The sequence below is a fragment of the Salvia hispanica genome, chromosome 5 (assembly GCF_029641045.1).
Source record: "Salvia hispanica isolate PSC_SH4W2 chromosome 5, Shi_PSC_v1, whole genome shotgun sequence".
Lineage (NCBI taxonomy): Eukaryota > Viridiplantae > Streptophyta > Magnoliopsida > Lamiales > Lamiaceae > Salvia > Salvia hispanica.
In genome coordinates, this window is record NC_142696.1 from 8,179,138 (window position 1) to 8,323,316 (window position 144,179).

General features: G+C 39.1%; 7 protein-coding genes, 1 non-coding gene and 5 pseudogenes across 10 annotated transcripts; 8 read left to right on the top strand and 5 right to left on the bottom strand.

Annotated features, from left to right (window-relative positions):
• Positions 1 to 17,930: 17,930 nt before the first annotated feature.
• LOC148924308 (zinc finger BED domain-containing protein RICESLEEPER 2-like) lies at positions 17,931 to 20,582 on the bottom strand (annotated as a pseudogene).
• Positions 20,583 to 36,922: 16,340 nt separating this feature from the next.
• LOC125190600 (splicing factor Prp18 family protein) lies at positions 36,923 to 39,781 on the top strand. Its single transcript, XM_048087931.2, has 2 exons — positions 36,923 to 37,938; positions 39,144 to 39,781. The coding sequence occupies exons 1-2, from the start codon at positions 37,105 to 37,107 to the stop codon at positions 39,552 to 39,554; spliced, it is 1,245 nt and encodes a 414-aa protein (XP_047943888.1). The 5' UTR covers positions 36,923 to 37,104; the 3' UTR covers positions 39,555 to 39,781.
• Positions 39,782 to 40,043: 262 nt separating this feature from the next.
• Positions 40,044 to 42,269, bottom strand: LOC125187577 (spindle pole body-associated protein). Its single transcript, XM_048084196.2, has 3 exons — positions 41,950 to 42,269; positions 40,461 to 40,602; positions 40,044 to 40,281 (listed from the first exon to the last, which is right to left on the bottom strand). The coding sequence occupies exons 1-3, from the start codon at positions 42,237 to 42,239 to the stop codon at positions 40,192 to 40,194; spliced, it is 522 nt and encodes a 173-aa protein (XP_047940153.2). The 5' UTR covers positions 42,240 to 42,269; the 3' UTR covers positions 40,044 to 40,191.
• Positions 42,270 to 43,965: 1,696 nt separating this feature from the next.
• LOC125186683 (small ribosomal subunit protein uS13z/uS13y/uS13x-like) lies at positions 43,966 to 46,016 on the top strand. The gene is made up of 4 exons (XM_048083097.1): positions 43,966 to 44,099; positions 44,182 to 44,342; positions 45,426 to 45,614; positions 45,700 to 46,016. The coding sequence occupies exons 1-4, from the start codon at positions 44,097 to 44,099 to the stop codon at positions 45,803 to 45,805; spliced, it is 459 nt and encodes a 152-aa protein (XP_047939054.1). The 5' UTR covers positions 43,966 to 44,096; the 3' UTR covers positions 45,806 to 46,016.
• A 1,912-nt stretch (positions 46,017 to 47,928) lies between these two features.
• On the bottom strand, positions 47,929 to 48,854 carry RAB28 (responsive to abscisic acid 28). Its single transcript, XM_048083193.2, has 2 exons — positions 48,533 to 48,854; positions 47,929 to 48,462 (listed from the first exon to the last, which is right to left on the bottom strand). The coding sequence occupies exons 1-2, from the start codon at positions 48,806 to 48,808 to the stop codon at positions 48,307 to 48,309; spliced, it is 432 nt and encodes a 143-aa protein (XP_047939150.1). The 5' UTR covers positions 48,809 to 48,854; the 3' UTR covers positions 47,929 to 48,306.
• A 2,216-nt stretch (positions 48,855 to 51,070) lies between these two features.
• Positions 51,071 to 53,710, top strand: LOC125190207 (uncharacterized). 3 transcript variants are annotated; one of them, XR_007170867.2, is made up of 4 exons: positions 51,071 to 51,285; positions 51,437 to 52,402; positions 52,511 to 53,407; positions 53,500 to 53,710. XR_007170867.2 is itself a non-coding variant. In XM_048087430.2 (2 exons), exon 2 carries the CDS (start codon positions 51,702 to 51,704, stop codon positions 52,371 to 52,373), a length of 672 nt encoding a protein of 223 aa, XP_047943387.1. In that variant the 5' UTR covers positions 51,072 to 51,285; positions 51,437 to 51,701; the 3' UTR covers positions 52,374 to 53,710. The 3 variants fall into 3 exon arrangements, 1 of the variants encoding a protein (XP_047943387.1); XR_007170866.2 differs by having other exon boundaries at positions 51,072 to 51,285; positions 51,437 to 53,407; XM_048087430.2 differs by having other exon boundaries at positions 51,072 to 51,285; positions 51,437 to 53,710.
• Positions 52,654 to 57,336, top strand: LOC148924309 (uncharacterized; annotated as a pseudogene).
• Positions 57,337 to 58,854: 1,518 nt separating this feature from the next.
• LOC125187915 (uncharacterized) lies at positions 58,855 to 67,456 on the bottom strand. Its single transcript, XM_048084575.2, has 8 exons — positions 66,850 to 67,456; positions 66,192 to 66,341; positions 64,322 to 64,465; positions 64,068 to 64,178; positions 62,428 to 62,496; positions 61,707 to 61,820; positions 60,034 to 60,788; positions 58,855 to 59,775 (listed from the first exon to the last, which is right to left on the bottom strand). Exons 1-8 carry the CDS (start codon positions 67,418 to 67,420, stop codon positions 59,173 to 59,175), a joined length of 2,517 nt encoding a protein of 838 aa, XP_047940532.2. The 5' UTR covers positions 67,421 to 67,456; the 3' UTR covers positions 58,855 to 59,172.
• A 4,351-nt stretch (positions 67,457 to 71,807) lies between these two features.
• Positions 71,808 to 74,098, top strand: LOC148924310 (uncharacterized; annotated as a pseudogene).
• Positions 74,099 to 81,083: 6,985 nt separating this feature from the next.
• LOC125189911 (E3 ubiquitin-protein ligase UPL5-like) lies at positions 81,084 to 89,983 on the top strand (annotated as a pseudogene).
• Positions 89,984 to 92,207: 2,224 nt separating this feature from the next.
• LOC125189910 (sulfate transporter 3.1) lies at positions 92,208 to 94,341 on the top strand (the record flags this gene model as incomplete). The annotated part of the gene is given in 7 exon segments (XM_089059711.1): positions 92,208 to 92,366; positions 92,369 to 92,405; positions 92,686 to 92,796; positions 92,799 to 92,965; positions 93,043 to 93,233; positions 93,297 to 93,382; positions 94,160 to 94,341. Coding segments are annotated over 7 exon segments (771 nt in total), but the record flags the coding sequence as incomplete, so codon positions are not given.
• Positions 94,342 to 96,056: 1,715 nt separating this feature from the next.
• On the top strand, positions 96,057 to 97,391 carry LOC148924311 (uncharacterized; annotated as a pseudogene).
• Positions 97,392 to 106,662: 9,271 nt separating this feature from the next.
• Positions 106,663 to 106,734, bottom strand: TRNAE-UUC (transfer RNA glutamic acid (anticodon UUC)). Its single transcript has one exon. It is a non-coding gene; the product is annotated as a tRNA-Glu (tRNA).
• Between the last annotated feature and the right edge of the window lie 37,445 nt (positions 106,735 to 144,179).

The window sequence follows — 144,179 nt, forward strand, 5'->3', positions numbered from 1 at the left end:
AGGAGGTGAAAAATTCTCTTGTCAGGTCTACGGGAACCTCCACCAATGAGTGCTTTAGGAGCCACTCAAAACCTCCAGCCTCAATATATGAGAAAAATTGCTCTTCAACCTCCAGCCTGCACAGTTCTTCCATTTTATTGGATCCTTATAAAATAAATCATCGCTTTAAACAGCTTGTGGTCTATTGTCACCTTCAACTTTTCATATACTGTCTCACTCTCACTTGTATCCATCGCATCCACTTCCACTTGTCTCAAACTCTCGAGAGTAGCGATGGTCGCGACCTCTGATTCTGGTACGAGTTTTGCAATTGCAAGAAACTTGTTTCACTCCATATAGTGAGAAGTAATGTCAAACTGAGTAAAGGGAAGCGCTACTTTGTTTGAGAGAGAAAAGATTGCCAATTTTTTAGGTGGTGCGAGCCAATCGACTCACTCGAGGACGACGATGATGTAGTGACCTCTTCCTCGTCGTCGTTTGAGATCGAAACTGACCGTTTAGACTTGATTTTGACAGCAATCAAAGAGAACAATCAGGCCATGAAGAAATTACGCAGTGTTTTTATGTACGAATTAGGATTTTTTGTTGTAATGCTTGTTTGTATTTTCCACTTGAAGTGATTTGGTGATGAACAACTTTGATTTTTGTTGTAATGCTTTTTTGTATTTTCCAGTTGAAGTGATTTGTTTTCAATTGGATGTGGTTTCTTGCAATTGGATTGACATCTGGCTCCTAAACCCAAAAGCAATAACAAGTACTCCCTCTGTCCGCCATTAGGAGTCTCGGTTTACCATTTTAGTCCGTCCAACATTAGGAGTCCTAGTTCACTTTTACTATAAATAGTAGGTACACATCACTTTCCACTAACTCATTCCACTCAAATTCTATTATAAAACTAATATATAAAAATGGACCCCACATTCATCTATCTTTTCACACCCACTTTTCCTTATATTTCTTAAAACCCATGCCGAACTCAATGGAACTCCTAATGGCGGACGGAGGGAGTACCAAACTTTTCATACCAAGTGTTTGATAAAAGACCCATTCCAAAAATTCAACATAACATTACAAATTTAGTGCGTAGATGTCTTACAAATCTCCTCCAATTTTTCGATCTCGACTTGGAGTTGATGATCGTCCTTCTCTTTTTTCCTCACCACTCACACTTCAGTGTTAACTCTTATTGTAGTTGAGTGCACTTGCATTCCCAATTGTTGACTCGAAGATCAGACATCGTTGTCCCCCGGTTTCCTAAATTTCTCAATTATCTTCTCAATATTCGACTTGGATAGCTTCGTACAGTTATACATTTTCGAAGTGAGAAATTCACAATGGTTGTGTTTGTTATGTTTTTTTGTGAAATGGGTTGTGTTATAAATAGTGCGAATCCATTGGTATTAAATGGGGACAACTAACCTTCAACAAACTCTCATAAATGGATCATAAAAGAGAGTACATATACAAGCACTGACTCATGAATCATAACAGCAGACAACTAGATTAAATACAGAAGATATATGCAAGGTTTTATAGCAACACTTCACACTAAATGAGTAAATGCTTATGAACGAAATATAACATGAAATGTACGAGATTCATTCAACATCACCAAGGGCAGTTTAGCTTGAGCAATTGCCATGAATTACTACAAGATTCATGAGCAGAAAAAAGTAATACACACATGCCCAAATCATGTCCAAAATATATCTGATACATGTCCAAAACCTGCATAATACATGTCCAAACGCTGCATACTAAATGTCCAACACCTTGCCAAAATATCTTAGTCAACATACACAATCAACACAACCATGATGGGCACTACCCAAATATAAAGTATCCGAAAAAAGTTATGTGGCATAATATCTAAATGCATATTAAGTTACAAAAGTTCAGGTCAGTTTCAACGTGGATGCGATGAACTGGCTTGGTTGTCACCCACCGCCGAAGACGTCGTATTCGCATACATGTCAGCTATGACACTTAGACAACGTGCCCTGTTGTAGCCGGGTTGGCAACACAATGCACATTTTGGCTGCTCTTCGGATCGCTTGCGTTTCTTATCTGTTGATGTATCCACCAAACAAAGTTTAATAATCAATAGAATACACTAATTTGTGAAATAGAATAAATAGTGAAATAGAATAAGTAATACCTGGCACGGGATTCGGGTTGCTCGTTGATGCTGCTGACTGGCGATCTGGACAATTAATCATTTCCTCGACATCATCATAGATCCGTCTCTTTGTTCTCTAACCTGCACTATTCGGGCTGCCCGAGCCTTCGCTCTTGTCATTTGTCTTGCCTCTTCAACGGTCTTCTGTCTAGCACCCTTGGGACGTCCAGGCAGTTTGGTTATCTCGGGTGACACAATATCAGGATACTCGGTCCTCTTCCATAGATGTGGATAGGGATGGCAAATCGTGTGGATTGGGTCGTTATCGGGTCAACCCGATAATGACCCAACCCAATAAGGCCAAACCCGAATACAAATCCGACCTGCCACATTCAAACCCAAACACGACCCGAACACAAACCAAACACAATAACGACACGAACCACTTTGGGTTGACCGGACACGATAACAACCCGATATCGACCTGAACACGATAACGACATGAACCACTTTGGGTTGACCCGACACGATAACAGCATGACAACAACCTGAACATGATAACGACAAAAACCACTTTGGGTTGACCCGGTAGTAATGACACAAACCTTCCATATTATACACGATTACAGATTGCTTCAAAATTTATCAAGACTTTAAAAAGTCATAAACATGAAGATGTTCTATTTTAAACCGTCACTTAGAAACATAAGAATCAAATTAGATTCAACATAATAACAACAAAATTGATCCAACACAATTCAAAAAAATCCAACAAAATGAATAACTTTGTTCCAAATCCTCAATAAAGCTAACATAATCATATAGTAACAGAAGAACTCTTTGGCTAGTTGCAACATGTTTTGAAAACCTCAAGTCCCCTAAGTTGTTATCTGGCTTCTACATAATGAGTATTTACTTAAGAATCAAATGGAGGAAAGGAATTTGTACAAATCAAGTGAAGTAGTAAACTAACCTTTGATGCTTTCAAGAAGTAGCTAAAGCCGAGGTTGTTTAGGTTGTGGAACTTCCAGTTTGAGGTTCATCATCAACATTTAAAAAGTCCTCGGCTAAGTCATTTGTTGGTATTTGATAAGTCGTATTCTAAGCCTTGGTTACTGGTCAATATGTCGTGAAATGCATGTATTATCTGCAAAACAGTTGCTCAAGTGTGCAGGATTGAAGGATCCAAGCCAGTAGGAGACGATTCGGGCGACGCAAGTGAAAAGAGCGCTAGAAGGGTGCAATGCTGACCAGAATGCATGCCAGAGAAAAGGCTCGAGATGGAGAAGAAGGATAGTTGGGATGATCATTAACAAGGACAGAAAAGTCAAATCGAGAAGGAAGCCTACCCTAAAAGCAAGGGCAAACCTCCATATAAAAGAAGCCACTTGGAGAGAGACAAGCAGTTCTTAGTTCGAAAAGCTCTCGGTTCTCATACTCACTTAGTAGAATTCTCTCTAGAAGATCAGTCTTTCAGCATTATCCAGTCTCTCGTTCCTCGCCACAGCTATGGTCACTTGACGTCCAAGAGTCTGCCGGAGAAATCATCATCCTACCGTTCCAGCCAGTTTGTCGTAGTAGTATAGCAGTATCACCGCCTGGAGTGGCAAAACAATCGTTATTTGCTTTCTAGTTAAATCTTTACATGTTTTCTTCGTTGGATCCGTTGCAAACATTTATCTTTGTTGCCTTTTGAAGTATTTGGTGAAGATCCAAACGTTTAAGTTATGAAATTTCTATTCCAAATGTCTCTTTGGTTTGAGTTTGCTTCATTCTGCCTAGGAAAGTTAGATTTAGTTATCGCTTTTAATCTTTAAGTGCGTGCATGTATTTTCTTTCGAGTAAGCTAGATTTGTAGTTGTTGATCGAAATTTGTAGTTATGTTTCAGTTTGAGTTTTCGTGCATGGGTTTCCTGTTCTGCGCTGTGATCACCATCTTGCATGTTAGTCAGTAGAGGCAGTCTGCAATTTCAGCTGTTCATCTTAAGTTAAACATTTTTAATTAATGGATCTTGAGTTTGAAATTATGAATCTGAGTTTAGTCATGGAGTTTGTGTTCATATGATTTCTGTTAATACTTGGTGAAGAAGAAAACGTCAAAATCAACTTTTGTCTTGGACCACTTTTGCTTTTTAGTTACTTTTGCTTTTGTCTCCTACTTTTCAGTTGTATCTTCCAGACCTGTCAGAAAGCCAACCAGCCACCAGATATACCTTGTTGTCTAAATTTCCTTTTTTAGTAACTGTCTACTTTTCACATGTCTCTGAGATACCTTGTCCCCTATTTTCGCGAACAGAACCACATGTCTGTTATTTTCCCGCTTGCTAGCCAATAGAGTACCATCTTTATTTCTCGCCTAGGTAGAATCTCAACCCCAAAAGCGTGGTAGCTAACCAAAAATACCCAGGAATATCACCACAGTTATCCGAACGTGTCCATCCTTGTGGGATTCGACCCTTACCTCCATTATACTAACCAGTAGAAGTAGGTTGAGGAAATTTGTTTGATACCAGGTTCCGGTTGTCGTGCCAATGACTTAGCTAGGTCGGAAATCTCATCCTGATCAGTTGGATACACCCCTGCATTTTACACACCCAACCGAAAAACCTGCACTTTCAAAATGGCACCGTTGCCGGGGATGGATGGCGTTCATACCTGTTATTGTGTGTGATTTTTTTGGTGTATATATTGTTTATAATTTTCCTTTTCTTTTTATTTTCAGTTTATGAGAAGTAGCTCGGCTCTTGACCAGTGGAGACCAAGGATACTTCCCTAAGGAACGATACTCGTGACCACTCGTTTTGGCCTGTCGATAGCACTGTCCGACTTAGGCACGAGTAGCGATGAGGAGAAAGAAGATCTAGAGTACCAACTCCCGGAGCTTCCACTCCAACCAGTAAGTGCACTAGTGAAAATGGCTGACCAAGGTGAGGACGACACCAAGCTCGCAACGCTTAATACGCATGCTGACGGAGATCCCCCACAAGCCATAGTGGTCACCCCAGGCCAAACGGCCTGCGATGTGAAATCCCACGTTATTGCAATTCTGCCAACGTATTGTGGGAAGAGTTACGAAGGACCCTACGAATTCCTAAATGAATTCTGCAAAATCTGTAAGGCGCAGAGGCGGCCGGCAGGAGCAAGCGAGGATGACTATAGACTGAAGGCCCTACCGTTTGTCCTAAAGGGAGAGGCCTACACCTGGTTCATGCGCCTGCCAGCCGACTCCATCAACACATGGGCCGATTTCAAGTCAGCTTTCCTAGCTGAGTTCTTCCCATCTTCAAAGACGAGCGCATTGAAGAGGAAGATATCATGTATAAGGCAAGAATACGATGAGACCCTGAGTGAGTACTGGGAGAAATACATGAGTCTTCTAGAGTCATGCCCCAACCATCGCATGAAGGAGATAGAGGTGCACCACACCATTTATGAGGGGATGAACAAAGAAACAAAAGATCTGGCGAATTCATCGTCCGGAGGCGATTTCACACAGTTGAGAGTCAGTGAAGACAAGAAGGTCTTATGCAAGCTGTTGAATGCGAAAAAGACGTACGACAACGCAAGAGATGGGTACAACAGAGAAAGGATAGCAAACGCTTCGGCTACTGACCAGGAGGAAAGGATGGATTTGAAGATGGAGGAGTTAAAGAAGGAGTTGCTGACTGCAATCAAGCAGAACACTCCACCACCTTCTCCGACTGGAGGCAAGGCGACACCAGAACTACCGTATGATCAGCCAGACAACCAGCCTGATGTGGATGTGGAGCAAGCAAATGCCGCAGGGTACTACAATTCTAATGGCAATTGGATTCCGGGAAAGCAGTGGGATGCACCATGGAGAGACCACCAAAACTTCCGATGGGGAGATGGAAATCAGAATCAGAACCAAAATCAAAGTCAGAATCAACCCAACCCCCACACGAACCAAAACTTCAACCGTGGCCCAACGAACCCTGACCACCAGTCTAACTGGGCAGGAAGGAACCAGCAACCTCAGAACCAAAATCCTCAAAACCAGAACACGAACCCTGTCTATGTGTCACCCCATCAACGGAACTACAAAAACCAGAACCAGAACCAGTATAACCAAGGGCCTCAAAACAACAGACACAACCAAAACCAGAATCAATTCCAATCTCAAAACCAAAATCAATACCAGCACAACCATGACCAGTACAATCCTTGTGCCCAGTATAACCAGTACCCACCGAACCAAAACCAGCAAAATTTCTCAGGCTACCAGCCAAACCCACCACCCCAGTATAACCAGCACCAAGGCTCGAACCAGTTCCATCACCCAAACAGGTCGAGGAGGTCTATGGAGGACATGATGGGAGAGATGTTTGCTTTGCAGCAGGGCATTAAAAGCGACTTGCAGTCCAGTAATGAAACAATGCAAGGAATGCAAAGTGCCAAGAAGGAGCATAGGGCAAATATGGATATGATGAACAGGCAACTAGCCCAGCTCGCAAAGTCGGTGGGCGAAATGAAAGGGAACTCAGGGAAACTCCCGTCTACAGTCCATGTACCTGAAAAGGCCAATGTGAGTAAGATCACACTGCGGTCCGGAACTGCCTATAATGGACCTCAACTCAAGAACCCTATTGGGGAGTCTAGTGGAGTGAGGGTGCTGAGCGATACCGTCTCAGTAGAAGAGCTCAAGAGGCCTCTGCCTCAGATGGAGGATCCATTTTTTTAGACGAAGAGCCTACTAGGAAGGGAAAGAAGGAAGAAGCACAGCCTAGAAACGAGCAACCTGAAGAAGCAGTCCCCACGTTGGGCCCACGAACCCAGGAACACCGAAAGAAAGTTCACAAAGGCTTACTGAAGAGGAAAAAGGGGAAAAACCATTTCCATATCGGTTTGTTACGAAGAGGAATAAAGAAAACCCTATGGATTTCATGTCGATCTTCGGGAAGCTGGATGTCACCATACCATTCCTCCAGGCCGTGAGACTGCCCCCTTTGGGGAAGTTTATAAAGGAGTTCATAGCCGGAAAAGCCCAGGAGGATGGAAAGATCATGGTGGAAGGGATAGCATCAGCTATTGTGCAGGAGAAACTACCACCCAAGAGAGCCGACCCAGGTATGTTTACTTTACCTATAACAATTGGAGATGTAAAAATCGAGCATGCAATGTGTGATCTAGGAGCATCTATCAATGTTATGCCGTTATCCATTTATAATCGGTTGAAAGGGGTAAAGTTGTGGAACACTAGGGTGTTGATCCAACTGGCTAATAGGTCATGTATAAATCCTGAGGGTGTGTGATGTAAATCAAATTAGTAATTATTTTACTTTAAGATCTCTCATTTTTATTTAATTAAATCTTGTATGCTTTTCAATTAATCATTGAAACATTTCAATATTATTTTAGTTGATACATGCACGTGTGGAACATAGGGGTATGAACAAATTTATTAAATAATGATTTCTAATTTGTGTTTTACTCGTTGGCAGCAAGTTAATTATTGTGGGCCCAAATAACATAGCAATATACAATATGAATGGCCCAAGACTTAAGAAAAGAAAACCTACCGCAATGCTATAAAAGAGAGACGACAGAAAGAGAAGAGAGGGAGACTTTCATTGAGCAAGTGAAGAGAGGGAGACGGTTCTGGAGGAATTCAGCGTGAGAAAATTAAGAGCGAAGAGAAAGGAGAAAATTCCAGCCATCATCCTCTCCAAATTTACTCCATGGTTTCTAGGGTTTCATCTCCATTTATCATTGTTCTTGGTTTAATTATGTTAGGCTAAGAATCTTGTGTTACTCCAAACACGCAGTATGACATTTTGACTTCGTGATTTATTCTATGCTCGTTTTTATCTCATGTTCGTTTTTACTACTTATTTGATTGAATGAATTTATTACTCTAGGTGCATCTTTAGTGATAATTCTATAGTCTTGATTTAGTGCCTCTTTAGCTTGAATTGAGATGGATTGTGGTAGTAATGAATTATCAATTGGAATTGTTTAGATGACAACTTGATAATGGATTTTGATCTTAATTGCAATTGTACTTTGAATCTCGCGCTTCCGTAGGGTTCTTAGGATTATTGAAATTGGTTTAAAGAGTAAGTGTTTAACTATTCTTTGACTAGTTGATGTTTAGCATGTTTAGTGCTTGCATGTTGATGTATTTTAAATTGTCCCGAACGTATGAGATAGATTTGAATGCATAGGATAAATCTGTGTCTTGTCGGCAAGTGTTTGGAGTAACAATCGTCTCACTTGTGTTAATTTTAATTCAACTTCTTTGTCATTATTTTGAGAAAACAATCTTCAAACAAAAACCTTCATCTTTACTGTTTTTTTATTCGGAGTTAAACAAACTTACCTTCCCTGTGGATCGACACCTTAAATTACTACACACGAAGCTGTATTCTTGCAGTTAAGTGGTAATATTAGGGATAATTTTGTGAACTTGAGTGCGAATCTATTTTGACTTAAAAGACCTAAAATTACACATCAGTGTGTTAGAAAATGTGTTGGTCAAGATACAAGACTTTACTTATCCCGCTGATTTTTATGTAATTAAAATGAGTGAACCAGAAGCTAGGGAGTCTAGCGGGATATTGTTAGGAAGACCATTTTTAAGAACAACTAAGACAATTGTAGATATGGCTGAGGGGACAATCTTCATTGACTTTAATGGTGAGAAATTTGTTTTTGACATCAATGAAGCCATGAAAAAGCCGATAGACTCTGAAAATCTATGCTATGTTGATGTTATTGACCCCCTAGTCCAAGAATTTCTTGAGACCGAATTATTGCAGGAAAAACTCCAAGCCTTAGATGTATATGCACAGGCTGATGTGGAGGCAGCTGCATGGTGTGATCTGATCATTAGCCGAGGGTTAACTGACGAGGAGATCGAAGGAGCAATTACGGAATTCTGTTAGAAGTCGGAACTAGTGGGATCCGCAGGAGCTTTACTACCGGCCAGTATGGAGGAGAAATCAGATGGTGAACATGAGCAAGAGGAGGATTCTAAAAAGAACCATCTGCCTACAGACACACTACCCCCACAAGTGGAGTTGGAGAAGTTTCCAGCGAATCTTAAGTATGCCTACCTCGGGGAAGAAGACTCGTTCCCTGTAATCACCAATAGCGGGCTGACTGAAGAACAAGAGGCAAGGCTACTAACCGTGCTGAGTAAGAACAAGAAGGCTATTGGATGGAGCCTTACGGACCTGGTGGGGATAAGTCCGGACGTCTGCATGCACCACATTAGGCTGGAGGAGGGAGCCCAGGCACATAGAGATTCGCAAAGGAAGGTGAACCCAAACATGCGAGAAGAGATACTGAAGGAGATCTTGAAGTTGCTCTCGCTGGGCATTATATACTCGGTACCCGATAATGAATGGGTCAGTCCGATCCATATGATCCCCAAGAAATCGGGGATCCAGGTGGTTAAGAATGAGAGGAATGAGCTAGTGCCCACCAGACTGGTCACTGGATGGCGAATGTGTATAGATTACCGGAAGCTGAACACTGCAACCAGAAAGGACCATTTCCCCTTGCCATTCATTGATCAAATGCTGGAGCGACTGGCTGGGAGGAAGTACTTCTGTTTTTTGGATGGGTACAGTGGCTATTTTCAAATTTACGTGAATCCCGAGGACCAGGATAAGACCACGTTCACCTATCCGTTTGGAACCTATACGTATAGGCGTATGTCATTCGGCCTATGCAACGCCCCAGGTACTTTCCAACGATGTATGATGAGCATATTCTAAGATTTGATTGAAGATTGCATAGGGATCTTCATGGATGATTTCACGGTCTACGGAGACTCTTTCGACTCATGCTTGCAACATTTGGATGTCGTGCTGGAAAGATGCCAAGCAAAGAGTCTGATTTTGAATTTTGGGAAATGCCATTTTATGGTTACAGAAGGAATCATCTTAGGACACGTGGTGTCAGAAAGAGGGATCCAGGTGGATCAAGCCAAGGTGGATGTCATTTCCAAACTACCTTTCCCTACTGATCAGAAGGGGATAAGAGGTTTTCTGGGGCATGCTGGATTTTATCGAAGATTTATCAAGGATTTCGCCAAGATTGCCCAACCTCTTACCAGACTCCTCCAGAATGAGGTGGAGTTCGTTTTCGATGAGCATTGCAAGACTGCTTTTAACCTTCTCAAGGAAAAATTGATCTCTGCACCGATCATTCAAGCTCCTAACTGGGATCACCCCTTCGAGGTGATGTGCGATGCTAGTGACTGCCGTGGGGGCCGTAATGGGTTAGAAGATCGATGGGAAGAGTTATGTGATATTCTATGCATCTAAGACCTTGAATCAAGCCCAACGGAACTATGACACCACCGAAGGAGATGTTGGTTGTTGTCTATTTGTTCGAAAAGTTCAGGCAGTACCTGTTAGGATCCAGAGTCATCGTCTATACTGATCATGGGGGCATTAAGTACCTCATTGCGAAGAAGGAGTCAAAACCCCGATTGATCAGATGGGTGCTACTTTTACAAGAATTTGATTGGGAAGTGGAAGACAAGAACGGGGTTGAGAACAAAGTAGCGGACCACTTGAGCAGCATAGTGCAAGAAGGGAATAGTGAGGATGTGCTAGATCGATTCCCGGAAGAGCATTTGTGTGAAGTGATTTTCTCCGCAAGGAAGATCGACTGGGAAGAAGTAATGAGGCTTACTGGGCAGGACGCAACAACCAAGGGCAAGGAGAAAGTAGGACAGTAACCCTAGTATGCGGAGTTGGCCAACTACCTAGTGACGGGAGAGCTACCAATGGTGCCAAACGTGACAAAGGCTCAGAGGATGAAGATCAAGAGTGAAGCAAAGTATTATTTCTGGGATGACCCATACTTGTGGAAATCATGAGCCGACCAAGTAATAAGGAGATGTGTTCCTAACTGGGAGCAACGGGATGTACTAACACACTGCAAGAAAGGTGCTGGATAGCGGATTCTACTGGCCGACTCTGAACAAAGATGCATACGAGTTTTGCAAAGCCTATGACCGTTGCCAACTGACCGGTGGGATCTCGGCAAGGGATGAAATGCCGCAAGTTCCAGTAATTTTTTGTGAAGTGTTCGACATCTGGGGCATGGACTTCATGGGTCCTTTTCCCTCATCTTATGGGAATTCCTACATTTTGGTGGCAGTCGACTATGTATCAAAGTAGATAGAAGCCAAAGCCACGAGCACTTGTGAATCCTAAGAAGTCACTAAGTTCCTCCAGAGTCATATATTCAGCCGATTTGGGATACCAAGGGCAATCATCTCCGATCAAGGGACTCACTTCTGCAACCGAACGGTCGAAGCCTTGATGAAGAAGTATGGGGTTCATCACCGCCTATCTAGTCTTTACCGCCCTCAAGCTAACGGGCAAGCGGAGATCTCAAACAGAGAGATAAAAAGCATCTTGGAGAAGACAGTCAACCCCTCCAGAAAAGATTGGAGCACAAGGTTGGAAGATGCTCTGTGGGCGTATCAGACAGCCTAGAAAACACCTATAGGGATGTCCCCATACCGCATCATTTTTGGGAAGATGTGCCACTTGCCAGTGGTAATTGAGCACCGAGCGTACTGGGCAGTTCAACAAGTTAACATGGATGTTAAAGTATGTAAGGAGGAAAGGAAGCTGCAGCTACAGGAGCTGAAAGAACTCAGATTGGAGTCATTTGACTCAGCCATGTGGTACAAGGAGAACAAAGATGTGGCACGACAAAAATCTGAGGACCAAGGATCTCCAAGTTGGTTTGACTCAGCCATGTGATACAAGGAGAACAAAGATGTGGCACGACAAAAATCTGAGGACCAAGGATCTCCAAGTTGGTCAAAAAGTACTACTCTTCCAGTCGAGACTGAAGCTAATGCCTGGGAAACTCAAGTCAAAATGGGCAGGACCTTACATTATCACTGCACTACGTGCTAATGGAGCCGTCGAGATTTCAGGGAGTATCCCTAACTCTGAACCTTTTGTCGTAAATGGGCATAGGTTGAAAATATATAGGGAAAATGAAGAGATGTGTGTAGTGGAAGAAATTCCACTACACTTTAATAGCATCTAATGGCCAGTAGAAAAGGGGTTTGGAGTTCCAACTGGCCAGCTTTATATAATTTATGCTTATTGACCAGGTAGAATTGAGCACCGAGCGTACTGGGCAGTTCAACAAGTTAACATGGATGCTAAAGTATGTGAGGAGGAAAGGAAGCTGCAGCTACAGGAGCTGAAAGAACTCAGATTGGAGTCATTTGACTCAGCCATGTGGTACAAGGAGAACAAAGATGTGGCACGAGAAAAATCTGAGGACCAAGGATCTCCAAGTTGGTCAAAAAGTACTACTCTTCCAGTCGAGACTGAAGCTAATGCCTGGGAAACTCAAGTCAAAATGGGCAGGACCTTACATTATCACTGCACTACGTGCTAATGGAGTCGTCGAGATTTCAGGGAGTATCCCTAACTCTGAACCTTTTGTCGTAAATGGGCATAGGTTGAAAAATATATAGGGAAAATGAAGAGATGTGTGTAGTGGAAGAAATTCCACTACACTTTAATAGCATCTAATGGCCAGTAGAAAAGGGGTTTGGAGTTCCAACTGGCCAGCTTTATATAATTTATGCTTATTGACCAGTGGTAATTGAGCACCGAGCGTACTGGGCAGTTCAACAAGTTAACATGGATGCTAAAGTATGTGAGGAGGAAAGGAAGCTGCAGCTACAGGAGCTGAAAGAACTCAGATTGGAGTCATTTGACTCAGCCATGTGGTACAAGGAGAACAAAGATGTGGCACGACAAAAATCTGAGGACCAAGGATCTCCAAGTTGATCAAAAAGTACTACTCTTCCAGTCGAGACTGAAGCTAATGCCTGGGAAACTTATGTCAAAATGGGCAGGACCTTACATTATCACTGCACTACGTGCTAATGGAGTCGTCGAGATTTCAGGGAGTATCCCTAACTCTGAACCTTTTGTCGTAAATGGGCATAGGTTGAAAATATATAGGGAAAATGAAGAGATGTGTGTAGTGGAAGAAATTCCACTACACTTTAATAGCATCTAATGGCTAGTAGAAAAGGGGTTTGGAGTTCCAACTGGCCAGCTTTATATAATTTATGCTTATTGACCAGGTAGAATTTCAAACACCCTTAATGATGATGTAAATATTGTGAATATTTAGTAATTTAACTTAAGTTAAGTAGGAAAAATACCAAAAAGATTTTCGGATCTTAAATATTAATATGGAGTCCGTACTGACCACGAGTATACCACTTGGGTAAAACTCTAAATTGTATTTAAGAGTCCTTTTATTGCTTTATTTCTATTCTTAGCTAATTGAGAGGGAGATATAGAGTGAAATTTGAATTTTGGTGCGTAGTTCAGCTTTGCAGGCGAGTGCAAAGACTGGGAGGGCGCGTGGAGCAGAGACGTGACAAGAGACGTCCAATCAGCTGCGGGAACGCTCAACCGCCTCCCACCCGAACCGTCGCGACTGGTTACCGCCTGCAACCGGTCAAAACCCTCAACTGCCCACCCCACTATATAATACCCCACCGCCTACTCCCCTTCACTTTACAAACTCTTACCTGCATTCTCTCACCCAAAACAACCACCCTCGAAAAACCACCATGAATCAACACCGGAAACAGAGAATCGCCACCGATACAAACCATGGCAAAGAAAAAAGCAACCAGCAACCCGACATCTACCACCGGCGACAACCCCCTAGAAGTCCGAGCGACAGCCGAATCGCGGTCGCCGAGTCCACAACGATCACAGCCAACGCCGACGCCACAAATTCCGGCGATGGTTCCTTTAGACGCACTGGCGGCGTATCTAAGGCAACAAGACCCGAACAAAGATTTGACAGCGACCTTGGCCGAATTTAGCCTGACCGGAGGAATGCCGGCGATACCAAGCCCTACCCCAACTGCGACCACCGTGAACCCAACCATCACCACCCCAAATACCTCAAACCCCACATCCGAAAAGACCTCCACAGCAGCAAATACACAGTCAGAACCCTCTAACCCTTCCGCCTATCAAGACCCCAACTGGGGGGAAACAGAGGAAAGGGAGAGCGAGGGGAAGGAAAGCGAGGGCGAGAAGGATGAAGCAGAGGAGATAACGGCCACTGAAACCAGAGCAAAAGAAGCAGAGAGGGAGGAGATAGATCTGAATGAAATGGCCAGGAAGCAAGGGCTAATGACGGATGATGAGTTCCAATCGGTTTTGGGAGGTGGAGATAGGATAGTCGTAAACCCTGAAGGGGTGGCTGAGGTACTGGACCTCACATCCCAGGCAGTAGGAAGAGGGGAAACAGCCATGGGAGCAGATGAGTCGGAGGGGGTAATCCACCAGTCAGTGGAGGAGATGAGAGAAGGACAAACCGAGGAAGCTAAAAAAATTGAAGAGGAGAGGCAGGAACCAGAGATACACCAGTCAATGGAAGTGAAGGAAACAGAAGAAGAGACTGAAACACAACCAGAGGAAATCTCAATAGTGTCTAAACCAAAGCCAGTAAAGAGGAGGCTAGTGTTGAAGAATGACCCCAAGGCAGAAAGGCAGAATCCCCAAAGAGTGTCACAGAGATGCTTAGGAAAGTGGAAGTCCAACAAGGCAGGAGCAAACACAGCAGCAAATGCAGTGGAGGCCTCTAGCGAAGACGAAAAGACTACTCCTACAAAACCTGGGGAGGAGCCCTCGAAAACTAGCCAGAAGGACACCCAAATGGCAAGAAGGACAGTTTCATCAACGCCGAAGGAAGATGCTGACAAGGTGGTTGAGGGTCTGGACCTTGCATCAGAATCAGTAGTTCGAGAGGAGGCGATAGGAAGTGATACTAGTACCCGCAGGGTGACTGAGCCTACTACCCATGAGGACGCTTCAACACAAGCCGGCGAAGAAGCAAAGGCAATGGAAATCGAAGACAAGTACATCCAGGAAAGAAAGAGAAAGGGGAAGGCCCCTGCCAAGAAGAAGTAAGCCGTAAAGAAACAGCGCACAGCCAATACCAGCATAGTGATCAGAGTCAAGACGGAAGAAAGAAGGAGGTTGAGTGACAGCGACTACACTTCCAGCGAGGAGTCAGAGTCAGAGAGCGATATCTCTCTAGAAGGGGATGAGTACCATGAGCAGCAGCTCCCTGACAACCACCACGAACTAGTCCACCCTCTGGTAGAGAGGATTGTGTACCGACGGTGGAGGGTAGAGCTCACTGATGAGCTTATGGAGGACATGAAGCACTACAACATCAAAAAGCTTCAAGACGCATTTGACGACAAAGAAGATAGCAGCAAGCAAGTCAAATGCGGAAAGGTACTCCACATACCCTCTCTGGATGAATTATCTGTACGTGATTCTTTCCTGGCCAGTATGGAGGCATTGGGTTTTGAGTGGCTGTTGGAGAATAGAGACCTGGAAATATCAGTAAGATTAGCAAAGGAATTCTTCACTACGTTTAGGTTCCAAGTCACAACGGACCTAGACGAGGTGTCAATTTTCTTCAGGATATTCGGTGGAGAGTTGTCCATGAGTCTGATCGAGTGGACCGTGCGACTGGGAATGTGTAGCCTGGAGGAGGCTATAAGACCAGAATGGAGAAGCTGAGAGAGGGGGGTACCGAAGAGGCACGTAGACTTTGAGCCACAGGAAGCCTGGGAGGAGCTAACCCACCCCTATGCTGGTCAGTTCACCTCCACCACATCCAGATCCACCCACTTCAACAATCCCATGCTCAGACTGGTGCAACTCTACTTAGGCTACAACTTACTGAGACAGAGTAATTCAGCTGCCAGAACATCTATGACTGAATTGTACATGGTGTGGTGCACTAATCGCGGGAGGAGACTGCATTTGGGATTCTGAACAGCCTAGCAATGCCACCTGATCATAACAGAGCCTTCGTGCGCAACAACATAATCATAACAGAGGCAGACGACCTATCTCCGATGTACATGGTCGACGCTCCTGGACTGTTCGATATACCCTTCTTCGTCCGCACAAACGTGGTATACTACCGAGAAGGAGTCCCTCAGTTCTACCCGATGGGAGAAGCCCCTGGTGGAAGGGCACAACAGGGCCAGGAGGGGCAAGCTGGGCAAAATGAACAAGTGCAAAGGCTGAGGCAAGAAAGTCTGGAGAGGACAGTAACTGAGCTAGCGGAGGAGAATAGACAATCACGGGCAGAGATGGCAAGACTGACAACCCTGATGGAGAGCATACTGAAGGAATTAGCGAGAGGAAAGGAAAGCGCAGGAGCTGGAACAAGTGGCCATGGAGGCCAGAACGATGAACCCACGGAACCTGAGGACGAAGAAGGTGATGAGCCAGAGGAGGCGGAAGACAACCAACCGGAATCCACTAAAGAGGAACCAAGGGAACCACCTGCACAGACCCCTGCGCAAAGAAGGAGCAGGAGGAATGTCTGATCGACCCCCCCCCCCCAAATTGACCAGTTAGTTTTCTTTTTTAATTTTTAGTTTTCTTTTATTTCTGTTTTTTTTTTAATTTTGTTGTATAGGTAGAATTATATGTGTATTTAATGTGAGCAAACCTCATTCATAACACTTAGCCTATCCAATAGTCTAAGTGTGAGAAGTAAAGGGTTTCTACTTCGGTGCATGTGTTTTATTTATGTTTTTTGTGTTCTGTCATAAGCATGTTAACTCACACTTAGCCTACTGCATAGTCTAAGTGTGAGGAGTTTATATGTTTATATATCATATTTTGTAATATTCTGTTCTGTTTTGGCAAATCTATGTATATATCTAAAACTCTCCCACTTAGCCTATTGCATAGTCTAAGTGTGAGAAGTTTTTAGATATAGTATGTGTTCGTTATAAATGTGTGTCTGTCATACTAGCCATTCCCATTTTTCACTTCACAGCCCGTATCTGGGGCAGACACTTGTGAAGGGAGAGGGGGGAGCAAATGGCCAGTATGACATGTATATATGTGTTATTTGAGTCAGTGCATGTTAGTGTTTTTAGGGTTTGTTTAGGTCTAGGATTTATGTGTTTTTATGAATGGGGTTAAAACTCAACTGCCTCGAACTGACGGTGAGGGGAGTTGAGGGAGATAAGGCATGCTGGAAAACAGAAACCACCCCCTCCAGTAACCCCTAGTCAGTATAGATGATGCAAGTATAAAGGAAAAACCCATCCCTTAGGTCAGACGCGAAAGCCCTCTTAAAAATGGTGAATTAGAAGCCTAAAGTGGGACTACTTCCCACTAAACACAGAAAAAAAAAGAAGAGTAGCTACCACATGATGTCTAGGGCAAGGTGACCGCGTGTAGCAAACCCTGAAGGCAGTAGGAAACCCCCCACGAAAAAAAGAAGAAGAAAAACCTACCCTTAGAACCCCATTTTCTAACCTGATCTATACCCCGAAATAACCCATCAGCCATTGGAACTGTGTGTGTGCAAGGCATAAAACAAGGAGGCAACTGCCCAGGAGGACATATAAAAGGAACCAGCTGAAGAAAAGAAAAGCAAAGAAAGAAGGAGAAAAGCGATCTGGAAAAAATTCTAGGTCCCAAATATAAGAAGGAATAAGGGTGGCAAAGCCACAAAAAAAAATCGAAGGAAATGGTCACAGATACTTGACCACAAAAAGAGAAAGGAGGAAGAAGGAATAAGGGCGGCGAAGCCACAAGGAAGCTACTACCAATTGGAAGCCAATGTCAGAATTGTCCCGCCAAAGAAGAAGCCCTGGCCAGAAGCCTAAATGCACACAGTTCTCCCACATCAAAATAAGTAGTTAGTTTTTGAACCTTAGAGCCTTAGGAACCACCACCCCAAGCATTACAAACCAATAGCCCCGTTACAAGCCTTAAAGACCTTCAGGAACTGCACGTGATATCTGAGTCCGAAGCATCTGTGGTTCAGCATTGAGAGAAAATAGTCCTAACATCCCCTGTGAGGAATGAGTGACTGAGTGAACCCAGTGTTTGGCCTAGGATTGGATGATCCTGACAAACGGATATGCTGACTGGGGAGGAAAAGGGGAATGGCGGAAGTTCAAGGCTGCCTAAGGCCGGATTGCACCTAATCCCAAGGGGAGGGAGAGTTGAAAATATAGCCTGTTCTATGTCCTTAATTTGTTTTTATATGTTTATGTGTTCGTGTCGTTGTTGTTTTTTTTTCTTTGCGTCAGAGTCGGTCAAGGGGAGTAACCAGGCTCGAATTCGACTTATTTCTTTTTTGTTTGTCTTCATGCTTAAGGACAAGCACGTGGTAAGTGTGAGCAGTTTGATAAGTCGTATTCTAAGCCTTGGTTACTGGTCAGTATGTCGTGAAATGCATGTATTATCTGCAAAACAGTTGCTCAAGTGTGCAGGATTGAAGGATCCAAGCCAGTAGGAGACGATTCAGGCGACGCAAGTGAAAAGAGCGCTAGAAGGGTGCAATGCTGACCAGAATGCATGCCAGAGAAAAGGCTCGAGATGGAGAAGAAGGATAGTTGGGATGATCATTAACAAGGGCAGAAAAGTCAAATCGAGAAGGAAGCCTACCCTAAAAGCAAGGGCAAACCTCCATATAAAAGACGCCACTTGGAGAGAGACAAGCAGTTCTTAGTTCGAAAAGCTCTCGGTTCTCATACTCACTTAGTAGAATTCTCTCTAGAAGATCAGTCTTTCAGCATTATCCAGTCTTTCGTTCCTCGCCACAGCTATGGTCACTTGACGTCCAAGAGTCTGCCGGAGAAATCATCGTCCTACCGTTCCAGCCAGTTTGTCATAGTAGTATAGCAGTATCACCGTCCGGAGTGGCAAAACAATCGTTATTTTCTTTTTAGTTAAATATTTACCTATTTCTTCGTTGGATCCGTTGCAAATATTTATCTTCGTTGCCTTTTGAAGTATTTGGTGAAGATCCAAACGTTTAAGTTATGAAATTTCTATTCCAAATGTCTCTTTGGTTTGAGTTTGCTTCATTCTGCCTAGGAAAGTTAGATTTAGTTATCGCTTTTAATCTTTAAGTGCGTGCATGTATTTTCTTTCGAGTAAGCTAGATCTGTAGTTGTTGATCGAAATTTGTAGTTATGTTTCAGTTTGAGTTTTCGTGCATGAGTTTCCTGTTCTACGCTGTGATCACCACCTTGCATGTTAGTCAGTAGAGGCAGTCTGCAATTTCAGTTGTTCATCTTAAGTTATGCATTTTTAATCAATGGATCTTGAGTTTGAAATTATGAATCTGAGTTTAGTCATGGAGTTTGTGTTCATATGATTTATGATTTTGCTTTTTAGTTACTTTTGCTTTTGTCTCCTACTTTTCAGTTGTACATTCCAGACCTGTCAGAAAGCCAACCAGCCACCAGATATACCTTGTTGTCTAAATTTCCTTTTTTAGTAACTGTCTACTTTTCACATGTCTCTGAGATACCTTGTCTCCTATTTTCGTGAACACAACCACATGTCTGTTATTTTCCCGCCTGCTAGCCAGTAGAGTACCATCTTTATTTTTCGCCTAGGTAGAATCTCAACCCCAAAAGCGTGGTAGCTAACGTGTCCGAACGTGTCCATCCTTGTGGGATTCGACCCTTACCTCCATTATACTAACTAGTAGAAGTGGGCTGAGGAAATTTGTTTGATACCAGGTTTCGGTTGTCGTGCCAACGACTCAGCTAGGTCGAGAATCTCATCCTGATCAGTTGGATACACCCTTGCATTTTACACACCCAACCGAAAAACCTGCACTTTCAGTATTTCTCTTTTGATACCTTTGAAAAATAAAAGAATTAATAAAATAACTATAATAATAATCATTAAAGTTAACATTAACTAGATATAAAGTTAATACCTTTTTTTTTCCTAACAACTAATCTCTAGTGCAAATCATTGCCTCCGCATTGCTTGGCTTGAGTGAACTACGATATTGATCAAGAACTCTTCCACCAACACTAAACACAGATTCAGAAGCAACAGTAGTTATGAGAATGCTCAAAATGTCACGAGCAATGCAACCAACATGTGGGTACTTGAATTGTGATCCTTTCTAATAGTTAAGTATATAAAGATTGGATTTGATATCCAATCTTTTTTCTTACATATACAACTCCAATTGGGATTTTTATTGGTTCAATCCAAACTCAACATCCAATGAATTGAACTCCTGCAGTTAAGATGCAAATAAAAATGAAAAATCATTAAAATCAAATAATATTGACAACATATAACACTAGAGAGTAACTTACCTCCACCACTGCCATTGAATCTGCATTTGTGAAGTCACAATTCTGTCCGCTTGAAGTAGAATTCCCATTTTTATCAATATCGTGTTTGTCATTGTAAAACTTGCAATAATCTTCAAACAATTTCTCTTTCACCAACGAAAACTGAGGAGAGTTGAGGCCATATAACTTCTTATAAAAGAAGTCCACAAATTGAAGCTTATAGCGTGGATCAAAGACTACAGCTATAGTCAAGATCATACTGAAATCTGACTAATAATTCTCAAACTTCGGTAGCATCAATTCAGTCATTTTTTTTAGGTATTGATCTAAATTATTTTGATGTTGTCTCAATAAACTAGAGCACATGACAATCGGACGAAAATACAGAAAATACAGATTAGATGTAGGGTAGTTGCTTCCAGAAAACAAACTAGAAACATCATAAAACAAGCTCAAGAAACCACGAATCTTATCAATTTTGATTCATTCTTCTAATGAAGGACAAAACTTATAGTTGGAATCACTAAGTTGAACATTCATGAAAGCTTTCTGTAATATAATGTGTTATTAAGCATAAAAAAGGTTTAATTCCACCTAGTAGCCACGTCTTGCTTCAAACCTCTCTTACGAAACCATGACAATATTAATCAATCAAAATCTGAATTAATCAAAGAATATCGAAACCATGATAATATTATATTAAGTATTTATTGTACCTTATGTTTATCTGATATAAATGTCCATTAGTTGGAGTCAGTTATTTCCAGATCCATGACTAGAAGTCCCAGAAACCAAGTTCATGTCTCTGTGTTTTCAATGTGAACAACGACATGTGCGATTGGAAAAATCTTACCATTCGGGTCGAGCCCGACGGCTGTCAGAAGTATTCCCTTGCCTTGGCCTTTGAGATGACACCAATTTAGTCCTACTAAGCGGCGACAGTGGCGTTTGAGCGAGATCTTACATGATTTGTAAGCTATGTATATCCTTTTAAACATGTTAGTTCCATCCATAAAACGGTGGGTCAATAAGAGAACGGTGCTACCAGGATTACTCCTTAGAATTTATGCCCTATAACTTGCAATCGCTTGTATTGTCTCACCAAGTCCACTTCAATCATCTTACGGGTTTGATGCATGGATCTCTTAGCCTTTCCGGAAGATATGGTGATCTTCATGTCGGAGTGCTCCTTCTCGATGAACTGCCCCACAGTCATGCCACAGAAGACTCAGATGTATTCCTTATACTTTTTGCTAAGATACTTAGAATTGGCACATCCATGGTTGAACGAAGCCCCACCGCATTTGTGTTTGTTTCGTAGTCGGGAAATCTGCCAGAAGTCGTGGGTAGCCCTAAAGCGAATCTGCACAAACCACAGACAAGGGGGGCTCTTCTTGCTCCTTAGAACTCCTTTGCAATGCAACACACAACGAATCCTGTCGTTCTTTTTCAGCCTTAACTTCTTGCCCTACACCACTCCTTGATGTCGGAAGAGCTTAGTAAAGTCATCCTTGCAGTTGAACCGCATTCCAACTTCCTAACGCGGGTCATTAAAATCAGTGGCTTTCTTGTACCTCCGAGTCAAGCGTTTTTCGTTGTCGTAATCCAACTCATCTTCAGTACCAGAACTTGGTGAGTCACTTGGGAGTTGATCACCGTCACCTGTATCACCTGTGTTCCATTGGATGTGTCGACATCTCATCCACCACCTTTTTCCAGCCTTCGACTTGGGCAGCCATGATGCCATCTTCTTTATGCTCGCTAAGGTCATAGTCGCTATCAACAAAGGAATGATCATCCTCAGCAGGATCTTCATCAGCAACGAGAGCTATTCCCAGCTACCTTATTTATCCCTTTCTAAACAGTTTTTGTCTTGTCATTATTCTTCACCTTTTCACTAGTCTCACTCAATTTAGTTTTCCCCTTATCATTTTTCTTCACTTTCTCAAATATCTCGCTCAATTTAGCTTTCCCCTTATCAGTTGCCTGCAATCTCGCAATTCTCATTCTAATCCCTTGAGCAGCTATCTTCTTAATCTTACTAGACAACACCTTGCTAGTAGACTTCCCCGTCGCCTTAGCTTTTCCCTTAGCCTTCCTCATTGCTCTAGCCTTTTTCCTGTTATGCTTGCACATCATCCTCTACATTAGATATAATGAGTGTATCACCAGCTACATCTCCACCCCTTCTATGAAGGAACTGGCAGCGGAAGCGGTGCGACGGATTAACATAATTTAACAATTATTAATCGCACAAATAAATCACATAATAATCAGATCTATTTAGCGGATTATTTATTATTCATAGAGTAATCAATCTCCAACTAGCAAGGTTCCGAATAATAAAACCTTGTTTCACGCTCCTCTTGAGGACATTATCAAACGAGACTCTCCTCGCGCACGATTCAATATAATAGCAATCCTAGCACCGCTAGATATTAATCACCACTACCCAATATATCAGGTTTATTGGGTTACGAAAAACCCGCACCATTTGATAAGTCAAAGTAATGCATAATCGATACCGTATGCTCAATGCTAACCTACATTGATTAAGAAACAAATATTTATCAAGACCTCGCCTTTCAGTAGTTAGGCTAAGGGCAAGTCTTGCTGTTAGATTCGTTCAGTGTTATACCACACCAATGTCATCTTATTCCAGTAAGGCTTAGAAATATGCGGACTGACATTGCAACCTTTCTCGATGGATAGTCTAATTCCATCTAGGTTGTGAAATTCTTCTTTTTCTTTGTTTAGGACTGACCGTGTCACCTTAAAGTGGACGCCGCCCATAACCGGTCTACTAAAACAAAGACTTAGACCTTGGTAAGTTAACTTATACATTTAAACATGCAATTAACATCCATTAAATGTAAAACATAACAACATTATGACAAAAATAATCTGTTTTATTCCTTGGAAAATAAAATAAGAGTTTTACAGTATTCAATCACTCGAAACGTGATTTCTAGTATACAAACTCTAACAATCTCCCAGTTATACTCAAAACACTTTCGAGTATACAAAATGTGCTAACGTCTAATTCTCCTACTTATACTGAAAGTGGATTGAGGTCTTGAATTAGTCAAACTCCCATTCCTAGAACATAGTCCTTAGTCCGATTAAGGTACTTGAGTATGTTATTTACGGCAGTCCAATGTCCTTGGCCGGGATTTGATTGATATCTTGCTATCATGCCAACAGCGAAGCAAATATCGGGTCTAGTACAAAGCATAGCATACATGAGACTACCAACAGCCGAGGCATATGGTATTCTTCTCATCTCTGCTATCTCAGACGCTGTCTTAGGACACATCTCTTGAGATAAATGGATGCCATGTCTAAAAGGTAAGAAACCTTTCTTGGCATCTTGCATGCTAAAGCGTCTAAGTACTGTATTGATGTAAGATTCTTAGGATAAGCACAACGTTCTCTTTGCACGGTTCCTAAGAACCTTGATACCGAGAATGTGTCCCGCTTCACCCATATCTTTCATCTCGAACTGGCTGGAAAATCAAGTTCGCACTGATAACAACATCTTTTTATTGTTTCCAATTAGAAGAATGTCATCTACATATAAAACTAAGAATACAACATTTCCATTTTCAACCTTCTTATACACGCAGCTTTCATTAGGGCATTTTCCGAATCCAAACTTTTTGTACGGTTTGATCGAAACACTGGTTCCATGATCTAGATGCTTGCTTGAGGCCATAAATGGCCTTCTTAAGCTTTCAAACCATGTGTTCCTTTCCCTTTACCACATAGCCTTCGGGTTGTTCCATGTAGATGGTCTCCTCAAGACTCCCGTTTAAAAACGCAGTCTTAACGTCCATCTGCCATACTTCCCAATCCATGTAAGCTGCTATAGACAAAAGTATACGGATCGATTTGAGCATGGCCACTGGGGAGAAGGTCTCATCGTAATCGATGCCTTCCTTTTGGGTATACCCCTTAGCCACTAGTCTTGCCTTGAAGACTTTAACTCGTCCATCGGGTCCACGTTTACGTTTGTATATCCACTTGCTCCCAATGGCAGTACAGCTTTCGGGTAGGACAGACAAATCATAGACGTCTTTGTCTACCATTGATTGTAGTTCTGAATCCATTGCTTTCACCCATTCGCAATGATCGACATCTGCCTGCGCCTCTGCAAGATTCCAGGGATCAAGTACATTGTTGTCCGAGGAGTGATCCATACACTCTCCCAAACCAATGTATCTTTCGGGCTCATGAGAGACCCTCCCACTACGACGCGACACTAAAACATCTGGAGTATTAGTTAAAGTTTCTGGAATTGTTGTTACACTAGGTAATTGTTCTTGGTTAATGGAAGTTGTGACTGGAGTTAGCTCTTATTTGATTACGAAGCATGTTCTTGTATTTTTATTATTTATTATATGCATGATGAACTCAAGAACATTCGAATCATAGAACTTGAATTATTCGAACGCACGAGATGTGCGATTCGTCGGCGCTTGCGCCGGGACGAATCGCGCTACATGCGATCGGAAAGGGATGTCGAACCAATGGGAGCCAAGGGTCGACGGTGATGGGGCGACGCGCAGACGAGCGTGGGCTCATGCGCGCCGCCGGCCAAAACCGCAAACCCTAGGCGGCGACCCGTTGCTAGATCGACGATGGCGCCAAATAGTGGGAGCGAACGACGCGATCCAACGGCGACATGAACACGAGCATGGGCTCGTCCATGCCGCCGTAGAGACCGCGACGGATTCTTGCTCAGCTACGCCGGCCGCCGTCGCTGGTGGAGGGAGGCGGAGCTCGCTGCTCGTCCGAGAGCAGCGGTTGTCTTCTTCGCCAGAGCTGACCCTAACCCTAACCCTAAAACCTAACCCTATCGCCCAGCCCTAGCGACGCACGACCGAGAGCAGCCACGCCGGGATCGGCGGCTGCTGGAACGCGCAAGCTCGTCGGGGCAGTGGGAGATCGCCGGAGAAATGCGGCATTAGCCGCGTTCTGGTTTGACGTCGACGGAGGGAGTGTCTCGGCGGTTATCCGTCGGGAGAAAGGGAAGAGGAAGCAGCGCGCCTCCAGGCGCGGGCTGGACGGCGAACTCGCCAATCCGGCAAGCTTATCTCGGGTGAATCTTCGTCGTCTTTGATTCGTGCAAACCTCGAACAACGAGATAACGATGAAAGATTATTTTAATGATTATTTAATTCATAAATTAAAAGATATCATTAAAATAATATTATTTAATGAAATAAAATATTTTGGGAAGATTTCCCTAGATTTTAGGAATATTTTGATTATTTTCTATATCTATGAATATTTTATATCCTAGATGATATAGATGAGAATAATTTAATAGTTTCCTAATTATTATATATATCTAGAATCCTTAATAAGATTGATATATATAAGATTACATTAAATAATATAAAATTATATTCTTCCTAATCTTGAATATGGAAATTATATGAATTTAATTTTTCATGTCTAATTCAGATTATAAATAATGTACTTTATTTTAGATATATCTTATGGTATGACATGAATAAGAATTAAATTCTAGATTAATAGATTCCTAAACTAAGATACTAAAGATAATAAAAGATTTAATTATCCAGTCAATTAAATACCAACAGAATTTAATTAGTCTTAATCTGCCTTAAGGCTAAAAGATAATTAATGAAAAACCATAACCCAAATATCTAAGCGATAATTATGAACTAAAAGTTTATATATGGTCTCCATCGATTGGACTGCCAAATTTTGTGAAGCTGATTTTCTAATATTATTGCCACCTGCAAAGTAGGGACAATAATCCTACGAAAACAGTAAGTTCATAAGGGCGGACTTCTCACATAATAAATAGAATGGACTAGAAAGTGGTTCCCAATATTATTGCCACCTGCAAAGTAGGGACAATAATCCTAAGGAACTGCGAGTTTCAGGGTTCAATCAGAATTTATGAGATAGCTTGGTTTTGTTATCAGCACATGAACATTGTTATGGGTGTGTATTGTAGAAATAAAATTATGTAATGCTAAATCTGATGGTCGTGCTTAGGCAACATTAGGCGGCCATGCCATGTCTTGTGGTCTCTGGACTATTCTTCGGTGTTGTGACCAGTAAAATTGTCAAAATTTTAATGCGTATTAACTTCCAAAAGAGGATACAATTTATTTATTTTCCTATTGTAAGATTTTGAAAAGTTTTATGGTTAATCTACTCAATTTCCTTACATAAGTTTATGACAAATAGTAAATTCTTCTGTTTGCAGTGCAATAAAATCCGTCAAGATGTCTTTTAATCCTCTTTCTGCAATTCTCAAAGAAAGCAAACTCGAGGGCCAAAATTACATAGAATGGAAACAAAATTTGGATATCGTTCTCACTGCGGAAGAATACAAGTTTGTGCTCACTACTCCACAGCTAGAGATATCAAGTGGCAGGCCCGGCCCGCTAGCGAAATAAAGCGGGCCTGGGCTGGGCTGAGGAGTTTAATCGGGCTCCAATTGGGCTGTTTTTTAAACCCAGGACCGGCCCGGGCCCAGGACCATCTGAAGCCCAGCCCAGGACCGGCCCAGGCCCAGGCCTAACCCAGGCCCGGCCTAGGACCGGCCCAACTTATGTATTTGCTTTATAAGTTATACCTATGTTTTCATAAATCATACTAGTATCTTTTAAACTATATATAAGCCTATACAAACTAAATCACCAAAACTACCAAAACTATATTAGTATCATGAAGATTTAAATATAACATTCTGAAATTACAAGTTATGATTACCATTAATTATAGAAGATTCATTTTTACCTAATTTCTTTCTTCACAGAATAGTAGATTCAAGTACTTAAATTAGTTTGCATAATTATAGAGATTAATTCTTCCATGATTATAGTGATGAAATAGTTAAATTTTTTAGGTGTATGTATATATATATATATATTTATATTAGATCGTGTATTATAATATGTGTATGTTACAATATGTATAGAGCAAATTGTTATTTTAGTAGATTTCTCTTAAATCCTGATTTTTTGGGATTATATGTAATTATATGGTATTTGACTATTTTCATATATCCTGTACCTATATTATGACACGATCTCATGCTAATATAGTGGGTCAATTATGCATGTGTTAATTATGGAACATCTCTTTTTAGTTCCAATTAATTTTTCAATTAATCTCTCCATGATTTAGCATTTTCCATATTCAATATATATTTTCATTCTCTACTCCCAATATTCCATAATTCCAATTAATATTTCCATGATTTTAGTTCCAATTAATCTTTGATTTTAGCCGTTTCCTTCTAAATAGTATATTTTAGTTTCTTGATTCCTAAATTTATGGGATGACAGTAGTAATTTTGTAACTAAAGCATGCATTAAATTTAGCCCAGCCCGGCCCGGCCCGGCCCGACCCATTTACTAAGTGGGCTCGGGCTGGGCTGGGCCCATCCATATCAACCAACACCCAGGCCCGGCCCGGACCGTTTCAGACGTGGGCCTGGGCCGGGCTGGGCTCAAATGTCGTCGGGCCTCACCGGGCCCGGGCCGGGCTGGGCCGGCCCGGCCCACTTGACACCTCTATCCACAGCCTCCAGTTCCCGCGGCTAATGCCTCGGTGGGAGTTCAGAATGCGCATATACGGTGGCATAAGGCGAATGAGATGGCTAAGTGCTACATGTTGACATCTATGTCTTCAGTACTCAAGCATCAGCATTCTGCCATGGCAACTGCCTCCGAGATTATGCAAAATCTTGCAAATCTTTTTGGCACTCAGAATCGAATGGCTAAGTCTCAAGCCTTTCGGAGTATCATGACGAAGTCTATGAAGGAAGGCACATCTGTGAGGCAACATGTCCTCGAGATGATGAGCCACCTCAATCAGATTGAGGTTTTGAGAGGGATGATCGATCCCGAGTCCCAGATTACTATAATCCTTCAGAGTCTTCCCCATAGCTTCCAGCAGTTCAAGCTCAATTTCGAGATGAACAAGCGGGATTACACTTTGGCTGAGCTGCTGACTGAACTTCAGTCGGCGGAGGACCTTATGGTTCAAGCTAAAGTAGTTATGCTGAGTCTGGCGCCTAATTCCTCTGGCTCTTAGCCTCGCGCAGGAAAGAAAAGAGCACCGAACCCAGTGGCAGCTAAGAATGCTAAGGGAAAGAAGAAGAAGAAGAAGAAGGCCGATAAGAAGCCTACTAGAAAATGCTTCAAGTGTGGAGAGAAAGGTCATTGGAAGCCAGACTGCCCTAAAAAGGGCAAGGCTACAGGTATGCACCATGCTCTAGTAGTCGAGTCATGTTTGGCTTCGACATCTACTCATACGTGGGTTATTGATACTAGAGCAACTGATCATATATGTTTTGATCCTGACTTAATGCAGGTGACAAGACGGTTACAGGATCGTGAGATCGAAGTCCAGCTGGGCGACGCTACTAAAGTGGCGGTCGTTGCAGTGGGAGACGTTTATTTGCGTTTTTCTAGTGATAGATTTTTTATTTTGAAGAATGTTTTATTGATACCTTCTTTTAGAAGAAATTTAGTTTCAGTTTCTAAATTGTCTTTTGATGGATATTCGATTTCTTTTAATGACAATTGCATTATTAAGAAATATGGTTCTTATATCTGTCGTGGTATCATGGAAAACAATCTGTACACAATCACTTCTACACAGTTTAATCAACGTAAATCAGAACTCAATGCTACATCGATAATTTCTAGGAAAAGAAAAGAACCTTCAAGTTCAATGAATGAAATGTACTTATGGCACCTTAGACTTGGCCATGCCAACGAAAGAAGAATTAATGCGATGGTTGATCAAGATCTTATTAAAGGTCTTGAAAAGGAACCATTTTCGAAGTGTGAATCCTGTCTCGAAGGCAAGATGACTAAGAGACCTTTTAGGTCAAAGGGGAATAGGGCCAAGGAAGTACTTGAGCTCATTCATACTGATGTGTGTGGACCAATGTCAACCGAGGCAAGGGGCGGTTTTCGATATTTCGTCACCTTTATAGATGACTTCTCGAAAGTTAGATACATCTATTTGATGCGCTACAAGTCTGAAACTTTTGACAAGTTCAAGGAGTTTAAGGCTAAAGTAGAGACGCGTCATGGTAAGAGTATCAAATGCCTGCGATCTGATTGCGGAGGCGAATACCTAAGTGCCGAGTTTTTGGACTACTTATCAGTGGCGGGAATTCAATCCCAACTGACTACGCCGGGCACACCCCAGCAGAATGGCGTAGCTGAAAGAAGGAATAGGACCTTATTAAACATGGTCCGCTCGATGATGAGTTATGCGCGATTACCTACTTTGTTTTGGGGGCATGCTTTGCTATCAGCAATCTATCTCTTAGACAACTTACCTTCTAAATCGGTTCCAACTACCCCATATGAGTTGTGGAATGGGCGAAAGCCCAATCTGGAACATCTCAGAGTGTGGGGGTGTCCGGCCCATGTATTGGAAAACGATCCAACAAAGCTGGAATCTAGGACGGAGGTATGTGTGTTTATAGGTTACCCTAGAGGAACGAAAGCTTATGAATTCTATAGTCTCCGAGATCAGAAAGTAATTGTGAGCACTCATGCCACATTTTTAGAGGAAGACTTTGTAATGAATCATAAGTCCAGCAGTGAGATAGCTCTTGAAGAGCTAACTCCAGTCACAACTTCCATTAACCAAGAACAATTACCTAGTGTAACAACAATTCCAGAAACTTTAACTAATACTCCAGATGTTTTAGTGTCGCGTCGTAGTGGGAGGGTCTCTCATGAGCCCGAAAGATACATTGGTTTGGCAGAGTGTATGGATCACTCCTCGGACAGCAATGTACTTGATCCCTGAAATCGTGCAGAGGCGCAGGCAGATGTCGATCATTGCGAATGGGTGAAAGCAATGGATTCAGAACTACAATCAATGGTAGACAAAGACGTCTATGATTTGTCTGTCCTACCCGAAAGCTGTACTGCCATTGGGAGCAAGTGGATATACAAACGTAAACGTGGACCCGATGGACGAGTTAAAGTCTTCAAGGCAAGACTAGTGGCTAAGGGGTATACCCAAAAGGAAGGCATCGATTACGATGAGACCTTCTCCCCAGTGGCCATGCTCAAATCGATCCGTATACTTTTGTCTATAGCAGCTTACATGGATTGGGAAGTATGGCAGATGGACGTTAAGACTGCGTTTTTAAACGGGAGTCTTGAGGAGACCATCTGCATGGAACAACCCGAAGGCTATGTGGTAAAGGGAAAGGAACACATGGTTTGGAAGCTTAAGAAGGCCATTTATGGCCTCAAGCAAGCATCTAGATCATGGAACCAGTGTTTCGATCAAACCGTACAAAAAGTTTGGATTCGGAAAATGCCCTAATGAAAGCTGCGTGTATAAGAAGGTTGAAAAGGGAAATGTTGTGTTCTTAGTTTTGTATGTAGATGACATTCTTCTAATTGGAAACAATAAAAAGATGTTGTTATCAGTGCGAACTTGGTTGTCCAGCCAGTTCGAGATGAAAGATATGGGTAATGCGGGACACATTCTCGGTATCAAGGTTCTTAGGAACCGTGCAAAGAGAACGTTGTGCTTATCCCAAGAATCTTACATCGATACAGTACTTAGACGCTTTAGCATGCAAGATGCCAAGAAAGGTTTCTTACCTTTTAGACATGGCATCCATTTATCTCAAGAGATGTGTCCTAAGACATCATCTGAGATAGCAGAGATGAGAAGGATACCATATGCCTCGGCTGTTGGTAGTCTCATGTATGCTATGCTTTGTACTAGACCCGATATTTGCTTTGCTGTTCGCATGGTAGCAAGATATCAATCAAATCCCGGCCAAGGACATTGGACTGCCGTAAAGAACATACTCAAGTACCTTAATCGGACTAAGGACTATGTTCTAGTTTACAATGCAGCCGAGCTCTGCCCTTTAGGATATACAGATTCAGATTTTCAAGCTGATGTAGATTCGAGAAAATCAACTTCCGGATATGTGTTTACCTTAGGAGGTGGAGCTGTAATTTGGAAGAGTGTAAAGCAGAAATGCATTGCAGACTCTACCATGGAAGCCGAATATGTGGTCGCTTCGGAGGCTGCAAAAGAGGCTATATGGCTTAAGAACTTCCTTCTGGACTTAGGTGTGGTTACGAATATGCCCAATAGCATCACCATTTATTGTGACAATTCTGGTGCTGTGGCAAATTCGAGGGAACCACGGGCTCATAAAGCGAGCAAGCACATAGAGAGTAAGTATCATATCATTCGAGATATAGTGCAGAGAGGAGACATAAAAGTGGTCAAGATTGAGTCAGAAAACAACCTGGCAAATCCTTTCTCAAAGGCATTAGCGGTCAAGCCGTATGAGAGCCATGTTGAAGGAATGGGAGTTCGACTAATTCAAGACCTCAATCCGCTTTCAGTATAAGTGGGAGAATTAGACGTTAGCACATTTTGTATACTCGAAAGTGTTTTGAGTATAAGTGGGAGATTGTTAGAGTTTGTATACTAGAAATCACGTTTCGAATGATTGAATACTGTAAAACTCTTATTTTATTTTCCAATGAATAAAACAGATTATTTTTTGTCATAATGTTGTTATGTTTTACATTTAATGGATGTTAATTGCATGTTTAAATGTATAAGTTAACTTAACAAGGTCTAAGTCTTTGTTTTAGTAGACCGGTTGTGGGCGGCGTCCACTTTAAGGTAACACGGTCAGTCCTAAACAAAGAAAAAGAAGAATTTCACAACCTAGATGGAATTAGACTATCCATCGAGAAAGGTTGCAATGTCAGTCTGCATATTTCTAAGCCTTACTGAAATAAGATGACATTGGTGTGGTATAGCACTGAACGGATCTAACAGCAAGACTTGCCCTTAGGCTATCTACTGAAAGGCGAGGTCTTGATAAATATTTGTTTCTTAATCATTGTAGGTTAGCATTGAGCATACGGTATTGATTATGCATTACTTTCACTTATCAAATGGTGCGGGTTTTTCGTAACCCAATAAACCTGATATATTGGGTAGTGGTGATTAATATCTAGCGGTGCTAGGATTGCTATTATATTGAATCGTGCGCGAGGAGAGTCTCGTTTGATAATGTCCTCAAGAGGAGCGCGAAACAAGGTTTTGTTATTCGGAACCTAGCTAGTTGGAGTTTGATTACTCTATGAATAATAAATAAGCGTTTCATGCTAAGTCCACTCTTGGAATTAATAAGAAGTTAATTAATTAAGTCCATAGCACACATCAATTAATTAATGGACATTTTTATCTTAAGCGCGAGAAATGAAAGTTAAACCGAAACCCGGATTACTTATAATTTCGGATTTGGATGGGGAAAGTTCAATATTACTTCTGTAGTGGCTGCTCATAATATTCCAATTAAGCTTATATTAAATTGTGTGTTCAATTTAATTAGTAAAAAGTAAATTGGATGAGCCCATATCCAAAACCTTCCATAGATCCCTGTCTGGGCCCAAAAGGAACTTAATATAAATAGGAGAATAAAGGAGACAGAAACAATAAGTTTCAATACTCAAATTTTCGTCCCCCTCCCCCCCCCCCCCCATATAAAGTGGAGATCGAAATTTTGTCCTATTCCAAAAAGGATTTCTTCTGTCTTCTTTATTTAAATCCTAGTATTCTGGTGAGATCAGCCCACACTAATATCGGAGTACAGTTCGGGAACCAGAGAGATGATTTGTGGTATAGTATTCAAAGCGTCACATGGAGAAGCTACTAGCCATCTTCAATTCTTTGGAGAATTAATTAGGTATTATTTCTGCTCCGCTCCGTAGAAAAACATGTTTTAGGTTTCAATATTCTTAAAGCATGATTAATTCAAGTTATGAGCATGATACATGTGAGAATTACGCGAATAGATTTTGTCCAAATAATCCGCTAAATAGATCTGATTATTATGTGATTTATTTGTGCGATTAATTATTGTTAAATTATGTTAATCCGTCGCACCGCTTCCGCTGCCAGTTCCTTCACCAACCCCATCCCCAATCCATATATCAAAGTCATCACCCCATGCATCGACATATCCCACATTACTAGCCCATACATCCACAGACCTCACACTAACAACCTCAGCAGCCCCAGTCCCTACATCACTTAAACCAAGCTCTTGTGTTAGTTGACTAACTAACACATCATTTTCATGGACTGCATAAACGCCCACTATCCCTCTCTAGACTCCTAATTCAGTCATCTCCATTGATGTCTCCATTGATGAGATGTTGTCAAACAATCTCACCAGTCCTTCGTCTAAGCTCATCCCAGGCTTCAAGTAATAATAATACATCAACACCAAGCTTCTCGAGCACATCGTCAACTTCAAGTTTGGACCACATATTTGGGTCACAGTTGTCAATGTACTACTCCTACCCACCAATATAACATTTTCCACCAAAATCTAACAGCATACCAGAGTGCATCAGCCTTGTTGTGAAAGAACCATCTACATTGCAAAAAGATATAATCAGCACTTAGCACAAGTTTTTACCAACACACTCAAACACAAAACTACACCAACATATTTAAATACAAAACTTCATCAACACACTTAAATACAAAACTGCACCAAAAACTTAAACAATTATACAAAACACAGCACCAACCACACAAATGCACCAACACACTTAAAGAAAATAATTAATCACACCAGTTAAGAAAATAATTGAAAATGTGTTAACTTCCCAAGGCAGGGGGGGTTGACTATGTAAAACCTCGTTTGCTTCAACCGCGTACAAGTCCACAACACATCTATCTACTCCTAAAACCGCCATCTCCGTGGATGAGTTATTGTCAAAAACCTAACCAACCCTTCATCCATGTTCATCCCCGGCTTCAAGAAATAATAGTCCAGGCCACGTACATCAACACAACCTTCTCCAGAGAATCATTAACTTCCAACTTTGACCACTTGTCTGGATCACATTTATGGATGTGTTCAACTTCCCCACCCACGTATTGTTTTCCAATTGTGTTAACCAGTGGTGGAATCTTGTTGTGAATGTCTCATCTATATTCCAAAAATATCAGGTTAGTCCTAATTAATTGCAGTGAGCAATATGAAACAACTTTGGTCCCCACCAACTTGCTTGTTCCCCCAGCACAAAAATATTCACAATAAAATATAAGGCAGAGCACACAAATCCAAAATAAAAAATGGAACATACCCTACATGCTCATAAAGAACACAATCCGGCCAAACACAAAAAAGCACAGCAAAAACAAAACAACATTGCACTTTTCTGGACACACACGATCCACACAACACCAATAACTCATACTTTGATCTACCCTCACTCAATCACAATATCTGTAGCCATATTTGGGCACCACGACCAAACAACAAACAATATTCGATATGTTCCCCCAAAAAATTACTATAAAGTCAGTCACATACGTTAATCGACCCAAGATACCTAACACTAATCAATAAAAAATCATATATATCTCACAACCCCAAACCTAATCAATAAAAATTTTACCTTCACAGGTTGAAAGCGGATGATTTTGAGGCGGAGCTCGTACAGGAGGGTTTTGAGGCGGCATGGGTTGTGGAGAGTTTTGAGGCGGCGGGGATTGGGGTGTATTTACAGTCGCTGTCGAAGGACCAGGACCTGAAGAAACAGCCTTCCTCCTCCGCATGTACAGCCGAGTGACCTTGGGTTTATTCACTCTTTTTCAGGCGTGCTGTTGCGAGTTCGTCGTTTCGAAGAATTGGGTAGAGTTTCGACGAAGTTTGCTTGAGAAGAAGAATGATGAACGATGCTTCGAATTCCTTTTGTTTCTAAATGTGATTTTAAGTGTTGTTTGTTTGATTTTGCCTAAGTGTTGTATTTTTTATTTTGAAAAAGTTTTTTTTTGTTTGCATTTGTTTTAATATATTTTCCAGGTATGTTGCTTCCACTTTTTGCTAATAGAAATTAAGGACTTTAATTAGGTGTAACTAATTATAATTAGTAATTTAATTTGGTCAAATTTGGATTACAAAGCAATCACCAATATTTATTAACGACGTCGTCAATTTTGGACTAATTACGGTCCGAGTTCATTTGTGAGGGACTCAACAATCAAAAAGATAATGTTCAAGACTAAATTCGTAAACCAACCATATGTTTGGGACCACATTTGGCCTTTAGGCCATCCGCATCCGTGTCTCAATACCGTCTTATCCCTTAACTATTCATGAGCCCCACTGCACTTTTTACCTCATCTCTTAACTAAGAGCTATCACTTGCATCTATCCATCTCTTAACCATCCCATCCCTTAACTATTCATTCAATTTCATTTTTTATTTTTATTTCCAACAAATTCAATTAATAAAAACACACTTTATTAAATAAAAGAAAATTACAATTTAAAATCTTAAAAAAAATAAAAAAACACATAATTAAAATCCTAAAAAATAAAAAGACATAATTTAAAGTACTATAAATTAAAAATTGTACCCTTAAATTGTAAAAACTATTCCTCCGGCGAATCATCCCCCGAAGGCGGTGGCGGTGCCCTCAAGCTAGGTGGAGGCTGAATACCAAATTGATTTGTCAGATACACAATGCCGACAAGATGGGCTTGATATTGGGGAGGCGTCATGCGGGAAGTGTCAACCATCGTGGCGGTGAAGTACATGGACATTAGGGAGGACGGCGGCCCATGGGAACCCGCCTGGCTTGATTCACCTCGGCCCCTCCCCCTCCCCCTCTAGCCGCCTTCGCTGCCTTATTCCCTTGCGGCCGACGTCGTATACCGGAGGAAACACTTGCGGGTTTGTTGATTCCCGAGGTTGGGATCGTTCGACGTATTGATCCAAGCATCGAACAGAACCATAGTCTCTGCTTGTGTGTATGGATGACGGTCGCCGTCCTCCACCGCCTCCGGAGTGTGTTCCTCTGGAATATCCTCTCTAATTTGAGATAATCCTTGCCTTTGTGAGCTCCTCGGACCCCAGGGAGGACGATAGTATGCATCAACTGGAAAAGATGGTGTTTGGTACGCCGGCGTCGCCGAGCCTTGGGTGCTCGGCGACGAACCGGAACCGGAAGCACCTAAAACATTGTACATGCCCCCCAGTCAACAAACGCGTTCAAGTCGTAGTTGCCGCCCTCACCGCCGGAGTTTCCGTCACCGGACATTTTTGCAGAAATTAGAGAGGAAAAAGAGATGATATGATAGTGTTGTGAAAGTGTAGTGTTTGTGAGAGTGTAGTGTTTGTGTGTGGAAATTGAATTATATTTATAGATGAAAGTGGGAAAAAAGAAAAAAAATTTAAAAAAAAGTGTAAAAAAAATGGTCGAAAAAAATGATCAACTTTTTTTTTATTATTCAGATTTTTTTAAAAAAATAATAATTAAAAATAGCCTAAAATTGACACCTACTCGCCGACTGTGCGAGTGGGCGTCGATTTTATGCTATTTTTAATCGACGCACAGTCGGCGAGTGGGTGTCACGCCCCAACCACTGCTCGCTACGTGACCGACGCGCGTGACGAGACAGCCCGCATCCCACCCCTTCCCCCGAGCTAAGCGACGAGACGGAGCACCCGCAGCAGCATCTCGCTGCGGTCTCGTCCCGCAGCCCGCAGCGAGACTGGATGCTCTAAAGTCTCCTACAAATTATCCATATCGAAGTCCGAATTTAAACTGTTTCTTATTAACGAAAATACCCTTCTTCAACAAAGCTACTACCCAAACCTGAAGAAAACCCTAGCTAGCCCCAGATCCCCAATCCACATTTCACTTACGCACTCTTTAATCGAACCAATCTTCGCCATAACTGAATCGATACTTATTGAATCGAACCAATCTTCGCCATAATTGAACCGACACTATGGACATTCTCAAGCAGGAAATGCTGAAGAAACGGCAGAGTCTGGAGCAGGACGTCGGCGGAAAGAAGTTTTTCAAGCGTTCCGAAATCGAGCAGAAACGACTCCAGCGGCTGCGCGAGGAGGAGAAGCGGGAATCCGAAGCCAAAGCCCTCCTCAAGAAGCAGCTGCAGCAAGATCACCAGAGTAAGGATACGAAATCTTCCTCATCAGACCCAAATTCCAACACCGACACCTCCAAATCCAAGCCCGAATCTTCTTCGTCCAAATCCCTGGTCGAGGAGCAGAACATCGACAATCTCAATCTACCCAAGCAGGAGGTGATCCGCCGCCTCCGGTTTCTCAAACAGCCGGTGACGCTCTTCGGCGAAGACGACGAGGCGAGGCTCGACCGCCTCAAGTACGTGCTGAAGGCCGGGCTATTCGAGGTAGACGACGATATGACGGAAGGGCAGACGAATGACTTCCTGCGGGATATTGTGGAGCTGAAGAAGCGGCAGAAGTCGGGGATTGTGAGCGACAGGAAGAGGAAGTCGAGGGAGGATCGAGGCGAGGATGAGGATGGTGGGGATGGGGATAAGGATCTCAGCGGCGACGGGGCATCTTCGGGGGTTGATCACGACAAGGATATTAAGAGAATGAAGGCGAATTTTGAGGAGTTGTGCGATGAAGATAAGATTTTGGTGTTTTTCAAGAAGTTGTTGAATGAGTGGAATCAGGAGCTTGATGAGATGAATGAGACGGAAAAGAGGACCGCTAAAGGGAAGTCGATGGTGGCAACGTTTAAGCAATGTGCTCGGTATTTGAGTCCATTGTTCAAATTCTGCAGAAAGAAGGTGAGTTTTGAGTAATTTCTTTCACTCTTCTGATTTTACATTCCTCTTTATATACAATTGAATTGATGGTTTGATTAATCTAGAGCAATTGGTGTTGGATTTAGCCTCAATTGATGCATTAAAAGTTTCTAACAAAGGTATATGGTCAATATTTACTAGCTATTTTCAACCTTGTTAGATAAATTTATTGCTACAACCACCATCCCAGTTTCACAATTCGTAGAAAAAAGTGTGAGGCGGGAAAGTGGCAGTGGTAGCGCATAACAGGTGTAGGAATGTAGGTACAAGCAAATAGACTTTGTATACCTTTTAAAATATTTATATTGTTCTACCTCGAAATGTAGTGCGAACAACGTAGGCATGATAACATTTTACTATCTCTAAACTTGTTATGCATAAATGGATCTGCTTCTTGTAATTAACAACTTTGTAAGTTACGGGCATTATCATGTGCCATGGTGATGAATTTAGGCAAAGTTGATTAGGATGGGATAGATAGCACTTGCCATCTTTTCATGCATTTGAGTTTGTATTGATGCTTGGGCTAGATTGTTTCAGTTTATCTATGGGGAGGACATCAATGTCGGTTGGAGTTTTGTTTATGAGGAATTCAGTTTAGGATGGGATAACACTTGATCTATGTTTTCAGTCATGTAGGTGACTAAAGCAAAACCCAGTGTCAAATTTCCATTCATGTGCAACTAACTTGTAACGGCTTTCACTAGCAGCTATGCTATACATGGATAAAGCGTTTTTTTTCTCTTGCTTAGAGATGTTAGGTAGTCGAGGTTTGTTTGAGGGATTCTGGCAAACAATATTTTACGAAGTTCTGACCAATGTGCCGAAAGAAAAGGCTTAGTTTTTTCTGAGTCTGCTTCTGTAATGCGTACAGTAGTGCTTGTATAACAAATGACAAATTTGATTCTAAAAAAAAGTAATCACAATATTTTGATGCATTACAATTTTAGTGTAAAGAAAATATTGTTTCTTTATTTTGATGCTTTATAATTTTAGTGATATGTGATTTATCATTGATCTGTAAAGGTAAGGATAAAAATTATTGGTGAGAGAGGTTGAAAAATAGTGAGCATATACTATTTGTTTTCTGTCTATATTGCTGGCTGCCCATACAAGTGATGATTTATTTTGAAGGTGCAGACAAACTTAGGACTCAATGACTTATGTTTGCCTTTGTTCGTTTCTAGGTTCTTCCTGATGATATCCGGCAGGCATTGATGATTGTTGTCAAATGCTGTATGAAACGGGACTACCTAGCTGCGATGGATCACTACATTAAAATGGCCATCGGGAATGCTCCCTGGCCCATTGGAGTTACTATGGTTGGTATCCACGAACGTTCTGCACGTGAGAAGATCTACACAAACAGTGTGGCACACATCATGAATGATGAGACTACCCGTAAGTATTTACAATCTATCAAAAGGCTGATGACTTTTGCCCAACGACGATATCCAACAATGCCTTCCAAAGCTGTTGAGTTCAACAGCCTGGCCAACGGTAGTGATCTGCAGTCGCTGCTAGCTGAGGAGATGATGTCCGAAGGGAAACAAGCTGAAGAGAGGCTTCTACTGACAGGTGCCCCCAAGGATGACTAAGTTTAGCATGTTTGGAAATGTAAAGACAGGATCTTTGTCAAAGGAAGAGGTCTCGGATTCAATTCCCCGTGTAACCGTCTCCTTCGATTATAAGCTATGTGTACGCACGTATCTGGAAAAGTGTAATGATACAGATGTATTTTAACTCTGTGGCTGTTGTCGTCAGCGTTCATTTCCTCTGTGACATTTACGTTGCGTGTTGAGTAAGTTGATGATTTTGGCCTCAATTTTATTTACAGGCAATTTTCATGATGTAGGTATGGTAGTATTTATCGTGTATTTATTACTATAATCTTTCATAAATTCTTTTATTTTAGTCGAACGCGAAATAATATGATGTTTCATTAAATAGATCATGAAATGTGTATGCATAAAAAAGTATATTGGCAAAAATAAATCTAAAAATATGATGGTTTGCAATGATAGTGTGTGACATTCGTTGACACACAATGTAGGCAAGCTTTTCAGTGAAATTCGAAATCCCATCAGTTGTTAAGAAATACTACTAACTTTATTAGTATAATACACAGTATATTTCGAGAAAATATCATCAGTAGTTACTAGAGAGAACATATTAACAATACTTGTGAAAAGTACTACAGATTTTCCTCCTGACCAAAAAAGGTTTGTTCCGCCTTCAGCTTCGTCTTCCTGTTTTCATCCCGTACGTATCTTCCTGGCCACTTGTTACCTTGTTCCGTCGCTCTGTGATCATATCCGAATATGCCTGAGAGTAAAGAACAAAGCGAACTTCCTTTAGTATCAAGCAGAGGATGTGGTTATCAGTTAGAGCCTAGAGGAGCAGCAGAAGATTGAAGTATACTTGCAGTCATGAAAACTAGCAGCATTAACTTTGATGTGAAGAGAAATACATGAGTATGAATGAGAATATTGAGGTAGCCATACCTTTGGATAAGAGTAGAGAAATATGTACCACCACAAACAAATTAGGGTTGCTGCAATTGAAGTAACCACGACTGAGTTCAAAATTAGCCAGCTGGCTGTAATTATTCCAGTTCCGGACAGCAGAATTGTCCATGGCTGGCACCTGAAACATTAGGAATGTAAATAACAATACAACTTAGGTTGGAAAGTAAACTAAGAAGTGGCTGAAAATTGGGGCATAGACTGATATTTTCCCAAATAAGAACATTAACATATTTCACAACCAATGGTTCTTCAAGACCACACAACAAGTATTGATGTTATGGCTGTGCAAATAGCAATAGAAAGACTAAAGTGTTACATATGGAAGCTGTTAAACCGTTAATCTGCTGAAGCTTGTAGTTGCAACGGATGGAGCTGGAAACAAAAGAGAGAAATCCTTGTTGGGGTTTTGGATTATCTTGATGCCAGTTCTAGTTACATTTTTTGTAACCAAGACATGTGGTTTGTTGACTGTTGTTGAATAAAAATCATCATCCTTTGTCTGTGAACATAGATCTTACAATCGAACGACGTAAAACTCCTTTGTGTTTTTGAATCGATTTGCATTGCAGTTTGTCGATCATTCAATCAAAACATTTATATGGCAACTGCAAGGTTTGAGGCTGAAAAATTCTCTGGCAAGAACGACTTCGGTTTGTGGAGGATAAAAATGAAGGCCACGCTAATTCAACAAGGGTTGGCTGAGGCTTTGATAGTGGATCCAAAGAAGAAGGAAGAAGAAGGAGATGAGAAATCCCCATCCAAGAAAGGGGAGTTGATGGAGAAGGCACACAGACACAGTGCCTTTGTCCTTCGTCTCAGCGATAAAGTCCAGCACAAAGTGTGGCAGGAGACCTCCGCATGGGGGAAGCAAGAGAAACTCTACATTACAAAATCTCTAGGAGACAGGTTGTACAAAACGCAGAAGTTGTACTCCTATCGTTTTGAGATGACAACGGGATAAATAAGTGAACAGCAGGATGAATTGAGCTAATCTATAGACGATCTTGAAAATATAGACGCCGGCTTAGAGGATGAGAACAAGGCAAAATCATTCTTCTGAAGTGCTATAACCAACTCAAAGAAAAGACTATCACATTACATTGAGAACTGAGGAAGTTCAAAAAAGCAGTCTTGGGTATAAGGATCCATCTAGAGAAAGCTTGTCAAAATATTCATATTACATTTAAGATTATTCCATAGAGCTCCAATGGATCTACTACTTCATATAGCTTAATTAGTGGTAAATACAAATTAAGTGGTAAAGCCATTTTTTCAGTAATCATGGACAAGTAAAATTGCAATAACTTCCAACTTCAAACCAGTTGCACAATAAGCTAACAAAATGTATTAAAATCATTATTTGAAGGAAAATAAAATAAAATTTCAAGGAATGAAAAGGCAGGGTTTTTTTTAATATATTAAATAATATTACAGTATGAGAGAAAAGGGGAAATAGGTTATATACCAAGAAGGTTTGGTGTCCCAAACGGATTCATACTCGAGGGAGAGATAATTGAGATAGCTATCCATGTCCTGTACGACGCCGTTTTCGTCGAAGAAGGAGGGTTCTTGAACTGGGTCGACTCCATCGCCAAACTCGCTCCTCCTAATAATGGTTGTTTTGCTTCTGCTAATGTGGGAATTCTTGAAAAGCGAAGAGAGCTTTGAGCTGGAAATTGCAGGAATTTGTGGGGAATAAAATGAAGAAGATAAGTTGTGAATAATGGGAGAGTGGCTCTGGAGCAGAGATATCATTTTTATTAGTGAAATGCAAGTTTGATGGAGATTGTGCTTATTTAATTTTGTATTCCAACTAAATATATATATATATATATAAATGGGGAAAACGCCAATAAAATTATGAATTAGTCTACAGAGTTTCATTTTGTTATCTTGGTTGACTATAAATTCAAGTCACATTTCGATGATACTAGTACTAGTAGATGCATATTACAATACCTCATTTAACAAAATTTTGTTTGATTATCTTATTTAATTCACGTTTCTATAATTTTTTTCAAATTTGTATCATAACATCGCATTCAAATGTTGGAAGTTCTCAAGTAGATTAGCTTGAAACACAAAATATATTATTATTACTAATTCAAGACACAAGAAATATAGTGATATTCGGCCCACTAATGAAAGACACAGACAGAGCACACTATCTCAAGCTTATCACATCATAACCCTAGATCCACATCCACACTTTGGCCACGCAATAGCTTCTCACCACAAAACCCTCACACTCGCGAAGAAGAACGAACAATGTAAAAAACCCTCAAGCTCACACACAAATCAAGAAAATTAGGCTGGAAACCTTGTATAGAGAAAGAGAAATGTTGCATGAGAGAGAAAAGAGAGAGAAAGAAGGGTCACCGAGGCTAAAAGGAGTCGGCGAGCCCAAACCTCCTAGAAGGTGACACGTGTCTAGGGTTCCAAGAATTGGGCAACCAAAGTCGAAGTGGATATTGGGCCGGAACTTAAAATGTGGTTGGGCTTCCTGAAAAGGGCCGCAAACTTCATAGTAAAATTTTATAGATTGTGTTCAATAGATGATGAATATAAAACAAATACGATCCTTAATATAATTAAATTAATTTAAGTTTGAGCATGACTACATGTATTGAAGCTATCATAAGATTCATAACCATGCAAAACTAGTTCTTATCAACTAGGTTTTCCCTTGGTTTTCATAAGCTTTAAGACTCCTTTGTTTCAGTTTAATTAATTCCATTCATCTCTTTGCTTAGTCTAGAAGCTTTACGGTCTATCTGTATTCTTTGGTTTAACATCTATTTACTAGTTTTGACATTGTTATTTTGCAATTAAAATTATACTCTCTCCGTCTCAATAAATATAAAATATTTGGTTTTCGGCATAAGATTTCATGTAGTATTATTTTGTGAGTTAATGAAAAGAAATAAAAAAATAGAAATGATATTGTTTCCATTTTAGAAAATATTTCATTTTTAATAAAAAAAAAACGTTTTTTTAACAGAATATACAGAATATATGAAATTATCTATTATTGTTTTGTCGCCAATGCTTTGAAAATAATACCCTAAAACAAATAACAATTTCCTTCTTTATTTTAATACAAGAACTTCAGAATAATGAAAACTACATACTGTATAATCAAAATATTAAACATAACCTTGACGTCGGACCAGAGTGTGGACTGAATCGCCTTTTTTTGCTGCAATATTAAACATAATCTTGCTTTTAACCTGATATTTATGTGCAATTTGACTACGATTCTTTTTTTAGTTATAATTGATCAGAACATGTAATGCGCAATCTTTTATTAATAATCAATTGCACATTTATGAGCGTGTTTTATTTGAAAGAAAAATGATATTGCTATAAATTTTTCTAACAGACGGCTTTTATTCAAGTAAAGTCGGGTTAATTTTACTAATCAGTAGTATAACTCAATTATTATGACCAAAATTTAGTAAGCGATTAATGTTAATTTTCTCATATTTCGGCCCAATTTATTAGGAGCCCAAACTTATGGGCTTAGGGTTCGTATAAATTATGGTTCGTTTCAGGGTTTTGTAAATTTCTTCATCAGAGTTTCGACGGCTCAGGGAACCCTAGTCCACACCAATGGTTCGTCTCTGTGAAATTATCACCGTGTGATTTCTGCGATATGTTCTTCTCTGGATATTGATTCGTTTGTTCAATTTTGCAGTCGCTTGTTGCAAACGAGGATTTCCAGCACATTCTGCGTGTGCAGAACACAAACGTCGATGGCAAGCAGAAGATCATGTTCGCCATGACCTCGATTAAGGGTATCGGTCGCCGTTTCTCCAACATTGTATGTAAGAAAGCTGATATCGACATGAACAAGAGGTTTCACTCTTTCTCACACTCCAATTTAATATTTCGATTTTGGTTTCTCATTCACTAGATTCGCTGTATTTGCACTCCTAATTTCATAGGTTGCTTGCTAGATTTGATTTAATATGATTAAGAAATCTGTTACTCCTTCCTTTTCCTGGAAAAGAGTTAGGAACTCTGTAAATGAAACAGATTTTAATGCAAAATTGGTAAAGAGAGTGGAAGAAATAAAATAGATAAATTAAGAGAGAGTTTCAGAAAAAGTAGTGAAATTAGTGTTACGGATTTTGGGGTCATTTGCATTTTTAGAAAACGGACTAAAAAGGAAAGAATTTCTATTTTTAGGACACTGAAATAGTATATCTTTTATTGTGTGTTCTTACATAATACTCCTTCCGTCCCACAAAAGATCCCACACTTGTCGGCCGGGATTTTAGGAGGTTTTGTTTTGTGTGTTAAATAGAGAGAGAAAATATAGTTTTTATATTCATGTGAGAGAGAACTTTTTGTGACATTTTTTGTGGGACAAACTAAAAAGGAAAGTGTGACATCATTTGTGGTACGGGAGGGAGTAAAAGATTATGTAACAAACATAATGAGTCATAGCCACCTGTCATATTAAAATAGATAATTATATGATAATGAGTCATAACAAAAGGTACCTTAGATGTTAGGTTTACTAGGTAAATTATGCACTTTGAACTGAATTTTGTGCGTTTTTGAGGTTCCTAGTCATGCCTTCGGTCACAGTTTTATTTCCTGTGTTTACTGTGTTTATTTCCTGTGTTTATTCATCCAAAATTTGTATTTCAAAACAGTCTCTTCTGTTTACAATCAACTGTCTTATACAGTAAGAATTTTTGAAATAATTGTGTTTTAATCTAAAGGATAATGATTTATGATTTATATCTACGTCATCCAGAGTTAGATTTATGTTTAATCTTGTTGAATTTTTTTTAACTATTTGGACTTGGTTGCTGGTATATATTTATTTATGTTTCTGAAATTAAATGATGTTTTACTTTTATGTATTCTTGCCATGTTTGAGTGTTTTGTAGTAAAATGCGTAAAAGTTGTTTGTAATGGCTTATACAGGGCTGGCGAGTTGACTGCTGCTGAGTTAGATAGCTTAATGGTGATCGTGGCGAATCCCCGCCAGTTCAAGATCCCAGACTGGTTTCTGAATAGGAAGAAGGATTACAAGGACGGTAAGTTCTCCCAAGTGACGTCCAACGCCTTGGACATGAAGCTCAGGGACGACCTTGAACGCTTGAAGAAGATCAGGTCAGATTCTTCAAACATCCATGTGTTTTTGTATTAACAAGTCGATCTTCACCTTATTTTTGTATCTTGTATTTGATAACTGCAGGAACCACCGTGGTCTTCGTCACTATTGGGGCCTTCGTGTGCGTGGTCAGCACACCAAGACTACTGGTCGCAGGGGAAAGACTGTTGGTGTCTCAAAGAAGCGATAAGAATCTAGTTTCTCTGTCTTATGGATATCTAGGCTTTCTATCAATTATATATGTCTTGAGTTTTTTTATTGTTGAAGATTTGAATTTCGGATTCTGCTTCAGTTTTGTTCTTGCAATTTGGTCTGGGACGCAAGTCGATAAAATTTTTGATAAACTTATAATGTTTGTGATCCTTGATCAGTAATAATTGCATTTGTGATGATTTTGTTAATTTGGATTGCGCCGTTTGATATCCTACATATTTGAAAATATCTTTTTACAAGTCCAGATTCTATCTTAATCAATTGTGCTAGCTTTTGATGTTTCAATGACTGGCCTTGCATAACTACTCCCTTTATTTAGGTTAGATATACATTGTTGGGATGACATAGGACTTGATGTACTTATATTTTAAAAAGTTTAAAAGAGAAAAGTTTGTAGAATGTGTTAAATAGAGTGATGATTTGAATAGCGTGTAAATCTATAGGATTAGATTCTAAATTTACAACTAAAAAATAAAAACCCCGAACAACACTAACTCAGATGGGTATAACTCTAGATATTCACCATTGCGTATTCTCTCGTATAGTAGACAATTGATTTAACAAATCGATAACAATTTTGATAAAATAAATGTATTATATTGAATTTTAAAATTATATTAAAAAAAACTCAGAACTGAAATTTCAAAATTTTGGTTTGGTTCGTTTCAAATATTCGATTTTTGGTTTTTTGTTTCACCCTAACAAATCGTTAACAATTTTGAAAAAGTAAATGTATTAAATTGAATCTTTAAATTATGAGTATTAAAAAACTCAAATCTTTAAAGTAAATTTCGGTTAGGTTCGGTTGAATATTCAATTTTCGATTTTTTGTTTTAGGTCCGTCCTCCAAAGTTTGTCCGAATTGGAATTTTTCCAAAAATAGACATTAAATACACTCATCATCTCCTTAATGTGGAACCCTTATTCCACTACACATCTTCATTTAATACAAAGTCAAACAATTTCTTAAAATCGCACCGGGTCAAACTGGGACAAACTTTGTGGGATGGAGGGAGTAATTAATAGTGGGTGGCTAGTGAAATACAAAGATTGAGAAATACGGAGTAATAATTATTAAGTCTAATGTATGCTTACTCCCTCCATTCCATTTAAGGCGAATCATTTCCATTTCAGCACAATATTTAATATACTGTTGTTTAGTATGTTAAGTAAAGAGTACATAAATTAGAATAAATATTACTCTATCCGTCCCAAAAAAATAAGGACATCTGGAACGACACGGGAATTAATACATAAATGATAAAGTAAGAGAGATGAGGAGAAGAGTAGTTAAAATAGTGTTAGTGGATAGTGGGACCCACATTATTATTAGTGTTTAATGATGTATCATACTGGTATAAGATTTAAATGAATTTAATGTATATGAAAGGAAACGAGATATTTTTATGGGACAGACAAAAAAGAAAAGTGTTCATATTTTTATGGGATGGAAGGAGCAATGTTTCCACTTTTAGAAATGTATCACTTTGAGTGGACATCCAAAAAAAATAAAATGTGTCATTTTGAACATTCTCGTTCGTTACTAGGATGAGAGATGATTCCCAATGTGAATCCTTCCAATGCTATACTACACAGTGCCATTCATCGAGTTAATCTAGTTTTTTTACATTAGAACTAATAATGCACACGTAGTTAGAGTAGTTTTCTAGTTCATGTTTCAACCACAAATTGATCATCTTGAAGTTGCGCGATAGTTATGGGATACTAAAGGGATGTTTAGTCATGGGATCATGTTCAGGAAGAATAATCATTTGGAGATTCAGGACTACACATATGCAGATTATGCTAGAAATCTGAACAAGAAATTCATATCGGGATATATCACCTTCATTTGTGGAAATTTGGTACCTCAAGAAGAAAAAACAAAAAGGTTGCCCTATCTAATGCAGAAGTAGCATTCAAAGGTATCAAGAGTGGGTTGACCGAAGTGTTATGAGTTATGACTGAGGAAGTTGATGGGAGAAGTGTGTTTAAATTGACATGAACTTGCCAAGTTTTTTATTTTATTTTTTTGATTAAAATCATCACAAAAGAGACAAAATCAACCACATCAAAGGTTGACAAATACTTCATCAAATTGAACAAAATAAAACGTACTCCAACATTAGCAAGTATCCACCATATTTACATACTCCATCCGTCCCACTTTAATTGATGCATTTTTCTTTTTGGGATGTCTCAATCTAAATGACACATTTCTAAATATAGAAACATCACTTTCTCTACTTTTTCTCTATCTCTTACTTTATTCTCTACACTTTACTCACAAAAAAACATTACATAAAATCTCGTGCGGACTTAAAAATGCTCCACTTAGAGTGGGACGGAAGGATGGGAATACAAAAGAACATGTTTGTCATGTGTGTGAGTTGACCTAGTAGTGAAGTCGTTGATATCCGAGGCCAAAGGGTCTTGACAGTATCATTAAATTTATATTCATTTTCCTATAAAAAAGAATCACTTCTGATTAAGCCTGGCAGCGGCCGCGACGTTTGCGGCGACGCCGCCTGGGTTCGTGGGTTGATCATCATTGTTCCTCAGCTCCGCATATATCACCCTTTGCGCATCTTCCCTTGTCACCGCCTTATCGCCCACCAATTTCTCACTAGCATCCTACAAAATCAATCACACATAAATATAAAGAACAAATCCATCACATTTTCAAATTCAAAATATTATTTACGGTCAAAACGTCAGCGAGCGTGGTCTTCTCTTCACCCCTCGTAGTCTTCATGTTGTATGCGGCCGCAGATTCAGCTTCTGCGCCGATGCCACCGGGCACAAGGTGGCCAAGCCCGGTTGCGCGATCCTCTGCCGCTTGTATCGCGGCAACGTCACTCTTGTCAATCGCCTTGTTTCCCGCGGAGAGGGCTGTCGCTTCCAGCGCCTCTCCTATCGTGACTGCGTCGTCGTCGTCGCCACCTGCTTCTCCCGTAGAGTTAGTCCGATCGATTTCCATCTCCGACGCTCGTATATATAAACTAGATCAAATATGTAGTTTTCTTTTCTATGTAAATAATCTTAATTAAATTATTGTGGATGCTTTAGTTTTATATTGTTTTCCTATAAAACCTCTCAATACACATATTCAAGCACACGTGGTCAAACGATGCATGATTTTCGATGCGTATAGTTTTTAATACAATTCGTCGTCCATTTACTACTTACTAGTACTAAAGTTTATCATAATAAGTGCACTTTTATTATTAAGGATTAGTCTAAGACTAAATTAGCACATACCCCCTCTAACCCACGATAAAAGTCACATTTTGCCATTTTAGTCCGTCTCACAATAAGAGTTACATTTCACTTTTTTACCATAAATAGTAAGTCGGTCCCACGTACTACTACCTCACTTCACTTCACATTCTACTAACTCACTTCACTCACATTTTATTATAAAAGCAATATTAAAAAAATGCTCCATATTCCACTAACTTTTTCAACCCACTATTCCTTACTTTTCTTAAAACCCGTGCCCACAACAAGAGTGACTCCTATTATGGTACGGAGGGAGTAAAATATTTCAAATCTGCATAAATAATTGTGGAGTAGATAATTACACAGACTTACTTTTTTTTAACAATTATATAGATTTACTTGTCCACTAACAACTTTCAGTTAAAATGCGCAGTTGGTTTCAGAGGGGCAGAGTTGCAACAGTGATAGCCACCAACTAGGCGATGGTGTCCGACAGTTGTTAAAGTTGCAAGACCTGGCGGGACCACCCTTGATGGCCAGGCAGATTCGTTGAAGACATCGCTTCACTTGATATGCTCTGACGACCTTTGGGGTTGTTTTGGCTACCTGGAACATCGAGCGGATAATGTGCCTCCTTATCTATTATGGATTTATCGTCAATGGTGAATACCAACTACTATAGAATCAACGAAATTGAACTTTCACAACAACAACACGTAAAGGGCGAGAAACCTGCCTATTGGGGTTGGATGATTTGAAGCAGTACACCGTAAAGGAGTTGAAGTAACTTACATACATTAAGACTTTTAACTTTTAGAAATTTTATTTTTTAATATTATTGTTTATACTTTCCTCTCCATCTATACCTAACATACAAAACAAAACTTAGTGGTGCAAATTTGGTTCTCGAATTTCGGGTATACCCGATCCCGACCCAGTATCCGACAGGTTTTGGGTACGCGAAACCCGAAATTATGGGTTCGGGTACATATTTGGGTAGTTAATGTTAGGATTTTTCGGGTTTAGGGTACCCGAAATCTGTATTAGGGTACCCAACTACACGATAAAACCCGATTAATTATGTATTTGTGATAAATATTTTTATTTAGTATAGGGCCTACGGTGCGTAGGGTAAATTTAATCACATTTAGATTTATGAATTATTTTAGTATAATGCTAACCGATTTAGGGTTGCTTTGACATTTTATTATTCTATTATCTACACTTTAATAGTCCTTTATATTTGTGTATTGTTTTATTTAAACATTATGCTGCATTATTTATGTTCTTACTTTTTATCTTTTCAATATATAATTATGCTTTCTCCATTTCATTTACATGTTCATTTAAAAATTAAAAAAAATATTTTAATCTCTTCTGAGTTTCAATTTATGCCAAATTTTTTCTTATTTTAAAGTTAAATAATGTCTATTTTTCTGACGTCTATTATATATTTATATGGTCATAGAATCATAATCTAGAGAAAGCTAAAACATTAGAATTGAAGTTCAAACTTTTAATAATAGTCAATAAATAGTGGTATTGCGTTATTTTTAATAATTTCTATTCTCATCCCAATATAATTTGTAAAAATAGATTAAATTTGAAATATAATAATTTCGAGTTTATGGGTACCTGATTAATTGGGTTTGGGTACTCACATCAGATATTAGGGTATCCAAATTCACATATAGGTCGGATATTGGATATGATATTTTTGAAATTTCGAATTTGGGTACCCGTGGGCTACCTGAATTTGCAAGCCTTACCCTCCCAAAATCCTATCTCATCCCAATTCTGGTATTTAACTTTTATAAAGTAGATGATGATCAAAAGAATAAAAAATTAAACTTAAATTTGTAGAAATAGTATGAATTTAGGTTCAATGAATATATTGAGAGGAAGGAGTGAAAAAAATGGTATGTCATCAATTTTGCAGCATCGAATTTAAATCAAGGGCAGAATCGTCCATCCACGATTGTATAGGGACTTTGATGTCAGTAATAATTGGCAGTCAAATTAAAAGTACATTTGAGATCCGGCGATTTCTCCTTTCGCAGATGATTTCAAAGCAAAAGCTCGCCTGTGTCTGTGTGTATTGATTCCCATTTCTCCCCTCACTATTCACTTTCCTATATTCCACTCTCTTCGCAAACGTAATCAGTGCTGTATTCTGTAGAGCGAGAAAGAAGAAATCTAACTCTTAGATTGACCTCGCTACACTCCAACCATCAGGTATTCCTCGATTTGGATCCTTTTGCTGCTTATTTTTTTGCTTTCGTGTTTCTATGTGTTGAGCTTCTATCCTTAATTCTCGTTTTGGATTTTATTTTCGAATCTATGTCGTCATTTTCGCTTTGCGTTTGCTCTTGTTTGTTGCGTGTAGATCTGAAGCAGAAACTCAAGTGTGAGAAGGCGATTGATGTGGATTTGATGCGTGGGTATGGTTTACTGAAAATTGGTTTTGATTTGCTCAGATTTGGGTGGTTTTGGAGGCGATCTGAAGTTTACGGTCGTTTAGTATTGTTTTAATTTTTTTCCCGGAGATGTGATTGTTGTTATGTGACAATTTGGAGTTTGTTTTACATGTGATTATGAGCAGTTAGGAGAGAAGGGGAAAAAATTGAATTGACTCATTGAGTGGATTTGAGATGGAGACTCTAGTTGTTGCTACTCATCATAGAAATCACCATCAATATTATGGTAGGAATCGTCGCCATAATTCGTCAAAGTTCGATTCATTTGGTTCGGCGGCTTCTGATAATTTTAGGGGAATTAGTTGCTCGACATTTCGGGCTGGGGAAGGGTTACTTCCGACCCCTTTCAGATCTTACTCCCACTCCGATTCCTTATCTACTCCCTTGTCACCCAGAACCCCCTCTCCAACTTCTAGTGAAAACAAAAAGGACCGGAAACCAAATGCCAAAACCCGTATGGTTGCTATCCCAATTAAGATCAAATTCGAAGATGTGGGGAAAGTACATTTCTCTGAACGTTGGGCTGGGCCTGCTTATTGTATAAGCCCTCCACCGAGTTCATTGCCTTTACCGAAGTTCTCAGTGCACCCCAAAAGAACTGTTTCCCTCGACTTGCCTACCTTTGCATCAGAAGTCAATATGCGTCCAATTGCCAAATCTGCACCTGCTTCTCCCACCAGGGGCCGTAGTCCATCACCCATTGATCTTTATGAATATGATCCAAGTTCACCTAGTTATCCTAGAGATGCATTTGACCCCCCTTCTTTTGGCCATCTGTTGGACAGGACTGACTCTGCGACAAAGAACCTTTGTCGCATCCTCAACCTTGATATTACTGATGAATGACGAAACTGCTGAGTTTGCTCAGTGCTCCTGTAAGTAGGGAAGAAGTTTATCTGCTGTTTTAGGTGGTTAGTTGTAGACTCAGTATAAAGAATAAGGTCTATCTGTAGGCTAACTTGCCTTGTTTGCTTTGTGTTTAGAAGTGGTGCTGTTTGTGAAGTTCTGGAAATTTGATGGCTGGATTGGTTGACTTTTGGGGAAGGTATCTGGATATTGGTAATTCTGTTTGGATGGGCTTGGTTGGTTGGTGTTTCTGTTTCTGTTTCTATTTGGTGGGTCAGAAATGGATATTTTGCCTGTACAGTTGTTAGTAGAAGGAAAAGGTAAGGGTAAGGGCGAGCGTATGCTGCCATGGTATTGGATAGCTCTAACATGGTCGTTGATATTGCCCTTGGTCAGTTGAAAATATCTTGACTTAGGGTGTTTGTTGCGGTTGGATTAGCTATAAAGCTCTCTCAAACTTTATGTGGGCTGGCTCATTCTTGCTCTACCTATTACCTCAATACATTCGAGTCCTTTCTTTCTGCAGCTTGTATATATTTCAGGATCCTACTTGGTTAAGCTCTCTAGGATATACCTCTATCTCCTCTCACCCGATACTGCCTGTTATTAGCCTTGCCATTAGTCCTAATCTCGTTAGCTCTCTCTTTTTGCCTGCCAAACTCTTAAATTATGTCTCTTGTAGTTCTATAATTAATCATCACTTGTCCTTCCATCTATTGTTATTTCTTAGCAATAGTTGCTAACTTCTTTGTTGCATTGCAAAGATGTGGATTTCCCTTTGCTATATTTTCTGGTTTTTGAATAGAAAAATGGGAAGGGAAATCAAACTAGATTATCATTCCGCTCTTAGTTCTTAGACTTGGTCCATGTGGAGCTGGGTCTAGTGAGTTTGCTCGTGTCTCTTTGATCTGTGAACATTAATGCTTGGGGTTTGATGGACACTGTTATCTTTTGTGAGCTTTTCCTGCGGCTCTCAATATCTAGAAACTATATTTCTTTGTTTGGCAGGTTTCATAAAAAAAGGCCGTTTACAGGTAATCATGGACAGAGTTTTGTGCTATTTTTATCGTACTTTTTAATGGGCATATAGATTATACATGCATTCTTTTCATTGCAATGGTTTCAGGTGTTTCTGATGTGAGAAAATGATTTCAGTTGATATGTCAATACCTGGCCTCAGTAGACGTGCCCCTCGTTCAGGTGTACTGAATTTTAGTTAGTTTACCATAGCTTGTTTATAATACTTGAGGTTATCTACATTGTCATTCTCTCTTGTTAATGTAGTGAACAATTTGTCTGGTCGATATATCCTAGAATCTCTTATATTTTCTGTTCTATGATTAGTTTTTTGTTATAGGAGTACATCTACTTCTTTTGTGGTGTTCTTACTTTCACATGAAATTTCTATGCATTTGTTATGTGAAATAGTGGATACATTCTGCTGCTTTTGCATGGTATAAGCACCTAGATAGGTAAAATTTGTATCACATGGAGAGTTGATATGGTGTGCTCAGTGTTGGATACTAAAAAATTGAAACATATTTTTTATTTTATTTTATTTTCCTTTCTGTTTTTTGCGGCAAATAATTGCAGCTGCATGATATTCTTGATTGCTGCTGTGATGTATGTTATCCATTATCTAACTACATGCGCATCGTGTGATGGCTGTTTAGTACTCACTCCGTTTTATAAGATGACATATTTGGATAATGACACAAGATTTTAGGAGATGTTTTATGTGTTAAGTGGTGAAAGAAAATAATAGTATATTTTTAATAATGTGACAATTTTTTCCAAATATGGAAATTTTACATTCTTTGTGGGACAAACTAAAGAAAAGTATGACAGATTATAGGATTGAGGGAGTATTTACATAGTTCGGCCTCTCGTTATCTCTGTGTGTGTGTAATAGACTGCCATTCTCTCCCTCGTCGGAAAAGGGTAAAAATAATCTTGCACATTACTCCCTCCGTCTGTCATTAGGAGTCTCATTTCTTGGTGGCATGAGTTTTAAGAAATGTTAAGAAAAATGAGTGGAAAAAAAGTTAGTGGAACATGGGTCATACTTGTATATATTAGTTTTAAATAAATGTGAGTGGAATGCGTTAGTGGAAGGTGGGACCCTATTACCATTTATGGTAAAAGTGAATTGGGACTTCTATTCGCGGACGGACTAAAATGGAAAAATGAGACTCTTATTCACGGACAGAGAGAGTACATCTTAAGGTGTGATAAATAACTTTATGTCAATATCCCTTTTGGAAATTCTGATTTCATTTGAAATAAGAAAGTGAAGCATTAAACATTACTAGTGTTAACACATGTGCTATGCACATGATAAAAGATTTTCATATAATGAAGATATATTAACTTAATATAAAGAATATAGAGTAAATAAGTATAAAAATATATTTACAGATAAGAACTAATTAAAATAAGTATTTGTAATATTATAAACAACAAAAAGATATTTGTACTTCTCTCAACTCACTCTCAATGAAACATTTCATATTTTAGCAGATGATTGTATACTATTTAAATATTTGATATGAGTGTAGTAGTATAAAATTAAAGAAATAATAAAAGAGATGTGTGGATGAAATAGAATGAGGCATACAAATAAAGAAAAATGTAACACTACTATTTATAAAAGAAAAAAAAAGTAAACTATTTGAACAAATAAATAGTTCACCAGTTTTGATTAATAAAATATAAGTATTTATGAATGCAAACAAAAACATAAGAAAAACAATAACTAACCAGTAGTTTATAAAATTTGAAATTGCAATTACTCCATCCGTCCCAGATTAAGAGTCACTTTTTGTCATAGTTTAAGAGTTACATTTAGAATTTCCATATTTGGTCATACTATAATTTTATCCCATTATTCATCAAAATTACATCAAAATGTCATTATCCACATTAAAATAAACCAACACAAAAATTAAAAAGTCAAAAGGGATCCACCTTCAATCAGCTCATTTCGTTTATTACACACTCCACCATCTCACTTCATTTATTAAACACTCCATCATCTCACTTCATTTATTACACATTTCAACACTTTCCATAATAATAAGTGACTCTTAATCCGGGACGGAAGAAGTATAACTAAAAACATAAATTTTAGAATTAAGTTAACAGTCTCAATTAATAAACTAAAATGACAAAAAAAAATTTATTATACTTAAAAACCAATAGTTGATATGTTTCCCTCAGGAATGTTAAGTGATGTAAGCATTTCTTTAAATATGTTTTGAATTACTAAGTAAAAGTTATAAATTTGTAATGGTTATACTAATTATTTAATAATATAATAATAAGCAGCATATATCACTATGAATATTATAATAAAATAAAAAAATATTTTATAACAATCATATCAAAAAATACTAAATTACATTTATAACTTAATAATTAATGTTCTCTCTCCCGTGCTAATTGCCACATTTTTCTTTTTAGGATGTCTCACTCTAAATATATTAACATATATATTGAAAATTTATTTATAAATATAAATAATTTACACATATTTCCTTAAATTAATATACATAAATAAAAAAAATTAAAAATGATGCATACAATTACATGATAGAGTAAATGCCAAATGTGGTCCCTAACATATGACCGTTTTATCAATTTGGTGCTTAACATTATCTTTTTTATTATTTGGTCTCTCACAAATAAACTCGGATCCGAATCGGTTCTCACTTAACAGAACCGTCTAAAACTAACGGTCAATGACATCTAATCAGTTTTTGACATCTAAAAAATAGATCCGGCGACTCCTCCAACTCCGCTCTCGCGAGATCGACTTCGAGAATCCGCCGTCGTGGGAGGATTCTAGGGGAATCGGTCGCCGCCGAATTACAAGGTCAAGTTCATGTGCAGCTACGGCGGGAAGATCCACCCCCCCCCCCTCACGGTAACCAGCTCTCGTACATCGGAGGCGAGACGAAGATCCTCATCGTGGATTGCAGCATCAAATTCGGCTCTCTGCTCCCCAAGCTCACCGCACTCTGCGATTGCGAGAGCATCTCGTTCAAGTACCAGCTCTCGGGGAAGATCTCGACGCGTTGATTTCCGTCACGAACGACGACGATCTGGATGAGCGGTTGTACCGGATATTGCCGAAGCCGACGCGCCTGAGGATTTTCATTTTTCCGACGCTGAATCAGAGCTTGAGCTCGTCGACTAGGAGCTTCGGCTCCGATGATGTTAAATCGGAGAAGGAGAGGTTCGTGGAGGCGTTGAATTCTGCGCCGATTGTCACTGCGCAGCCGCATACGGTGGCGGCAGCGGCTCCTCAGCCGCAGCCGCCGTCTAGTAACGCCGATTTCCTGTTTGGATTTGAGAAAGCGAATGCAATGGCGCCGCAACCACCAATTCAACAACAGATGATGGGGAGAGCTCCGGAGATGGAGGATCCGGTGTTCCTTCAAGCACATGATGAGCGGTCAATTGCGATGGATCCGATCTAGAGCAGATTCAGGATCTGCAGCGGCTGACGCTGGAGGAGCAGCAGCAAGGAGTCTACCGAAGAAATAGCGACGATAATCTCTCCGGCATCTACCATTTTAATTAATGTTTTTATTTTAAATAACGTTGACAGTGTAAAATAAACGGTTCTGTTAAGTGAGGACCGATTCAAATCCGAGTTTATTTGTGAGGGACCAAATAATCAAAAAGATAATGTTAAAGACCAAATTGATAAAACGGTCATATGTTAGGGACCACATTTGGCCTTTACTCTACATGATATAGCCTGAGGTTTGTGTTAAAATCATATACAACAATATTATAAACGATACACAACAATATTCAATACGCTAGACAACAATCTATAGATTGCTGTCTAGCATGTTGGATATTGTTGTCCGAGAAATATTGTTGTATAGTGTATAAAATATTGCTGGCCGTTTTTTTTATCCTTGAACTTTTTTTTATTGCTACATGGCAGTTGATTATTCGTCCACGTGTGCAAATGATTGCTAGGAATGGTGGTATGGTGTTACTTTAAGAGGTAATGACATCCTAACACTCCCCTTTAGCCTGATGTATAAAACTTAATAAAAATTCTAATTAAATAAAAAAAATTTAATTATAGAATTCTGTATTATTAAAAGCCCAAACTAATACACTAAGCTAGCTCATTATTAGATTTAATACAGCAAGCCCAAAGTAATACCTATACATACAAATATACAATGCAATTTTCGTCTACACCTAATTAATACACTATCTCTAAAGTAGCGCCTCCACATCTCTACTCACTCACCTCGCCGCATGTTCTAGCGGGCTTGTGTTCCTTCAACACCCAGCCGTGCCACCGCCGCCGCATGCTCCAGCGGATAAAGATCGGATCTTTGAATGAATCCTCCGCCGCCGTCGTACTTCTCTCTCCTTCCTCTTCTTTTTCGTCTTCTCAACTTTCCTCCCCATCTCCTTTGCTCCGGATCGCTCATTTCTCTCAGCCAGCCGCTGCCGCCACAGCCTCGTCTCCAGCAGCCTTGCCACCCTCTCATCGGAGCTGTCGCTGGATTTCAAGCACCCTGCTATGCTGCAATCAAAAATAAAAAATATCAGAAAATCAGTAAAAAAAAATGCAGATTCAATTAATTGTGTTAGCTTCGTTCCTCGGATTGGCGATCTCGAGAATCGAAATCAAACCTCATTTTTCAGACAAAGAAGATCAAAAAAGAAAATCTCGATCTATATAAGTGTCTTAAACTTCTCGAAGAAGCTATTTTTTCTGCATTTGATATCTGTTTTTTGTTTGCCCAACAGAGATAATTTTTCTGCAAAACAGTGCCGCATGGCCATTCATCTACATTTCTAATTTGATTTTATTTTTGAAGTTGGAAAAAAAAAACAATGAATTACACAGTCAGCTTCTATTTTGATTGTATAGATAGATGACCAAAAAGGTAAATACATAGCTTTACATTTTCCCTTCAAAAAGGGCAAAAATATCTTTTTAATAAACTATCCCTTTAGATTAGTATAGAGTATAGATATCCATTATGAGAGAGAATCCTAGAAGGCTAGAAAGCACCATTTTTTGTGCCTTCAAAATCTCTCTCTTCAAGTTGGCACTAACTAAGGGCATGGGCAAACTTTCAGTGTCTCTGAAATAAAAAAATTATACTCCCTCAGTCTTATTGAAATAATCTACTTTTTTTTTTTTTTTTTTTTTTTTTTTTTTTTTTTCTTCCAATTGAGATGATTTATTAATAAAAATAGAAACATATTATATCTCCACTTTATTCTTTCTTTCTTATTTTACTCTTTTCATTTAATACACATAATAAAACTGCATAAAATCCTGTATCACCAAAGAAAGGAGTCATCTTAGTCGGAACGAGGGTATGTTTAATTGCGTATTGAAGTAGTGTCAAGTTTTGAGAGATCTGTCCTCAAAACAACTAATTTTAATTTTATGACTATGAGAATACAATCACCACTATGACATACGAGCACATCAACAAATATTTAAATACATTAATTTCACAACGCATGACATCAATTCAAAAAATACATCATCAAAGTCACTCAAGAGTGACGACTATTACACATTGGATTTTCCTATTAAAAACTCACAGTATATACTTGATCACATACAGTATAACTTCCAAATATATGACTTTGGAAATAACACTTTTGTCTTATTCTAGGTGACATATTTTTCTTTTCCAAATTTTCACTCTACATAAAACATTTCTTAAAATAGAAATATAAAACTCTATTTTTGATTCTCTTCAATTAACTCACAAAGACGAGCCTAATGGAGTTGTATATATCACTTAGAACTTCGCTGGGGTATTTTCCGAATGGTAGCCCAAATGAGATCAAAATACAAAGGGAACTGGTTGATGGCGAAGAATGTTACCGGCAAGCAGGTTATGGCATACAAGGGGAATGCTGCGTATTTCAGCTTATTTTTGAGGACGAAGAAATGGCCTGCGCAGAATGATATCAGCATGGAACCTATCGAGATGAAGAGCGACGTAAGCCCAATCAGCAACTTTCTAGGCAGGTCAGCGCCGAAGTCTTTCTCTTGGAACCTGGATGTCAGAATGGCCAGGAACATGATCACCGAGGTCACCGAGAAGCACAGGGCCACCAGCGAGGATATGGCGAACACGCTAAACGCCGGCTGGTTTTGCAAGGTTGGGGTCCCGCTGTTGTCGCCCTTCACTCCCCCCGGGACTGTGGCCGAGGTGGCAAAGGCCACCGTTGCAATCAGAGCCGCCACTACCGAGCATGACTGGGAGGTGCTGATGAGCCATGCCCCGCCCTGCTTTGCCAGCTCTTCGTGTGTCTCGTTGAATATTTCCTTTGGGGTTTTCGACTCTTTGTTGTACCTTGGAAAGAAGTGAAGCGGCATCGAATTCTTCACAAACTGCAGTACCCATCAGAAACGGAATCCAAACTGAAATTAGAGTGGTCTTGTTCTGTTGTCACTACAATATACTGACTTATCTTATAACAACACAAAAGTTTGAAAAATGACCAAGACGTCTTTTAAGTTGGAGACACAACTGTCCACTACACATTAATGTTTTGTAATTCGGAGACGCTTTCATTTGACCAAAATTCAAGACGTTTTGTAATTCAAGCATAAGTGATGTATTTAGAAACACCAAGGTAGGATCCGTACCTCGTACCACTTGATCTCCCACTGCATCTGTAGAGCGTCACCGGGAATGAGCCAGGGCTTATACTCACCAAACCTAGCAGCAAGATGCAATGCACTATTCTCATTCTTATCAGTCTTCCTAAAAATTGTATCCTTCATCATCTTCCTATCAAGCAAATACTTGTACACATGAGGCTGGCGATGCTCCACAGACAGCAAAACCACATTCTTCTTTTCAACATTCATGTCATGGATGGCCACAGGAAACCGCTCCAAAATCCCCTCCACCATCTCCACCACCCCACTCCTGGCCGCGATCAGTATCGGCGTCTCCTTCTTCTCCATGTCGAGGGCCGTGCTCCCCTTCCCCTTGGAGCACAGCGCCTTCAATGCCGCGTTGTTCTTCAACAATCCCAACGACCCCAACACCGAGCACACCATTTCCTTGCATTTTCCGCATTCTAATCTCTCCTCCCCCTTCGTGGCCTTTGGATTTTCAGCTGCGGCCTCCTCCTCCGCACCAGCACCAGCACCAGCACCACCACCACCATCATTATCAGCATCATAATCAAGCTTAGTCGGGTCGATGTCGCCTTCGACCTCGGGGTGGGTGGGAGGAATGATTTGGGTGCTTTTTCCATGGGGTAGAACGCTGGGGCGCTTTCCATTGTATTCATATTGGTATGAAGAGGCAGCATCTAATAGTTTCTCCATGATTTGCATTGACCAAATATGCTTTGTCTTCTTTTCTTTAATCTTATCCACTGATTTTGAGCCTTGATAACAATCATATTTATTGGAATCAGTTAGAACTTGTTCCATCTTAAACCAACTCAAAAAAAAATAAACCTGCTCCCAATATATCAATTGCATATAAATGTCAATCAATGCACATTTTGAAATAGGGGTAATAGTTGCAAAAGTACAAACTTTGGCTGACATCTCGTATTTTTCATGAACTTTAAATGTGGTCGGAATGTCATCAATTTTGGACTTTGTACGAATTTCTCAGCCCAACCCGACTCGATTCTTTCTAGCCGAATTAAAGTCAACGTGGCGGCTTTTGGTCATATGATTGTATAAATTCATAGTTTATCAAGAGACAAAAGAATAGAGAATATTTCTGCAATCGTGAATGGTTGGACATACCACACCGACTATTAAATTTTTACTCATGGTGGAAGAGAAAGGGTGATGTGGAGTGTATTTTCTTAAAATAATTATACGGACACCATTTTAATAGGCAGAATTTGGAAATTCACAAAAAGTCTAAAGTTGGTGACATTACCAATCACATTTAAAGTTCATAGAAAATATCGAATTGCGGTCAAATTAAGTTCATGATTTTTGTGACTCATCCCCTTAAAAATATACTCATTCCGTCCAAAAAAAAAAGGACTAATTTTGCCATTTTGAGATGTTCACCAAAATTAGATCAATTCTAAATTTGGAAAGTTTTAAACAAATAATAACCCTACACATCATTCCTAACACTGCTTTCACCATTTTTTCCCCAATCTCATTTTTGTATTGATTCGGCTAAATATCACCATATAAGTTAATATTTTACTTGAACCTTGCTACTGAAAATTCAATCAATTGATTTGTGTATTTCTTAACCCAAAAAAACGAAAATTCTTGTATTTTGAATAGAAAACTAAGGTACCTGAAATACAAAGAGTGGAGAAGCTTACCTAATCCAAGGATTACCAGCATTGCTTTGGATATTAACTTGACAAAGTTAAAACAATTGATGTAGTTCTTGGGAAGGAATTCATGTCCTTGGGCCTTGCGTTTGGTTGTCTCCTCTGCAGATCGAACAAATTAAAATAGTTTAGTACTCCCTCCGTCTTAGCTAAGATGACACATTTCTTAATCGACTCAAGATTTTAGGAGTTGTTGATTAAATTGGTTAATTAAACAGAAAAGTGATAGGCGTAAGTATTAAATAGAGAGCGAAAGAGAGTTGAATTTTATAATTGAAGAGAGAAAAAAGTGATTGAATATATTAATTGCAGAGAAAAAGTTATCAAAAATAGAAGTGTGTTCATCTTGGTTGAGATAAACTTGAAAGGAAAATGTATCAATCTTAGTTGGGACAAAAAGGAGTATATAATTTTGGATTTATTGTACTTAAATATTAGAAAAGGATTAACTATGTAACAATATAAAATATGCGCGCTGCGCGCACATACAAGGTCGTGTTAAAGGAAAAACACTAACGCATAACCAAAACAAATAAGCCATTATGATTAAACATATAAAGTCATTCTTAGTTCATTTAAAAAATAGTTCTGTATTAATATCATACCCACATACACATTCACAATAAATATATGGTATGAAGGACATATGAAATACTCCTACTAATATTTTGAAAATAAAAAGATTTTTTTATGCACAACTTAAATCTACCTTGTTTATTATACCCTTCAAATTGGTGGCGCTCTGCATTTGCACTCCTTCTTCCACACAAGACATACCCTGAGGAGCAAAATTAAATCAATCATAGGACTAATACTGATGAAACTATCGAGTATATCATGCCTAGTTTTAATAAAATGAAATGGACAAAATTTCTGAAGTAACTTAAAAAGAGTATAGTCATTCTGATTAGGGTTAAGTGCAAAACAAATTGCTACCAATTTTGACAAAAATATTAGTTTTTCCCATGTTTTATAAATATTTAGAGTCATATTAGGTTGACAGCTATTTTAAATTGATAACGGACAACTATGTCAAAAACCTATATTATGAATATCTACACGAAGACATACATCTGTCAACTATATTTAGTTGACATAGAAATATGATAAGTTGTAGGGTTGGCAAATCATGCGTGTTGTGTCGTTATCGTGTCGACACGATAACGACACGACACGATAACAAACACGAACACGACCCATTAAAAAAACTCCAAATACGAACACGAACACGACCCGCTACCCCCAGACATGATCACGACGAACCCATTAACGACATGAACCACTTCGGGTCAACACGACACGATAACAACACATATATGACATGACACAATAACGACATAATAATAATAATATTATAATATATTAATATTATTTTTAATATTAAATTTTAAATTTAAATTTAAAATTTTAAAATAAATAAAAAATTAATAATACTATAATACATTAATATTATTTCTTAACGTGTAACACGAACATGACACGAAATTTTCGTGTTGTTATCGTGTCGACACAATAAGGACACGAACCCAATAAGCTTTGACACATACCCATTAATTTCGTGTGGGTTCGTGTCGTGTTATCGTGTCTTGCCAAAAATTGCCAGTCCTAATCAGTTGACATCTACTCCCTCCGTTCCGGGTAGTTGAGCCATTCATTTTCTGCACTCGTTTTGAAAATATGTAATAAATATACTAGTTAAGACAGAGAAAAAGTAAAGTAAAAGAAAGAATAATGTAGATAAGACACTTATGTACATTATTCACTCTCTTACTTTACTTTATCTCCACCTTAACTATTTATTACTCCATCCGTCCACAAAAAGTAGGGCAATTTGTGTATGACATGAGTTTTAATGTAGAATTGGTAAAGTAAGAGAGAAGGGAAAAAAGTAAGAGAGAAGGAGAAAAAGTAAATGAGAAGTAGTGTTAGTGGAATGATGTGTAGGGGTATTATTTGTTGAAAATTTTCCATTAATGAATGTGCTATATTTTTTGTGGATAGCCAAAAATGGTAAATGTGCCCTATTTTTTGTGGACGGAGGGATTATCATTTTTCTAAAATGAGTGTAGAAAATGAAATGACTTAACTATCGTGGAACGGAGGGAGTATAACGTAGCTTGTTGACATGTCAGTTATCAATTTAAGATAGTTATCAACCGATCATATCCCTATTTTAAAACTTATACATTTAATTTTGTACTGAAATTCAAATTTTCCGACAGCAGAATATAGGTTATTTATCATGCAAAATATATAAAACTCAATGAAAATAAAAATTGATGATTTTTATTTTTTATTGCAATCAAAGAATAAAAATTTTTAAATAAAGAATATGTTGTGAATACTAACTTAGAAAGCCTTTTGGAATCTCTTCCTCTTCTTCTTGATGAATTTGGACCACTTGTTTATGGTGTTTTATATTTTCTTCATCGTGTGCAAATTTCTGGCGGCTGTGACCCACTGCATTAACAAGAATCAAATCTCTAAATGAAGATAATAAAGGATTAAGGTGTGCCAAAATCAATTACTAATAGGAGTATAATTTTTTGGATAATTAGAATATATAGTACTATAAATAGGAAAGCAATGTAATGTATACTTACATAGTACACGCAGTATACCCCAGAGTAAATTGTAGGTAATGAGGCAGGTGTGATAATTCTCTGGATAATTCGAATCTTCCCTATATTGAAGATTCACTGCTTCATTGTGCATCATCTTATGCTCAAGCTCATCCACAAATATGCCTTAATTTCACAAGGATTAATATTCCATGCTAAACACTCTTTATATAAACATCAAGTCTTTAAGAATACTAATTCATTCACCAAATGCTTTAACCATATATCCTCATAAATTCAGACCCATTCTCTTAAAGATAAACAGTTTAAAATCAAATAAAGTGGCTCAATTTTAAATGAATAAAACGAGCTCCACTTGAATTAACTAACACAATTAATCTCAATCACATAAAGGATATAGTAAAACTAGGTACTCCCTCCGTCTCATTAAAGATGACTCACTTTTTTTTTTGGTTTGTCCTAACCAAGATGACCCATTACTAAAAATGGAAACAGATTTATTTCTACTTTATTCTATCTCTTACTTTACACGCTTCACTTCACACACAAAATAAAATTGTATAAATTTCCATGCCGTTCAAGGAAGAGGTAATCTTCTTTGGGATAGATGGAGGACAGTACACTTATAAACCCAACTCCACTCCTATCTATTGTTGTTAAATTTAACAAAAATGAAGTATAACAATATCCAACGTAGTTGAAAAAAAAAGAACTAAAACCCTATATAAGTCATTGGTTCGTTTTTTACTGTTGTATAATATCATCGTTACGCAATTTTATGTTTTTCACATCTTATGTATACAAATAAATAGAAAACAAAAATAACATAACATGTCCAATTTCCTCTCCTATACAACCGCGCGTTATTGAGAATTACTCCCTCTGTGCAAGATTATAAATCCCTTTCCTTCGACACAAAGTTTAAAGAAATATGAGTCAGTAAAAGTTAGTCTCAAGTTTTATACTTCCTCTGTTCCATTCAAGATGTCCACATTCTTGAATGGAATGAAATTTTAGGAGAATTGTTAGGTGGAATAAGAAAAAAGAAATACGATAGTTGAATATTTTAATTAGAAGAAAGAAGAAAGAAGAAAGATAGATTTATTTTCAAATATAAAAAGTGGACCTCTTAAATGAAATAAATTAAAAAAAAAAGTGAAAATCTTAAAAAAAGGACAGAGTACTACATTAATTTTGTAATGAATTAGTAGTATGCATGGTATGTATGCGTACTATTTATAGAAAAAAGTGATATCAAATGCTATTGATAGATGCACCAAAATAGCATTCTCTTCGACCCATAATAGGAGTCATTCTTGTGAGCACATGTTTTAAGAAAAGTAAAAAATAGTGATTTGAAAAAGTTAGTGGAATATAAGACCCATTTTTTATATTGATTTTATAATAAAATGTGAGTTAAGTGAGTTAATGAAATATGAGTCATACTTACCATTTATAGTAAAAAAGAAGTATGACTCTAATTGCGGGACATACCAAAATAGCAGAGTGTGACTCCTATTGAGACGAACCAAAATAGCAAAGTGTGACTCTTATGGTGGAATGAAGGGATAATATAAATTATAAAGGGGTTCTTAATGTCGAACATGGAAATTAATAATTGTAGCAGAGATCTTACTATACTAGATTGGTTGCAGGGGCGGATTTACATGTATTGAAAGAGGGGCAATTGCCCCACCTCATATTTTCATATTCATGTGTATGTTATTTTATATATATTTTTTAAATTTCTCATTAAATGCCACACCTCAAATTCTTAAAATCCCCTTATATGTAAATTTGCCCCTCTCCCTATAAATTTCTAGCTCCGCTCCTGATTGGTCGTTCTTTTAATTAAAGAAAAGTTGTTCTTTTAATTAAAGAAAAGACTCACAATGATAGATGAGTTTATCAATGCCTCTAATTTGGCTTCCACTTCTAAATGCAGATGGCTTGTTTGCTAGAATATGTAGCGGCGACACACCGTTCTCGTTCACGGCGTTCACAAGCTTGTCGTAGTGTGTTATTATATCAAAAGCCAAATCTGCAAATAAGTCACAAAATTAATCAAATTCCACCTCAATTATTTCATCACTGACTCTAAATTAGTACTCTCTCCATTCTGCAATGTGTAGACGTTTCTTTTTCGGCTCACGATTTAAGAAAATTGTGTTAAGTAAGTTAAGTAAATGAAGAATAAATTAAGAGAGAATAAAGTAAATGAAAGTAAAGTAAGTGAAAAAAAATGTATTGACTTTTACTAAAAAGGGAAATTACTCCATTACTATGGAATAGATGGAATACCAAACAAAAATGAGATAGTACTTCCTCCGTCTGTGAAATGTTGTCTATATCAATCTCGGCGCGAGTTTTAAGAAATGTGAAGAAAAGTTAGTGAAAAAAGTCAGTGGAACGTGGATTCCACATTTATATATATTAATTTTATAATAGAATGTGAGTGTAAAAAGTTAGTAAAAACTAGGCTCCACTTTCCAAAAATGAAAAAAAATAAAATAAAATGAATAACATTTCACGAAAAACAAAAGTATTACCAAAATACTCTCCATAGATGGCGGAATGCAAAATAGTCTCTCCTTCTCTGCCCCTACTATAGGTGTAGCCTTCATCTCCCACACAAATCGAGTGCATTGCATAAAACGCGCCCTTCCTGCCGTGGCGCACGGCCAGGAAGAAAGGCGTCTCCTTGTCGTGGTTGCGGATCCCCATGAGCCTCGTGTCGCGGCTTGCGATGCAGTGGCACATCTTGGCGTCGCCGAGATAGGCAGCGAGGTGAAGAGGCGTGTTCCCGAGCTCGTTCTGAGACGAGAGGGCGCCTTTGGTTTGGTAGACGATGGCAACGAGGCGCTCGACCACGGACACCTCGCCGTTGGAGATGGCTATGTGCAGCGCCGTGTCGCAGGAGCTCGTGATCTTCGCGGTGTGCAATCCTTCATCCCCTTCGTATGATTGGATCACTTCCTCCCACTTGCTTTTCATCACGTTTTGGAATAGGCTTTGGAATGGATCCATCATTTTTTCTTTTCTCTCTTCCTCAATCTCAATCACTCTTGCTGAACTCAGAGGAGGCATTGTCTCAAGTTTATGTAGAAATAGGTCACTCATCACGTCCTTAAAAAGCCTCTAAAGAGGAAAGATAATCTTATAATCTGTCCGTTCATGATTAAATGTCTCATGATTGATCGGCTTGGGTTTTAAGAAATTATTTGATTTTATGAACACAAAAATGGATAGTAAAATTAATGTATTTTGGGTCCTACTTTTATATACTCCCCCAATCATATTTTAAGTGGAACATTTCTTATTCAACACATGATTTTATGTAGTGGTGTTTTATAAGTTAAGTGGAGAGAATAAAATAAGAGAGAAAAAGTAGAGAGAGTGATGTTTCATTTTTAAAAAATGTGTCATTTAGAGCAGGACATCTCAAAAAAGAAACCATGCAGGGAGTATTAATTAGTTTTATAATAAATTAAATGTGAGTGAAATAAGGTAAGAGAATGTGATGTCCATCTACTAAAATAATAAAAGTGAAATGGGACATTTATTAGTTGGAATAAAAAAAAAAATGAAGCATTAATATATAGATGAGACAATATGATCAACAAGTCAATATGGAGATGGTTTTCAAATCGATATAGAACTAGAATAAAAGTTTTTATAATTTAATTAAAATGCTAATCCTCCTTACAATTTTTCTTCTTAAAACAATCTGACTAAATTTGAACTGTGATTAAATATATAAAGTTGAGGTACTGTTCGAATATCTTATCCTCTCTGGAGGAAATTAAGATTTGGAATTTAGCTTTACCACATTGTCTCCATGAACAAGCAGGCCGGTGATTATTTAAAAGTTCATATGATCAAATTATTATGTGAAATAGTAGAATTTAGTTGCTCAAATTATCTTCCTTTTTTTTCTTCTTCTGATTTAATATCTAACGATCCAGGAGATTTGGTCCCCGTCAGATATAATGCAGTGTCCCTCACAAAAGGAGCATGAAAGTCACGATTATTCCTTTCTTTTGTTTTAGTTATTGTTGTGGAAATAAAGACACAGAACATAATTAAAGTGCTGGTTTCTCATCAGCTTTATTTTGGACAATTTTTCTTTAACGATGCTCCATGACGTTATTCATACCTATACTATTTATATAATACACACGTATTCGGTGCAGAAATTTAAATTAAAGTAATACTAACTGTTAATATTATATACTCCCTCGGTCTGCGATTAGGAGTCCCGGTCACTTTTGCGCACCTATTTTATAAAAATGATAAAAAATAGTTAAAGTGGAAAAATGGTAAAGTAAAAGAGAGAATAATGTTGAGTAGACTCTTGTCAACATTATTCTCTCTCTTACTTTACCATTTATCCACTTTAACTATTTTTTATTATTTTTATAAAACGGGTGCGCAAAAGTGACCGGGACTCCTAATCGCGGACGGAGGAAGTATTAAATAACGAATATCAGTACTCCCTCTGTTCCCTCATAGTTGAGCCATTTGTCTATTTCGAAAAATTGCCTCATAGTTGAGTCATTTCCATATATAGTATCTTTTTTCTTTTTTACTTTACTCTCTCTACTTTATTCACTTTTTACTTTATTCTATTTATTTAACACACTCAATATTATTTTCTTAAATTCCGTGCCGAAAAGTTTCGCTTCTACTATGAGATAATGGGAGAGTATTTTATTATTGTAAGGATAGTAGAGCACTTATGCGTACTTCCATTTCAACTATTTTGCAATCGGCTACTAAATAATCAATAGCCAAATTTAACAAATGGACAAAAGTCATGAAATATTTTTCAAAACTAAGATGGGTTGATAAATATAATTATTTATACTTGATAATGCTTTTTTCATTACTTTTTTTTAACTGTTCCAAAAGTTCTATATCACAAATTTAGTAATTAGTTGAGCTGTTTTTAATATTTAGTTTTTTTTTTCCTTATGTAATCATCAAGGGTGTCTATCGGTAGGCCCGGTGACTAATCCGGAGACTGGTTTGTAGGCATCTCAATGGGTGGAACGGACAACTAGTCCAAGGATTTAAAGCTGCTCTATACCCAAAGGCAGGGATCGATCCCTTGACTATTTGGTTAAACATGGACGAGTCCCATATCACTCGACCACACTCCTTAAATTAATATTCAGTTTTATCATGATAATATTATATTAATATTAGATTTAGGTTCCAAAAGACATTACAGATTATATACGCATACTATGGACCAAAAATACTTTTTTGTCGAGTATAAAGGTAAACAAAAAATATATTAATAATTACAATTAGTGTACTAATGAATTTAATATTATTACTTACTAAGAGAGTAATACTATATGTCCAACTCTATATTATCTCTATTTCTTATACGGACTCTATGTCTTAATTTGGAACTTAAGTCGAGTGGATCTGTAAATTATTGACGTGGATGCGTGACCCGTGCTAAATTTGAAATAAATATGTCACCCATAAGTGTATGGGGTATGTAGTACGTGGCAAGTTGAAATTATCGACCCTCGAAGACTAAATGCCGGCTTGAGTACTACGATGCAACTTTGAACACTATCTAGACTAATAGAAGGGGTTTTTGGTTTTTCTTAACTAAGATCAAAGAACAAGTAAGCAAATAAGAACAAATTAGGAAACTAAAGCAAATAAAGGGTAGTTTTCACTCAAATTGGGGAGGTAGGGATATGAATCTGTTGGTATGGGTCACGGGTGTTCACCTAGGGATCATGCTCATCTATTGGGTCTCATGTGTGGCTAGGAAGGTCGGGTTAATTGGTTAGACCCCCTCTCGGGTGCATCTAACGCGTTGATCGGCCTCTAATGTCGGAGTCTCTTCCCTACACTTCAAGACCGACTCCTAAAACCTACGGACCCAAGTCCTCTCTCTAGCTATGCATCTCTGGATAACATAAAACGCACGGAGTTGTTGATTATTTAACAATCTAACCAAGCATCTCTCAATGACAATGATTAGACAAGACATCCAATTGTTAGCTAAGAAATTAGACAATGAAAAAGCCCAATAACCAACAAAACCACCACAAAAGAGATAGATAAGCATAAATCAAGGTTTAACCTATGGATTCCATACAAACTTCACAAATATCCCTAATAAAGACTTAGCTACTCATAGTGGAAGCTAAGACAAAAGAAAATACAGAAGCAACAAAGGAAAACATAGTAGAAATGGAAAATAGAACTCCCTAAGGTGGACTTGATCTTGGGGAGAATCTTTCTTCTTCAATCTCTTGAAGATGGAAGCCTCCTTGCCTTCAATCCTCTTGAATCTCTCGATTTCTCTCTCTATTTTGCAGTGGGGGAAGTTAGGGTTCGAAAATGAGTAAGAACCCTTTTATACTCGGAGTGAAAAAGGGCAAAAATGGGTATCTGTGTGAAACGCCCGATCGGGCGATTGGAAATATGACGAACGCCCGATCGGGCAATCCGGAAGTATCACGATGCCAGCCAAAAACGCCCGATCGGGCTTTTTGTCGGATGCGAAAAGCCCGAACGGGTTTTCTCTGTGGAATTCTCTATGCTTCAAAACGCCCGATCGGGCGTTTCTTCGGATGAAAAATGCCCGATCGGGCGAAGTCTCTGGAATCATCCATTTGCTCCGTTTTGCTTCATTTTAACCTGTTTTTACTTCAAAATCCCAACAAACTCATTATTTCATCGAATCAACGACTATATGGGTGAAGACCTATTATAAACACCTTAATTCAACAAAAACATGGGTTAAACACCTCTAAAACCATCTAAACTATGAGTTTGTCAATGTGTAGACAATCCACACCAAAATCAGGTGCTTGATTTCCAATAATTCCTTTTTCTTTTCCTTGGTGTATGACAATTATACTATTCCGGATAAACGCCCCTTTTGGTATTCTTTGATTGAGTATGTCCCGCAAGATGAGTAATGCCTTGTGAGTGGAGACTTTAACAATGTTATGGGAGACAACAAAAGAGTTGGGGGAAACGTCCTGTTTGAATATGAAGATAAGAACATGGTGGATACATGCGCACTGCTCGGACTTGAAGATGTTATGTCGACGGGCTGTCGTTTCACTCGGTTGAAGGAGGCATCTTGAGAAAAATCGATCGATCAATGGTGAACGAGCATGGTACTCGCACGGCTACATGGCCACTACGGAGTTCTTGCCGGCTGAGGTATATTTCGATCACTCACCAATGGACACTACCTTATTTGGTAACATCGTCTCTATCCCAAGTCATTAAAAATTTTCAACTTCTAGCTCAAAAATGAAAAGTTCTCTGAGATTATGGAGGAGAAATGGCAGGCATGCATTGAGGGAACGGCCCAATACAAGCTTGCCGAGCGTTGTAAGCTTTTCAAAGCTCACATTAAGTCCTTCAACTTCCAAGATTTAGAAACCTCTCCAAAAGGGCAAAAGTAGCTACAGAAAAGCTTGAAGACTTCCAACTGAGAGCGGACATTGATATGACAAACATGATATTGAGAGACCAAATCATGTGCCAAAAGAAAATTGCAGCATACCTCACTGAATCTGAGAGGGCTTACTTTGACCAGAAAGCTAAACTCAAGTTCTCACTGCTTGGTGATCGGGGCACTTCCTTTCTCCACTCCCTTGCAAAGAGAAACAATGCACAGAACTACATTTCTTTCTTATGTAGGAATGATGGTTCAATTACAATAGATCAAGGAGATATCATTCAGGTCTTCATGGAATACTACACAGCACTCCTGGGCACAAGGAAGGAAGTCGTGCCCATAAACGAGCAAGTAATTAGAGAAGGGCCTATTGTGAGCGAGAAGGAGAGCCAAGATCTTATCCGCTTGGTCGCTGATGAAGAGATCAAGGAAGCTCTCTTTGATATTGGAAACAACAAGGCCCCTGGACCCGATGGATATTCATTGGCCTTTTTCAAGAAACAATGGGGCATCATTGGGAAAGAAGTGGTTAATGCGGTCAAGGAATTTTTCAATACCGACTGGCTATTGGGGAATCTAACACAACCGTGGTGAGCCTGATACCAAAGACAACAATCAACCCAACAGTAGGGGACTTTAGGCCTATTTCATGCTGCAACGTCATCTATAAGGTCATCACCAAGATCTTATCAATAAGGATGCTACCATTACTGAACAAGCTGGTGAATGGGGCACAATCAACGTTCATCCCAGGGATAAACATCATGGATAATATCCTTTTGCTCAAGAGTTGATGCGTGGATACGCAAATAAGAAGAACTCTCCGAGATGCACTATCAACATCGATCTCTGCAAGACCAACGACACGGTGGACTGGGAGTACATTCGATCAATTCTGAATGGATTAAACTTCCACCCAAAGTTTATCCACTGGGTGACGCAATGCATTACTACCTTACGGTTTTCAATCGCTGTTAAAAGAAGTCCGCATGGGTTCTTCACTGGCAAAGAGGGGCATCTGACAAGGCGACCCCATGTCACCAACTCTTTTAATCTTTTGCATGGAGTATCTGTCCGCACAGCCGACATTAACTTCAACTTCCATGCAAAGTTTGCAAGACAGAAAATTACTCACCACGCATTCGCAGACGATCTTATGTTATTCTGCATGAGAGATGTTATATCCATGGGTATCCTAAGGGACGCAATGCTGGAGTACTGAAGGAGCTCAGGTATGGAGATCGACCAGGGTAAATCCCATCTTTCACATGTGGAAAATACCGAAGCCGAGAACTGGAGGAGTTGAAAGGGATCTTTGGCTTCCCTGTTGGTTATCTTCCTGTAAAATACCCGGGCATCCCTCTTGAGTTTATGAAACTTAATATCATGCACTACTCACCATTGATCGACAAGATTGCCTCGATAACAAACAAATGGACAGGTAAAGATCTCTCTTATGCAGGGAAAGCTGAACTTATTTGCTCGAGGCTACATGGTGTGGAGTGCTATTGGCTACAGGTCTTTCCACTCCCATCCAACGTTATTGATCGCATCACCTCTATTTGCCTCCAATTCCTCAAGGGAACAAAATATCTCCCTGTCGCATGGAGGGATCTTGGGAATATCCATTGCGAGACTCTCTCTGGGTTAAATGAATTCATACGAATTCATAAGAGGCAAGACAATCTGGGAGTGGACACCAAGGCCATGGGACTCACCCTTGTTCAAGAGAATTCTACAAATCCGGGATATCATTCTCACAAATCACCCACAATCTGATGCTGCAAATCTCTAGGAGAAGTGGTACGTATCGAAGGGATCAGCTGAAGCATATGACTGGTTCAGACCGAAAGTTGAACGAAAATTTTGGCCAAAGTTTGGGTGGAAGGACTTCGTGCCACCCAAATTTTCATTCACGACTTGGCAAGCTATCATAGATCGCTTGGCAACGTGCGGCAGGCTTGGGTACCTGAACATCGACCAACATTGCCCAGTTTGCATGGAGAACATGGAGTATGTAGACCATCTTTTCTTCAAATGCCAGAAGAATAAGGTCGTTTTGAGGGAGATTAAGAGCTGGCTGGGCATGCGAAGAATGATGAGTTATATTCCCAATGGCAATTAAGTGGATGACCAAATAGCGGCATGGAGCTGGAGTGATGCACAAAGCTAGGAGGTTGTCTCTTATGACGATTGTCAGCCTGACCTGGAGAGCTCGTAATGCCATTGTCCACAAAGGTACTAGCTTTGAGCCTAGGAATATCATTTTTGAAGTTAAAAAGATTATGTACGCTACATTGTATTCCAACTACCCGCATGAGCTCGTGCAACATCATCTCGGGAGCTAAGTGGCCAGCAATCTTGAGTAAGCGACTATGGTTACCCGATCAGGTCTTTATCATGTTGTTTTTGAAGGGACTGGCAGCGGAAGAGCGTTCGAGACCATAATTTAATAATTAATCGAACAAATAAATCACATAATAATTAGATCTATTTAGCAGATTATTTAGACAAAATCTATTCGCGTAATTCTCACATGTATCATGCTCATAACTTGAACTAGTCATGATTTAAGTATATTGAAACCTAAAACATGCTTTTCTATGGAGCAGAAATATTACCTAACTAATTCTCCAAAGAATTGATGATGGCTAGCTACTTCTCCACGTGACGCTTTGAATACTAGACCACGGATCTTCTCCCTGGTTCCCGAACTGTACTCTTATATCAGTGTGGGCTGATCTCACCAGAATACTAGGACTTAAATAAAGAAGACAGAAATTCTACTCCACGGAGGAGAGGAAAAATTCGCCCAATTCCTATAAGGGGGGGGACGAAAATTTCAAAAAATAATAATGTGTTCTGTTATTTTTCTGTCTCCTTTATTCTCCTATTTATATTAAGTTCCTTTTGGGCCCAGACAGGGATCTATGGAAGGTTTTGGATATGGGCTCATTCAATTTACTTTTTACTAATTAAACTGGACCCACAATTTAATATAAGCTTTAATTGGAGTATTACGAGCAGCCACTACAGAAGTAATATTGAACTCTCCCCGTCCAAATCCGAAATTATAAGTAATCCGGGTTTCCATTTTTAACTTTCATTTTCCGCGCTTAAGATAAAAATGTCCATTAATTAATTAATATCTGCTATGGACTTAATTAATTAATTTCTTATTAATTCCGAGAGTGGACTTAACATGAAACGCTTATTTATTATTCATAGAGTGATCAAACTCTAACTAGGTAGGTTCCGAATAATAAAACCTTGTTTCGCGCTCCTCTTGAGGACATTATCAAACGAGACTCACCTCGCGCACGATTCAATATAATAGCAATCCTAGCACCGCTAGATATTAATCACCACTACCCAATATATCAGGATTATTGGGTTACGAAAAACTCGCACCATTTGATAAGTGAAAGTAATGCATAATCAATACCGTATGCTCAATGCTAACCTACATTGATTAAGAAACAAATATTTATCAAGACCTCGCCTTTCAGTAGATAGCACAAGGACAGGTCTTGCTGTTAGATCCGTTCAGTGATGTACCACACCAATGTCATCTTATTTTAGTAAGGCTTAGAAATATGCGGACTGACATTGCAACCTTTCACGATGGATAGTCTAATTCCATCTAGGTCGTGAAATTCTTCTTTTTCTTTATTTAGGACTGACCGTGTTACCTTAAAGTGGACGCCGCCCACAATCGGTCTACTAAAACAAAGACTTAGACTTTGTTAAGTTAACTTATACATTTAAACATGCAATTAACATCCATTAAATGTAAAACGTAACAACATTATGACAAAAATAATCTGTTTTATTCTTTGGAAAATAAAATAAGAGTTTTACAGTATTCAATCGCTCGAAACGTGATTTCTAGTATACAAACTCTAACAGTTTTTTCTTTTTGGATCCTCATTGTTTTTGCACTATTTCACCAATGTTTGCATGATATCTTTATAAAGTGATACCAAGGTCAACACCTTGTCACCACTGCGACGGGTGTTCCCTGTGGTAGGATGGTTGTTTGGGACTGTTTTGGGTTACTTGGGCACGTGTAATGCACTCGACACAAGGGATTATGTTGTTCCCCCTATCACCCCATCCACTTCCATATCTCGGTCGCCCTATAAAAATGGTTCCCTAGTTTTCCATGCCGATCCGTATAATGATTATATATTTGATAAACAAATGTAGTACCATGCCCAAGCTTTGTCACCTTTACGGGCTTAGCTAATGCCATGTGCCACCCAGAGGCATTTTTGGCCGAGAGCATCCCTCGATTGAGCCCCATATCGCCCCGTTCACTGTCTTGTCTCGGTCGCCCTTCAAAAAGTGGGTCCCTAGTTTTCCATACCGATTGATATAATGATAATACATACGATAAAAAAAATTAGTACCAGGCCCATGCTTTGTCACCCTTCCGGGCATGGCTCGTGCCATGTGTCAAATAAGGACTTTTTTGGCCGAAGGCTTCAGTCACGCACAAGCTTTTGGGTGAACGGCTTGGGCCAAAGCCCCATCCATTCGTGCATAGCCTGCGCTGAACACCACTTGGATGCAATTCCAAAGCCTCGGCCACCTCCACATTTTTGAGCCCCTACTTTCCCATGGTTGTCGGTGTGGTAAGAATTTGAATGATAAACAACAGTGCCCATGTTCTAGGCGCGGGAACCTTATTGTATCTTCAAGCGATCCACATCCTCCCCTTTTTTCCAATCAGGGTACTCTTTTCCCACTTGGGGCTTTTCCCATTTGGGTTTTGCCCCAAGAGGTTTTAATGAGGCCCGCCCACCACCGCCAGAGGGTCTTTATTTGTGGTTTCGGGATAGACCCAACTATCCCACATGGGTATGCCTATGTTTCCGTGTAAACTACATGGCAAGGAAGTTTGTCTAAGCCATTAGGTTGGTTAGGATCTTCTACCTTACTTCAGGATTACCGTATCGTGTTTGCTGTTGTAATCTGGCTTAGTACAAGCCCTTAGGTATAACCAAGTTTTTTTGTATTATGTTACTTCTCCCTCCCCGGCTGGCTAGCTGTATCCCTCGGGCATACCCGAGTCATGGTTGTAATTTTCTTTTGTAATTATATACATTGATTAACAAAAAAAATGATAGTACTAGAACAAAATTAAAGTACTCTCTTCAATTTTTGCCCAATGCACAAACAATAATACTATGTCCGGCACGGGCCTTGCCCGCTTGAGTAGGGGCTGAGCCATTAGTTCCGTCGCTGAATGTATTATTTAAAAAAAAATACATTCGTCAGCGGGGCTGGGCCTATTCTAGTTTTGTCGCCGTACATACTATTATTTAAATAAAACACATTCGTGCATATTCTATTTCAAATAATTTTCAATCCTACTAATATTAATGACCGAACAAGAAAACGAATGTTAAAGATAAGACTATCAAAAGAAAGTGTTCATGTGAGGCACTAGCATTCGTGACAACAAATCGAGCCCTCTTGACATCAGTTTTAATTTTCTCCTTAGTTTAGGAGTTTATTTGTAATTTCCTTTTTCATATAGGAGTTAATTTTTTTATTTTTTAAAAATTGATCTAGCTTGAGGACCTACGTCTCCGTTGGTCGCGGTTAGCTTCTTTTCCAACCCACCATTCTGAGTGAGCTCCTAAATGTACTCATTTGTCATGAACACGTTGGTTACGACTAACTCTTTTCATGTGTCACTCATCACAATTGTCAGACTTTCAACGAAATTACCAAGTGCTACGGAGCATACTAGAGAACTCGTCCCAAAAGATTAGCAGAGAGAATTCATTTGGTTTAGATGTTTGAAAAGAAAACAATAATAAATCATAAAAAATTTGAAGAATAAAAATGAAGAACCTAATTGAAGGGATGGGGTTTTGCACGTTTCCCTCCTTTCAACAAGATTTAGAGTTTTCCACTTTTGCAACAAATATTACTAAGTATAAGTGGCAAGAGAGGGGTCGAACCACAAAGATCATGGATCTACTTGAGATTGTTTCTAAACACGCCTGAGCACTTGAGAGAGGATTTAAACACTAGAGTGGGAAACTTAAACTTTAAAGCATGAGAACAGGGATTGAGAGCTTAAACTAAACTAATAGAGCATGAAATTAAATGTAATCCCGGCATCGGAGTTGTCAATTCCTCCGCCGAGACTACAGAGTTAACCTAAATGGATCTAAACATCTAAACTACCAATCACAAAAAGCATCCAAGAAACACAAGTAAATAAATCATCAACACGAAAGTAAATCAAGCGGTAAGGAAAGCAAGGATCCAACATCGAAGTCGTCAATTCCTCTGCCGAAGCCATTAATTCTAACTAGAAAGCATGGTATGAAGGAGCTTCAAAAATGGAGGTGTCAATTCCATCGTCGAATCAACCAACACACGATAACTAAAGCATTGAAAACATAAAATTAAACCAAAGCTTCATAAAAACTGGAAATAAACCAAGATCCAACGGCGGAGTCGTCAATTCCTCTGATGAAACTTAGGATCTAACTACAGCATCTCAAAAGCAATAAATAAAGCAAGGATCCAACATCGGAGTCGTCAATTCCTCTGCCGAAACCATTTAAATCTTACTAGAAAGCAAGGTGGTGAAGGAGTTGCTAAAATGGAGGCGTCAATTCCACCGTTGCAATGACCAACACACTATAAATTTACACTGAAGCATTGGAAACATGAAATTAAATGTAAATAGGAAATGAAATAACCAAAGCTTTAATAAAATTTGAAATAAGCGAGGTCCAACATCGGAGTCGTCAATTCTTCTGCCGAAACCATTTAAATCTAACTAGAAAGCAAGGTGGTGAAAGAGCTACTAAAATGGAGGCGTCAATTCCACCGTTGAAACGACCAACACCATGTAAATCTACAATAAAATCTCAAATACATGAAAGTAAAATGTAATCCCGACATCGGAGTCGTGAATTCCTCTGCCGGAACTACGGAGCTAAGCTAAGAAAGTCATATCTAAAACTAAACTAAGCTAAGAAAGATTTCTACGTAAACTACCGTAGCGTTAAACGCTCCTAATTTACTGTGGAAAACTTCTATTTATAGAGCGGCTTCAATCTTCAACCCCGTCTTCTCGTCTGAGTTGACCATTTTACCCTTGCAGTAATTTAGGATGATTCAGCTGATACGTCTTCATGTGTGAATTCCTCTTGATCAACTTGACCAACTTGATCAGCTCATGTCTTCATGGGGTGGCCTGATCAACTCAGTATTCCTCTTGATCAGCTATTGTCTTCATGTGGTAGCCTGATCAGCTTAGTGCTCCTCTTGATCAGCTTGTGCCTCCATGTGGTGGCCTGATCAACTCAGTGCTCCTCTTGATCAGCTTGTCTCCAACTGATTAATTTGTCCTCAGATTCGACCATTTTTTTCTCCTTTTCCGAGTTGATCAAGTTATTCCTGTATTTTGCCGCTTCAACACTTTTTAGCTCCTGCACACTTAAATTCACCACTTTTTCGCACATTATCAACCCAGTTAGTGTAATAAACACCTATAAAACCATGCATGAAACAAGCCTCATCACTAATATTTGAAATTTCCAAACTTCAGAATACCTAAACATCTTTCTTCAATCCTATCTTCAAATCAAAGTTTTAACGTGGTATATACTCTCTCTGTCCCACAAGAATATGCTCTATTTCATTTTTAGTCCATTCCACAAGAATATGCACTTTCAAATTTTGGAAACTCTTTTCTCTCTAATGATGTGAGACTCATTCTCCACTAATAATACTTTAATTACTTTTTCTCTCTACCTCCCTCTAACATTACTAATTTTGTATTAATACTCATGTCGAACCCAAAGTGTATATTAAAACTAGTTGTAATCAATTGCTAACTGCCCCTAAAATGCTAACTACAACCCATTAAAGACCAAAGAATTTTTAGAGATCTAATAGTTTCTATAACTTAATAAAGGAACACTTAAATAACTCTAATATATTAATTAAATACCATAATTCTAACTTAAAATAGAAATAGTGTAAGTTGTTTGGAACATGGTGAAATAGACAAGTGCGAGTAACATGGGACAAAGGAAGTACCATGTAATATTAATAAGATAGTAACAACTAGTACCAAATTTAGGACATATGATCATGATTTCAATATAATATAGCAAAAATATCAACACGATGACATGATTATGTCAACAAAATTTATTATCAACAATATAATTATATTATATTGACATAATGTCATGTTAAAATGCATATATTACTTCAATACATATCTAAGACCAATCTTACACCGTTAGAACTTAAAATGAGTAGATAGGATTAAAGTTCATGGATTTCAATAAATAATAGACAAAATATCAATAAAGTGGTAAGATCGTCAGTTATAATATGATGATTTTTGTGGTTGTTCTAACAGCAATATAGTGTATTACAAATACAACACAATGACATGAGTTTATCAACATGAGTATATGAAAATATCAACACAGTTTTATTGATATTGTACATGTATTGTATTGAAAATTTTGATACATTTGTCGATATAAAATTGTTTATCGACATATACCAAAATTAAAATAAAATCAAATTTTATTATCTGAACGTCATCTAAACATATGCATTTGAGATCTCGTTAGAATCCTTATAAAATTACCTTTAGTTTGATATTTTTTTGCGAAAAAATAATTTAAATTGAGAGAGTTATGTATTTATAGTTTTGATATGATTTTGAGTAGAGAGAAAATGGTTAGTTTTTACCACCATATATAAGAAATGACATTATTATCCTTTTTAACTTATTTACTAATCTATGGTGTAACAAGCCCAAACGTTAGGGACTAATGTGGCAGTTCACTTTTCATTCAAACTTCACCACACGAATTCTTTGATTTAGACAAAGATTAAACGTCGTCTGAACAACTCTCATGTTGTCGTCGTCTCTCTTCAAGCGCAAGCTCGACGATTTCATCGCCGACTCCTCCTACCCCCCTTTGCTCTCCCATGCACCTCGAATTTCTCGTCATCATCACTAGTATATTTCTAGAAAAAACCCTAGACTTCCACACCCACTCCTCTGACACTATCAAATCCATCCACGACAAGATTTAGGTCATTACTGGAATTTCGGTTATAGAGGGAGGCTTTTCTATGGTGGGAAGAGTTGCATTGGGGACAGACTTTAGCTTAATGTAAAGTGCAGAACTTTGCGAAACTCTCTCTAATTGGCCATATGCACAACATAAAACTCCCAAAGGCCTACCAGCTTATCAACGAGATCGTTTCATGTATTTTCATTATGTGCAAGGAAATTCATCCGTTCAATGTTCCCATTCTGGAGAGTTAATGCTCAAGGTTGCTGACTTTCAGTGCATTCTTGGCCTCTATAGCTGTAGTCATGCTTTGTACGTGCCTTATAGAGTAAATCATCTTTTAGCTGAAGAGGCCATAAAACATTTCCTCAAATTGAATAAGACTATTCTACCTAAGCATATGTATCATCAGTATGTACTTATAATTTTTGAATTCTGCAGACAGTTGAAGAGAGCAGCTAGAACTGATGATCCATTGAATGGTTTATGCCGAAGTAGTTTAGAGGCAATGATGGAGTATATGAGGTTGGAAACAAGGCTGAAATTGAGATTAAAGATATAATCCTATTTCTCGAGGAGTTGGCAGCTAAACTCTCTGTTGATTTGCTCTTAAGTGTGGAGCCAAAGCATTTTTTCGGGCCATCATTGGTTGATATAAGTGATTTTTCTTTGTTTGTAGCGCCACTGATGAAGGAGATTAGGGGATGTGATCCGATTGGTTTTCCATTGACTGACATATCAAATGTTTATAGATATGAAGCTAGAAAGTTGCATGAACTTTTTGATGATTTATTAGGTATATTGGAGTGGTGTTTGGGGGACCTCGTGGACTATATTACCGGTGATAAGGATTCCATTGGTGTTGGATGTTGTCATTAACTTGAACTTATGAAGGAACTTATAGTATCTCAATACTTTACAATGATTGTGAAGGTTTATTTTGGGAAGCCATGAAGAGTACAAAGAGAGCTTCCTGTAAACTTGTTGTCAAGTGTGCAAAGAGGAGTGATGACCATAGTTGGATTTTTTAGTGTAAGAAAGTGACCAACTTTGAGGCAAGGAGACATTTAGCAATAATGATGCTTCCCAAGATGAAGGCTAACTATGAGGAACAACATGAGATGCTTATTGACTGCTCACGTTTGTTGGCAGAATTATTTGAGTATGTGAAACATGCTGACATTGATTCCTTACATGTTGGTTTATTTATAGAGTTCAAGAACGAGGAAGCCACCGGCCCTGATGTTATACAAGAGTGGTTTTTCTTGGTATGCCAAGCAATCTTCAACCCTCAAAATTCCCTCTTTATAGCTTGCTCAAACGATTGCTTAAGGTGCTATCCAAATCCTGCATCTAAAGTGGAACCAGTGCACCTCGAGTATTTTGGCTTCACTGGAAAAGTGACTGCCTTAGCTTTGATGCATAATATACAAGTGAGAATTGTATTTGATCATCTATTATTTTTGCAATTGGTTGGGTGTAGAATTGCCTTATAAGATATAAGGGATGATGATCCCTTGTTATATAGAAACTGCAAGCAAATCATAGAGATGGTATCTGAGGCTATCGATCATGATGCTTTACGTTTAACATTTGTTCATGAAGTTGAGGAGCTGGGAATAAGGAAGACTTTCGATCTCTGCATTGATGGGAAAAGTATTGTTATAAATAGTGAAAATAGGAGGCAATATGTGGATTCTCTTATACAACACCAGCTTGTGATACCTATTGCAAACTAGGTGGAGCATTTTGCTAAGAACATCCACAACAGGGCGGATATCCAGGCGGACAAGCACTAGGACATCCCAAAAACACCTCCTGCCACATCACTAGGACATCCCACTGCACTACCACATCACTAGGACATCTTACCGCACAATAGTGGATAAGCACTAGGACATCCTGATCGGGCTCGAATACTTGCATGATTTTATTGGGTTTATTACACTAACATGGCTAATAATGTGCAAAAAGAATGGCAAATTTTGAGTGTGCAGAAGCTAGAAAATGAAGAACCAGAGAGTGCAAGGATCAACCGGATCAACTCAGAAAATGAGCGAAAATAGCATGGAAAAGAGCCAAGTTGATCCGCTGAGTAGCTGAACTGATCCAGTGGAGTCATGCATCTGCAGTGCTAAATCATAGGCGAGAAATTGAGCAAAGCTTATTCTAGAAGGGGTAGAATTGTCAAAGAACAAAATGGCTTGCCCTAGGGATTTGGGCCCAATATGTGCTCTATAAATATTGCAAGAATGCATAGACTCATCATCGCGAAATCACTCACCATCTTTAGTCATTCAAACTGGTCTAGTTATGGAGTAGAAGTATCCAGCTGCTGAGGAGTCGCCGTGCCACCTTCGAGTTCTCATCTCTTCTTCCTCATCTCGGGAGACGAGACCGGATCCGCATAGAAGTCATCCTAGCCCAGCCTTTGTGTAGTTTTCGAGGGTTTAAATAATTTATATTTCATTGTTATTCATCGCTTTCTTAGTTTGGTAGTTTAAACATGTTTTCCTTCTAGTTGCTACTTAGTTTCTTTCTTATTTAATTTGCGCTAGAATTCTGTTTCCTTTGTTTTCACCGGAGATCTTTAAATGAAATGGAGTTTTTGGTTCAAGCTTTGTTAGATCTAGTGTTTTCAGTGTTGATCGCTTTTATTCACTTTGGATCTGCTCTTTTACTACTTTCCCGTAGGTAGATCTGCATTTTCGTTTACCAGCATGCATGAAGTTAGTTTCCTTAGCTTAGATCTGCTTCCGTTTATGTACAATTCTCATGGATCTATGTTATTCTGCTCTGTTTCATTTTTTTTATGCTTGTGCTCTGTTTTAGATTTGTGCTTTTGTTTACCGTCTAGTTGCTTGGAGTAAACGTAGAAGGAAGTTAGTTAAAATCACCGTCTCTGTCACCTTTTCGTCATTGTCAGCTTTTTCGAGTCGTGCGCGTGGATGTGTCAGTGGTCCTGCGTACTTTTTATTCCTTTCTTCTTTTAGCTTAGTTGATCCAGTCGAGTCCTTAGTTTAGAAAATGTTTTCATTCAGTTGATCAGTTCATCCTAGTTTAGTCTTAACCCCAAAATTAAAGCGTGGCCGCAGCCGACCCCTTCCAAATGTCTCATTCTTAACTCCATCTGCATCCATTTCTGAGGGATTCGACCATTACTTCTCTTTACTAGGTTACTTAACATTGTGGGTTAAGGTCTTGAATGCTCTTTTTGTCTCTCGTTCACAGCCAGTGACCAGTGGTAGTTATCCGACTTGAACAGGTTGTCGTTCAGCTTGATCAGGTTGTTTGCTCTGCGTGTTTAAAATTTATTTGTAAATCGTGATTGTGCAAGAAGAGCAGTTTTCACATCCCAACAAACAAATTCACAAATACGGAATTGAAATTTCAATTATTACAGATGGAGAAAGTGCAATCATAATTTCATTAAATAAAAAAGAAATTAAAAAAAGTATAATTCAACAAAAAAAATACAACGATTTCCACAAAGTACATTATAAATATCAATGCACACTCCTCCATGCTCATAACTCTTCAATTATATCCTGCTGGAGTCGAATATGGGCTTTTTGTTGGCGCATGCCGGCAAATGCACGGACCCGATCGGCGTCCCCATGTGGTATCCCCATTCGTACATTGGCGGTGGCCACGCCGTGGCTTGGATCGGCGACATCTGCATCTTCATTGGCCCAATCAGTCAGTTCTGGACCTTCTTGTTCGATGATCATATTGTGCATGATAATACACATATACATGACATCAGCAATGCAGTCGTCATACCACAAATGTGTTGGACCCTTTGCCGCAGCCCATCAAGCCTGGAGCACACCAAATGCCCGCTCCACATCCTGGCGCACCGCCTCCTGACGTTGCACAAAGTAGATCTTCTTTGGATCTATTGAGCATCTGATCGTCTTCACAAAGACGGGCCACCTAGGGTATATCTCATCCGCCAAATAGTAGCTATATCGTGCAGGTTGACGTTGGCGACGAAACTGATGGCCGGACCAACGCCCATGCACTGCTCGTTGAAAAGGGTCGACGACTGGAGGACGTTGATGTTGTTGTTCGACCTAGCTACCCCAAAATACGCATGCCAAATCCGTAGCCGTTAGTTAGCTACGGCTTCGAGGATCATCGTGGGATTCTTGCCTTTGAAGCCGGTCGTGTACATCCCTTTTCAGGCGGTGGGACAGTTCTTCCACTCCCAATGCATACAATTACGCTTCCAAACATCCTGGGAAACCCGTGCATCGATCCGTACATAACCATTAGATCCTGGCAGTCTTCGGGGGTAGGCTTCTGAAGATACCTCTCCCCGAATATCGCAATGACGCCCTGTCAAAAATACTAGACATTCGCGGGCAGTCGTGTCACCGATGTGGAGCATCCAACCTGAACCGGAAATACTTGTACTGACGCTCTAAAGCGTTCACGATACGTATAAATAAAACCCTGTTCATCCTAAAATGCCGCCTGAAAAAGTTATCCCTAAACCGCGGCGGCTCAACCAAATAGTCATCAAACAACCGTTGGTGTGCACCGACGTGGTCCTGGGGTACTACAACTCGATGCTGGATGGGACGAGGTACCGCCGGTTGCTGCTACTGCAAGGCCGCTTGAATCAAGCGATTTATCTCAGCGGACGTATAGGCCCACAACTCTTCGTTAACTCGCCGGTGTACGTCACCTGCACCACTACCACTACCACCTGCACCACTACCACTACCACTTGCCATTTCGGGATGTAGAGAGAAATAAAGAGAGAAAGAATAGAAACACGTTAATACAATTGGTGCAAATGAAAATGAAGTGTAACGAGTTGTATATATAGAGTTTTGAGATAAAAAAAATCAAAAAAAGGTCTCATCCGTCCGCTCATCCATCGGGAACCCATAATAGCAGGTGGATGAGAGGATGGACGACCACCTTATCTGACGGACGACCTCTCGTCCATTTGGCTCGTCCGTCGAGTGCTCGCCGATTGCAATAGTAGACGAGCACGACGGACGAGCGGCTCGCCGATCGCTCATCCGCACGCTCGTCCACTATTGTGGATGCTCTAATGGTTTTGTTGACATTATGGGTTGCCATCGTCTCCAAAAATCCTTCTTCAAATGCTTAGGACCAGATGATTTGGACTAGATGCTACGTTGTAGTGAAAGTGCAACTAGAAAAGGATCTCATTATCCTGAACCGATCTTACCTGGGATCACAAATATCAAGCCTGTCTATGAAGATTGTCACGACCGCATTTTGCTAAGGATAGCGAAATCGGGTAAACCGCGACTAATAAGAGGGATTAAAGAAGCGGGGAAAGAAAAAGGGCTAGAACTTGAGAATTTGCACAAAGGCCAAGTCAATTTATATCAAAGAAGCCAAGTATTTCATTACATGGTCTTGAAAACAGAATGAACATCTCCTCAAATGAATCGGAGTTGATGGTGAGATTCTACAATTCTCACTTCACAAAAGAGCAGCGGAATAAGTCCTTACTAAACGGCTTCGTGTATGAAGACACGAATCGTGAGAGATCAACTTGATGACATCGACTCCGATCATCACTCCATCCTTTTGACGTTCAACCTGCACATTTATAAATACATGCAAGGCTGAGTACAAGAGTACTCAGTGGACATGTGCCGAAAACAAAACATACAATATATAGTTGTCAAGCCATCACAGTAACACACGGGGGTTTTTCTTAAAAGGCCCGAGCTTACTAAGTTCTTTTGGGAGCTAAAAGTTCGACTACAGACTAGGTTCTGTCATAAATCCTAACTTATCATTCATCATTCAGCATTCATCATTCATCATTCATCATTCATCATTCATCATTCATCATTTCATGAATCCATTCCATCTATAAATCCATTCCATTCGTGAATCCATTCCGTTCATAAATCCATTCCATTCGTGAATCCATTTCCATCTATAAATCCATTCATTCGTGAATCCATTCCGTTCATAAATCCATTCCATTCGTGAATCCATTCCATCTATAAATCCATTCCATTCGTGAATCCATTCCATCCGTAAATCCATTCCGTTCATAAATCCATTCCATTCCGTGACATTCAATCTCATTCATCAAAACAAAACATTTATGGCATGACAACAATTTCGAAAAGAAGCATAGCTCCATTTTGAGATAAGATGATTTTTCATAATTTCGCAAGTATTTGATTTATATCCACACTAGTGTGCTGGATAAAGAAAGCCCACCTGGTATGCTTATTCTTCAATTCAATTATTCGCCTTGACCTCACTTGCCCTTTGAGCATTTTATCCTTTGAAAATAAATAGCGTGACACGCTAATTAGTACTTGAACTATTTCTCCTTAGAAAGAATGCATGTACCCTATGGCATAGCAGCTATATCCTTAGTCTTGTCTCATAAGATCTCTAGTCCTTTCTCGGCTTCACTAAGTCGTAGGATTTATTTGTCCACTTTAACTAAATTCGGAGAAGTTCAATATCTTTAAAAATAATTACTTGAGCATTTAATATGGATTCTTGGAAAATCCTTTCTTAAATCTTTTCTTTGAATTTTCTTAAGACCGCCCATGGCGTCGCGGGGCGACGCCGGTCGGCTTTCGCGTCTCCCACTCTACTACTTTATTTTCCCGGAATCTAAATAAATTATTTGGAAATTTATTCCTCGACCTTCTGGCTCCAATTCAATATTTTCCATCTTCGAAAACTTAGTGAATTATTCGGAAATTAATTAATTGAGCTTTGACTAAAGTCCTTAAATTAGTTCCAACTTCTCGTAAGTAATTCTCGGCTCAACTATTTAGACATGTAATTGGTGTATTTCTCTCCACAAATAATCGGCCCTCTTAATTAATAAATCTCTGAGCCCAACTAATTAAATTAGGCAGCCCATTCCTTGTTATTTAAGTGGCCCAGAACCATAGCCCACTCCTTAAATAAAATAATACTTGGGTCCAACTCTTAATTAAAAACAGACACTGCTTTCATTAATTACTAGGGCCCAACATTAAAACCTCTAGGCCCAAATCTAATTAATTTAATTGAAGGCCTAAATTATACTCCTTCTCCATACGTGACTTTTCCTCCCCAATTCATTCTTCCACTTTTCTCAATTAGGGATTTAAGGATTTAGAAGCAGCAGCTCTTTCTCCTTCTCCCTCGAGTCACCGCCGGTCACCACTAGACTGATTAAACCCGTCACTCTCCTATGCCTCCATCGAGTTTTCTCCTTCAAGCTCTCTCTTCGTCGATTTCTCTATTCGGTGAAGTCCCGGTTAGGGAGAAGGCGTCGCCTTTCCCCTCCGCCGTCTCCGGCGAATCAACGCCCGCCGTGACCCTTTCTCCTCCGCGAATTCAATGGTGGAGAGGAGGCGTCGCCTCTCTCCCACGGCGTTGCCCTTGGTGAGCGGTCGTCCCCGGTGGCCGCCTCGCGCTGTTGCTCTAGCGGCGAAGTCACCAATCAAGGGAAAAGGCGTCGCCTTTCTCCCACGTCTCCTTCTCCGTCGAGCGCGGAAGCTCCGAGGTCCGCCGTCGCCGGCTCTCCGTTGCTGCTGCCAGCGCCCTGCATAGCTCTCTGCGTCGACTCCCTCTCGGCCTAAAGCTAAGTTCTTTATCCTATTACTTGTTTTGTTCGTGGTTCTTTAATCGGCAGTAGCTATGTGATTTGGGAATCTTGATGTTGGGATTTCATAGTAAGAGCTACTGCAGTGTCTACGTTTCTTGTGAAAAGTTGAGTTCTTAGTTCAGGCAGCCTTGATTTCTATGTGAAACTTGATTGTCGAGCGTTATTTGGATATTGGTGCTATTTCTATGTTTCTCCTATGATTCTAAGCTTGACTACTCATTGAGGCTGCTCTAAATGATGCGAAATGGTTGTTGGGTGTTGAGGTAATTACCTCACTCGGTGGATCCTCTCGGTTCGCGGCTGTCCTTCCCCCTCCCTGCTTTGCCGCTATCTCTCCTCGCCTTCTTGCTCCTCCCGTTTCCTTGCTGCACTCCTTGATTTTGAGTGAATTTGTGGTGTCTAAAGAAGTGGGGAGGGGAAGGGAGATGGGGCTGCTTATATAGTTCTCTATTTTGGCTGTTTGCGCTGAAACTTGGGGACAAAGACTCTCATTTTTGGCTGCCAGCTTGCTCCCTTTCGAACATGATGTTTATGCTTGCTATGCTATTTTGGTGTAAGTTGGGGCTGCCTCTCTCGGCTGCTATCTCAGCCTCGGTTGATGAGGAAAGAGAATCTGATGTTGCTTCTAAAAGGCCTTAGGGATGAGCTCACTCCTTGCTCATTCTTGTCTTTTTCCTTTCTTGGAAGATTGATGATGCATTGTATAGATTGTCATACTTAGTAATTGAAGAAGTCTCCAATCTTGAGTCTTTGTGAAGCATATTTCTAATATCCTTTTCGGTGCTAATTTGTAGGTATATGGGTTGTCATCCTTGGAGCTTGTGGAGGCCGAAAATCGAGAAGGATGGGAATGAGGGAAACACTTAGATTTAGTTGCTCTATTTGGCTACTATCCGAATATTGTAGTTTGGCATCTTTGAAATGCTAAGTTGTAGCTTCCACTTTTGTATTTTCCACATGTAACTATTATGTAGCAAAATCTCACACCTCTCAATAAGATTGTGTAGTCCTTTTCCATTGTGTAGCCCTTTACCATTAATCTCTTCAACATATGTAAATCTTCTTCATAAAGTATTGTGCTAATTTATTCTCTTTTTCTTCTTCCAATAATTGTAGTTTACAAACTTAAATTTCCTCGTTCTTTAATTCCAATCGTCTTTTCGTCCAAATTTTTTTTATACTCTAAAACTAGTGCACGAAAACCCGGGGTGTTACAAAGATCGTATCTAATTTGGGAAACACATACAAAGTATGATGGCTTTAAGGAAACAGATGATCAGATATCCTGGTTTCGGAAGATTGTCGGACATATGACAACGGAGCAAAAAACTATTCTACTCTTCTTTTGGACCTCGATTAAATACTTACCGGTTGAAGGTTTAAATGGTTTAGCTTCTCAGCTTTACATCTACAAGACTTCTGAATCCTGTGGACAACTTCCTTTGTCTCATATGTGCTTTTACCGGTTGAGTTTCCCTACATACCCTACCATTGATGTGAAGCACGATCGTCTAAGTCTTATCAAGTGAAAATATGTGGATTTAGGTAGTTGTGTAGAAAATAAATTTTCTAATAGTTTTGTCGTACATAATAGATAAAAAACGGTTAAGTTTTCCATGAATATGGCTAGACTCATTTACTTTGTTTAACATAATATGAAAATATAAGATTTTGTGTAGATTTTATAACTTTTTTTTGGAGTTTATATAAATCTTTTCTTAATAAAATACTAAGAAAGCAAACAAGTATAAATATGACAAGAATGTTGGTAATTTTGTAAATAAAACTGAGGACATTAGTGCTTGTAATTACTTGTGATTATGGAGATATATGGATTTGCTCGGATGGTGACATGGTTTCAAGTACAAATGCGCTTGGAATAATTTGAAACCTTCGAGAAGGTTCATTCCACGTGGATAAAAGTATTGTTGCCCAGAACAACTTTTAACATTTGAGAAAAACGACCATGCTCGGACAAACACAAGAGAGTTGATAATTCATGAAAACGATAAATGCTTTACTTTGTCTTTTAGATATACTTCCTCTGTACCATAGAAATAGGTTAATTGGGGATGACACGAGAATTAATGCGTATTAATAAGAGAAAAGTAGAAAAAGTGGTTGAAATAATGCAGTGGATGGTGCGGTCTATAAATGATTAAGTAAAAAAGAAGAAGAAAAGGTTTCTATAAATGAATATGAACAATTTTATGGGACGACGAAAAAAGAAATTCAGCATATTTCTATAGAACAGGGGGAGTATGATAATTCATCCCCTTTAAACTAGCTTCCAATAACAGAGGATGTATTCTAGGTAAAAAGGAAAGGCTAAATTCCAAATTAATACCAACAATCTATGAGTGTGTGCTTGTGATTATACTAGGCCCCATAAACATGCTCTATTAAACAGTCTTACAACACACATTAGTACTTCTTATGAAGAAATAAAGTCATCATTCCACAAAACCCACCCTTGTCAATTACTCCTACAAAACAGTCTCACGAGTGACCCTCCCACCGTCGCAGCCGTTTGTGGCGTTGCTCAAGAGCACTCTGATAGAAAAAGACACTCTTCCCGGACGGCCACCTCTGCCGGTTCAAGAACCAACCAGCACAGAGGAGGGGCTTCCTCGGCTTGTAGTACCTCTTCCCAATCCTCGAGTGGGGCCCGCGTTACATGTTGGACTCGTTCAAATCCGACCTTATTTCTAGGATCACCATCCCTAGCCTTTCCATACCGCAAGGGATTAGTTACGCAACCTACCCCCTATCCTTGGCCTATGTTAGTTAACTAAATGAAATTAATTGTTCTTGTTCAATCATTTTATATATAAGTCACTCACTTCCTTAAAAGGCCTTCCACTTATGTTTTTCTATTATTATTATAGATTCAAGCTTCATCCCGTCTTTGGTTTATGTTGTATTGGGGAGTTCAAGAGATTTGGCTGTCGGAACCGTAGCCATTGGATCGTTACTGATGGGAACGATGTTGGGAAGCATTGTGAATGCTAGGAACATCATGACCTCTATCTTCATCTTGCTTTCACTGCCACATTTGTTGCTGGACTTTTTGAAGCTGTCTTAGGCTTTTTCAGATAGATTATCATTTTTATTTTATATAATGTTTGAGTTTTGGATCTGCCACTGTTTGTATATATGGTCTACTATTATTTTCTTAACGGTAGAGTGGATTATAAGGTAATTGTAGCATATGAGAATCGAAGGTTTAATTATTACTATATGACATGCATACATATCAACGTAAGACATACGTGTATTTTAACATCATATAGTTGACATACAAATGTCTTCGTGTTGACATCCATAACGTAGATTGTCAACATATTATATTCCTACATAATTGTACTACATAAAATCATCTAGTGTATAAAAATGCATGTTAGTGTTTTAGTTTGATATGTGATTTTCTTTTTGAAAAAAAATAAATAAGTAGGTATTGTGTTACGGACTCAATATCCCACATCGATCGTAAGAGCAATCGGTGTGTAGTTTATATATATACTCCTATTAAATGTACTCTCTTCCCTAACATACTAGTCTTTTGAAATGAGTTATCTTGTTTGGTTAGTAACGTATTGTTTGTGGACAGGAAGGAATAGCAGTGGGGAGAAGCTTCGCGATGTTGAAAAATTACTCCCTCCGTCCCATAAAAGATGTCTAACTTTTCTTTTTAGTTTGTCTCATTAAATATGTCACACTTTAATTTTTGGAAAAAGACCCCTCTCACATTAATATAAATATTATATTTTCTCTTTCCACTTAACAAACAAAATAAAATCTCCTAAAATCTCGTGTCGACCCACAAGTGTGACATCTTTTGTGGGCCGGAGAGAGTACGATATTGATGGCAACAAAGAGATGATTGCTTTCGGGATTATGAACATCGCTGGTCGGAATATTATGATTGCTCTTCTTCTTACTTCACTTCAGGTTCCTTATATTTTATTCAATTTGATAACATATATTGAGTCAAGTCCAAATTTGTTAGCGGTCGGGATATTTGAGCTGAATAGCAAAATCAAGATGGTCCAATATATTTTGGGCCTCCTAATCATTACTTAATGATTAATCAAAGTTCGGCCAAATTATATTTTATGTCATATAACTCTAAGATAGATGAGCTATTAGCAAATTGCTAATGCGCTTTGCCTCAAAGAGAGTTTTTACTTAAAATGGAATTTTAATTGGAATTGAAATTGAAATTGGACAGGGGCATTTTCACGGTCGGCAGTGAACTTCAACGTTGGCTGCAGAACTATGGTGCCAAATATAGTGATCATGGCAATAGCCGTGATGATCACGTTATTATTTCCGACTCCTTTGTTCCAATCGTGGTGCTATCTTCCATTATAATTGCTGCCATGCTCGGATTCATCGACTACGACGCTGCAATCCATTTATGGCACGTTGACAAATTTGACTTCCTCGTCTGCGTCACTGCATACATCGGTGTCGTCTTCGCCAACATCGATATTGGACTTGTCCTTGCGGTTAGTATAATAAATCATCTACTACTACATAACTCATTTTACTCACGTCTAATTCTAATTCTAATTCATGCATGCAGATTGGACTATCTATTATGAGAGTAGTATAGTTTGTTGCAAGGCCCAAAACATTAGTTTCGGGTAATATTCCAGATTCAAAGGCTTATAGTGATATTCATCAGTATCAAAATGCAAGTCTTGTTCCTGAGATTCTCATTCTAGAGATCGATTCTCCAATCTACTTGGCTAATCCCAACTACTTGCGACAAAGGTAATAAATTTAATTTTCAACAAATACTATTGTTTGTTGTTAATTCCCATTTTTTGGCAACAGAATTATGAGATGGATTGATGATGAGGAAGACAGATTGAAATCGATAGGAGAAACAAGCTTGCAGCATATTGTACTTGACATGAGTGGTGAGTGTTCAAATTATTACTGGTATATCTAAATAATTAATTATTACTCTCTCCGTCCCGCTTAAGATGACATGTTTTCCTTTTTTGTTTATCCCAACTAAGATGACACATTTCCTTTTTTGGTAACTTTCTCTCTCCAATTAATACACTCAACCACCTTTTCTCACTCCTATTAAAATATTCATCTTTCTTTATCTCTCTACTTTAGTACTTACACCACTTTCTCTCTCTTCAATTAAACACTTTAACCAATAACTCCTAAAATCTCGTGCCGGCTAAGCCATGTGTCATCTTAGCCGGGACGGAGGGAGTAGTATTATTCTAGGGTAGTGATAAAATGCAAACTTATATATTGTACAAACTCAGAACTCCTCGACACAGCTTCAACACAGTTTCAATACAATATCATCATAGTGTAAAATTTCAAGATTTTAATGTCAACACAATATCAACACAGCATCAATCATTGACTATCGTTGAAATTTTGTTGACATTTTTCTGTTGATGCTTTTTTGTGATCTGTTGACATTTTTCAATAGTCTAGAACATAGTTTTGAGTTTGTACAATATTTAGAGTTTTCATTTGATCACGTACCTTTTATTCTATGTATGGGCATTGTTCTAATTGGCAGCCGTTGGGAACATTGATACAAGTGGGATCAGCATGCTGAAGGAGGAAGATGGTTTATTAAATAGGGCTAAAGTTAATTAATGTGTTATACATGAAATTGAAAGAGATGTTAGTAATATTATTGAATTTTGTGTGGATATGACTAGGTGGTGATGGTGAATCCTAGAGCAGAGATGATGAAGAAGCTTAACAAGTCAAAATTCTTGGAAACAATAGGGCAAGAATGGATATTTCTTAGTTCTTACAGTGGTAGAGGCTGTTGGAGCAATCAATTACATGCTTCACACTTGTACCCACCAAATCAATTTTCATGGATCTCACAATGTGTGAAATTAATAACCTATTAATTTTGTTACATAACATGATTATTTGGAGCCAAGTTTTTTTAATTAAGAGTCCTTATCTTTAGTTAGTTGGCTCTCTTTTTTCAACGACGATCCTTTGTCTAGTTAACAAATCTATATTTATCATTTTGAATAAGAATAAGTCTCGTAATCAACAATTTGATTGTGCGTTTTTCTTCAATGTCAACCAAATTAATCATTCTCTAGCAATTTTTATAGAAATCAATACAATTATAGAAATCTATACGTATATAAAAGGAAATTTTTAGTCTTATTTTAAAATATTTATAAATTTTAGGTATAAATTTGAATATTTATAAATTTAGAGTAGACTTTGTGTATTTGCTATCAATAATTAATTTGAATATTAAGTTAACACCGGCTAATTATTCACTACCTTTTAATATGAATAAATGTTAACTACCTTATTTGTATATAATATAGTAGGAGTACGTGATAACGTTTAGGAGATTTTTTTATGAAATTCATTCATCATTTTAACCGTTATTTTTATTTAAATTTTGATAAATGCGATAAGTGAAAAATTTATGAATAAGGTCTTCAATTTTTTATTGGGCTATAAATATATGACATGTGGTACCTTTAATTGTATCCAATCATTTCTAGATTTTTTTTTCTAGATAATAAATTTTATTCTTTGGTTTCATCACGTGATTGAAGTTTATTCTATGGTCTTCTATAAGCGTTATTTGCTAGATTGATTAACTCCCATTGGGCGTGATTTGATATATTTAACTAATTATCATTGTTTATGTAATTGCAGGAACTATATACACTACGTGAGTTGTGGCGTTGGAGACCATTGTTTACGCGTACACTTAAAACCGTTTCATGTAAGTTATGAGATTTGTAGTTTATTTCGAGAATTGAGTTTGACCTGTTCATATTTACTTCATTTCGACTATAGCTCTAAAAATTAAAATAATATACCTTCCGATATAATGAAATTTAACGTCAATTCGTCAGTTGATCGAGACTAAAGAGAAAACAGGGTTAACACGTAGGATGCGGTGGAAGTACATTTCAAAAGAAATGAACAGATGAGTAAGAAGAAAAAGGAGTGACGTTGTGCTTATGTTTGGTTTAATTTATTTATTTAGTTTGTAGCTATGTTTAGACTTGAGTTTAGAGTTTTAACTGTTGAGCTTAGTCTTGAAAATAATTTTCAAGCACTATTATTGTAAGCAATATATTATTTTTTTTCAAAATGTGAGTGAGATTAATTGTTTTGAAATTGTTAATTTGTATTTATGAGGTTTATGACACGTGTGATTCCACTACAAATAACTTTTTCCAAACTTCTTTTATGTCTTGCATATTTAGCTATTCTATCTCTACAATGAACTATTATATCATTATCATCGTATAAACTTTTTTATGTCTTGCATACTTAGTTACTGTATCTTTATATTTTAACGACTTTTAGTAATCATGATTATTATTGTGTGTTAATTTTTTTGATGTGAATGTGTTAGAAAGAATCGATAAAAGGAAATGTGAATAAAATAAATTAAGGATCTTTCCCAAGTTTAGGGAATTGTCGTGAAGAAGAGAAAATCAATTAGGGCAAATCTTTACCTTGTTTAGTTGCTCTTCATCTTATTTAAGAACCGTATATATGCCTTTGTAAAAATATAAGTTGAGTGAATAAAAAAACACACTTTCAACATGGTATCACTCCGACAATGAAGAAAAACCAAACATCGACGATCAAGATTGAGAATGAGTAAGAACGTTACTCTGGCCGTCAAACTCAATGGGGCCAATTACCCTCTCTGGCAAAACCTGATGAGGATAGCCATTGGAGGCAGGAGAGCACTCAGGCATCTCACAGGCATACCAGCACCACCGGAACCAGGGGCGAAGGGCTATACCGAATGGGAAGAAACCGACATGATCGTGTTCTCATGGATAGTCGACAATATCAAAACAGATATTGTCGTTGACTTCGCACACCACCAGACTACACAGGCCCTATGGGAGAGCCTATCCGTTACTTTTGCGAGCACCGCCGATCCGTACCTGTTATATGATTTGGAGGAAAGGGCGAGTAAGATAGTGCAAGGGGAACAAGGACTCGAAACTTACTGGCGTCGTCTTCATGGGATGGATCGAGATAGATCGATGTGAAAATCGACCAATTGACTGTTGCGACAAAGGCGTCGGGCAATTTCGAACGTATATTGGAACAAGACGCCTGTTTAAGTTCCTTACCGGATTGCACGAAAGGTATGACGGAATCCGGCGCGACATCCTCAAGGAACATCCGCTGCCCTCAGCCGAAACCACGTACGGGCAGGTGAAACGAGAAGCTACCTGGCTCAAAATCATGCCGCCGGTAGCAACCTCGGATCCTCTGACCGGCGCAGCTAGCGACGACTCATCATCGGGCGGAGTAGGACTAGGATTCGCAGCCCGGAATCAACCACAACAACGCCTCAATCAACCACCACCACCACGCTCTACCGGACCTAACCGCAGGGGATGATTCAAACCAGATAAATCAAAATTGTGGTGCTCCCATTGCGGTAAACAAAAGCATACCAGAGAGTCATGCTTCCTCCTAGTTGGATTTCCTGAATTGTGGGACGAGAATCAGAAGGCAAAAGCCTGATTAGCAATCGAAATGGATGATGGCGGCGGCGGTGGTTTATTCCCGACAGGAGTGGGCAACCGTGAGGCCACCAACACTCGTGGAAGGACAGGAGATGGTGATTCTCGAAACGGTGGGAGCGGCAGGCGTGGGGAGGTGACGGAGTTGATCGGTGAAGCGGCATTTGCCGAGAGGAAAGGAGGCGCCGTGTATGGAGGTAACGGATTAGGGTGTGGAATCCCTAATCCCCCAATATTCTTACAGAAAGGTCCCTCAATTTTATGTGATACTAAAATAATACCCTCTCACATGCCAGATTTATTATGTGCCCCCTATGGAAATAATTGTGCTCAAATTGACCATAAGCATGCTAAAATTAGTAAATCTGCCCGAAACTTACTTGTAATATCATATGTGTAACATCCCGGATTTTAAAACCCTAATTTTAGAGCCCTAGAATTAATTGTTGATGACGTGGAATCGAGAATGCATTTATTTCATGAGATGATATGGTCAAAATTGAATCTAGGGTTGTGTTGAAAGTTTGAAAAGTCAAACCTATTGATTTAACGATGTGGCATGTGATTTATTTATTTGTGAGATTATGTGGTAAATTAATTATCTAAGGGTGAGTGAGACTATTAGAGAAAATTTCCATAAATACTTGTCACCCAATTCTTGAAATTTTCGAACCCTAGACTCCTTGGAGAGGGAATTCTTATTTTTCCGGATTTAATTTAATTCTTGGGATATTTATCCAAATTAAATCCAAGACCCAATTATTTCCTCATTCTAAAAGAGGAAAAATCGAGCCCCTTTAATTTATTTGTGATTTTCGAAAATCACTCTACTTGGGAAGGAAAGAATTATTTTAATTTTATTTGATTCCTTACTTGATTTCCTTCCATACCTAGAATTTAACTATTCTACCAAATCTTTCCATACTTCAAGAGATCTTGCCATACCCTATTTTAGTTAATATTCCAAAAATTCATGCCTTATTTAAAAGGGCTAGAAATCGCCCCTTACCTTGCTTCACGGAGGATTTTCCTTATTTTTATTTTGCTCCATGATATTTTATTCTATATGGAAAAATACCAAAACAAAATCTTGGCTTTTTGGAAGGCCATATTTTCGAAAATCTCATGCCTAGTACCCTAATCTATTTTTGTTAATTCTTCTTCCCTACTTCACAATATTTATTTAATTAATTGTGGAGAATGAGATCTTACCAAATATTCTATTTATTTACCAAAGATTTTATTGGGACTCTATAAATAAGAACCAAAACCCCTAACCCTAGCCCCATATTTTCGGCCCCCACCCTCCCATACACTCTCTCAAATTTTCTTCTTCTACTCTCCAATATTTTGCTATCTTTTGGAGAAGAATTGAAGTTTAATCCAAGAACTTTGAAGAATCAAGGCTAATACTTGTTTTCTACCGATCGTTTTTCTCAAAAAGGTATTTTTGTTTAAGAGTTATGCTGGATCTTCTTCTACTTCTTCTTTTTCTTCTTCTAACCGATTAATCGGTCTTCTTGAACCCTCATGCATCTTGGTTGAGTGAAAGAGGGATAAAAAGGGATGTGAGAACGTGTATGTGTGATACTCGTGATATTCTTTTATAACTGCTTAAAACTCGAGTTCACTTGGTAAGAGTGGCATAACTTATAAAATGTTTTGGCAACGAGCTCACTGAGTATTTCAAAATACTCAGCCCTGCATGTGTTTTTCCTTATGTGCAGGTTGAATGATGACGAGCGGTGGCGGGTGTTGAGCAGCTTAATTAATTAATATGGATATGTTGAACTCCAAGTGTAGTTGTGTCTCCATACATAGCTATGTTTTTCTCTTGGTCGTTTTCCGCTGAATTTTGATACACCTTATAATTTGTTTTTGGAATATTGGCATCTTGCCTTCGGTTGAGACCTTAGCCTTTTCTTGTGTTTTCGTCTTGGATATTTCGTCGTACTCTTCAGATGTTTTGACCGTTATTTATGATACCTACCTTGTTCTTTTAAACTTCTAGGTTAAGTTATTGTTTTGCATACTCTGATAATTCTCTCAACTCTTTTGGTCAATACTACTTAAATGAAACCCTAGCCTATGTTTACTTCCTTGGAGTCGGTTTTGGGTAACAGCCACCGCATTTATTGTACCCTAGGAGGGCGGGCTGTTACAGTTGGTATCAGAGCCTCAGTTTCTTTCCGCTCTGGACCCAAGAGTCTTTTCGAACTTTAGGTTGTCTTTATAATCTTTTTGTAAATGAACTAAATGCGAAAGGCTCAACACCGCAACTCGTCTCGTTCAACCGCAAAGAAAGAGGTACTAGATATTTTGTGACTTGTGCTTGAAACTTGATACTTTTGGGAATATTGTGAATGAAAGTGACGCTTTCTGAATGATGATCGGAGAACTTGTGAAAAGCATGTTTTATGTGCTAGAAATATTATGAATGCGAAGCGATGCTTCTTGAATGATTTGTTGAATGTTACATGAGAACTTGTGAAAGTTTGTGAAATGCGAATGTGATTTCGTGAGAATATGTCGAGATATTGTTGTGCTTAGACTTGGACTTTTGGAACCTAGCATGTTTGGAACCTAGCATGACTTAGCTATACGATCACAGCGCTTGTACAAACAATAGGAACGCGGAATGACTAGTATAAGGCCGTTAGAGTATGTGGGAATTCGACGAAACGCGGACAGAAAACGCACGAATAGTCGTCTTAAGAACGGGAACCTTGGACGCGACGTTACCCTTGTACCATCACCTTTTGACTTTTTTACACCTTTCGCAGCACCATTTGAGATCACGCACTTTCTCTTCTTTTCCACCTTTTGTGACGGTGCTGACTTGTTCCTTTCCCTTTTTGTAGATGGTCCAACCCTATCACGCTCTTATGCGTCACCGCTACGCCAAGAATAGGAACTTTCCGGTAGAACGCTATAGGGAGCTGGAATGGGACGGAAAACATATCCTCTTGAACTTCGTCACCAATTTCTACGATCATTGGCTGGACGCCTACGCGTACGGAACTACCCATCACGAGGGAATCATGCGACTTATCCATATACTGCCTTCCCCTTGGAGCGAGTGGACCGCTCAAGCCTCGGTATCCTACACTTGGTTTAGCCCTCCCAAATACACGCCTCGAGGAGACTTCGTTGGCCTAATAGGAGTCTTACTTCCGGCCATGTCTGCCGCCGTTGATGGACCTCCACTCCATCCGCCAACGCAGAGGTACTCGCTAGGAGCAGCACGTCGGATGAAGTATCGCGATGATGAGGAGCCGCACGTTGCTCACGTTCCCCGTAGACGGACTCTTAGGATGCGCGTTTCGGCCCCTCGAAAGATCATAAGAGAGGCCGAAGAGATGCTTACTTCGATTCCTTCGCCCCTAAGCGACAAGAAGAAAGACGAGGAGATGTGATCGTTCGAGAGAGGAGAGAGTTCGAACGCGGAGAGTGTCGGAGAGTCGGGAGAACCCGAGGAGGACGAGGGCGGAGATGTCTAGTGCCCGAATAGGAATTTTGTTTTCCCTTTCCCCATGTTTTTGAGTTCTAGAACTTCTATTTACATTGTTATTTTCTTCCGCGATTGAATCGCTCTTTTTCATTCATTGTACCAAGACCTCTTGGGATCACTTTTGAGAATTTATGGGGAATTCGCACCTTTCTTTCCATTATATGGCAATGAAGCCGTCTTCACTCTTTTCTATCCTTATCGCATGAATATACTTGCTCGTTCTATTATCTTCCAAGTGTTTTCCACCTTATGGTGCAACCTTATCATGTTCTCTGTTTTCCTAACGACTGTTTTGTGTGGTCTTTCTTTAGACCCTACTTGTGAATGAGTTAAAAATTTCTTTTCTTCCTTTCAAAATACCCTATCATGACCTTGGGATTTTAAATTAAGTACGCTAACAATTCGAGTGTGATAAATCAGAATGCCGCCTAGACGCAACGTGAGGAACGAGGAACCTACCTCCCAGGCTTCGGTAGAAGAAAGTGTGACGCAACCTAGGCCGCCGTCACCACCTCCACCACCACGAGTAGATAGGGAAGTCGTGAAGCTGTTCCTTGACCAAAAGCCTCCTACCTTCGACGGAATGGGCGAACCTGTGAAAGCCGAAACTTGGATACGAGCCTTAGAGTGCATCTTCCGAACCTTAGTGTGCAACGATGCGGAGAAGATGATCTGCGTGACGCATCAGCTGACCGGATCCGCTGACTTTTGGTGGGATACTAAGTTAACGACCATGCCCCAGGATCGCATAGACGAGATGACTTGGGAGGAATTCAAGACCGAGGTTTACGACAAGTACGTACCCAAGAGCTACCGCAAGGCAAAAGCTGCCGAGTTTCACAACCTTACCCAAGGACGCCTGTCCGTAACCAAGTATGACCGTGCACTTTGTGACATGACCCGCTATGCGCCGGAACAGACCGATACCGATGAGAAGCTGGCTGATAAGTTTCGTGAGGGCCTTAGGCACGAGATTAGAATGGCATTAGCAGTCCGTGGAACCCTTACGTACGCCGAGGCGCTAGCCTTCGCGCTCGATGTTGAGGCAGCAATGCCCAAGGAGAGGAGCGCGGGGAACACTACGCTGGCATTACCCCCGTCACGTCCTAACCATGATAAGAGGAGATGGGAGGAAAGTAGGATTCCCTATGACAACAAGCGATACCGCCCCACTCAGAACAGGCCGCCGTACGGAGGAGGACAGACTTCGTTCAATCCAAGGAGCGACCCCCGTGCCAGACCACCTCAGTGTAACGTTTGCGCCAAGTACCATTTCGGGCAGTGTAGAGGACCGAACTCGAATAGGTGCTTCAACTGCGGAGGGAACGGTCATTTCTCTAGGGAGTGTCCAAGTAGGAACGTAGGAACCGGGCCGAGGCAGAACCAGCAGGGCTTCTGTCAGCAGCCGAGGGCGCCACCTACGGGCTCGGGAGCAAACCAGAATCAACCACTGCGGCTGCAGCAGCCTGTCCGCCCAAGACTTCCCGCCCCGGTTAGAGCGTACACCATTAGTCAGAAGCAACCCGCGATCGAGCAAGGAAAGCCCGAGAGTGGAAACTTAGCAGGTATAGGCGAAATCCTTGATACCCCTATCGTTGTTTTGTTTGACACGGGCGCATCTCATTCGTTCATCTCTGAGTTATGTGTGCATACCTTAAGCTTGCCTACTAGGAAGTCCGAACATAGGATGATGGTGTCCTCACCAGTAGGAGATATGATAGAGATCTCTCGGTTTTGCTTGAACGTAGAAATCGTACTAGGAGAACTTAAGTTAGTTGCTCACGACCTGCGAGTTATGACGATGAGAGACGTTGACGTAGTCTTAGGAATGAATTGGTTAACCGCGAACTTTGCGACGATTAGTTATAATAAGCGACAGATAACCCTACAAACCCCGGGTATGGAACCCGCCGTGTACCACGGAATCTCGATGAACCGACGAATCGCTATAGTCTCCACGTTACAAGCCACAGCCATGCTGAAGAAAGGACGCCCGACCTACCTTGTCTATCTCCACGGAGAAGAGAAGGAGGAAGCGAGGCTTGAAGACGTTGCTGTCGTACGAGACATTCCGGGTGTTTTTCCCGAGGAGTTACCTGGACCGCCGCCAGATAGGCAGTTAGAGTTTACGATCGATCTCGAACCTGGAGCCGCCCCCATATCGAAGGCGCCGTACCGCATGGCACCTAAGGAGTTAGAGGAGTTAAAGATTCAGCTGCAAGAGCTCATGGACTTAGGTTTCGTTAGGCCCAGTGTTTCGCCATGGGGCGCACCGGTGCTCTTCGTTAAGTAGAAAGACGGGTCAATGAGAATGTGTATCGACTATAGAGAGTTGAACAAATTGACCCTCAAGAACAAGTACCCTTTGTCGAGGATAGATGACCTGTTCGATCAACTCCGAGGAGCCGGAGTGTTCTCTAAGATGGATCTGAAGTCCGGATACCACCAGCTGAAAGTGCGAAAGGAGGATATCCCTAAAACCGCATTCCGTACCAGATATGGTCACTATGAGTTCGTTGTGATGTCGTTCGGTCTGACGAACGCCCCAGCCGTGTTTATGGACCTGATGAACCGAGTTTTCCACCCGTACCTAGATACGTTCGTCTTAGTGTTCATAGATGATATTTTAGTCTACTCGAAGGACGAGAAGGAGCACGCGGAACACCTACGAATCGCGCTGGAGACGTTGAGGAAGGAGAAACTGTACGCCAAATTCAGCAAGTGTGAATTCTGGCTGAAGGAAGTCAACTTTTTAGGACACATCGTGTCAGCAGAAGGAATCCGAGTGGACCCCGCCAAGGTTGAGGCGGTGCAACAATGGAAGTCGCCATCGACACCGAACGAGATTCGGAGTTTCCTGGGTTTGGCAGGATACTACCGAAGGTTCATAGAAGGGTTCTCTAAGATAGCGAGACCGATGACCCAGCAACTCAAGAAGGGAATCAAGGTGAATTGGACGCCGGAGTGTGAAGCGAGCTTTCAACTCTTGAAGGAGAAATTGACCACCGCACCAGTGTTAGCCGTGCCAGAGCTTGGAGTGAATTACGTAGTTTACACCGACGCTTCGAAAGTCGGATTAGAATGCGTGTTGATGCAGAACAATAAGGTGATCGCTTACGCGTCGCGACAGTTGAAACCGCACGAGTTGAACTACCCTACCCACGATTTAGAGTTAGCCGATGTAGTACATGCCCTAAAGATTTGGAGGCACCATCTCTACGGAGTTAGGTGTGAAATCTTTACGGACCATAAGAGTTTGAAGTACTTCTTCGAGCAGAAGGACCTGAACATACGACAACGGAGATGGCTCGAGCTGGTGAAGGACTACGATTGTGGTATCAACTACCACCCTGGCAAGGCAAACGTAGTAGCAGACGCTTTAAGCCGTAGAGACCATTCGCAACTCGCCGTCTTTCTGACAGCCGAGGAGAGCCTAGTGCGAGAGTTGAGTAAGTTGCAGATAGAAGTAGTTAGAACACCCGATACCGTGAAAGGTCGAATCGTCGCGTTAGTAGTAGAACCTGATCTAAGGACGAGGATCGTTGCAGCACAACATCTAGATGTGAGATTAGAGGAGATTCGAGTCGAAGTGAGAACCGGTGAATCCGGAGGTTTTAGTGAGGCTTCCGATAACGCTCTCACCTTTGAAGGGAGACTGTGCGTGCCGAACGACGAGGGACTTAGGAACGAGATCATGAGCGAAGCGCACGAAACCCCATACACTGCTCACCCCGGGAGCACGAAGATGTACCAGGACCTGAAGAAGTCCTTTTGGTGGAACGGCATGAAGAGAGATGTCGCAGCTTTCGTGGAGCGCTGCTTAGCCTGCCAACAGGTGAAAGCCTTACACCAACAACCGTACGGGAAGCTACAACCGCTTGAGATACCCGAGTGGAAGTGGGAGCACATCGCTATGGACTTCGTGACTGCGTTGCCGAAAACCCTCAAAGGGAACACCGCGATCTGGGTGATCATCGATCGACTTACCAAGAGTGCACATTTCATACCAATCCCCGTAACCCATGGATCGGATAAGCTAGCTCGGATCTACATCCACGAGATCGTACGATTACATGGAGTCCCAGTGACGATCACGTCTGATCGTGACCCAAAGTTTACCTCGAAATTTTGGATTAGGTTACAACGCGAACTAGGAACACGCTTAAACTTTAGCACCGCTTTTCACCCCCAGTCCGATGGACAATCCGAAAGAACGATACAAACTCTCGAGGATATGCTAAGAGCCGTGGTGCTCGACCGAGGCGGAAGTTGGGAGACCGCACTCCCTTTGATCGAGTTCGCCTACAACAACAGCTTTCAAGCAACGATCGGCATGGCGCCATATGAAGCACTCTATGGGAGAAAGTGTAGATCTCCGCTTTACTGGGATGAAGTTGGCGAACAAAGAGCGCTTGGACTCAATGCAGTCGAAGAGATGGTCGCAATCGTTCGACAAATCCGCGCGCGAATGAAGAAAGCTCAGGACAGACAGAAGTCGTACGCCGACGTCCGACGGACGGACTTATAGTTCCATGCTGGTGATAAAGTTTTCCTCAAAGTATCCCCGTCGAAAGGGATAGCGCGTTTTGGAGTCAAGGGCAAACTGAAGCCACGTTTTATAGGGCCGACGAAATTCTAGAAGGAGTAGGACCCGTAGCTTATCATTTAGCGCTGCCGCCCAGCCTTGGGAACATGCACAACGTTTTTCTTGTGTCGCAGTTGCGAAAATACGTGTTCGATCCGAAGCATGTGATTCGTTACGAGGATATTGCTGTAAGCCCGGATCTGAGCTACGAGGAACAACCCCAGATAATCTTAGACCGAAAGGTCCAAACCTTGAGAAATAAAATCACTGCCTTCGTGAAAATTCAATGGAGAAACCACGTGCCCGAGGAAGCCACGTGGGAGCGTGAGGATGAGATGATAAACCTATACCCGTTGTTTTGTGCCATATAGAAAAGTGGTCATTGGAAGTTTTGAATTACTTTATATATAATACACATTCAATTCAATTATATGAAATATGTTTATGTGATGGTTGATTTCTAAAGTTGTCTAATTTTATTTTTTGGGATCGTACATTTAAATTGTATTACACGTTTAGAAAATATAGTTATATCTGACTTTAACTAATTAATTTAAAATATGAATGTATTGTGATGAAATTAAATCTATCCGTGCATCGCGCGGGTGTGATACTAGTAAATAAAAAAGGTCGAGATAGCTTGCGAATTTTCTCTTCTGCTTCCTCTTTCTCCCACACCGTATCCTTCTTCATCCTGTCCCTCCAGGTAGGGGCGGATGCAAAAATAAACTTTTATAAGAGTTATGTTTTTCAAATTTTATTTTGAAGTATATTATTTTTGTTGTAATTTAGATGGTTGGTAGGGGCTTATTCATAACAATTTGCATAAAATATAACTAAATTTATAAATGTTATCAAAGGAAAAAAAAATTTAAAAATTAGTTTATTAGGGGCTTAAGCTCCTAGAGGACTCCTTTTGTGTCCGGCCATGCCTCCAGGATGAGCCACATAAATTCAGTTGCAATTCTCTAAGTCATCGCGCATAGGAATGTTTATGTTAAAATTTAAGAACGCAATTGTTGATTGTAGTAATAAAATGAAGATTTTCATCCTGTACCAAAAAACTTAGAAAAAAATATATATTTACGATATTAAAATTAATTTCTACACATTTTATATTTATGAAAAGTCAATTTTTATTGATATATATTGATAGAAAAAATATACAGGTGCAGACCAACGCAAATTCTGGGTACACCGGATCTCTCTACAAGATTGGACTCACACCCGAACCTCTATCCCTCCCCCGTAATGTATGGAGCCAAACCAAACTTTTGAAATCGCCAAATTCTATCCATAATAAAATTATAACAATAAACTAGTAAATATATGCATCATATTAGTAATAAATAACACAAGTTACTAGCATATTTTTGTTTAGTTAATAGAAGTACTACAAATATTTGTATATAAAGTATATAAATTTTAGATTTGTTGTGATTTTATCAGTATATTAAAATAGTATTTAGTTTTGTGGAATCTTAATAGCCCAAATTAAATAATGAAATTGAAACAATAGTCCCCGCTTCAAAAAAATGCATGCCAAAACAAAAATAAAATACTCAAAAAACGAAATTCCGTTGCCGGGAATCGAACCCGGGTCTCCTGGGTGAAAGCCAGATATCCTAACCGCTGGACGACAACGGATCGTTGTTAGCTCAGTAATACATAAGTTTTCTTATTACCATTGCCAATGCTGTTATCTGATTTTTTCATCCGAACTTGATGATATATGGTTGGCAAAATATGAAATATCTGGGTCAGTTAATTTATTCTTTTAGGTGAGTTAATTTATTCTTTCTTTGTGTTGTAATGAAGTACTTAATCATAAAAAAAAAAAAAAAATCTAGCAACACTATAAAAGTTAAAAAAGAACAACCAATAAATTTTCTAATACAATTAAGGATGTTAATTTGTGTTTCAAATTATACCATCAAAACAATTTAACAAATGCCATCATTCTTGGTGTCTCAGCTGAAATTAGGGGACGCAAATAAATGGGTATAGAAAAGTAAAAGATTAAGACAATTTGTCATTAACTTATACGCAAATCTTTTTATATCCTAAATTATACTAGTAGTTATTTATCAAAATTTTCCAACATAAATAATTGATCTCTACTTCATATCCTTTAAAGATAAGTTTTTTTTAGTACAATCATGGAAACGATAGATCCAATAGCCAATCGTTATATTTGAAGCGTAACTAAACTTTCAATAATTACATATCAATTGTACACTTCTTTCCCAGTCTCCAACAAGCATTAAGCAAAAAATTGAATGCTTAATTAAGAATAATCACAACTGTAATGCTCCTTGTAATCATAGTTTATTAGTATGATTATTACTTATTAGGACAAAACCCATAATTGTTGGTGAAAGGTCTTCTTCATGCCATTATGTGTGAGAACTTTTTCTAAGGGCTTCCCACTTTCTTGACACAGTGACACTGCATGCCCCAATTGGCTGTTTTATGTCTGGACCTAACCAAAAGAATCAAATTAAACAAAACATGAGAGAGGGAGGAAGGGTCAATGTCATGACAGCAAGTATTGGTTTGGTTGGGTGTTGCATATTTGTATATGATATATTTAGCTTTATAGATTGGAGTTGAGTATGTTGCTATATTCATAGTGAGTCTAGAGAGTTGCTTTTTTGGACAACATTGGATGTGGGAAATGGCATGAATCTGACAAATGGCATTCCATGTATGAAAAGAAGTTTGTCTTCATTGGGGTAAGGGATAAAACACTTAAAGAGGAAACTGCAGAAGGTATCCATGGTACCTAGATCATTGTTACCAGCTTGCATCATATGTATATTTTGGGGGTTCGCCTATTTTGGAGGTTGAGGTCACATGAGTTTGTTCAATTTTTGCCCTACCAGTACTAGGGTTAAAGAAAAATGTGGGTTCCGAATTAAAATTTGCCTATCATATGAAATTTGTAGTAATTGAATACGAATCTCTTAAAAGAGTTTAAGATCAAGAAACTATTTAGGAAGTGTAAAGTATCTTGAGAAAGCAGAATTAGGTAAGACATTCAAATAGACAAGCCTTCGTTTAAAAATGTGGTTCTACAGACCATTTATAAATTGCACATCTTGAATAAACTAAAAATGAAAGGTGAACATCTTGAATGGGACAAAGGGAGTACTCCTTCTGTCCCAATTAAATTGAGTCGTATTCATTTTTGGGATGTCCCAACTAAGTTGAGTCATTTCATTTTGGACAAAAACAAAATATCTAATCACTCTTACTTTACTCGATACCTACTTTCCTCTCTCTTTATCTTTCCTATTTTATTCTTTTCTTCTACTTTTCAACACAATTTCTTAATCTCCGTGTCCAAAAGTTGTGACTCAACTTAGTTGAGACAGAGGGAGTACTATTCAAATTTGACAAAGTTAGCGTTTAATTGGCACTACCCTTGATTAGTGTTATAATCCTCCTAGTTAATGTTAATGTTAATGTTAATGTTAGAATCTAGTGTTTAAATTAATTCAAAAATAATTGAGGTGATATTCCTCATAATTAATGTATTCTCTGTCCCAAATTACTTGAGTCATTTATCTTTTTGGCTAAAAACAAAACATTTAATCACACCTACTTTATTCTTTCTTTTATCTCTCTTCCTTGTTACTTTATTTAATTCACTAAACACAACTTTCTTAACTCTCGTATCGAAAAGCAACGTCTCAAATAAAGAGGATAAGGAGAATAATAAAATTATACAGTAAAGTCAAGTGTGATAAGATTGAAGAGACAAATTCAATCTGAATGCATGGAAGTTGTTGAAAGAATAAATTTGAGAAATGCTTGAAGGGACATTTTAGAGATTGTACTCACATGCTCTACTAATTTATAAATAATTTTTAGTACTAAGACTCCTATTTAATTATAACACCGAGCTAAGAAATGTTAAGAAGAATGAATAAGTAAATAGAATAGGAGTCTTATTTATATATGAAGTATTAGTTTATAACAAAATGTGAGTGAAATAAGTTAGTGAAATGTGGGATATACTTATTATTTATGGTAAAGTGAAATAAAATTTTTAATGTGGGACAAACCGAAATGACAAAATGTCCGAAACATATTTTAGTGGAGGAATCAATGATATTTAAGTGATGAGTAAGGAACACTTTTACTTGGGGGTGGGTGGATCCACCCCACCGACCTCAGTGTATAGCACATAGTTTTGTAAATTTGATTTTTATTTTTGGTCGATTGATTACATCCAAACATAAGAAAAATTTAATCGTCCCACGTAACTATGGCCAGAGAGAGAGAAAGGCGAGGGGGAAATGCACTATGTTTGCAAAGAGGATTTAGATCATTAGTTTTGTATCGAGTGATACACGTCGAGTATGATACAGAATTATTTTATATTTTTATATGCTTGCATGTCTAAAGCATTTCCGGTTTGACACGACATTTTCTATAATTTTATTTTGTATCTTGAATGGAAAAAGAACCAAGTAAAAGTGAAAATAAAATAGATTTAATGATGTTTTCATTTTTATAAATGTGTCAGATAGAGTGAAATATCTGAAAAAAAATATCACTTAGAGTGAAATAAAGAGAGTATGTCATATTGCTTGTTAATAATATTCTTTTCGTCCACGATTTAAAGAGTTATTTTAACTTGGTGCAGGTTTTATTAAATAGTTTGATTTTGTGAAGGACATTAGTGAAAAAAACCCCTAATTAAACCCTAAACTTTGAGTCCTATTTTTAGTTTTACACTAATGGATTGTGAGCGAAAAAAGTTACTAGTAAAATGTAGGGTTTGCATATTAAATGAAAAAAAATCTTTAAATCATAGATAGGCTAAAATAGCAAAATAGATCTTGAAATTTCGATGATGAAAGTATTAAATTCTCGATTGCTTTCACATTGTTAATTTCATCGCGAACTCCCACTTAAATGAATTAGAATTTTGAAACCCATACAATATTAATAACACTGCATTAATTATGAAGTCAAATAAACTAAAGAAGTATTGAGAGGGTTTATTTAAGGGGCATATATGTTGTGGTGGCGTGGGCGTGACAATATTCAACTTTGTCTCACTTTCATGCTCAGGACCACTCCGTCCTAAATTATTCTACCATTTGCTTTTCATTCCTAATAAAACACGCCACTCCACTCCACCACTACATTTTTATGTTAACACATTTATAATTCATTTATCACCATCTATATATGTGTATAAAGAGTAAACTTGATGCGCATATGAATCACTACTCTATACCTCCTCCTCTCTCTCTTCTTCACTCCGCCGCCGCGGCAACTGGCTTCTTTTACCGAGAGAAGAGGCTATGATCGTGGACCACTTTTAGCTGAAGCTGACAGCATGATCTTAACTTGCCTCCGGCAAGATCAGATCATGTGGCAGTTTCACCTATCCATGGGATCACAAGAAAAAAAATGATACTAGTGTTCTTTATTTTTTCTTTTTATCTGTACTGTCTTTAGTATTAGATGAAGCGCAACTTAATTGGTAAGATGTTTCTCTTTCGTCCAGGGTTCAAATTATCACATACGAGACGGGGAACGAACTATTATATTGATTCTTTTGGAAAAGAAAAAAAAAATAGTAACAATGACGTAGATTCACTATTTTTTTAATTGGTAAATGGTGTTGTCATTTTTTGGATTATGAATTATGATACCGGAAGCCTTGGTGTGAAAAAAAAATCATTTAAGATCAAACTGTTTGCTTTTGTAAAATAAACGAGAATTTGGTGGATTATTACGCTAGTCTAATTTAAAAGTTATCATGTTTTAAAGTATTCGTAGTCTAATTTGTTTTACATAAATGCATTGAGTTTGTAACACAGGTTGCAATCTCTTTGTACGGCATGTGGCACATGAATGGGTATAGATAATTTTTCTTTTTTTTGAATTAGTTAATAGTACTCCCTCCGTCCCTCATAATTTGTCACCATTTGACCGCCACGGATTTTAAGAAATGTAATAGAAAGTGGGTTGAAAAAGTTAGTGGCACTTGTGTCCTACTTTTATATAGTATTAGTTTTTTAATATATAAAAGTGGAATATGAGATCCACTACTAAAAATGATAAAAGTGAAAGGTGACAAATTTTTAAGGACGGATAAAAATAGAAATAAGTGATAAATTTTCAGGGACGGAGGGAGTATTTCATTTGGCATTATTGGTAGGGTGTAGAACTATAGATACATAATAGGCATTAACTGATTTTGATTGATTGTTCCAATTAAGGATCATGATGAAAAATTTACGTTGATAACAAAAATTGTTCTCTAATTATCACCAAATCTCCGTCAAGGAATACATGATTTCAGTGTTAATCACCAACATATTTAGTTTAGAACTCTAAACTATCCATTTCATGTAAATAGCTCTTATATTTCATTTCAAGGTCACTAATACACGTGTACACTTATTTTCACAATTTTTCATGAAGACACAAAAACATAATGGCACCTAACCTTCCTGTCACTTATATTTCAAAATTTAAGAGAAAAAGAAACATACATTAATCTTGGATGAGAAAGAGAGGATAAGATCTTGAACACATAATGGCGCTATGTTTGCTAAGATCCATTTAGTGCCCTTCCCAAAATTAACAAATCTAACGCTTTCTCCGTCCCAATAAATTTGAAACATCTAGATTTCAGCACACAATTTATATAGTATTCGCTCTGTCTCCAAAGAACATGCATTTTGGATTCGGCACGAGTTTTAATGTAAAATTGGTAAACTAAGAAAGAGGTAGAGAGAAAAAGTAATTAAAGTATTGTTAGTGGAGAATAGGTTCCACCTCATTAGAGAGAAAATAGTTTCTAAAATTAGAAAGTGCATATTTTTGTAGGACGGACTAAAAAGGAAATAATGCATATGCTTGTGAAACGGATGGAGTATTTTTTTTGTGAGTTAATAAAGATAGAGTAAAGTAAGAAAGAAGGAAAAATATAAATGATACTGTTTCCATTTTAGAAAAATATTGATTTTTAATGGAACAAACCCAAAAATGAAAGGATTCCATTTTTAATAGGACGGAGGGAATACTATCTAGTATTCACTCGCAATTAAACACTAATTTACCACACCTCACTTGCAAATTAAACCGTGTGTGTAAAATTTGAATCAATGACATCTTCAAATACACGCTCTTAATACTAGTATGGAGTACTATCTAACACCACTCTACTCTACCAACTCAAAATTTATAAACCAGAAAGAATGTGTCATAATTTAGAATAGACATGAAATAGAATAATGAGATAAAAATGGTTTCATTTATGAATACCTGAAGTTTATGCATTCTGGTCATCCACTAGATTCACAAGATGACATAGCTAAAAATAGGATGGATCGCTATCGTGGAGAAAGGCTAATCTGGATTCATCAATAACATAAATAAAGTATTTGGTAAGCCAAAACCAAGAATGTAGACGATTGATTTAATCAATATGTCTTGAAGATGCTAACTTTTTAACAGGTAAAGTTAACATGATAGACAAAGGTAAGAATTTGAGTGATTCGGGGTAACTCAAACGGTGCTGGACTGCATAAAGATTTTAAGAGCATCATTTCTTGCTTTGATATTAAATCAAGAGTTAAAAAAAAGGTAGAAGTACAAGCTTTGAGTAATGTCAAGGGAAGATAATGCTATGAACGAACAACTACTTATTCCATAAGCCATTCTTACAAAAACAAAGCAAAAAGTAAACACACCATAATTGTGAATGCTGATTCTACATTCATGTTGTCATGGAACATTGAGGGAAAACTATCAACAAATTAATGCCTCAACAACATCAAGCCAACCTGCATATGCACAAAATGGTAGCTGATGACGACAACTATGGAAATTTCATAACGACTTCACATGTCATTAAGAATACTACAACCAGCTACTGTAGGTAAAAAAGATCACTTGAAAGTGGTAATTAAGTAGTAACAGCTATCTCACTATAACCTCATAGTACTACTCCCTCCATCCATGATTAAATGTCACATATTTGACCGCCACGAATTTTAAGAAATTATTTGACTTTATAAAGTAAAGTGAGTAGATAAGTTAGTGGAACGTGGGACTAGAGGTGCCCACGGTTCGGAACCGCTAGTTCCGGTTTTAGAAATTGCCGAACCAGAACCGAACCGCGAGGGTGTTTCGCGGTTACAGTTACGGTTACGGTTCCAAAACTGCCGGTTTTGGTTTCGGTTCCAAACAGGCGGTTTTCCGACGGTACTTTTTCGGGTTTTCACGGTTCCGAACCGCCGGTATTTTGCGGTTCCGGCTTGGTTTCACGGTTTTCCGGTGGTTTTGCACGGTTCCGATTTGGAACCTTCCTGAACCGGCGGTTTCGGCACGGTTTCAGTTCGAAAATTTTTGAACCTGAACCGAACCACGGTTCAAAAATTGACGGTTTCGGTTTTAACCGCCGGTTCGGTAAATCTTGGGCAGGTCTACGTGGGACCTACTTTTATATATTGGTTTTATAAATGGTACTTAATCTTTTACTTTCACAAATAAATGGTACCTGATCTTTATTTTATATTTTTTTTGGTACCCATGACAAAAATAATTCTAGGTACCAAACATGTGATTTTTTGTTCATGTAGGATATTTTTGGAAATTTCAATACCAAACATGTGATTTTTTTTTCCCTTCATTTCTTATTTCTTTTTTTATTCTTTAGTTTCTTCTTCTTTCTTTTTTCTCCTTAGTTTATATTTCCTCTTTTTTCTTTTCTTTTCCTTTTCGTATTTCTTTTTAGTGTTTTATACATACATCTAATTGAGTTCATAATATAAATCAAGAACAAAACACCTAATTAAATTAATTATTTAAAGTAATTAAATCAATTGAATTTTTTCATTAAATTATTTTATACTCATTTAAGGGATGAAAAACCTAACTAAAAATATTCAACTCTTTTATCATTATGAATATAATTCACAATTTTAAATTTTTATTAAGACTCTATTGATTAGTTATTAATTTAATGAAAAATAATAATAATAATAATAATAATATATAATTCATAATTTAAATAATTGTACTATAACTATTTATTAATTACTACTACTATTTTTTAGTATTATAACAATATAATTATAACTATAATTATAATTAAGTATATTTGAATGATATTAATTAATTATTAATTTAAAATATCAAAATTATAATATTAATATTGATTAATAAAAATAGTAGTATAAAGTGTGAGGAGAATGAGAGAAGTTATTATAATATCATTTTTTTTACTAATTTTGTGTATGCCTAAAATATCATCTATGACACAAATGAAAAAATGTACTTACTCGTTTAGAGTGCATTTTGGGGTGAAAATGACTTCAGGTTCCAAAAATGTGATTTATAGGTACCAAAAACGATATAAAGTAAAGATCAGGTACCATTTTTGTACAAAAGTGAAAGATCAGGTACCATTTATGTGGTTCACTCTTGATAAAATGAGAAGTATTCTCCATAATATATTATATGAGTGTTATTTTCTAAGTTAAATAAAAAAATGATAAAGTAAGAAAGAGAAAGAAATAGAGATGATGTTGTTTTTATTTTAATGACAAGTAATAAATAAGGAGATTTTTTTATTGTAAGAAGTTAAAACTAAAAGCATGTGTGTAATGTGTGTAAAGATGAGAAGTATAATAAAAATAAATTTCAGAGACTAAAACACCTACTTTGTGCACGTGAAAATGGAAGAACAAATACGTTCCAACGAGGTTTCAAACTTGGACCTCTCCTAACGACGAAGCAGTCAACCACTTGCACTGATGGAGGATTATATTCATGTAACTAATAGTTACGAAAGTTGGGGGTTGCACGGGACCCCAGATCCCATTGTAGGTCCGCCACTGCTTACTATATTACTAGCTAAATTCATGCTGCAGAAGGAAGTGCAAAGGGAATTAAATGCCAAACTGTACAGTTTGGCCCACATTGGATGTGAGACAACCAATGAACAACCAATATGTAGACTAAGACCAAAAAAGTCGAAATATCAGTGACAAGGCAATTAGAGTGTCCACTATACAAGAGCCGCGGCCGGGCCACGGGAGAGCCGCGGCTCCCTATAGTGCGGGGGGTGGGCAGCCGCGGCGGGGCGGCGGGGGGGGGGGGCGTGGGCGCGCCACGATCGTGGCCTGGCCGCGGCGCTTGGGCGCGAGCCGCGGCCCTCCTATAGTGATGGCCACGAGCCGCGGCTCCCCCCTTTTTCAGGATTTTTTTTTTTTTTAAAAAAAATTTCGAAATTTTTTCTATTTATACCTAAAATTCATATCTTATTTTTACTCTACTCTCACACACAATTTACCCTATTCCCTTCAATTTGAATTTTTGTGAAATGCAAGGCGGAGACGATCCCGGTTATGGAGATTCGGGACAGGGGGGCTTTCCACCCCACCAACGCTGGGGATCGAGTCCCACCCCTCCTCCATCCCAGATGTAGAGTCCGCCATCGCCGGCGCCGTGGCTACAAACACCCCAAAACCGGGGGCAGTCCTCGGCCTATCAGCAAAGATATGCGGGTCGTACCCAACCAGGGACGGGCGACTATCGACCCAACATGGACGTAATTAACTTCCCGTCCCAATTTCAAGCCTCCCCATTTCAGAGCAATCATTCTCCGCTTGATGAATCTGATAGATTCACATGGGAACAATTGATGGGGTCGCCTGATACCCCGACGCCGACGCCCGGTCGTGTAGAGACGGGGAGAGGAGGCGGTGGAAGAAGCGGCGGTGGCGGCGGCAGCCGAAGTGGCGGCGGGAATGGCGGGCGAAGGGGCGGCGGCGGCGGCGGGCGTGGCGGAGGATCCGCGCGAGGTGGCGGCGACGGCGACGGCGGGCAGGGCGGCGGCGGTGGTCGACGAGAGTTTTTGTACACAGACGCCGAGTCCATTGCTATTGCTAGGGCATGGGACGCGGTGACGATAGATTCCATAGTTGGCACGGATCAGACCGACTTATGCTTCTGGCGGAAAGTCTTGGTGGTGTACAATGAATTCAAACCGTCGGGGAGCGTCGACCGTACACCCGATCAGATTCGGAAGAAGTTCGGCAGGATCACTACAGCTCTTCGGAAGTTCATTGGTATATACGAGAACCAACTGCGCACTGTTGAGAGTGGCCGCAGCGAAGCCGACGTAAAATCCTTGTCGATGCAGTTGTTCAATGTGCAAGTAGGCAAGAAGTTTACCTACTGGGCAGAATTCCTCTTATGCGGGACTCCTCAAAATTCCGAGCCATCTGCGAGAACGCGTCTGATTCTGGGCCAAGCCGTACAAAACGGGGCAGGGGCGGCGACTACAGCAGTAGTAGCGGTGGTTCAAGGACCTTCGACCTCAACGACGAGGTCATGGACGAGCCTCCCCCGTCACTATCCCGGCGTCCACGGCCCCTGGGTCAACAGTCCGCCATACGAGCCGCTAGATCCGCCTCCGCCACTGCCTCCCAACACTCTGCTGCGGGCCCGTCTGCACCCCCTCCCGGATCGGCCAGAGCGGCGTTGCAAAACACCCTAGCCGTGCAGATGATAAAGGAACTCAAGGACACTCTGGCCTTGTATGAGAAGTCGACCGACCCGACTACCAAGATGATGTACTACGACCTCATAGTGAGGCTGAGGTCGTTGTTGGGGTGGGAGGACACGGCGGCGGCGGCGACGGGACCTCAGAGCGGTGGCGGTGGTGGTGAAGATGAAGTGGCGGATTCTGATGATGAGACCGAGTAGTCGGCGATGGCGGTGTTTTTTTAGGTTTTTGTTTGCGTGTTCCTAAACAATTTTCGTTGTATAATTTTACCCCATTCTATAATACAACGAAGATTTGGTTTTCGATTTAGTTTTCATTAAATTATGCGTTTTATTTAATTATTGTAGTTTAACAATTTTAATTGTAGTAGAATTAAAATATAGACAAAATGGAAAAAATAAAATTTTTGGTGGCTTGGCCATGTCCACTATAGTGGGAAACATGGGCATTGGTGGCCCGGCCACGATTTTGTGGCCTGGCCACACTTTGTGGCTTGGCCCGGCCATGTATAGTGGACACCCTTAGTTCATCATCCAAAAATATAAATTAAAAAAAAAACATGAATTGTGAATCGCGGGTGGTAGCAGCATAATTCAATTCAAAATCAGAAATTCGGAATACCCGATCGCCGGCGGAGAATGATCAGTGTGGTAGATATTCAGCCACTTCCTTTCTCTAACTTTACGAGATGAAATCAAATATAGTTGAAAGATAGTGATTTGGAAGAAACAGAGCTCCATTAACGTTCTTCGACACAGTATCTTGTTCGGGTGGATTTTCCCAACCCAACCCAAATACCACATTTCCGACCCGAATAACATAATTCAAAATGTTAAAGTTGTGTTTTATTTATTCAAAAGTTGTCATTTGTTATGTAATAATTGTGACTGTATGTATTATTGTGTCAAATAGTATCCAAGTAATCAATTTAGTGACAAATAGGATTAAAATTGACATGTAGACAACCCGGGTTTCGTCGTTGACCCGCCAGGGGAAAATCCTAACGAAATGAAAGTTCATGGTTTTAAAAACAAATCTCATAGTCCATGGGAAAAACCGGAATTCGGAGAAAGGTTTTGGTTTAAAAAGCCAAAAACCCTTTAATAAATCTACCCAAAAATCATGTGTCTCTAAATAGTATATGACGCTTAGTATATGATAGACAGTTGCAATCTTATCCCATATGTTCGATATCCCGGTACTGACCTTTAGCTATACTAGATCTACCTCGTATACTTGCAAGTATTTTTAGTGCTAATAAATAGTGCATCAAGTTTTTGGCTCCGTTGCCGGGAAATATTATTGTTTTAAGCTGCTATTGAAGAAAGGTTGATAATACAAATTTAGAGTGTAATATTATTGTTTTGTTTTGTTTTATTTTATTTTTATTTTTCGAGGTACTTGAGGAGAGCAAGGAGCACCACAATTCCATATTCCCTATATAGTAGGCTTCTGATTTGGACAAGGGATTATGAGAGCTTTGAAGATGTGATGAGTGGATTCTTAGAAAGAAGTAAAAGACGTGCAGATGATGTATCTAAAATCAAGGATTGGTGGGACACTGATAAGGCTAATTTCATGCATCGGTTATATGGTGAAAAGCGTTATAATTTGCTGGGTCTAACACGTTTCCTAAGCCAGGTGTGTGAAAAAAATCGCTAGATCGAGGAAATGCTGAAGGAGATGGTCTAGCAAAGGAATGAAGTGAAGTGAGCATAATTCAAAAGAAAAGAAGGCGTGACGGAGGGAGTCAGTAGCTGAGGGCAACAAAGTCTATCTATACCTCGCTGGACCCCACTCCAACGCCTATATATAGAAGAGCATGCAACGCACAATATATCACTTTTTTTCACTCTCTTTTAGCTCACACACATAACACACACTTGGGAATGGGAGATCTGGGGTAGTTCGGGGTTACGAAGGGTTCATTTCTTTAGAAGTTCTCCGTTGCAACACCGTCCGCGTGTGGACGAAGATACAATCTCTTTTAATTTCAGTTGTTTTGCACTTTTGCGGTCGAACTTCACTTTCGGGAGTCGACTTGGCTGTTGATGATACTCGTTATCTTTTCGCTTTTGTTGATTTGCGTTTAGTTGTGATATTTTGAATTGATTTACGTAGATCTCGCTGCTGAGAGTTTATTTTAACAAGTATTATGTCGATCTCTGTTTTATTTTGATGTTGTGGTACTCGATCTGGGAATTTGGTGATAGATCTGTGGTTTATTGACTGATTGGAGGTGGTTGTTTAAATCTGAAGTGATGAAGTGTTTATGTTGGTTGGAGTTTGTGTTGGATGCTTGGATCCGGAGTGGATTTAGCGTCTGAGGTTGGATCTGAAGTGAGAAAAGGAAGTTATTAGATGGATTTGAGTTTTCTGCTTGTTTCCTGTTTTACTTCGTCTAGCATCTATAGATCCGTTTAGTTCTTCGTTGTTATGCATCAATTTGATTTAGATTTAGTTTGCTCTGCTCTGATTTCGTTCATATTGATTTTCTTATGAGTTTTTACGCAATTTGGTTGAAGAAGATGATGTCGCTGTTAGTTAGTACCAGAGTTAGTTATTCTGCCAGCTTTTCGTCCGTACTCTGCTTTTTCAGTCATTGTCCCCACAGTCAGTTTGTTTCCTAGGTCTAGGTAATTAGAGTAATTTTCTTAGATCTGTTAATTGAACAGTTAATTTTCTTGCAACGTTTTCTTGTTACTTCGCCTAGGTCTAGCTATTAGCATAAGAGTTTAAGATTCCCAAGTCAAGTTTAATTTGTTTTCCTCAACCCAAGAAAAATGCGTGGCAGCAGCCAACACCAAAAACAAGTCCAAATCCTTGAACATGATTATTACGCATCCTTCTCTGTGGTATCGTTCCCTACTTCCTTATACTAGGTTTAGTAAAGTGGTTGAGGGTTTTTTGAAAGAAGTGCTCTGTGTGTCCGACGACCAGGAATTCCTACGACCAACGAGTTCCTAGACCGCGTGATCTAGTGGATTTGCTGGACCAAGGGAACCTGTTTATTTCCTTCTGTGCGCACCGTGAACACACACCTAAAAGGTTTAACTTTCAAATGGCGCCGTTGCCGGGGATGGATGGCGTTTATTGTTATTGCGTTTAAGGATTTGGTGTAAATATTTTAATTTATGTTATTTTCTTTCTCCTTGACAGTTTATGAAAGCAGGCTTCCATTCTGGAAGTTGGGCAAGCTCATCTGGGTCAGGGAGTGGCCAATACAAGTGGCGAGTCAAAGAATCTACATCTACCATCACCACCAGATCAGGATTGAGGACGGAGGATCCATTCCCGTTCGAGTCAGAAAGTGAAAAGGAGTGGAATTCGTCGACAGAGGAGAACCCAGAGTCGTCAACAGAACCAGAGCATTCCGAGACCAAGGAGGAGGAGGACCCGAATATGGCTCATCTGCTAGATCCCGATCCGGAAATAGGGTCGCTCATCGCACATCTTGACGGTGAACCCGCTCATGCTATAGTCTCGAACCCACGACGAAGATCGATCGATATCAAGACGAATGTACTCAGAGTTCTACCCACTTTCTCTGGGCGTAGGAACGAATGCCGCTATGAATTTTTGAACGAGTTCAGTAAACTATGCAACATTCAAAAGCGACCCAACGAGGCAACAGAGGAGGACTACCGTCTTCGAGCAATTCCGTTTGCTCTCAAAGGGGAGGTGAACACTTGGCTGCTAAGGCTCTCACCGGACTCGATCAACATGTGGAAGGATTTTAAACTAGAGTTTCTGGATTACTTTTTTCCATCCAACAAGACGAATGCCTTGAAGAAGGAGATTCAGGAGTGCAAATAAGAATACGATGAGTCTCTGAGTTCTTATTGGTCTCGTTTCAAGGGGCTGCTGGATGCTTGTCCGAACCACAGGATGATAGAAGCGGAGACTTACTATCTGTTCTACGAAGGTGCAAACCCTAAATCAAAGGACTTGATGAACTCCTCGAGCGGGGGAAATTTTACCAAGAATAAGGCAAGTGAAGCTCGGGAAACCTTGGGAAGGCTGATCGAGGCGAAGAAGGCTTATGATAACCCGCGAAGCATATTGAGGAGAGGATCAGCCAATGCAGTAATGGAACAAGACAAGAAGGTGGAAGATAGGATCGATAAACTGGAAAAGGCCTTGCTAAATGCAATTGAGAAATACAATCCGCATGCTCCAGTGGAAATTGAGAAACCCCCTGGTGAGGAGGAAATGCAACTTCAACCATACTACAGTCAGCCCTGTGAAGGGGAGTGTCAAGCTTAGGCAAATTCGATGGGAAGTTGGAATCCCGACGGAAGTTGGAACCAAGGAAAACAGAGGGACGCTCCATGGAGGACTCACCCAAACTTCCGATAGACTGACCATGATCAAGGCCAACCACCTCCACTTCAGCTCACGAATTATGCACACCCTCCGGAGAGGCAATCCAACTGGTCAGGGAAAGGTCAAGAGAGGCAATTGCAGCTGGGGTACAGGAATCAGGACCATACTAATTGGGGAAATAGGAATCAGAACAACCCAGGGAGCTCCTATGTGCCACCTCATCAGAGAAATAACCAAGGAAACTACCAGAATTCCCAACCAAATCATCAAGGGAATCAAGGGTCTGGTAGCCAGTACAATAACCATCAGGGAAATCAAGGGTCTAACAACCAATACAACAATCATCAAGGCAACTATCGTCAGAACCAAGGTTAAGGACCAAATTCTGTTCAATTCAACTCCAGACCATAGAGGAGTTTAGACGACATGGTCCATGATCTAGTGAATTCACAGCAGTTCATGCAGGGTAACCTACACTCCAACAATGACATGGTGCACAAGTTACAAGATGCTCAGTCTGAACATAAAGCCGCCAAGGATATGATGGCAAAGCAACTGTCCCAGATTGCAGTCTCCTTGAATGAGATGCGAGGGAATGAAGGGAAACTTCCTGCCACCGTCAAACCGCCAGACCGAGCAAACATTAGTCAAATCACCTTGAGATCTGGGCGGGGTTATGAAGGGCCACGTTGGAAATTGATGAGGAAGTGCCTATGCAGACTAGTGAAGGGAAATAGAGTCAGCTGCATCAAGAGGAAGGCGCTAGACCTAGGGAAATCCTTGTTCAGGAAGACCTCCAGAAGGGAGATTTAGGGGGATCCCTACCTCGACTAAGAGACCCATTTTTCCTAGACCAAGAACCGGAAGGAGTGAGCAAGGAAGGAAACAAGGGAGTTGATGAAACCTAGGCTGGGACTTCCACAAATGCAGTAAAGCTAGCAAAACCATTTCCATACCGAGGGGAGGCGGAGAAGAAAAAGGATGATACAGAGGATCTCATGGAGATTTTTAGCAAGTTGGAAATCAACCTGCCATTCTTGCAAGCCCTTAAAATGCCTGCCTTCAGTAAGTTTATCAAGGAGTTTATTGCAGGGAAGACCAAGCCAGATGGGAAGATTGTGATCGGGGAGACTATGTCTGCTGTGATACAAAAGAGAAGGATGCCCTCAAAATGCACCGAGGTATGTTCACATTACCCATCTCTCTAGGGGATATCAAGGTCGAGCATGCTATGTGTGATCTAGGGGCGTCAATAAATGTTTTACCACTTTCGATCTATAAGAAGTTGACTGGGGTGAGAATGGTTACTACCAAGGTAGTGATCCAGTTAGCAGATAGAACTTGCATCTGCCCTGAAGGAATGTTGGAAAATGTTATAGTCAAGATGCATGATTTTCTATATCCTGCTGATTTTTATGTGATCAAGATGAATGATAATGAGTCTGCTGAGTCCAATGGGGTACTTTTAGGGAGACCATTTTTGCATACCGCTAAGACCATTATCGATGTCTTTGATGGAACAATTTGCTTGGACTATAACGGGGAAAAGTATACCTTTAGCATAGATGAGGGGATGAAAAGACCTTTAGATGTTGAGAATCTCTATGCTATTGATGTTATTAACCCTTTAGTCCAAGAGTATCTTGAGACGGAATTGATACAGGAACAAATCGACAACTTGGAGTTGAGTCATTCGATTGACAGAGAAGTTGTAGGATGGTGTGCAGCAATGAACACAGCAGAATTGACAGATGAAGAATTCACGGAGGCCATTATGGAATTCTGCAAAAGCCCTGAGTCAGCTAGATCTAAGGGATCGGCTCATGTGGCTAGTCTGGAAAAATCTCCTGGGTCTGGGAAGGAGACGTTACCAGAAATTGCGGACAAAAATCCCTTGCCCCAGGAGACGAATGGAACAAAAAAAGAGCTGAAGACACTTCCACCAGGCCTCAAGTACGCTTACTTGGAGGAGGATGAGACATTTCCGGTAATAGTCAACAGCAATCTGACCAAGGAGCAAGAGAAGGAGTTATTAGAAGTCATCAAAAGAAACAAGAAAGCAATAGGATGGACTCTCTCAGATTTGGTGGGAATAAGTCCGGATCTTTGTATGCACCACATTCGTTTAGAAGAAGGTGCGAAGGCTCATCGAGATGCACAACGGAAACTGAACCCGAACATGCGAGAGGAGGTCCTAAAGGAGGTGTTAAAATTGCTTGCTCTAGGGATTATCTACTCTATTCCTGACAGTGAGTGGGTCAGTCCTGTCCATATGGTACCAAAAAAATCTGGAATACAGGTTGTTAAGAATGAAAAGAATGAGTTGGTACCCACCAGACTAGTGACAGGATGGAGGATGTGCATCGACTACAGGAAGTTGAACGAAGCCACAAAGAAGGATCATTTTCCCTTACCTTTCATTGATCAGATGCTGGAAAGACTGGCTGGCAAACAGTACTTTTGTTTCCTTGATGGATACAGCGGCTATTTCCAAATCTACGTTAATCCAGAGGACCAAGGGAAAACCACATTCACGTGCCCCTTTGGTACCTATGCATACCGAAGAATGTCGTTTGGATTGTGTAATGCACCGGGAACTTTCCAATGGTGTATGATGAGAATTTTCTCGGATCTGTTGGAAGTATGCATTGTGATATTCATGGACGATTTCACCGTATATGGGAACTCATTTGATACTTATTTAGCCAGCCTTGATCTAGTTTTACAGAGATGCCAAGAGAAGCATTTAGTGTTGAATTTCGAGAAATGCCATTTCATGGTGACTGAAGGCATTGTCCTGGGTCACGTGGTTTCTGAGAGAGGTATTCAAGTAGACAAAGCAAAGGTGGATGTGATATCAAAATTACCATACCCTACGAACCAAAAAGAGGTGAGAGGCTTCCTAGGCCATGCAGGGTTCTATAGGAGGTTTATCAAGGATTTTGCAAAAATCGCGCAACCACTCACTCGGTTGTTACATAATGATGTGGAATTCGTCTTTGACGAAGGATGCGAAAGGGCGTTCCAGTTGCTTAAAGACAGGTTAGTATCAGCACCAATTATCAGGGCACCAGACTGGAGTCATCCTTTCGAGATAATGTGTGATGCGAGCGATTTTGCTGTGGGAGCTGTCCAAGGACAGAAAATTGTTGGAAAGAGCTATGTGATCTTCTATGCTTCCAAGACGCTGAATTAGGCTCAGAAAAATTATGACACCACGGAGAAGGAAATGTTGGCTGTCGTATACTCGTTTGAAAAATTCCGACCCTATCTCCTTGGGTCGAGGGTTATAGTCTTCACGGATCACGCGACGATTAAGTACTTGCTGGCTAAGAAAGAGTCTAAGCCGAGATTAATCCGTTGGGTGTTACTCTTGCAGGAGTTTGATTGGGAAGTAAGAGACAAGAGAGGAACGGAGAATAGAGTAGCTGATCACTAGAGCAGAATACATCAGGGGGAAACAGAAGAGGCCATGCCCGATGCCTTCCCTGAGGAGCATTTGTACCTTCTGGAGAAATTCCCTAGACCACCTAACTGGGAAACAGTTTTGGCTCTTACCGGTCTAGGGGAATCGGATAAGGGGAAGCGCACATTAAATGCAGAACCGTGGTTTGCTGATTTAGCCAACTACTTGGTCATGGGAGAGATGCCAAGTTCAGACGAAGTTTCCCGGGCCCAGAGGATGAAGATTAGAAGTGAAGCTAAATATTACTTTTGGGACGATCCTTACCTGTGGAAAATGTGCTCAGATCAAGTAATTAGACGCTGCATTCCCGAATGGGAACAAAGAGATGTGTTAATTCATTGCCACACCTTAGCATGTGGAGGCCACTTTGGACCAAGGAAGACAGCGAGGAAGGTCTTGGACAGCGGTTTCTATTGGCCGACGCTAAATAGGGATGCCTTTGATTTCTGCCAATGTTGCGAGAGGTGCCAGCAAACGGGGGGAATTTCAAGGAGAGACGAGATGCCTCAGGTCCCGATGATCGTGTGCGAAATTTTTGATGTGTGGGGAATGGACTTTATGGGACCGTTCCCATCGTCTTGTGGGAACACGTATATATTGGTTGCAGTGGATTATGTGTCTAAGTGGATAGAAGCTAAGGCCACCACAACATGCGAATCGAAGGAGGTGGCAAAATTTTTGAAGGCCAATATTTTCAACAGATATGGAGTTCCTCGGGCCATCGTCTCGGATCAAGGAACTCATTTCTGTAATCGCACCATCGAGGCTTTGATGAAGAAATATGGTGTTCACCATATAGTGTCGACTCCATACCATCCTCAGTCTAATGGCCAGGCAGAGATTTCTAATCGCGAGATCAAGGCGATATTGGAGAAAACAGTTAATCCGTCAAGGAAGGACTGGAGTAAGAGGCTCGGAGACGCATTGTGGGCTTACAGAACTGCTTTTAAAACGCCTATTGGAATGTCGCCCTACAGACTTGTGTTTGGCAAGATGTGTCACTTACCTGTTGGTATTGAGCACAAGGCATACTGGGCAGTGAAAGAACTGAATATGAAGCCGATAGCTTGCGAAGAAGAGAGGAAGTTACAATTGCAAGAATTGGAGGAACTTCGGCTGGAGTCATTTGAGTCTGCCATGTGGTACAAAGAAAGAACGAAGTTATGGCATGATAAGAATCTCCGGGTCAAGGAACTTCATGTGGGACAGAAGGTGCTCCTTTTCCAGTCCCGGCTCAAGCTAATGCCAGGAAAATTGAAGTCTAAATGGATCGGCCCATATACCATTGTCGACATCCGAGCAAACGGAGCAGTGGAGATCCAGGGAAGTGCTCCTAACTCTATTCCTTTCCTTGTCAATGGTCATAGAGTAAAAGTCTATAGGGATAATTTCGAGTTGTGTGTAGTGGACGAAGTTCCACTACATGCACTCCCTATTATCGCCTAGACAAACGAGGGGATATTCCCGATGAATTCCTGGGTCAAGGAGTAAGTTAACAATTTTGAAAATACAAACTGAACCAGGGAATCTCGGGAATACTCTAAAAAGTGTGTAAATAGTTTAATTACTTTTCAAACTTAGAAAATCCAAAAATATTTTCGAAGCACCAGACTCCGAAGGAAACCGATATTTTTATACGCTAACCTTGACCTAGGAGTCTGGAACCTTCATATTTTTTTATAGGTCTTGGTCTAGGGAGTCATCTGGAGGGGAATCTTAAGGAAGAAATCAAGGGAAACTTGAAGGAAGAGATCAAGGAGGGACGGAGAAAAAATTTGAATTCCAAATCTGCCGATAATTATGGAAGTTGTACGGTTGCTTACATCATGCCTGCAACTGCACCATCCTTTCATCAGAAAAGCAACCGTCGCCTCTTTCTCTCTCCAATAATCCCAAATCAACAGAATCTGAAATTTACTCTCCCTTCTCTCTACTTTTGCTCTCTCTCTCTAGAAAATAAACCCTAACCAAATCCGACTAGTTTTTTTTCTCTCATTTTCAGATCTGCACCGATGGATTCAACCTAACGCACCGGAAGTTCACAAAGCACGGTGTACGACCCAGCCCTGTTGGCGGAATTGACGCAGAAATTGGGGAGCTTCGAGAAGGCACAAGAAGTGTATGCCCTGTTCGCCGCTAGCCTGATGCCGTCTGCGCCGGTCGTACCACCACTGACGATTCCGGCAGACTCAGCTGCACAACTGGCGAATCTTCATGAAGAAGGACCGCAAGATTCTACATCTCAACATGCAGAAACCGCTCCACAAAAGGCGGAGGAAGAGGAGGCAGTACACGAACGGCCGGAGGGTGACGGACCGACGAACGACGAAACCATGGTGGAGACAGAAAGGCAAGAAACTGAGAGTCCTAATCTTGAAAGTAGGGAAGTTTGTGAGGGGGAAACCCCTGTTTTAGATGAAGTTGTAGAAGGGGTAGCCCCTATTGTGGATAGTGAGATTGAGGGGAAAACCCCTGTTTTAGAGAATGTTGCTGAGGTGGAAACCCCTTTGGAAACTGGGGATGAGACCCCAATTGATTTCAGGGGTGCGACCCCTGAGTTCGTGGAAGAGGGGGAAACCCCAGGAGATGTCAGGGGGGAGAACCTCATTTATATTGAGGGGGCAACCCCGATGTTGGATGGCGAGGGGAAAACCCCGGAAAAGCTATTGGAAGAAGCAGATCTACTCACGACTGGAGTACCGGAGCCTGAGGGAGGGCTGAAATTGATTGTGGACCTGGTGGGCGACCAGGATGAAGATGAACCTAAGATTGATGAGAGGGCAGAAAGGAGGCGCACCAGGAGGAGCCTCCTCGATGAAGTCAATGACTTAGTTCCTGAGGATGCAGAGGCAGAGGAGCGCCGCTTGGCCAAGGAAAGGGCGAGGAAAGGAAAGGCGGCGGCGACCTCATCTACCCGGTCTAGGAAAGCTCCCTCCGTCAAGGAGGTCGAGGAGACCCTTTCCCTAATAACCAAGGAACCCTCTGTTGAGGAACAAGATGAGCCCATCCCTGAACCCATCTATGACTCTGAAGAAGCTGAAGAGGAGCCGATTCCAGGACGTCCGGAAATCTGGCTGACTAAAGAGTTGTTAGAAGAGATGAGGCAGTTCGACGACCAAAAGAGGATCGCAGTGTACAAGGAAAGATGTAGCGCTGGGAAGATGGTCAAGTCGGGGAAGCAGTACAGCTCGAGGGAGCTTAAAATGATTGCATGTGATAAGGAATTCCGCGCTTGTATCCAATCGATAGGATTTGAGTGGTTATTACAGCACAGCCAGGAGAGGGTGCCCGTGGATCTAGCAAGAGAGTTTTTCTCCACCTTTCGTTTGAAGAACACCACTGATCTCGACGTGGATTTTATAACGTTCAGGATTTTTAATGAAGAGTATGAAATGAGCATTCGGGAATGGTCTCTGCGGATGGGGTTGTTTACCCAAGCCGAGGATGAAGAGGGGGCATGGAATGATAGGATGGTTGGAGTGCCGAAGAACACGCCCGGTTTCAAGGTGCAAATGGCATGGGAACTTATCACGCACCCCAAGGCGGGGACGTTTAAGTCCAGCTACTCCAAGGCCTCCCACATTGAAGACCGAATTCTCCGCTTTGCTCAGACGTTTGTCAGTTACAACTTGATGGGTACCGCTAATTCAGCTCTCACAACTACCGACCTCTACTTCACATGGTGCATGGCGAAAGGTGTAAAGGTGCATCTAGGATATTGGCTGGCGCAGGCATGCCACCAAATGACGAGCAACCCTGCGCGTCATATGTACACCTGCCACCTCATCGGCGCCTACCTCCAGCGAAACATAGAAATGAAAATTGCCAAGGCCGCTCCGTTGGTAGTCATGTGCGAACCCCCAGAAGTGTTCAATGTTGATTATTTTTTCAACAAGGGGTTGCTGCAGACTCATGGCACCAAGACTCTCTTTTACTCGTTGGGAGATAAGGTGAAAGCAGAGCCGGAGGAAGCCGAGGAAGCCATGCCAAGTGAAGAGGTTGAAGAGCTACGCAAGGAAGTCCAGGACGTGAAGAAGGAAATGCAGTCAATGAGGAGGGAAATGATTAAGGAACTTGGTGGGATCAGGAAGGAGTTGAATGGCAATCGGGAGGAAGTGAAGACCCTGAGGGGCAACATTGCAGATTTGGCGGTGAAGTACGCCAAACAAAATGAGCGAATGACGGAAGCGGTGGAGCTTTCAATGAAAATGTTGAAGTGGATGCAGCAGACGCTCCCCTTGACCCAGTCGAAGGCAACTCCTGGGTCCAGCAGTGAAGTCAAGCAGCCCATTCAGAGCAGTCCCTCCGTCAGGCAATCGCAGCAATCGCTCAAGCAGTTGATCACTCCGGCCGTTTCCAAACAAGTTCCAGCCCCATCTAAATCAAAGTCTATAGTGAGGAAACCAGTACTCGAACAAGCAGCATAGGAGGAGGAAGAGCTGGAGCAGCCAGCAAAGAAGAAAGTAAGAATGACCCGACCCGGAATCCCACCCCAGTCTGGCTCTCGAGGGAGCCAGCCCCAGAAGTGAATCACCATCCCCTGACCAAGTAACTTTTAATTTTCATTCTTTTAGTTTTTTTTTTTATTATTTCTGTTACCTATGTGTGTTTTATAATTGTTTGTTTTCTTGTGTTTTTTTTCTCACACTTAGCCCAATGCTTGGTCTAAGTGTGAGAAGTTTGTGTTTTCTGTTTTATTGTGTTTTTCTCCCACTTAGCCCAATGCTTGGGGACAAGCTTGAGTGAAGTGGGAGGGGGAGAGGAGTCAATGCATTACTTTGTCTGCATGTTAAGAGTCTGTAAGTCTAAGTTTTGTCGCATGAGCCAGTGAATATAATACGGCATGATTCCCTTAGTGAAAGTAATTGAAGATAGGAGGCATTTCAACTTAGAAGCTTTTTCCTGTAATAAGCCTAGTTAATCTGAGTGAAGCGAGAACGATGGAGGATGCTCTTAGTTACTTAGTTGTGAAGCCCTACTATAATAGTAAGTTATAAGCCTTAAATAACTTCGAGCTAACACATGTTTAAGGGCCGCCACTGAATGCTTAGGGGGAAGAGCTGTGAAGGAGAAAAAAAAAATGGGAAATTGGGTTATGAAGGTATAAGCTGGACGAAGTCCAGGGTAAGGTGTTATAAGCTGGACGAAGTCCAGAAGAGAGGAGAAATGGAGGAATAAGCTGGACGAAGTCCAGGTAAATATATATATATATATATATATAAATAAAAGAGGAGGAATAAGCTGGACGAAGTACAGAGGGAAGCTGTCTAGAAGGCAGGAAAGATAATAGCCTGACCCAGGAAAGGAGGAACTCTCATAACCCGACGCTTCAGTGGTGTAGCATTAACTTAAGAGAGAATTGATCCTAACATCCCTGGTGAGGAATGAGTGATCGAGTGAATCCAACAATCGGGTAAGTAAAAGGCTATCTTGACAAGCTGACAGATTGGCTAGGTAAAGGAAGGGAAAGGGCCTATTTGGAGGAGTGCAACCTATTGAATTGACCTTAATCTTGTGGGGACAGATGCCTAAAAGTTGAAGCTAGCTCATGTATATGTGTTTATGTGTTTGTATGTTTTTTTCTTAAACTTTTTAAGTTTTTAATTGTGTCTAGGTCTAGGAGTCGGTCAGGAGATAACCTTGCTTGAAATTCGCCTTATTCTTTTTCTTTTCTTTTCTTTATACTTGAGGACAAGTATGGTTTTAAGTGTGAGCAGTTTGATGAGGCTAATTTCATGCATCGGTTATATGGTGAAAAGCGTTATAATTTGCTGGGTATAACACGTTTCCTAAGCCAGGTGTGTGAAAAAAATTGCTAGATCGAGGAAATGCTAAAGGAGATGGTTTAGCAAAGGAATGAAGTGAAGTGAGCAGAATTCAAAAGAAAAAAAGGCGTGACGGAGGGAGTCAGTAGCTGAGGGCAACAAAGTCTATCTATACCTTGTTGGGCCCCACTCCAACGCCTATATATAGAAGAGCATGCAACGCACAATATATCACTTTTTTTCACTCTCTTTTAGCTCACACACATAACACACACTTGGGAATGGGAGATCTGGGGTAGTTCGGGGTTACGAAGGGTTCATTTCTTTAGAAGTTCTCCGTTGCAACATCGTCCGCGTGTGGACGAAGAAACAATCTCTTTTAATTTCAGTTGTTTTGCACTTTTGCGGTCGAACTTCACATTCGGGTGTCGACTTGGCTGTTGATGATACTCGTTATCTTTTCGCTTTTGTTGATTTGCGTTTAGTTGTGATATTTTGAATTGATTTACGTAGATCTCGCTGCTGAGAGTTTATTATAACAAGTATTATGTCGATCTCTATTTTATTTTGATGTTGTGGAACTCGATCTGGGAATTTGGTGATAGATCTGTGGTTTATTGACTGATTGGAGGTTGTTGTTTAAATCTGAAGTGATGAAGTGTTTATGTTGGTTGGAGTTTGTGTTGGACGCTTGGATCCAGAGTGGATTTAGCGTCTTAGGTTGGATCTGAAGTGAGAAAAGGAAGTTATTAGATGGATTTGAGTTTTCTGCTTGTTTCCTGTTTTACTTCGTCTAGCATCTATAGATCTGTTTAGTTCTTCGTTGTTATGCATCAATTTGATTTAGATTTAGTTTTCTCTACTCTGATTTCGTTCATATTGATTTTCTTATGAGTTTTTACGCAATTTGGTTGAAGAAGATGATGTCGCTGTTAGTTAGTACCAGAGTTAGTTATTCTGCCAGCTTTTCGTCCGTACTCTGCTTTTTTAGTCATGGTCCCCACAGTCAGTTTGTTTCCTAGGTCTAGGTAATTAGAGTAATTTTCTTAGATCTGTTAATTGAGCAGTTAATTTTCTTGCAACGTTCTCTTGTTAATTCGCCTAGGTCTAGCTATTAGAATAAGAGTTTAAGATTCCCAAGTCAAGTTTAATTTGTTTTCCTCAACCCAAGAAAAATGCGTGGCAGCAGCCAACACCAAAAACAAGTCCAAATCCTTGAACATGATTATTACGCATCCTTCTCTGTGGGATCGATCCCTACTTCCCTATACTAGATTTAGTAAAGTGGTTGAGGGTTTTTTGAAATAAGTGCTATGTGTGTCCGACGACCAGGAATTCCTACGACCAACGAGTTCCTAGACCGCGTGATCTAGTGGATTTGCTGGACCAAGGGAACCTGTTTATTTCCTTCTGTGCGCACCGTGAACACACACCTAAAAGGTTTAACTTTCAGACACTTATTGCTGGAGTTTGTTGCCCCTTGCACAGCGGAAGACTTGTACAAAACAAATAAATCAGATAAGGATCTATTTGACTGATTATGCGATTAATCAATTCAGATGTTAAACAGATAATTGTATGCTAGAACGCAAATAATTCATGCTCAAAGAAAGTAAATCCTAAAACATGAATTCTACGGTTTAGAGTTACCGGTTTGATTCCCCAAACAATCGTCGATTGCTCGCGTGATGATCTTCAATACTAGACCACGGATCTTCTGACTGGTTCCCAAACTATATCTCGATATAAGGGTGGGCTGATCTTATCAAAATACTAGGACTCGAATAAAAAAGAAGACAGAAATTCCTCACGGAGGAGAGCTGGAGAATTTTCGACCTCCTCTAATAATTAGAGAGGGGGACGAAAATTTCCTCTGATAATAATTATAATTCTGTCTCTCCTTTATTATCCTATTTATATTAAGTTCATATTGGGCCCAGTCAGGGATCTATGGAAGGTTTTGGATATGGGCTCCCCCAATTAGCTTTTTACTAATTAAATTGAACCCACAATTTAATACAAGCTTATATTGGAATATTACGAGCAGCCACTACAGAAGTAATATTGCACTCCCCATCCAAATCCAAAATTACAAGTAATCCGGGTTTCCATTATTTATATTATTTATTTCCCGCGCTTAAGATATAAATGTCCATTAATTAATTGAAGTCTACTATGGACTTAATTAATTAACATCTTATTAATTCCAAGAGTGGACTTAGCAAGAAACACTTATTTATTATTCATAGAGTAATAAAACTCCAACTGGCCAGTTTTCCGAATAATAAAACCTTGTTCAAGCTCCTCTTGAGGACATTATCAAACGAGACTCACATCGCGCACGATTCAACATAATAGCAATCCTAGCACCGCTAGACATTAATCACCACTACCCAATATATCAGGATTATTGGGTTGCGAAAAACCCGCACCATTTGATAAGTAAAAGTAGTGCATAATCAATATCGTATGCTCAATGCTAACGTATGTAGATTAAGAAATAGTTATTTATCAAGACCTAGTCTTTCAGTAGATAGCATAAAGACACGTCTTGCTGTTAGATCCGTTCAGTGCTATACCACACCAACGTCATCTTATTTCAGAAAGGCTTAGAAATAATCGGACTGACGTTGCAACTTTCACGATAGATAGCCAAAGCCTATCTAGGTTGTGAAATTCTTCTTTATCTTTTGCAAAGCATTGCATATAACCGACTGTAGTTACCTCAAAGTGGACGACGCCCACAACCAGTTTACTAAGCAAAAGACTTAGGCTTTGTTTACTTCTTATGCATTTAAATGTTTGTAAAACATCTTATAAATGCACAAGCAAACACAATGTAATAATATATTGATTCTTATTCGTGCGATACTGCTCGAATAATATTGAATCTGGTTAAAAGTGGATTGTAGAGTTTTTCGTATACAAGCAAGATTCTATTCGTGCGAAACTTGCTCGAAACATGCTTTTTAGTATACCAAACCTTACAATCTCCCACTTATACGCAAAACATGCTTTCGAGTATACCCAATGCCAAAAACTCTCCCACTTATACAGAAACCAGGTCTTGGTACTAGATATATCGAACCACCATTCATTTCACATCATGTTTGAACATGTTGCCACAAATACATTTTATGTGAAAAATCAGCTTGGTTGTTCTCTGATCATATCTTTTCTATCATAATGTCTTTGCTGCGTACTTGATCTTTAATTAATTTTATCTCTCTATGTGATTGCTTAGCTTTATTAGCTCATGTGTCCCTTGAGTTAGCCTTTACTAGAGTCATACTCCAAATGTAATACTCATAGGCATACTCAAACTTACGATTAAAGCTATTAGGAAGATACTCCTACGGTAAACACATATTCAGAGGATGACTTACTCGATCACTCATTAGTCATAAAACTAAGTCAATGTAACCCCAAGGACATTACATGAATGACTGGTAAACTAGAATATAGAAATTAGTCTTTTTCAAGCACTATGGTATACTCTTTTCCTCAATCAAAGTGCTTTTCCATGGTTAATATGATATATGCTTGTGATGCATAAGCACAACTAATATCAAACTTAGTACACATTTTAGCATACATGAGACAACTATCTCCGACACTAGTCTCATAATTCTTGATCTCACTAAGCGTCAAACGACACTTGACTAGAGACAAGACAATTCCATCTTGAAAGGTATAAACCTTTTCATGGAATTTCTAATGCTAAAATGTTCCAAGCAATGTGTAAATATAGGGTTCCTAAGAGAATCTCAACATTCTTTCTAGCAATCTTAAAAGGACTTAGATGCTCATAATGTAATTAGTTTCTCTTAAATCCTTTATCTTAAACTGGGTAGACAACCAGTTTCCTACGCCAGATGCTAATCTTAGTTGTTTGCAACTTTTGTAGATTTCATCATCGTAGAGTACCAATAATACCATATGTAATGCACTTCAACTTCCTTGTGCTTATAGCACTGTTAAGGACACAAGTCAAATTCCAAATATTTGACAATTTTGATAAAACACATATACTCTGATTTAGAAGCTTGCCTAAGACCACGAAGGTCTATATAAGCTTCCAATCATGCGTTTCTTGCCCTTAATTACATATCCATTAGAATGTTCTAGTAGATGATTTCGTCAAGACTTCTATTTATAGAAAGCTGTCTTGACAATCAAAATGCATACATTCTAATTTATGTAAGTTCTAATAGACAATATGATCGAATAAATCCTGGCACAACGATAGCGAGAAGATAATTCTCTTTGGGCATAACCCATTGTTATTGTCTAGCCATTTGAGATCCACATTTACACTTGCAAAGATACTTGCTCCCACTGACTGACACAGCCTGTAGGTAGTATTGCAAGTCTTGTAAAATATGTTGTCTATCTTAGATTGTAATATGGAATCTATCACCTTTTCAAAGATGATTATCCAAATTAACCAATACTACATTGTTGTTAAAGGGATTATGTTCAAGTTAATCTAAGACTGGGTCTTATGACACTCTTAGACCCATGAACTTGTTGTGTTCAGTGGAACGCTCCCACTACGACATGGTTCTTACAATCTTAGGTACTGAAGTTGATTTTATTAGTGCAAAAGTTTCTAATGGTATGACTTCTTGGTAATGTGGAAAATCTGATATCTCTCTCTTTATTTTGAGAGTTATCACGTTGTTAGGCTTATAGTTCAACTCATGATCTTCATACAAGAATTATAACTTTGAAGATTACAAAACTTATTGTTGGTTTTGCAGCGGAAATCTATTTAGTTTGATTGAATGATTTACATCTAAACATGCCTTTTCAGATTGTAAACTAGAAACATGTTCATAAGCATATAATCACAGATCATATGGAATATATGCAATTAATAACAACATACCGTAGGAATTCAAGAGTTGAATTCAGACTCCTTCTTCAATTGATCTCTACCACGGATCTTCTGATTTGTTCCCTTTTAACTCGAATTTTACCTTTGTGTTGGCAAAGCTCGTCAAATCATCAAAAGCTGGAGAATAATTGAAGAACCCTAAATACCGAAAATTCACTCTGTCTCACAGACTGCAGAGAACGAAAAATATCAGTAGAATTGATTCTGTCTTCTCTTCTTCTCCCTTTTATATTAAGTTAATTATTTTGGGCCAAACCAGGGACCTATAGAGGATTGGATTGGGCCACAGTTCAGGCTTTCACTAATTAAATTAAAACTAATTTAATTCAAGCCCAAACTTAAATATTATTATCATCCACTATAGATATAATATTGACTGCCCGTCCAAACCGAAATTACGAGTATTCCGGGACTTCCTCTTTAATTAAATCATTTCCCATGTTAAAGATATAAATATCCATTAATTAATATCAAGTCTGCTATCTGACTTTTATTAATTAATTTCTTTTTCCAAGAGTGGTCTAGTTCAGAAACATTATTTATTATTCATGGAATAAATTCCAACTGGCCAGTTTTCTGAATAATAAAACCTTTTTCTAAACACCTCTTGAGGATATTATCAGACCGGCCTCTCCCAGCACACGATTCATTGCAATAACAATACTAGCACCACTTAGACATTAATGATCACTACCCAATCTATCAGGATTCTTGGGCAACGAAAGACTCTCACCATTTGATAAGTCAAAGTAGTTTTCAATTAATATCGTATGCTCAATGTTATGTCAACAATGATTAAGAAATGACAATCACCGAGACCTCTTCTTTCAGTAAATAGCCAAGAAAGACTTATCTCACTGTTTGATCCTTTCAGTGCTATACCACACCAACGTCGTTCATTTCCTTAGGCAAGGAAACTTTCGGACTGACGTCGCAATCTTTCATGATAGGTAGTCAAAGCCTATCTAGGTTGTGAAACAGTTTTCCTTCTGCAAGAACCGACAGTTAGCTACTGTGAACGCCGCTCACAACTTGTCTACTATGCAGAAGACTTAGACTCATTTTGCTTAAATTATGTATTTAAATGGAAAATATATTTCAACATCTCATAAATACATAAACAACCCATAAGCAAAACACATTGTAACAAAATATTCTTTCTCATTAAATGGTAAAAATGGATAAAAGAGTTATTACATGTACAAGCATTCGAAAGATGCTTTCAGTATACTAAACTCTAACACTTATAACCTTACATCATTTGGGACAAACCTTAAAACATGCCTTAGTACATAACTCCAATTTCTTGGACACTTTTCCAACACGTGTTGGAACAACATTACACCTTGAGATGTGCTAGACTAGAGACACTCTAGTCCACAACTCGTGTTTTGTAGAAGATACTGATGTTGGTGGTTTCTTTAATGTTTATCCCATCAATGATAAGATTTTAATGAGTACAACTCATCACTTAATCAAACTTGTCTTAGAAAGACTTCGATTCCTTCTTACATAACTATCCCATTCATTAGATGAATGCTTGGATTCGTTAATGAAGATTAGACTCCCACTACTGATCATAACCCTTTGCTCGTCTGCTTATGGTGTAAACCATTGAGACTTGCTAGTCTTTCTATATTGCACTTCTATAAGTATTCTGAATCTCTTGAAAAATCAAATGATTCTAACTCATAGTGCATCAAACAGACTTTCTCAACTCTCAAGCTATTTAACGAAATGTTAAAATCTTGATAGTCTAGATCAGTTCGAACAATTGCTAAGTATTTTCTTGGCCTTAAGACTAAGAGCCATAAATACTTTATCATTTAATAATTAAGAAGTTGATGTGTTGTTGAATACTCAACCTTGTCGCACTTATATTATTTTAATACTATGATGCCTTAAGCATCAACCATAAAACAATAGTTGAGCATTAATAGCTCCCACTGCAATAAAAACCTAACTGGATCAAGATCTCTTACTTAGAAGTTGCATTGTCATGTAAGTCATTGTCCTTCTATAAAATAGGTCAATCCAACTCACAAAGCATCTTTTCTCGCTTTAAACAAACTTTGATGACAATTTAGGCTCTCCCATTTCCATATCTAGTCTTTTGTTCAAATGAACTAGGACTTAAGGAAAATGCAGCCTTTATGAATTCGTCATCTATCATGTTACTTTCCTCTAACAGTAATATAACGACTATTATTCTAAAGATTTTCTACTTTTCAGTTCAACCTTCTTGTGACCATTTCTTATTACTTTAGGCGATGACTTGTGTCAGAAACTATTTGAGTGATCAAAAGATCCTCAAAACATTCTGTCACTTTAGGATATTCCAATCGAATCATCTTGACAGATTCTATTGATATCTATCTTTCATCGTCATTAACCAAGACTTGTCGAGCTACTTAAAGGAAAATAGCTTGACCTTATTCCTCAAAGAGCTTGTCAAGTACATGCATAATGCATTCTCGAACATTCTTCATGGAATTATGTCGAGGAAATGGAGGACATGAATCATTGAGTATAAACTCCAAGCTTTCAGCGATGAGAATTTTATCCATTTTCGTTTCCAGTCTACATAATTTAGGCATTCGAGTTTACTTTCTTTAAGGATCGCAGGCAAATATTGAATGACATAATGAAGATTTGGCAAATAAACTTATTATCACATACTCATGCTCAATACATAATCGCAAATAACCACAAAACAATTATGTATCTTGCAACTGTAAAATTAAAATTTTGTACCCTCAAGCAGAGGTCAATATGCATTAAAATTTTAACAATTTTACTGGTCACAACACCGACGAATAGTTCAGAGACCGCAGCACGGCATGGCCGCCAAATGTCGCATAAGCACGACCATCAGACTTAGCATTACAGAATCGTGTTTCTACAACACACTCCCATAACAATGCTCATGTGTTGATAACAAAAGCAAGCTATCTCATAAATTCTGTTTGAACTTCTGAAACTTGTAATTTCTTAGGATTATTGTCCCCACAGCATGGGTGGCGATAATATTAGAAACTACTTTCTAGTTCATACTATTTATATTTGAGAAGTCTGCCTTTATGAACTTGCTATTTCTTAGGATTATTTTCCCCATAGCATGGGTGGCGATAATATTAGAAAATGGCTTCATAAATTTGCAAACCAACCGATGGAGACCGTATACAACACACTTGTTGTAATCATCACTTAGATATTTTTATATGGTTTTTGCATAATTATCACATAAGCAGATAATCCACTTAAATTAGATAAACACAAAATAAACAGATAAATCCATTTAATGCATGACATTTAAACACACCGGATAATTATCGAAAATTATTTAATCTAGTCAAGGGAGAATCAATTAAATAATTCAGTTTTATCTTGGATAATCTTTATCCAAATTCATTTAGGATTTATCAAGATAGTGTAAACTATCCAAATCCATTTGGGATTATTCTAGGTTTTATTTCGATAAAATCAAATCCTACGTTGATCTAGGATTATCATTATTTAAATCGTACTAGGATATTACTAGATAGAAACAATCCCATCATAATCCATAAGATAAAAATAAAATCCTATCAACCAAGATTTATACAAATCTTAATTCTATTTAGAATAGACATCCAGAATATATCAAACATTATTTAGGATTTCTTAGATAAATAAATTTATCTAAATCCAATTAAATAAGGATTTCTTATATATCATTAACATCCTAATCTATCTAGGATATAAATCCAAAAGATAAGGATAACTTGGATTAATTCTTATTTTAATCCATCTAAGATTTGTCTTAATAGAATTAAATCTATTCAAATCCACATGATAAAATAAATTAATATAAATGTTTATCCTAATTCATCTAGGATTTATCTTGGAATAAATCCATATAAATCCATTGAATAAGATAATATTATATTATAATTATTCAAATCTATCCAAGATTTATCTAGGAATAAATCCATATAAATCTATAAGATAAGAATAAAATATTATATTACCACTATCTAAATCCATCTCTAGAATTTATCTATGAATAAATTCATATAAACTCAGAGGATAAGAATAAAATAATATTATAATTATCTATACCAACTAAGATTTTTCTAGAATAAATCCACATTAATCCATAGGATAAAGATAAAAATTAGATTACCATTATCCAAATTTAACTAGGATTCATCTAGGAATTAAATCCCTACAAATCCATAAAATAAGGAAAAAATCTATAATTAATCCATGATTTAATACAAAATCAAATCTCATATAATATATAAAATCCACAAAAGATATATTCAAATCTTATTTCCAAATTCATCTTGATTACTTTCCAAAAATTAATTGGAAGAGTTAGGAAACCCTAATTATTTTTGGAAATCAGAGTCACGAAAGGAGGCGTTGCGACGTTGCGCATAGGACGAAAACCCTAATTTCATCCGTTGATGGGGCTGCTCACGGAGGGACACAGCTGCTGCCTGATGTCGATGCTGCTGCGTCGTCTCCGACGCTGCTGCTGCATCGTCATCGCTGCTATGTGTCGCCTCCAACACCCTGCTAGACACCGCAGCTACGGTGTAGTCGCTGCCTCTGTGCCGCCGGACTCCCACTGCTTCTGCTGTGTCACCTCCGGCACTGCTGCTGCTGCTGCGTCGTCGCTGCTGCGACGTCGTCTTTGCAGCGTCTGCTGCCCGGTGCATGCAGAGCTCCTACTGCTTTAGCGTAGTCCATCTCGAGTCCGGGAAATTGCCCACGAAGGGCTCCCACTCGAAAACCTACCGCTGCTGCAGCCGGCCGTCTTCGCGAGTAAACTGCCGATTTAAGTTAACGGGCGACGATCACGAAAGAATCGCAGACGTGAATAAATTCACCAACAATCATTACGAATTGTAAAACAAATCACGTAATGATTAATTGTCATGTGTGTTATGCATACAATTCCCAATTATGCCAATTCCATAATTCAAGTATAAGCAAAGGGAACAAAAACATGAAATCATGTAATCATTACAAATAATGAAAGCATATTAGGATCTAGTTTGCAAAACCACACGCCTCCCAATACACGCCAAACGGGACGGCCGAGACAAGGATTTCGTCGCCGAATCGAAATATGTTCGCACAAATAAACATTGAGCATGCATTCAATCAACTCACGTAACATGAAATTAATCCACATAATCAGAAAAAAAAAAATAGCTCTGATACCAATTGCTAGGGTTTTGTGCCCCTTGCACAGCGGAAGATTGGTATAAAACAAATAAATCAGATAAGGATTTATTTGACCAATTATGCGATTAATCAATTCACATGTTAAACAGATAATTGCATGCTAGAACGCAAATAATTCATGCTCAAAGAAAGTAAATCTTAAAACATGAATTCTACGGTTTAGAGTTACTGGTTTGATTCTCCAAAGAATCGTCGATTGCTCGCGCCTAATCCACGTGATGATCTTCAATACTAGACCACGGATCTTCTGACTGGTTCCTGAACTGTATCTCGATATCAGGGTGGGCTGATCTTATCAAAATACTAGGACTCGAATAAAAAGAAGACAGAAATTCCTCACGGAGGAGAGCTGGAGAATTTTCGAGCTCCTCTAATAATTAGAGAGGGGGACGAAAATTTCCTCTAACAATAATTGTAATTTTGTCTCTCCTTTATTCTCCTATTTATATTAAGTTCATATTGGGCCCAGTAGGGATCTATGGAAGGTTTTGGATATGAGCTCCCCCAATTAGCTTTTTACTAATTAAATTGAACCCGCAATTAATACAAGCTTATATTGGAATATTACGAGCAGCCACTACAGAAGTAATATTGTACTCCACATCCAAATCCGAAATTACAAGTAATCCGGGTTTCCATTATTTATATTATTTATTTCCCGCGCTTAAGATATAAATGTCCATTAATTAATAGAAGTCTACTATGGACTTAATTAATTAACATCTTATTAATTCCAAGAGTGGATTCAGCAAGAAACACTTATTTATTATTCATAGAGTAATAAAACTACAACTGGCAAGTTTTCCGAATAATAAAACCTTGTTCAAGCTCCTCTTGAGGACATTATCAAACGAGACTCACCTCGCACACGATTCAACATAATAGCAATCCTAGCACCGCTAGACATTAATCACCACTACACAATATATCAGGATTATTGAGATGCGAAAAACCCGCACCATTTGATAAGTCAAAGTAGTGCATAATCAATACAGTATGCTCAATGCTAACGTATGTAGATTAAGAAATAGTTATTATCAAGACTTAGTCTTTCAGTAGATAGCATAAAGACACGTCTTGCTGTTAAATCCATTCAGTGCTATACCACACCAACGTCATCTTATTTTAGAAAGGCTTAGAAATAATCGGACTGACATTGCAACCTTTCACGATAGGTAGCCAAAGCCTATCTAGGTTGTGAAATTCGTCTTTCTCTTTTGCAAAGCATTGCATAGAACCGACTGTAGTTACCTTAAAGTGGACGACGCCCACAACCAGTCTACTAAGCAAAAGACTTAGGCTTTGTTTACTACTTATGCATTTAAATGTTTGTAAAACATCTTATAAATGCACAAGCAAACACAATGTAATAATATATTGATTCTTATTCGTGCGATACAGCTCGAATAATACTGAATCGGGTTAAAAGTGGATTGTAGAGTTTTTCGTATACAAATAAGATTCTATTCACGCGAAACTTGCTTGAAACATGCTTTTCAGTATACCAAACCTAACACTTATATGAAAGTTTTGACAAGTTTTATGGAAAATAAAGAGAAGAGATACGACAATATGCTCAAAGTGATGAGTGAACATATCCATACGTTCGACATATGGGTGAAATCTTTGAAGCCCCCTCTCTCTACAACTTTAATTCCTTTTATCGCTGACAAAGCTGATTTTTTTGAAGATTCACAATTAAGTCATGCATGGAGGGCAGATATATGTAAAGCTGAAAAACCCAAGGTCAAACTGAAATATCATCTAAGGTACAATTTATATGGATTTAATTTTATGTGTCCATGGTCAAATTTTGTGTTTGCACAATCTTCTGCTGTATCATTGGATAAGCTTCGTAAAACGTGGGTAAGATATAAAATTCCATGTTAACTGCTCCCTTCTTTTTGTTAATTTTCTTGATTAGTTTTCTCCTCCGCAGAGCTGGTGTTTAAAAAAAATGGTGCGGTGAAACCTTCTGCTTCTTTAAAATGACTGTTTGTTTCATTTTTTTAGTATATGTTATTTTTTTTAATGCTTTTGTTTCCCGTTCTTTTTATTAAAAAAAATCGAACTTAAACAGTAGTTTTCTCTCTCTTCCAGTAGTTTAAGTTTCTAGTTTTACTTCTGATTTTCATTTGTTTTCTTCCCCCTCTCTTTTTATTTTGTTTTCTTTACATAATTCACATACCTCACTTCAAATTCACGTCACTTGGTCAATTTCTTCAGATTTTACCAATTATTCTTATGCTCAACCAACACAAGGTATATTCTTCTTTTAATTTCTGAGCTTTGATCTTGAATTCTTTCATTAAATAACTTTGTTGTTGGTACATATTTTGGTAGAAGTTTGATTGGGGATGATATTACTTGTGATTTATTCGCGGTACAATTGCGAGTATTGGATTTGTTGATGTTTGGTGTGCTTGAATTAGATTCTCTCTGTGGATGAAATTTGAATATCTCTTAGTGTTGTTGATACACATAGTTCATATTCATAGCATTTTGAGGCTATTTTATCTTGCATGAATTGTGTATATTTTGTAGTTTTGCTCGATCATGGTTTATTATTGAAAATTCTTGCAATTAATTGGGGGATAGAGAAGATCATGGGGGATGAAAAATGATCATGTTAAGGTAGATAATTTGATTTGCATATTCTAGGCCTTAATTTTATCTAAGTTTGGGGGAATGCCAAAAGTTACTTGTTATATCTTACTACAATTTTCTTCATTCTATGCTCACATTGTGAAATTGTAGGTACAAAAGGCATCCCAAAGGAAGTCCCAAGAATATGGGATAACTTATGAGCTTCAAAGAACGTCAAGCTAAAGACATTAACCAAGCGCTTGTTGGGAGGCAACCCAACGTTGGTATCATTTTTTATTTATTTAAATTTGTTTTTGTTTAATTTGTTTTCCTAATTTACTCACGTCCCTACCGACTTTTCAAACTTATTCTTAACATAGTTTTGAATTAGTTTGGGGGATGAAGTGGTGGACCGTGAGTTTAGTTGTTTTTGCTTACCTTTGTTAGTTTTGTTTTTATTTTTTTTTTAAAACCCGAGGTGAATATAGTCATGAGCATAAAATAGAAAATTTAGAAATACTCGTGTTTAGGGACATCAGATCGAGTTGCCCATGATGAAAAGTTTTAATATATTTTGTTTGAATTGGCTGATACATTGATTTGATAGTTTTGTGAAAAGGTGCATGATTAATGAATTGTTTATTCGCCTTGAATCATGCTTAAATCTTGTGAGACTTGAGCTATAAATTTCTTTCTTGTGTGATTTATCTGCATTCATGTACTTGTTTCTAGAACTTGCTCTCATTCTGACTAAGTCTACATAGTGTTTAAATGATAAAAGAGGACGTTAGACCATCCTTCTTAGCTACTTTATATATCTAAATTTATGACCTTATTCAAAATATTTTTCCTAGCTAGCCACTTTGAGCCTTTAAAGCCTTTTTCTTTGGAAGCTAAATAAAGGGGAATATCCATACACTCAGGGGGAAAGATAGTTTATATCTTGTGAAAAGAGTTGGAGAGATAAGATAGAAAGAAAGTAGTGTGTTTAAATGTGAAAGTAGCATGGATATATGTGGTTTGTAATTGAAATTTTGTTGCGCATAGAAAAAAAGCATGTATAAAAGAAAAAAAAATGAAAAGAAAAAAAAAGTCGAGAAAGAAAAAAAAAGAGAAAAAATGAAAAGGAAGAAAAATCAAAGGAATTTGGAAAGTGAGAAGAAATCTGGACAAAGTCTAGAATTTACTGAGTTTTGAATTGTTGGTTGGGTGTTGAGTTTGATGTAGTAGAAACTTATCACTTTTGCTATGTTGGGTTTAGTC

Bases quoted from the DNA above. Each gene is read 5' to 3' on its own strand.
- LOC125190207 (XM_048087430.2), top strand. From the start codon at position 51,702: ATGGAGACTCTAGTTGTTGCTACTCATCATAGAAATCACCATCAATAT.
- LOC125186683 (XM_048083097.1), top strand. The intron at 44,343-45,425 runs GTTTCACTCTTT...TGGCTTATACAG, and splicing joins GATATCGACATGAACAAGAG to GGCTGGCGAGTTGACTGCTG. The intron at 45,615-45,699 runs GTCAGATTCTTC...TGATAACTGCAG, and splicing joins GAACGCTTGAAGAAGATCAG to GAACCACCGTGGTCTTCGTC.
- RAB28 (XM_048083193.2), bottom strand. From the start codon at position 48,808: ATGGAAATCGATCGGACTAACTCTACGGGAGAAGCAGGTGGCGACGAC. The intron at 48,463-48,532 runs GTAAATAATATT...TTGATTTTGTAG, and splicing joins CGCTCGCTGACGTTTTGACC to GATGCTAGTGAGAAATTGGT.
- LOC125190600 (XM_048087931.2), top strand. From the start codon at position 37,105: ATGGACATTCTCAAGCAGGAAATGCTGAAGAAACGGCAGAGTCTGGAG. The intron at 37,939-39,143 runs GTGAGTTTTGAG...GTTCGTTTCTAG, and splicing joins TCAAATTCTGCAGAAAGAAG to GTTCTTCCTGATGATATCCG.
- LOC125187577 (XM_048084196.2), bottom strand. From the start codon at position 42,239: ATGATATCTCTGCTCCAGAGCCACTCTCCCATTATTCACAACTTATCT. The intron at 40,603-41,949 runs GTATATAACCTA...CTAATGTTTCAG, and splicing joins TGGGACACCAAACCTTCTTG to GTGCCAGCCATGGACAATTC. The intron at 40,282-40,460 runs GTATGGCTACCT...CTTTACTCTCAG, and splicing joins TTCTCTACTCTTATCCAAAG to GCATATTCGGATATGATCAC.
- LOC125187915 (XM_048084575.2), bottom strand. From the start codon at position 67,420: ATGAGTGACCTATTTCTACATAAACTTGAGACAATGCCTCCTCTGAGT. The intron at 64,466-66,191 runs GTGAGTCTTTTC...TGTGAAATTAAG, and splicing joins TGATAAACTCATCTATCATT to GCATATTTGTGGATGAGCTT. The intron at 61,821-62,427 runs GTAGATTTAAGT...TTCGATCTGCAG, and splicing joins TGAAGGGTATAATAAACAAG to AGGAGACAACCAAACGCAAG.